This window comes from Neofelis nebulosa, chromosome 16 (genome assembly GCF_028018385.1).
Source record: "Neofelis nebulosa isolate mNeoNeb1 chromosome 16, mNeoNeb1.pri, whole genome shotgun sequence".
Taxonomy (NCBI): domain Eukaryota; kingdom Metazoa; phylum Chordata; class Mammalia; order Carnivora; family Felidae; genus Neofelis; species Neofelis nebulosa.
In genome coordinates, this window is record NC_080797.1 from 40,220,907 (window position 1) to 40,357,595 (window position 136,689).

Genomic DNA, 136,689 nt, shown 5'->3' on the forward strand with positions numbered 1-136,689 from the left:
CACGGGAAATCTCTCTCCTACACCTAGCCTCAGGGCTTACAGCCTTCTCATTATTACTTAAATTTTGACAGTAATAGCTGCTATTTACCGATTATTTACTATGTGCCAGGCCCAGGGCCGGGCTTTTTTTTTTTTTTAATTTTTTTTTAACGTTTATTTATTTTTGAGACAGAGAGAGAGACAGAGCATGAACGGGGGAGGGTCAGAGAGAGAGGGAGACACAGAATCTGAAACAGGCTCCAGGCTCTGAGCTGTCAGCACAGAGCCCGACGCGGGGCTCGAACTCACGGACCGCGAGATCGTGACCTGAGCCGAAGTTGGACGCTTAACCGACTGAGCCATCCAGGCGCCCCCAGGGCCGGGCTTTTTACATGTAGTATGCCATATACTCTTCCTGGCATTTTGAGGACTGCACTCACCAACATCATCAATGATGTAATTGCCAGCTGGAAGGATGTTTCGTTGTTCCTCCCTGGTGCCTCTGTGGCATGTCTCCGTGGTGACCCCAATTCTATTTTCACATTCTTTTCCCTTCTGTGTGCCAGGTGCTATACCTGGGGCTGGAGATCGAGCAGTGAATTACACAGACACAGACATCCCTGCCCTCCTGAAGCTTCAAGTCTAGTGGCGGAGACAGAGGAGTCAGCCGACGATTTCCACTCAGTGTGATAAGACCCAAATAGTGCTAAGGTTGGTAGGTCCAAGGAACCCTTGGAGGGAACCCATAACCCAGCCTGGTAGGGTCAGAGACTTGAAGAAGGAGCAGGTGGTGAGAAAAAAGAATGATCTCGGCAGAAGAGACCGCCTTTGTAACGTCTTGGAGATTGGAGGCTGGTTCAAGGCAGTAGATGATTATGGCTGGGAGTGGAGCAGGGGAATATGGAGAGATGAACCTGGAGAGTTAAGCCAAAGCACATCATGCAGCAGCAGGAAAGGCACCAGTAAGAAGTGGAGTGCCACTGAAAGACCGTGAGCAAAGGAGGTAACAAGTTCAAGGCCAGCTCAGTTGGAAGAGCATGGGACTCTTGATCTCTGGGCGGTGAGTTTGAGCCCCGTGTTGGGTGCAGAGGTGACTTCAATAAATAAAACTAAAAAAACAAACAAAAACAACAACAGAAAACAAGTTCAGATTTGCATTTGAGAAGGATCCCTGAGCCTCAGTTTCCTCATTTATATAATGGGGATAATAATAGCACAATCGAGCCATCTGGAGAATTAAATAAAATAACGCATGCAAACCGTGCCCAGCACATAGGTTATTATTCGTTCAGCTAAGAGTCCCTGCCATTGTGAAGCCTTCCACATAGCTCGGTGGTGACTGTAATACATTGTTATATAGCAACTACTTACTTCTTAAGCAGCTACCTCCCAAACTGAGAAATGAAACCATCAAGGGGAAAGACTACGTCTTTATTCTTTCTGTGTTTCCTGTTCCCAGCACAAAGCCCAGAGCCTATTGGGCACTTGGTCAGTGGGGCCCAAGAACTGAACAGTGAAAGAGTGAAAACATCAAAGGGGCAAGGCGGGGTCAGGACGTACCACCACGAGAGGGGACGCCAAGTTCTTATGAGAGCTCAGGGCTACTGGGGAAGGGAGGGCTCCCCAATCCCCAGCACAGATCACCTGCCAGGACCTTTCTCTAAGGAAGCCCAGTGCGAAGATGGTCGCTTTCTCAAGTCAAATGAGTAGAGAATAATAAAATAAGTGTTTTGTAAACTGCACTCATAGCGCCGATGCTAGCGGCTGCCTCCGCTGCCGCCAGTCGTTAGGGTTTTGACTCTGGGTGTCGCCTTTTCCCGGGCCGCTTGGATCTTTGTGGAAGCGGGTGGGGGCAAATCTGTACGAGGGGTGAGCATGGGCTTGCATCTTGATCCCGAAGTTTGCAAACATTTCCAGTCTAAGTCACTGTCATCCGGCCTGGGAACCCACCAGACCGTCCCCCTCGGGGAGCGCAGATGCGGATCCGGGCGGGTGAAACAGGTCCCTTTGGGAGGGAAGGGATTCGTTGAAAACTATCCGGATAATTTCAGGGGAGGCGAGCGAAGGAGATTCGGGGAGAGCGCGGGAAGGGAAGTGGAAAGGAGGAATAACGGACCTCTGGGGAGGCAGGGGTTAAGCGGGGCTTGGCCCGGAGGAGGAAAGGGCGGAACCAACGCTCGGGGGGGCGGGCCCTCGGTGCGACCCAAGAAAACAACGGGCCTCGCCGAGCAGAGACGGGTTAAGGGGGCGGGTCCAGGGGAAGCCACGTGCCGGGGCAAGAGGCGATTGGCTCTGCCGGGGTTGTTTGTGAGCGGCCATTGGCGACGTCAGGGCACCTCGACGAGCCGATTGGCCGGGGCTTGGAGGACTGCCGGGACCGGGGCGGGGAGGAGACCGCGGGCCCCAGTCCCTGGGCGGGGCTGGGCCGCCGCTAGAGCCAGCGCTGCCCGCGGAGGGACTGGAGCCCGGGCCCGAGCAGCGGCCGCTGCCGCCGCCGCCGCCGCCGCCGCCGCCATGCGCTGGGTCCGCGCGCTGCTGAAAAATGCGTCCCTGGCAGGGGCGCCCAAGTACATCGAACACTTCAGCAAGTTCTCCCCGTCCCCGCTGTCCATGAAGCAGTTTCTGGACTTCGGTACGGAGTGCGCGGGGGGCGGCTGGCCGCGGGGGCCCGCGGGGCGCCGGGGGGCGGTAAGTGAAGAAGCCCTGGTCTTGAAGGATCAATGCGGAGGAGAAGAAAGGCCCTGCGTGACAGCGAAGGGTTGCTTGGAAGGGTACCAGGCAGGAAAGGGTTAAAGGGGGGGGGGGCGTGCTGGCCCTGAAAGGGTTACGGTGCCCTGGGGAAGAGCTCTGGACTAGGTCGTTAATGGGAAGTGGGAGCACTGACAAGGAGGGGTCCAGTGTCTTGCTGGGCTTTGCGATCGGTCTTGGAGTAAGGGGCAATGAGGCGATGATGTTAGGGCAGGAAGGGAGTGGCATATATCCAGACAGAAAGGGTTAACGGTGGTTGCCCTAGTGGCTCAAAGGGTAGGAGTTGGAGAGGAAATAGGGCGGGGATGCTGGTGGCAGTAACAAGGCAGGATTGGGAGGTGCAACCATCTGGAAGAAGACCTGGGCTGGGCTGGGCACCCTGGGGTCAGGTGGGACCCAGGCTCTTTCAGAAAGTGTCAACAGGAGGGAGGTCGCTGGTCCCTATACCTCTACCCGCTGAAGGAGCTGGCCCCCAGCTGTCCCAGTGGGCAAGGACACTTGAAGAGCAAATCTGTTTGGGCCTGGCTCCCTGTCCCCAACCGGGCCAAGGCCTGGGGCACCATGAGGTGGAGTCAGGAGATTGCAGCCTTGGCTGTCCCTAGGTTTCTGGGCCAGGATCACCCACCAGCAGCGCCCTGGGGGTGCCTCTGGAGCAGAAGCAAAGCTGTGCCAGTGTGGCGACTGAAACAGGCATTGTGTGGGCCCTGTCTGTCTACATGTATTTCCGTGGTGCCAGCTGGGGATTAGGAGGGGATGCCCAGGTCTCTCAAGAGTTGAAGAGACAGTGCCTGGCTCAAGTTACAGCTGCGTCACCGATGGGAGGGGGTGGGGAGGTGGCAGCCAGGACACAGGGCCCCTGTTCCCCAGGACTTGTCTGCCTGTCCCCCTGCCCTGTTCGAGCTGTCCCCGTGTAGGAAAGCCTCCTGGGCCCATTCCCAGCCACCAGCAGTTGTCCGGTCCAAACTAGACCCCAGTTATAGAAATGGGCTAGGTGGGGCTCATAGTAGGGTTGGGTCCACTTGTAGTACAGTGGGGGCAACAGATCTTCAGAAGGACGGTGACATGCCCTTGGTGGCAGAGTTGGGAGCAGAACTTAGACTCGAGTCTAGGTCTTCTGACCCTAGGCCATGGCCTTAGTCTATCACTTGGTCTTCATCTTGACGCCAGACCAAGGACCAAGGTATTTGGGTTCCCAAGCCTGGGCCCTGTTTGCCCCACAGGCAGACATTAATGCAGGAGCAACTCTACAGTGGTCATCAAGACCAGCCTAGGTGAGGACGGACTGGGCCCACAATGACACTGGGCCCCTGCAGCTGCGATGGACCAGGCTTAGCTCCCCTCGGCCATTTCCAGCCCCGGGAAGGGGTGGTTTTCCCTGGCTCCTCTGCCCACCTGGATCAGCCCCACCCCACCCCCTCTACTCTGCAGTTGGAGCTTCTGCTAAGAGAGACAGAAAGACACAAAGTGAGGTCGCTTAGGCCAGAGGCGGCTTCAAGAGTGCCTGGGAGTGGCCCTGTCCCCTGTGGTAGAAGGCAAGCAGGGGTCAGTGGGGGCTGGGGAGAGGACGCAAGCTTGAAGCGGGTTCAGAGGAGTGGTATGGAGGTGAGAACAGTGCAGGGGCTTAGGAGAGCTGCTTTGCTTTGTGCCCCTGGTCACTTCTCTGCACTCTCAGGAAATGAAGGATTTTTTTCCACCTGACCCTGAGATGATCAGTGGCTCCAGTGGTTTGCAGCTGGGTGGGCTCCCCTCTCTCTCTCTCTCTCCCTCTAGGGTCCAGCAATGCCTGTGAGAAAACCTCATTCACCTTCCTGAGGCAGGAGCTGCCCGTGCGCCTGGCCAACATCATGAAAGAGATTAACCTGCTTCCCGACCGGGTGCTGAGCACGCCCTCGGTACAGCTGGTCCAGAGCTGGTGAGACCCCTGGCCACTCCCACTCCACTGCCCATGCCGCTGCCAGATGCCCCTGGACTCAGAGATGGAGTCTTTGTGCTTCCAGCAGCCTTGAGGGAGGTGGGGACAGTGGGGAAGCACAGAGACTCCAAGAGGCTAGAGAGTTGCCAAGGTCAAGTGGAATGCGAGGCCAAGACAAAGCTCCTAGCCTCCATGCCTGTGGGCCATCCCTATACTTAACCACTCTCCTTCCTCTGGAAACCCAGGATCCCCCTGGGAAATCGTTTTCGCAGCCAAAACCCAAACCAAGCTCATGTCGCCATTCGCCACTGGCCCTGGTTCTGAAAAGCCAGCACCTGCCGGGTAACGTTTATCTGGGGCAACATTGTAGGGCCAGGGCAACAGAAAGAAACGAATTTTCAGATTATGTAATCCAAGCTACAAGTCAGACTGTTTTGGATGTTGGGAAACGCTCAGACCCAGGCATAGTACCTGCCCCCAAGAACTTTGGAGGGGCAAGGACCAAAAGTTGTAGCAGTAGCAGAGGGAAATCCTCAGCAAAGGTCACTCTAGAACTCTGTCCCAGGTTAAGTAACTGGATGGCATCAATCAATGGCCAGTCACGTGAAGAACAAGCAGGAGTTTGTAAGGGGCACGAAAGTGGTTAATCATTGTTGGTCTTTGGTGGTACCTGTGCAGAAGCCCTTTGCTAGCTCTTCTGGCAATGGTGTGATGTGGCTGTGGATCCCTGTTGGATTCAGGAGCATGGGTCCACACCTGCGGTGAGCCCAGGGCCATGCTGGGTACGGGAAAACAGCAGCAGCAACTGCCCTCAGGGAGCCTGTGATCTGGTAGGGAGCAGAGTGGGTAAACTAAGAGCTCCACAGGTAGTGGTGGGAGCAATGAGCTGCTGAAGAGTTACTTTTACTTAAGAACCAAAATATTAAAAAAAAAATTTTAACGTTGGTTCATTTTTGAGAGACCGAGAGAAGGGGCAGAGAGAGGGAGGCGCAGAATCCAAAGCAGGCTCCAGGCTCCGAGCCGTCAGCACGGAGCCCGACGCGGGGCTCGAACTCACACACCGCGAGATCGTGACCTGAGCCGAAGTCGGCCGCTCAACTGACTGAGCCACCCAGGCGCCCCCAAGAACCAAAATATTATTCAAAAGTAACATCGGTTAGGTTTTTCTCCTCATTGTAGAAGTATAACATGTCCACTTTGACATTTGGAAAACACGAAAAAGCATCTAGAAGAGAATGCCAGCCCACCCCGTACCCAAATACCCTCCACCCCGTAACCAAACACTGGTAGCGTTTCATAAGGTTTTATTGGTGCCTTTCCAGCATTTTTGCTACGCATGGATAGGCATACGCAGGACTTTCTCCAGTTTAATGAGGCACAGTAAGGAAAGCGTTTTGTGCACAAGGCCAGGCACATCGAAGGTGCACACTGAGTCAGAAAGTTGTGGGGAAGGGGCACCTGCCTGGGTGGCTCAGTGTATTGGGCGACTCTTGATTTCGGCTCAGGTCATGATCTTGGTTCAGGGGTTTCGGCCCCGCACACGCCTCTGCGCTGGTGGCACAGAGCCTACTTGGGATTCTCGCTTTCCCTCTCTCTTTCTGCCCCTCTCCCTCGCATGCACATGTTCTCTCTCTCTCTCTGAAAATTAACAAACATTTAGAAAAAGAAGCAGAAAGTTGTGGGGAAGTTGAAATGGACGCGTAGCGGAGGCAATACATCCCTGGGCCTTATAGGGTGCCTCCGTGAGCCTAGAACTAGAAGGAAGGGAAGGGCATTCCAGGCCTTGGAACTGCCAGTGCCAAGGTGTAGAGGCAGGCCTCTGAGACCTCACTCTGTGCCTGTAGTGCTTTGGATACAAGCTGTGAAGGGGGGTGGGGGGAGGAGGGCGGAAACTGGTCTTCCTATAGCCCCACCAGGTCACCCCTCGCTGGGCCCTGTCCCTCTGAGGTGCAGGACATCTGAGCCAGCCAGCATTTCCCACCATGGGGCGTGTGGAAGTCGCAGGGAGGAGACAGAAGGTGCCATCTGGTCCCCCACTCCTCCTCCGGCTCTGCCCGGCTGACTGGCTGACTGCCTCTCCAGCAGGTCCCTGACTCCAAGACAGGCCCTCTCGTGCCCCTCCCGGGACGCCGTGTTCCTAGGAGAGCTGGAGGATGTATGTCAGGGTGTAGGGGAGCAGGGAGCTGCTGAACTGCCCGTGATGCCCCCAGGCTCCTGCCCAGGCCATTCCTGAAAATGAATTGCACATGGGTGGGCTTGGCCTGGCTTTTCTTCCCCAAAAGCTTGGAAGTGGTGTCCAGCAACAGAAGGTGGGAACGGAGTTAGACAAGAGAGAACCCCTCCCGGTGGATGATTTAACTCACAGGAGAGCAGGCGACGGGATTGCTAGAGTGAGTGTCCTGGTGCACTGAAGAGAAGCCTGCTGAGGTTTTTTTTCCAGAGAACGGGCATCGGCCACAGCAAGAGAAGCTGAAGTCTGAGGGGAGGAAGGACTTTCCGATGGGGACGAGGTGGCTGCCTGTGAGAGAGTGCATACCTCCTCCAGGAGCTTGGATGCAGAGGTGGAGGTGGGCAGGGTTCGCACGACAGCAGGGGGACAACATACCAAGGAGCCTGGCAGGAGGGCCACTGTCCTCAGAGTCTGATGGGTAGGGAGGAAATGCCGTCCCTTGGGAAATGGGAGAGGCCTGTACAAATGCGATCAGAGGCAGTGGTGCTAAGATGTGGCAATAGCTAGCGAGTTTCTCAGCTGCCGAGAGAGTCTAGGCAAGGGTGGAGGGTCAATGTGGACAAGCTGAGCATTCCTGGTTTTTTTTTTTGTTTTGTTTTTTGTTTTTTTAAAAATTTTTTTTTAACGTTTATTTATTTTTGAGACAGAGAGAGACAGAGCATGAACGGGGGAGGGGCAGAGAGAGAGGGAGACACAGAATCGGAAGCAGGCTCCAGGCTCTGAGCCATCAGCCCAGAGCCCGACGCGGGGCTCGAACTCACGGACCGTGAGATCGTGACCTGAGCTGAAGTCGGAGGCTCAACCTACTGAGCCACCCAGGCACCCCGAGCATTCCTGGTTTTAAATAAACCTGATAAATTGTTTCAACCAGACAGACCTGGTGCAGAGGGCACCTGTTTTGGAAGCGACTGGAAGAGAGTAGAAAGCCCTGGTCGTTGGTGTCGGTGTCAGCACACTTGACTTTGAGGCTTGGCTTTGCTGCTTGCTGGACCCTTCACCCTTGGCAAGGCTCTGGCCTCCCTGAGCCTCGGCTTCCTCCCCCGTAAAATGGGCATCCATCCCGGTTCTAAGGGCAGATGCCACCGTTAGATGCCCCGAGCTCCGGGGCGGCAGTCCCTCCAGGCCAAAGATCTGTGACTGTGGCCGAGGTTCTCTTAGACAATGTGGTAATAATAGTGATGGCAATGACCAAAGCAAACAGACCCAGAGGGCCTGCTGTGCATCAGGAACTAGGCATGTCCGTGTGTTCCCGCACTTAGCGCTCCCGACCGCCCGAGGAAGGAGGCCTTGTTTTTATCTCCATTTCATAGATGAGCAGGCTGAGGTTCAGAGAGGTGAAGACACAGGTGTGAGATCACTCAGGCTGTTGGTGAGAGAGCCGGGACTCCAGCGGCGGCCGTGTGACCTGGTGGCTGCGTTCATGAGGGGAGGGGAAGAGTGCTGTGTTTGGCCGGGGCGGGTGGGGGGGCAGCGACGTGGATCAGAGGTTTCCACACTCACGAAGCGAGTCCTCCACAGACAGTAGGGCTCCCCTTATCGGAATGTGTGCCGCCTGGGGATGCTGAACACGGAGCAGGAGAGAAAGCCAGCCCAAGGAAGAGGGCGTGGCGCTGGTAGGCGTGTGCTTCCAGAAGGTAGGGGACTCTCAGGAGGGGAGAGGAGAGGATGGGAAGGATTTTCCCAGAGGACCCCGGCCCCCGCCTGAAGCCTTGCAAGGTCTGCTGCACCGGATGTCACGATCGGGTCCTAAAGGGAGAGGCACCGGGGAAGGAGTGAGGCTCGCTGGCTCCTGTGCTGCCCCCCGCTCCGAGGGCCGGAGAAAAGAACTGGGCTCAGACCCGGGAGGCCCGAAAGCGGTAGTGCAACGACAGGCACGCCACTGAAGTGAGGTTAAGAATCTTCTGCCACCAAGGGGTGGCAGGGAAAGGGGCCGGGGGCCGTATGGCCAGCACCTTCTCATGAACCTCCCTTGCCCGTCAGTGAGGTGTAGACCCCGCACCCCAACCCTACAGGAACCACAGCCCTTGAGAACCCAGGGCCCGCCGTACCCCAGGCATGGGGCTGGGGCCAAATCGTCACCGACCCCCTCACCCACTCCTTCCAGGATCAGAGTTGAGACTGAGAACCTCAGAGTGCTATTGCCGTGAACCCCACTTTATAGCCGGGGACCTGAGCGGCTCAGCGGCTTCTGTAGCCCCAGGACCCGAGTCTGCCTGGCTCAGGGACTGCACCCAGCACCCCTCCACAGAGCAGCTTCCATCTGGACGATGCAGGACAGGTCTGTCACCTCCCCCTCCTCAAATGGCCACGGCCTCGTTCACACTTCTTATTCCCAGCGGCTGTGGACGTTACTGCATGGTGTGCGCTCGCCCCCTCCACCTCGCCACACATTCCGCCACCCCCACCCCTCCCCCGCCTCCCAAATCCAGGGCTCTGGGCAGGCTAGAAGGCCCCAGAAGGCAGGTGCCCCAGGGCCTGATTTGCTGAGGTCGGCAGGCCCAGGCCTTCCCTAGGGCAGCTGTGTCGGGCCCCCGCCGGCTGGGCCTGCTCTGTCTGGCCATGGGTTTGCGGGGGCGGATAAACCTGGAAGTGAAGTGGTGTGCCTGTCGTTGCACCACCTCTTTTGGGCCTCCCGGGTCCAAGCCCAGTTCTTTTCTCTGGCCCTCGGAGCGGGGGGGCAGCACGGGAGCCAGCGAGCCTCACTCCTTCCCCGGTGCCTCTCCCTTTAGGACCCGATCGTGACATCCGGTGCAGCAGACCTTGCAAGGCTTCAGGCGGGGGCCGGGGTCCTCTGGGAAAATCCTTCCCATCCTCTCCTCTCCCCTCCCGAGAGTCCACCGGGGAGGACTACTCCCCGGAAGGAAAGGCCCTGCGAGGCAGGCTGGCAGGGGTTCTAACCCAGGGGTTCTGGGCTCCACTCCCCAGCTGGTTTCCTCCCCCTCCTCTCTTCTACCTACCCCAGCCTTGCACCCTTGCAGGTGTTCTCCCCAGATCCCCTCGCCCTCCCAGAATCCTGAGCGTGAAGCTTATCCTGGGCATGGCGGTGAGGGGGCGGAACAGGGATCTGGCGACACACAGCCTGCGAGAGAGAGAGAGAGAGAGAGAGAGAGGGAGAGAGGCCCTGCTCTGCACGGTAGCCCCCTCATCTGTGGAATGGGTGCAGCAGGAGCACCTAGCTCCCAGGTTAACGCGGAGGCTAACGTAGGGGAGCAGGCAAGCACAGGGCTGAGCCCTGTCCGAGCCTGGTCCCCTGGAAATGCCGGCCGCCATCACATCGGCCCCAGCACTGTGAGGACCAGTGTAGGTGGCGGGCAGCTGGCCACACGGTGTGGACTTGGAGTCAGACAGACGTGGATTTGAAGCCCAGCGCGACATTTAAACCTCCACTCGTGACAAGGACGCACATCTAGAGAGTGCTCACCGTGTGCTAGGCGCTGGGCCAATGGTCACGTTCGACCCTCACTGAAAGGTAGCAATGGCCGTAGGTACAAGACCCTCCGTTTTCCTGAGGCGGAAACTCAGGCCCAGAGAGGCTGCACGACTTACACAGGCAACACAGCCATGAAGTGGGAAAGCCGGGACGGCAACTCAGTAGAGCAAGCCCCCAAGCCAGCTCCCCCACTCTCTCTTCCACTGTCTGAAGCAAGAGAGGGAAGACAGCGGTTGGTAGGTGAAGGGGGAAGGGTATTCTGCACAGAGGGACCCGCGGGGACACGGAGGTGAGCATTTTGAGCAGACGGCCCTACGGGGTGGCAAGAGTGCCCGAGGCTTGAGTCTTCTCTTACACCACCTCCCAGCTGTACGGCTGCTTCAGGCCTCAGTTGAGGAACCTGTGAAACGGGGCTAATTCCTGCTCGTCATACCTGTCAAGGTCAAAGCACTGTGAACAAAGGAATGCTCCTGCTGCAGAGGGGCCTCTCCTAGAGACTGTTGGGCCCCACAGCCCTCTGCCCCAGGCAGCCCCTTCCTGCTGGCTAGAAGCGTTTCTCCCGGAGAGAGGCTCTGCTTGGTGGCCTTCCCCAGGAGAACAGCCTGTGGACTGGGCATGTCAGCCGGGGCACAGCGAGGGTCCCGGCTCACAGGGGCTCTAGGTTGACTCAGGCTCTGGGTTGATACCCTCTGCTGCCACGGGTGGGCCTGACTCCCTTTCACCAGCCGGTCCCCTGCTGCTCCGAGTTCAGGACTTCCTAACACTCCCCCGGTTACCTAGCTCTTTTGTAGATCCTGAGGAAATTGGCCTCCCAACGAGGCCTGCGGATGGGAGCAGCAGGCGGCCACGTACCCCTGTCGGGCCTTTGGAGTGGAGTGAGCTTTCCTGGCTCGCTGGGGGCTCCAGCCCCACCCATGGCCAGGGCCGGGCCTGCCTGCCCCACTCCTGTGTCCTTCCCACCTGCCCTTCAAAATCCACTCCCCTGGGCAGACTGCACGGCTCCTGTGCCCAGCCCAGAGTGTTAGGCTATAATCCTCACTGAGCCTGGGCTCCGACATGCCCCGGGCTGGCCAGCCGTGCCCCGTGGGATGAAACAGCAACCCGACAGGTCAGATGTTACAGTCGGTTTCCGTGAAGGGGCGCTCAGGGAGGTTAAGTGACTTGCTCCAGCCTCCTCTCACTGCAGAATCTTGGTCCGTAATCCATGAGGCCCCGGGCGTGGGATGATCTCCAGTGCCCTCCTGAGACTGCCATTCTTAGATCCCAAAGCAAAGGTGCTATATGCGGGACCAGCAAATGAGAGATGCTCTTGCATAACTTACTGTGTTGTCAGGGAGATTCGCATACAGATGAAACGCATTGGGAAAAAGTGTGGTGCGGCCTGTCGACCAGTGCCGTCCGGGTGCCGCCCACCGTAGGGGCAGGGCAGGCATGGGGCCAGCTGTCAGGTGGGAAGGGGGGCCGGGCCAGGCCTGGCCTGGAGCTGAGGCCATGTCCCCCCTCCCCCACTGCACACAGGTATGTCCAAAGTCTCCTGGACATCATGGAGTTCCTGGACAAAGACCCCGAGGACCATTGTACCCTGAGCCAGTGAGTGAGGGCCTCCACCGGGGGCAGGAGGGCAGGTGCAGGCGAGGGGGCTCGGGGTCACAACCCAGATGCGGAAATGCCAAGAGGATAGAAGAAATGACCTCTGTCCTCAAGGATATCTAGTCTGAGGGGGGAGTTGGCCCCTGGCCTCGGTGTCCCTGAGTCTGGTTGGGGGATCCGAGCCCCTGCCCGTGAAGAGTTCCCAGCTGTCAGACAAGCGGTGAGAGATTCAGGGCAGGCTTGGGAAGCAGTGGGGAAGGCACCGTGTGTCTGCCAGGTTGGGAAGTGCCGAGTGAATGAAGACTCGGGGAGAGGAGATCAGAGGTGGGGAGGAGCCCGAGGGGGCCCCAGGGTTGGGACAGGGCGGGGGGCCGACAGCCGCCGTGCCCTGCAGGTTCACCGATGCCCTGATCACCATCCGGAACCGCCACAACGACGTGGTGCCCACCATGGCACAGGGCGTGCTGGAGTACAAGGACACCTACGGCGACGACCCGGTCTCCAACCAGAACATCCAGTACTTCCTGGACCGCTTCTACCTCAGCCGCATCTCCATCCGCATGCTCATCAACCAGCACAGTGAGCGGGGGGGGGGGGGGGGGGGGGGGGGGGGGGGGGGGAGGTGGCTCAGGACCCGAAAGAGGGATCCTGGCTCCACGGCGGAGAAGGAACACGGCAGCAATGAGGCGTGTTGTTCTCCGTGTGTGTAGGATGCAAAATCATGTTCCCTCCCTACACACTGTCCCGTGTGGTATTCGTCAAAACCCTCTCGGGGCGCCTGGGTGGCGCAGTCGGTTAAGCGTCCGACTTCAGCCAGGTCACGATCTCGCGGTCCGTGAGTTCGAGCCCCGCGTCGGGCTCTGGGCTGACGGCTCGGAGCCTGGAGCCTGTTTCCGATTCTGTGTCTCCCTCTCTCTCTGCCCCTCCCCCGTTCATGCTCTGTCTCTCTCTGTCCCAAAAATAAATTAAAAACGTTGAAAAAAAAATTTTTTTAAAAATTAATAAATTAAAAACCCTCTCTAGTACTTCCGGCAACAGTTTGCTGTTCCGAGTCTCCCAGTCCCAAAGTATTCACTGTGACTGTTGAGAGATTGTAACCAGTTGAAAATCAAATGAGTTCCTCATGCTCAGATCATTTGTGATGCGGGACGGGGAAAATCACTTTTGTAAGTGGTGTAGCAGAAGGAGGAAGAAATGTAATGTGGGCTGTGTGGGGGAGGAGGCTCTCTGAGCAGACTTCAGGTCTGCAAACAGTCCAGACGGGGAGGAGGTGGGGGGGAGAGGTGTTAAGCGTAGGGGTGGAGTCAGAGAGCCCTGGGGGCAGAGGGGAGCCCTACGGACAGCACCCTTCCTTCCTGCCTACAGCCCTGATTTTTGACGGCAGCACCAACCCGGCCCACCCCAAACACATTGGCAGCATCGACCCCAACTGCAACGTCTCCGAGGTGGTGAAGGGTAAGCCGTCCCCACCGTGCTGGCCCACACAGAGGAGCCCCAGAGACCCCCTTCAGGCCATCTGGCCCGAGGCTGAGCCACTCCCTGGCGGGTGGGGGCCTCGTCCCCTTGGGTGTAATGTTAGCGATGCCCACCCCCGCCAAGCCAGTGCCAAGAGGGCCGGCTGCCTACCGGCACCGCCCCATTCCCTAAATGGCCCTTCTCTTCTCTCAGATGCCTATGACATGGCCAAGCTCCTGTGTGACAAGTACTACATGGCCTCCCCTGACTTGGAGATCCAAGAGATCAATAGTGAGTGAACAAGGCCGTGTGTGTGTGTGTGTGTGTGTGTGTGTGTGTGTGTTTGTCTAAGGGCTCCGGAGTAGAAGGTGATATGGGAGAGTCAGGAAAAGAATTGGGGGTGGGGGGGTGGGGAAGGAAAAGCACTGGATGGGGCAGAAGCAGAGCTAGTATTGACTTATTAGTAGTAGTATCATTACTAATTTATATTAAGCACTTATTAGGCCGTAAACACCCCAGGCGAGGCACTCTGTTCTCGTGGAGGCTACGTTCTTGGTGCTGGGTGTTAGCCAGTGAACAAATAATAAACAAGCTAATTTCAGATGGTGACAAGTGATGGGGAGGAAGCAAGATGAGGTCACATGACAGCGATGGCGAGGAGCGGTGTATTTGATAGGGTATCAATTTGGCTGCCCTTCCAGAATCCAGACAACAGTGGCTTAATTAAAAGAGAGGCTTCCCCCTCTCCAGCCCCTGGGGCAGAACAGTCAGAGCTGGCCACCCACCCTGAGGTCTCAGTTCCAGCTGGAGAAGGGGAAGAAGATGTAGAAGGCAGGGCTCAGGGGGTGGACAGTCACTCCCCTAAGTCACCTGGCCATGCCCGGCTGCCAGGGAGCCTGGGAATTCAGTCTAGCTGGGCAGCCATGTGCCCGTTAAAACTTTGGGGGAGGGGGTGTCTATTACCAAAAGAGGAAGGCAAGAGGGGGTACAAGAAGGTGGCTGCAAGGGTCCTACTTTGGATGGGGTGGTCAGGGACCAGCAGGACCAGTGAGTGGGCTGGGAGATGGGCGGGAAGGGGTTGGAGACAGAGGCCAGGGCACGCAGGGCCCATGGCCACAGACAGGAGCTGGGATTTTGGGTGCAGCGGGAAGCCCATCGGAGGATTTGAAACACAGCGATGCCAGGGTCTCACTTACGTTGTGAAGATATTTAGAGGTTGGAGAGGGTGGGTGAGACCTCAGGAAGACCGGTTAGGAGGTCACTGCAGGAATCCACGGGAGGGCAAGGCAGCAGAGACGAAAAAAAGAGGGTAGATTTGATAAAAAGAAATAGGCCAGGACCTGCTGATGAATCAGGGGCATAGGAGAAAGGGCGATCAGGGATCTGGAAGTTTCTATACCCTTCCCCTCCCCCACCTGCTCCTTAGCCGCCCCCTACCTGGGTTCCAGAAACCTAGGTAGGTATTTCATGCCTGGAAGTCATGCCGCCCACATCCTTAAGGCCCAGTTCAAGTTCAGGTCCTTGGAAAAGCCTTCCTGCACCTCCTAGAAAACATGGTTAGGCACCCACCTACCTCTGTTTGAATTCCTTGGGGACAAAGATAGAAGGGCAGAGACAGGCTACTTTATCTCAGTATCCCTGGGGTCAAGTTCAGGGCCTGGCACATAGCTCTGGGTACCACACCCAATGTGAAAGTCAGTTGTGTGTTTGTCCAGACTTGAATTTCCAAGATGGTAGGGCTGAATTTTATTCAACTTTATGCCCCACTGCCCAGCGCAGGGCCTGGGATGCCTTCATTCCTTAATCCACCGCACACTTTTTGAGTTCCTGCTACAAAGCTCTGTGCCAGGTACCTGGAAAAGACACCGGTCCCTACCACCAAGAAACTCTCCAGGCCAGAGCGATTCTTGAGGGGCAGAGTGCTGCTCTAAGAGTCACGTGCAGCACCTCTCCCCTCCCCCCACTGGATTAAAAAATCTCTCCAGGGGGCGCCGTTGGGTGGCTCAGTCAGTTAAGCATCCGACTTCGGCCCAGGTCATGATCTCCTGGTTTGTGGGTTCGAGCCCCACGTCGGGCTCTGTGCTGACAGCTCGGAGCCTGGAGCCTGCTTCAGATTCCGTGTCTCCCTCTCTCTCTGCCCCTCCCCAACTTGTGCTCTCTCTCTCAAAAATAAATAAACATTAAAAAAAAAAAAAAAGGACTCCCAGGGATTCTGGTGTCCGGGTGAATGCTAGGAGGCTGGATATAGGATGGATAGATACTTCTTGAATGGATGGGTGGCTCGATAAACAGTGGATCAAGAGCAGGATGGATCTGTACCCTCTGAATGCATGGATAACTGAGAAGGATAGATGTTTGAATAGATGCGTAGTTGAGGGACAGTTGGACGGTTGAATGGACACTGGATGGGTAGTTGGAGGAATTCATAAATGTTGACCATTAAACATCAGTGGTTGGATGGATGGATGAACAGATGGATGGACGGACATTTTATAATGGATGGATACCATATGAATAGGTAGATGGTTGAACGGACGCCGAATGAATGGACAGCTGGATGAACAATCGCCGGATGGGTGGCCCAGCAGATGGTTGGACGATAGATGGGTGGTTGAGTGCTGGGTCCTAGGTGCTGAGTGAATGAATGCAGAATGGTGACCTCTCGACAGTTTTCTGATCCTTGGTCTTGACTTTCCCCACAGCCTCCAACTCCAAACAGCCAATTCACATGGTCTATGTCCCCTCCCACCTCTACCACATGCTTTTTGAACTCTTCAAGGTAAGGGGGCGGGGGATGGCCCTCCCTCTGTGGGGTTGGGGGTGGTTGGGCCAGGCTGCTCCCACTCATCACTTCCCCCTTTCCCTTCACAGAATGCCATGCGCGCAACTGTGGAAAGCCATGAGTCCAGCCTTGTCCTCCCACCTATCAAGGTCATGGTGGCCTTGGGTGAGGAAGATCTGTCCATCAAAGTATGTGGCTCTTGGTTTGGGGCCGGAGGACAGTGGGGTGGGAACTTCCCTCCCACCATGAGATGGGCTCAGAGAAGACCCTGGGGATGGGGACGACCAAGAGAGGGTCAGGGGTGTCGGGGTGTGGGCGGCGTGAGCACTGACGACATATCCGTCTCCCCCAGATGAGTGACCGGGGTGGGGGAGTCCCCCTGAGGAAGATCGAGCGACTCTTCAGCTACATGTACTCCACAGCCCCCACCCCCCAGCCAGGCACTGGAGGGACCCCGCTGGTGAGACGGCTTCTCTCCAGTCCCCCCCCCCGCCCCCACCTCCTAAAGCGTGCCTGTCTTTTCACCTCATCAAACAGTCACTGTCCCCATCACTTGCCTCCTCGATTCCCGTGGTCTTTGTTCTTGTATGGCTGTGTGTGGTGTCAGTCACCTTTCCCAGTCTGGGGGGTTGGGGTGCGGGGGAGGGCACCTCTCCCACTCCCTCCCCCACCCCCCAGCCTGTGGCTGCCTTCTGACCTGACCTGCGGGTATCTGTCTGTCACCTTTCCTCAACTCTCCCTCTCACACTAGGGCCCCACGAAGTTACTGCCTCTCTCTCTGCTCTGTTCACTCTCCAGCACCGCCCTGCCTTCCCAGCAGAGCAGGAGGTGTGGGAACGGGAGGGAGCCCTGGACCTGTCCAGACCCACTGGCTCCCAGGGCCGAGCTCCTCTGCCTCCCCTGCCTCCTACCGACCCCAGCTGAGACGGCTCAGCCTCTCTGGCTCCACCAGACCCATTTCCCTCACCCCTGGGGGCTCCCGGGAATCCCCTGGCCCTAACCCCACCTCGGCACATGGGTCCCTGCAGCTCCAGGAGGCCCAGCACCAGCCTCCGCATCACGCTCCCTTGCTGCCCCCTTGTAGGCTGGCTTCGGGTACGGGCTCCCCATTTCCCGCCTCTATGCCAAGTACTTCCAGGGAGACCTGCAGCTCTTCTCCATGGAGGGCTTTGGGACCGATGCTGTCATCTACCTCAAGGTGAGGCTACTAGACCGCAGGGCCCGGCTTGTGGGGTTTCCTGGCGTGTCGGCCTGCTGTTGGGTTTCTTCTCCATCCCCTCAGTCCTTTCCCCATTCCAGACCGAGAATCAGAGCAAAGCTGTAGTTCCCCAACCCCCAGGCATTCCCAACCCGGCAGGCAATTTAAGGAAGTCCACGGTCTATGACCAAGACCCCTGTTCTGGGGGCCTTTGACTTCTTACACCCAGGAGGAAGGGGCGTACCATAGAGAACTTGTCATTTAGCTCAGGAAGAGACTGAGGCCCAGCGTCCGTGACCCTGTTCAAGGTCATAGCCTACCCTCCCTCTGCCTCCCTGACCCTTTCAGTGAGCAGCCACCCTGAATGGGCAGGAGCAAGGCACAGAAGGGACAGGTCCTTTCGTGGGTCTTTGTGGGCCAGGGTCAGTTGTCTCAGCCAGTGTCTGGCACCTGGCTGGGCTGACTCAGACATGGTCACGTTCAGAGGCCACCACAACCCACCCGGGGGGAAAGGGCAATCTCCTGAGGAGTGGGTGAGGTGCTGGGAAGCGGGACGAGCTGACCCTAGTGCTCTCCAGGCCCTGTCCACGGACTCCGTGGAACGCCTGCCCGTCTACAACAAGTCAGCCTGGCGTCACTACCAGACCATCCAGGAGGCGGGCGACTGGTGTGTGCCCAGCACGGAGCCCAAGAACACGTCCACCTACCGTGTCAGCTAGGGGCCGCCTCGCTCCCCTGCACCTGAGAGGATGGACTGCTGTCCCTGGGACTGGCCACCACGGTGACCCTCCCCAGCCCCCCCCAGGTGGGGGGGAGGCTCTCCCTGATGACCAGCTTCTGTCTCTGTGGAAATCATGGTGACCAGTCCGTGGGGGGCCCCTAAGTGCCAATCTCTGTCTCCACGGAGACCCCTAAGTAGTCTCCCTGGTGTTCAGGCTCGGTGGGGCGATGCCTGAGGACGGGGGACTGTCTCCATCCTGATGGGGTGTCCCAGAGCTGTTTCCATGGCAGTCCTCCTTCTGAGACCAGGGCTGCCACTTTGCTGCCAGGGGTCCTGGGTCCCCCTCACTGCCCTCCACGGCCCTGACCTTCCAAGTGGACACCCTGCTTGCCTTCTCCTCCTCCCCCAGCCCGTGCAGGCACCCTGGCCCTCGTCCAGTGTCAGCATTAGGAAGGAGCCGGGCGTCCCCGGGTGGAGAAAGGAGGTTGCATCCTTGGGCCCCTGGCTGGGGACCTGGTCCGACAGCGCCTCCCTCCACCCGGAGCTTTGAAGGTCAAGGTTAGGAGGTGGGAGTTCTCACCCAGGGCTCACCCTTAAAGTGGGAGACCCTGGGAGGCCCCAGAGATCAGGTGCCCTCAGCCAAGCTTCTCAGAGCCCCTCAGGCACCTCCTAAGCCCTCCCCTGGCATGTCCTCACATGCACACACCCACCTGCCGGCCCCACACCCACACGGTTCCACCTGAGCTCCAGACCCCACCTCCCACTGTGCCTGGACACGCAGGTGCTTGGGGTGGCTTTCTCCCTAGAATGCTCTATGTGCATAGCTAGTTTTATAGCCCCGAAAGCCCCCACCCTTCCCCTTAGCACACAGGGGGTTAAAGTTGTGTGTTCCTCCTAGTGGCTGTGATGATGACCGTGACATCCACAGTAAAGAGGAGATTGAATGAGACCGTGTCCTGGCTGCTTTCCTGGGCGGGGGGGAAGGAGATCCACATGCATAAACAACACACGCAGACACTGCGGTCCCTGTGACTACCGTATGACGCGCTCAGGACACCCGGCCCAGGGCATGACTCAGTGTCTACCACGAGCACAGCACCAGGCAAAGCCATCCGTTCAGAACGCCCGACAGTACAACGCCTGCTGACACCCCACCACACTCAGGGCCCAGCGCAGCCTCCCGACCCAGCCTGGGGCAGACAAAGGTCACTGGCACATCATAAGTGTTTATTGAAATAAATTGAGTACCACCCCCCCCTTCACATGCAGGTGGGCACCCACATAGCTCCTGATAGCTTCAAAGGCCTGGGTGCCTTCCACCCTCCCCACCAGCCCCTCCAACAGGCGCAGATGGTGCAGTGCCCCCGTACCTCAGTTTCCTCTGAAGCCCCTCTCCCAGCACAGACAGCAGAGAGGAGCAAAGGGCTGAGTCCCAGGGACAGGACCCTGGCCATAGCAGGGGTGGCCTTGAAGCCAGAGCCCCTGAGCAGGAATGAGGGGTGTTGGCATGCATTGGGTCCTGTCCGCCACTCCAGGCAGGGGGAGGTGGAGGCGGACTTCTAATCAGAGCCCCCTCCCCCCCCCCCCCCCCCCGCCCCACTGATAACTGGCCAATCCTCCAGAAGCTGGGCCAGCTGCCGGCCAGTGCTGCTGAGGACAGGGGATCGTCTGGAAGCCCCCTCCTTCCAAGGACAGATAGAGGTCATCCCTGGGCCGCTGGGATAGATCCCGCCCCTACCCAGGGGCCTGGCCCCACCCTTCCTTGTGGCCCAGTGACCCAGAGCCTGCACTGCCTGCCGGTTTCTGGAACCCACTGAGGCCCAGACAGGAACCAGAGCAGATGGGGGAGAGTTGATGAACCCTTCCAAGAGATTGCGGGGGGACTCCCAGATGGTGCCTCTCTACCCAGCTAGCGTGAGGGTTCACCTGTTCAGTACCACCTAGGCACTGGTTGGGGGTATCCTGTCCCCCCCCCACCCCCCCAGCTCCCAAGCTTGCTCTGTCCCCAGAGAGGTCTCAGGTGTCCTCTGAGGGAGCAACAGACGTGTGCCCTGTGTTAGCAGGTCAAAGACCAGGTCTTGAATGGGCCCCAGAGGGACAGATCTGTATGGCTGTCATCTCACCACTGGGACCCACAGGACAGGGAAGGGGAAAGGGAGGTTTTCATCCTCCCTTCCTGCCCCTAAGGTCCTTGCAAAGATCGCGTGGGATGACCATGCCGCTTTCTCCGCGCTCCCGTTCAGGAGTGTAGACCGGGAGTCTACCCTGAGTGCATCTTGCTGCAGCACCTCCCGGCCTCCCTGGGGAGCACGGAGCTCTCCCAGCACACCGCCACCTCGGAGAGCTGGAGAGGGACAGCTCTAGCCACCCGCTCCTGCTGAGGTGCTTCCTACCTCCCTCAGCCCTGGGACCCTGGCCCCATCTCAGGGCCTCTAGAAGGCAGGCAGGCCAGGCAGGTGTCCCAGCTCACTGCCGGCCAGCACCGCCGTGGCCTGAGGGCAGAGGGTCAGACTTGACCCAGGTGCCTCAGGGCTCCCAGACCTGTTCAGCCCTGGCCTCTCTGCCCTCTGCCCGTAACCTGCCAGCTCCCCTAGGGACTCCGTGCCAAACGTCCTTAAAATTGGATTTATCACCGGGCCCTCTCCTGGGGTCTCCCTTTCTGGGGGATCTGGGTCCAGACCGAGTGACAGGGTGGGAGAGGGCACGTACCCCCCTGAGAGTGTGGGGCCAGGCCAGCCCAAGCTTGGCGCCCAGGCCCCGCCTTCTCGCTGAGGCCTGTGCCCACCGAGCCCGGCGGCCGCCAGCGCCTGGGTGCCGGTGCCTGCCCCTCACCCTCCCCTAGCTTTTCTTGGCCTCCTGCTCCCTGCGCCGGAGTTTCTCGCGCTGCCGTGCGGCCTTCTCCTGGGCCTTGCGCTCCTTCTCAGCGGCCGCTGCCAACTCCTTCACCTTCCGCTTCACTAGCGCCCGGTCATGCGAGTTGCTGAGCCCCAGGCTCTGGGGGAGGAATTCAAGGGTGAGGGAACGAGCCCCAGAACCGCCCGGAGCCCTGGCCAACCCGAGCCCCAGGTTCTCTGTGCCCCAGGCGTAAGCTCTCTTCCACCCCCCAGACTTGCCTGTGGACCAGACCCCGCAGGGCAAGAATTCGAAAGGGGAGCCTTCGGAAAAGATGCCAGTGGAGGATCTTTCCAGACCCTTAGCCCCTGCCCCCACCCCTGGCAATCCTCAGCCCCGGTTCCGCCACTCTGGATTTCAGCCATGGCAAGACCCCAGCACCCCCGGGGCCCACAGAGAGCAGGTGATGTGCCCAAGGTCACACAGCTAGTAAGTAGCCGAGGCCCCTCCGCACTCAGACTCCCTGGGGACTCTCCTCACCACCCCTTCCCCAAGCAGTGTAACAGAGGGTGGGGAACAGGCCAGAAACCTCCCAGCACAAAGATCCAAGGTGTGCCCCCTGACCTCCCCTGACTACCAGCACCCTCCAAGACTGAGAATCAGTCAAGGTGATCAGGGAGAGGCCTGGTTTCTTAGGACACCAGGAGACTCGGAATCAAGAGTCAGGCGATACGATAGTCGTGGAGGTCAAGGTCAACCTGGAGACTGGGGCTGGAGCTTGAAGGTCAAACTGAAGACCTGGGCTTGAGTTTCGAGGCAGACTGGGGACCCATGCTAGAGTCCAGAGATCAGGCCATGGACCTTGCCCAGAGGTCAGAGGTCAGGGAATGGCCTCGAAGGAAGTGAAAGGAAAGGTCAGGGTTAGGGGATCCCGATCCCGGAAGGTTGCCTCGGGCTCCAGCTGGATCACGGCTCTTCTCCTCTGACCCACCTTCAGTTTGCTTCCATCCAGCTGCAGGAGCTGGGGCCCATCCACCTGCCGCGCGGCGAACTCAGCGGCATACTGCTCCAGGTTGAGGCTGTGCAGCCACTGGCCCACCTGCTGACTGGTCCAGTGGTGGACAGTGGGGAGAGGTTCGTCCAGGAACTGGGGTGGGGTGGAGACCAAGGACAGTGAGGAGGGGTGACCTGGCCTGTGGCCCGAACACCCGACGCTCCGAGGTCAGGGCTTACTCACCTCATCCGAAGATTGGGACAGCGTGTGGTAGGGGTAGGAACACTTGGTCTCCTGCCGGGGACCACTGGGGATCTTGGGGCTGCTGCTGGGGGGTGTGGAGTCATCACTCAGGGTGGATTCCTAGACAGGGGGGGTGCGTGCTGAAGACAGCTCACCCTCAAGCCCAAGGGAGCCCCCCCCCCCCCGCCCCACGCTCCCAACCCCCTGCCCCCTGTCTGCATGGAGCTGAATCTGGGGACGGGGCACCAGTGCCTCCTATGCATGAACCAGGAGCTGGGCAGGCACATATGACACGGTGACTCACGGGAGGCATCAGGACGTAAGGCTTCTGGGAGCACGTGGGGCTAGAACTGAGGCAGAATAGTTAGCAGGAATGGAGGAGGTGTCACTTCTTACAGGCAGCCAACCAGGATTCCCCCAGGCTAGGTCAGGGGTCCCCCTTTGTGCCTCCCCACCCCAGCCTCCAGCACCCTGGCTGCTAAGTGCCTGAGTAGAGACCATAAGCTCTCTGAGGCCCTGGGCTGTCTGTTCACTATGTTATCCCAGGGCTCAGCACAAGGGAAGGAAGAGATGGAAGGAGTCCGTGGAGAGAAAGAGGCAACAAGGAAGCGCCAGGTCAGAAGGAACTCTTTCTCCCCTGAATTCCCAGCTTTCTGATCTCCTCTGCCCCGGGAGCACATAAGGAACAGACTTGGAGCCTGGCAAGCAACCCACGCGGTAAGTCCTTCTCTCTTCGTCTTATTCTTTCATCTATTCGACTGGGGTAGCGTGCCTGCGCTTTGGGACAGCAAAGCAAAAGCATGCACTTGGAGCCTTGCAAACCGTGGAGGGCGGCACGAGCATGAGCATAAGCAGAGACTGTTGCTTCTGTCCCCCGGTGTCACTTCTCCCAGAGGGCGGCGAGCTTCCTAAGCATTGGCTAGTCTGGGTCCCACTCATCTCTGTCGCCTCCAGGCCTCACCCCACCACACGGGTAGCCCGGCTCCTAAGACAGGACGTGGGGCTAGAGCCGAGCCAGGCAGGAGACTTAGCCCGAGGGGAGGAGGCCTCAGGCTGGGGGTGGGGGGGGGGGGATACACCAGGGGAAGCCCAGTGTTCACTGACGCGCGTTGAATTCAGTAAATGAAACGACGAAGGAACGGCTCAGAGCGTGAGTGAGCGAACAAGTGAATGAATGAACTCAGAGAACGAGAACGGACGAACTAATGAGTCACCGGATGGCTCCGTGGGTAGACAAATGGACTCGAGGAAGGCCTGGATCCCAGCCCGAGCCAGGGTGAAGCGTGCCCTTGTGTCACCTGAGTCTGGGGCCGGCACGAGGGCAGGAAGGCCACGGGCTCACCTGAGAAGCCGACTTCTTCGGGCTGAAGCCCTCGTGTTTAGGGGAGCAGGCGGGGGAGGTGGTGTTGCCAGAGGACGCCGAGCCCTTGCCGCTGTCTGTGAACCAGGAAAAGGGCAGGAACGGGGAGCCCCCTGACCTGCCGGACCCCTCCACTGACTCCCTGCGGAGAGAGCACCCTGCATGGGTGGGGGCACCGAGCCGAGGGCCGGGCCCACAGGGAACGACGGGCGGAAACCGTGGCCGAGGGGCTGTGGGCACCACTCACCTGCTGCCCATGGACAAGCGGTTGCTGCTCTTGTCCTTCCGGCTCTTGCTAGTGGATGCTCTGCGTAAGGTGACCCTGTGGGGAGGGCAGGCGGGGAGTGGGGCAGGGCGGCCCGCCGTGCTACCCTGTACCCCACAGCCCCAAGCCTTTGCTGCTGGCCCGTTCTCCACTCACCCCAGGTCCAAGAACTTGCGGCGAGTCTTCTTATCCAGGCCGATGGTGGGGCTGGCAGGCTCAGGGGGGCTGGCGTCCCGGCTGTCATCTTTTGGAGAGGAGAGGGAAGGACATTGCCTGTGGGGTGGCTTACCCGCCTCCTTGAGCTGCCAGGGTGAGGTGATGGAAACCCTTCTGACTTAGGATCAGGTAACTTGGCTCCGGTGCCCTTCGCTAGCTGTGCGACTGAGGACAAATCGCCCTACCTCGCTGAGCTGCCTTTATCTCAGACAGGGGGATGATCACACCTGATCTACAATAACACCTATGTCACGGGACCGTGATGACACCTGCCTGTTTCAAGGAATATGTGCAAAAAGCCTTATGCAACCCACGAACGCGTAGGGGCCGCTGCTAGTCAGGGTTCAGTTTATCCTGACCAACTTCTAACCAGCCTTCCGATCTTGGATCCCATGTCACGCCCTCAGAGAAGCCTTACAGGATGCTCCCCGCTGGGTCCTTTCGCCCTGCTCGGTGTCGCCCCCGCCACCGCGCACGTTTCTCCCATAGCGCTGATTACAGCTTGTAACCCGCACGTTTAGCTGAGAGATGATTTGATCGCTTCCCCCTTAACCTATAAGGAATTATTAGATGGCCTCTCCCCCAAACTGCAAGCCTCGCGAGGGGAAAGGCTGCATCTGTTTCCCCACCTGTGTGTCCCCAGTGCGCAACAGAGTCTGGTACACAGGAAGCGAATGCGTGAGCCGTAATGTGTCCTCCCCACCCCCCGTCCCCCTGGCCAAGGTGCTCGGCCCTGCTTGGTCCGCCCGCTGCAGTCCCGGCGCCCGCCAGCAGGGGGCGCCGCCACCGGCCACCGCTCACCTTCGCTGTGCGGCTCCGCGCGCGGGTGGCGGCGCACGAAGCTGGGCGAGCTGTCCGAGGAGGGCGCGGAGCGCGGCGGCGAGCAGGAGGCGGCGGCCAGGCCCTCGTGCGAGGTGGCGTTGTGCAGGGGCCGGTAGCGTGTGAGCGGCGAGGGCGGCGGCTCGTCTTCGTCCAGGCTGCGCCGCAACCCCGGAGGCTCCAGGCAGAAAGAGCCCCCCGCCGGGGACCCCGGGCCCGAGTGCAGAGGCGAGCGCAGCCGGTGCAGGGGGCTCCCGCAGCCGTCCGTCACCTGGGGGAGGGGGCAGCTGCTCACTGCCAACCCTCCCCGCCTCTTCCCCGAGGGGCTGGGAATTGGTTTCACCCCGCAAACTGCGAGGGGGCCCCCTGAAGGGGCTGGCTGGGCCGTGAGATGTGGGAGATGGGCTGGGGTTGAATCCCGCCCTCCTCACTTCCTGCGTGCATTTGTTACTGAACCTCTCAGAGCCTCAGTTCCCTCCCACGCATGATGGGAATGATCACACCTTGCGTAAAATTTGACGTGAGCCCAATGTGAATGTTGGTGCTACTACGTCAGAAGTCTGGGAGTGGGGTTTCCCTGGAAAGGGGTTTGGAGGGATGGGGGGGGGCGGGGCGGGCCAGAGCGGGGTGGGTAGGGTACGTGTGATCGGGCGGGCTGCCCCGACCTTGCCTCCGGGCCCATCGGAGCCTTCGCCATCCTCTGCAGAGCTGGCACTGTCCCGAAGCCTGGAGCGGGAAGGTCGGTGTCTCCGGCCCTTGGCCAGTAGCTGGGCTCGGGCCTTATGTAAACTGCTGTCCAGTCTGACGGTCTCTGGCACAGCCAAGTCCAGGTCTGTGAACCAGGTGGGGGGGGGGGGGGGACACAGACCAGACACGTGAGGACAGCAAGCCCAGAGGCCCACCCACCTCAGGCAGCCGCCTGCACTCACACCCCAGACATTCAACCACTGTTTGTGAGTGCCGGGCCCCGGGAGTACGAATGAGACGGAGAACAGGGTCCCAGACGGTCGCCGGGCAAGCCAGACGCGTCAGCACCTGAATGCGGCCGTGTGGGGCAAACGCTCACGGACACCGAGGAGGACAGGAGGGTCCTGTCTGGATGGGTCAGGGGAGGAAGCACCAAAGTGGTCTAAGGTCTGGGTGGGAGTTTACAAGAGAGGAGGTTTGGCAACCTGCTCTCCGCACAGCGGGAGCACCTCCGGGGCACTTGCAGGGTCGCTCTGTGGAGAGGAGGGCTGGGGATGAGGCCGGACAGATCACGGTAATAACAGCTCCCCTTTAAGAAGCCCCAACGACGTGCCAGAAGGTTCACACCTCGCCCCGTCCACTCAAAACACCCGAGTGAGCGAGGGACAACTATTACGCGCGTCATACAGCCTTGCAAACTGAGGCTCAGGGAGGTCAAGTTCTTGAGGGCAGCCACCAGCTGGCAGTGGTCCGGGATCCGAGCCTGACTCGTCTGGCTCCAGAGACGGGCTCGCTGGGCCACGCCTGGGGTTGGCGCTCAGACACAGCACTGCCGAGAAGGCTCGCAGCTGAGCCGGGACATAGCAGCGGCGTCAGGGGGAAACCCAGGCCCCGGGAGGCCTGTCTCCACCATCCTGGGGGCGGCGGTGCCGGGCTGGGTCCCGGATGAAGACGTGGAGGAAGACGAGGCAAACCCAGCGGATCATGCAAAATCCCAACTGCTCCTCGTTTTCCTTCTCATCTGTTCCACCCGGGAACGAAGCCCCCGCTCCGCAGCATCTCCAGGCTCGGCACTGGGGTCTCCGGGCAGAAGATGTCCTTCCCAGACCTCAGGATGGGTTAAGACCTTTTCTTCCCCCCCCCCCCCCCACGATCTCAGGGTCCCCCATCCCATCACTCATGCCTGCCCTGCCTTCCCTGCTCCTCTTTGTCCTGTCTGCAGACACCCCCTAAGCCACCCCAGTTGCTGGCCTGACTTAACCACCACCTCCTGGTTCACCCCCGAAGCCCGGGGCGCCTCGGCACCGGCCAGGGGACTTGCCACGTCAAAGGCACCCAGGCCCCTCAAGGAATCCACCCAAATGAACCCACGGCCTTGCCTCACACCGGCTTCCCCTTTGCTCCTCAGCAGAAGGCCCCGTCATCCACCCAGCCCCCCAACTCAGCCCCAAGCTACCCTTTGCCCTCGGCTGTTAGCTCCACTTTGGACATACCTCTAGACACACTGAAATATTTATGGTGAAACGATGCAATGTTTTGGATTAGGTTCAAAATAATCCAGGGGAATAGGAGTGGAGCCTGGCATACACACGGAGAGAAAGGGGAGGGACAGCAGAGGAAGAAGGGGGAAGAGGTGAGGCAGGGAGAGGATGGGAAGGCAGGGAGGAGAGGGGGACACACAGCCTCCCTGGTCTAGGTCACTATCACCTCCTGCCTCAATTATCGCAAAAGCCTCCAAGCTGATCTTCCCTTGTCCTCCCTTTCCCATTTACGGTCTATTTTCAACACAGCGGTGGCCAGAGTGATCCTGATAGAACATGTCAGCCCTTGTCACTGCTCTGCTCAGAACCCTCTGGGGACTTCCACCTCGCACAGAGTAAGCGCCAAGTCGTCCCAGTGGCTTTTCCAGACTCAGTCCGTGCTCCCCTTACCTCTCTGAGCTTCTCCTTCTCCCCTCGTGCTCCCTCCACTCCTGGCCATCCCAGCCTCCTGGCTCTTCCTCACACAAGCCTCGCTTGCACCTCAGGGCCTTTGCACTTCCTCTTTCCCTTTCCTGCAAGGCTCTCGCCACGGGTTTCTGCGTGGTTCTCTCCTTCACCTCCTTCAGGTCTTTGCTTTAAATGCTTTCTGTCACCGAGGACTTGACTGACCACTCAGCTTATAATTCCCCCCCCCCGCCCCAGAACCCCAATCTCTGTTTTTCCCTATATCATGTATCATTCTCTGGCATGCTGTGTATTTTGCTTAGTTTATGGTCTCTGCAGTCATTAGAATGCCAGCTCCATGAGGGCTGACGTTCCTCTTTTTTTCACTGCTCTAACTCAGGATGGATGCCGGCACATAGTAGGGTCTTGGTAAATATCATTCTAATGGAAAAGCTGTGGTTCTGTCCATCTGCCTTCTTCACACCTCTGCAACCCGGTCTCTTCTCTCCCTTGGGACTGAACCGCCTGAGCTCAGGCCTTCACCAGCCACTTCCCCGAAGACCCAGCCAGCTGAGCACGGCCTCAGCGTCCTTCCATCCTGAGCTCCCTGCCAACGGTCCGCCTCCCTCCCCACTTGTCACGAGCCAGAAGAAACTTTCTAAAGTGCATTTCTGACTGTGTCCCATAATTGCTTGCTTTCGAAACCCAGGGCGGGGCGGGGGAGGGGGGAGGGTTCCAAAGCCAACAACATGAAGCCCATGCCCCTCAGCCCTCCAGGCAAGGCCGGAGGGGTCCCAGCTCCCCCTTTCTGTGTTTCCCACATTTCCTCTGCACGGCGGGCTCTTATAGGGACCATGGTTAAGAGCCGGCTGGCCGGGGCTGAATCCAATTGTGCCATTTGCTGGCTGGGTGACTCTGGACAAGTCACTTACGTTTAGATATTGGCTTCCGCGTCAGCAAGACGGGGTCATGGCAGGAGTATGTTCCTCGCGGGGTTGTGTGAGCGTTAAATCAGATCACTATATAAAGCTGTGCCAGAATGCCCGTGGCTAAGGGCTCAGAGAGCACGAGCTGTGGGTGGCGTTGGCGGGAGTGGTACTAACCTGCCGGCCGCACCTGGGTCCCTGTCTCCACCTGCCTCTGCCTGGGCCGCTCCTGCAGCCCTCCTCTGCCCCACCCCTCCTTTGTCCGGCTGTCAACTCAAATCCATCATCCCGCCGGCGCTGCAGGACTGCTGCCCCTCTGCAGGCCTGGCCCTACGGTCTGGTCGGAAGTGACTGTCCCGTGCCAGTCCGCACGCGGCAGAGGGTCGAGCCCTGCGCCGTCCGCCGTGTTCCGTGAGAGCTGGCTCGGGGCCTGGCAGAGAGGAGGTGGTCAGTCGGCGTTTGCTGTATTCAAGCTAAGTCACCCTTTGGGGACCAGCGCAGAGCCGGGCAGAGACGGGCTCAAGACACGCGGAGGTGGTGACGTGCACGCTCCACACTTAAGTCCTCTGCGGAGCGCTCTGCCCCATGACACGTTTCTTGTCTCTCTCGTCGTGTGGGTGCTTCCGTGTGGGTCCCCCGCTTGCCCCCGCACTAGAACGCAAGCTCCTCGAGGGCAGTGACCTTGTCTGGCTTGTTCGGTGCTGTCTCCCTGGGGCCTGGAACAGAGCCTGGCACATGATAGGGGCCCAGTGGTATTTGCGGAAGGGACGAAGGCAGGGGCTGGGGGCTATAGGTTAGGTAGCCGGGCTGAGGTCTGGGAGACAGTGAAGAGCTAAGGTGGTAGAGAGAACAGGGAAGAACTTTCCAAGGAGAAGGGATGGTGTGGGCCAGTGGAGGCCGCAAGGAGAGGGGACCGGCCCGGACACCGGGGAGGGTGGACCCACGGGGACGGTCACAGTTGTCCAGACACAGTGGCGGAGGCTTGGCGAGGGGAGAGGTCCTGCCAGAGGACTGCTATTTGGGACCCCAGCCTTGACGCTGCGCCCCTAGTTCCTTAGCTGCCCCTGCTTCGCTTCTGGGGTTTTCCAGAGGGAGCCCTCTGCCCCCTGATCCCTGACACAGACTCTCCAAGCGTTATCTGCAAGCAGCAAGGACTGAACCACAGAATAAGACTGGCTACCACTCACGGGGCTCTCGCTGTGCCAGGCACCGGTTCTAAGTGCTTTCCGATCACTAGCTCATTTAAACTCCCCACAACCCTAGGAGGAAGAGACTCCGGGAATCCCCAGGGCAGCCTTAATTTGCCTGAAGGCCCACGGCTGCCGAAGAGAGGGGCCAAGGTTACAGGCAGTCTGGCTCCGGAGGCTCAGTGTGTAAGTACTCAGCCCGCTCTACCTCCCCTGAGGCGGAGATGGGAGCACCTTGTGAGTCCAACCTCTTATTTTATAGGTGGGGAAACTGAGGCTCAGACAGGCAAGGTTTGGCCAAAGGTGCAGGGGGAGTTCAGGACAGCATCCAGGCCTCCTGGCTCCCAGACTAGTGCTCTCGCTGTTCTGGGACGCCTGGACAGCTGGTGCCCAGCTGCCCTGGCCCAGGGAGAAGGGCCCTTTGCTCCTGACTCTGGGCCACATCAGGACTGCAGGCAGCTTACCTCGGAGGGTCGGAGGGTCGAGGGAGCAAAGGAACTTCTAGGGGGGCTTAAGTGTTTTTGAGACAAGGTGGGGCCTGTCTCTCCTCTGGTCCCTGTTCTACCTGGCTCCCTGGCTTCCCTCCATCTCTGTGTCTGTCTCTCTGTCTCTCTCTTTCTCTCCCCAGCAGGGAGTTAGCCCAGCCCTGGGCACTGGGGAGTCATGAATATTTAATTGCCTTTCGAATCAGGAAGCAGGCAAGGCAGCCAGCTACCTCAGCAGGTCTGGGAGCAGGAAAACAGGCAGAGTTGGGGTTAGGGGGTGTTGGGAGGCCCAGAAGCCGAGGTAAGGGGGCGCTCACTTCTGTCAGGCCAGGCCTGGGTACAGATGGTGAGACCCAAGAGTCTGAGGCCCGGAGGCAGCTGGAGGCTGGAGGAGTTCAGGAGGCAAACCCTTCATTCCACGAGCCCCAGGGAGGCCAGGAAAGCAGTTTCCCAGGAACCAGGAGGCAGGAGTTCCTGGCATTGCCAGGGCATGTGGCCACACAGGGGAGAACCGGGTGAGCAGGAGAGGGCGGGGAGAGGAGGGGAGGGCAGGTAGAGATGAGAAGGCAGGGGAGGAGAAGCTGGGAGCCCCTTGAGGCTTGTGCACACAAATGTGAGTGTCCTGGGCTCCACACCTGCCATCGGCTTCAGGCAACCGCTTCTGTCTCCACCTCTCCCTCCATGTTCCTTCACCTTCCCTGCTCCCTGACTCCTCCACCAAATCCAGCTAGGAAACAGCCTTTCCACCCCAGTGCATGCTGGGGACTCGGCCCTGTCAGGGTGGTCTCTCCCCATATCACACAATAGAAAGACTGCAGGGGGTAAATGATGGAAGGAGCAGGTGCACGCATGCACCCCAGTGTGTAAAGAGGGGGCCAGCCTGGGGGTACAGAGGCTCTATGTCCTATGAATTTGATTTCCACGCACATCCTGCAGGCTAAGGTCCCTCACTATGTGATGTGGAGGTAACGTGTATCACCTGTGCTGGGGACACGGGGACACGGCACGGTGACTGAGAGCAGGGAGTCAGGCGGTCTGGAGTTCTAGTCTCAGCTCTGCCACTAACCTGCCATGTGATCTTTAAAGCAAGTCACTGCAGCACTCTGTGCTCTCGGCACCTTGTCTGGACAAAGGGCACACCTCTTAGCATGACTGTGGGGAGTAAATGATATAGCGCATGGGAGACTGGGGTGTTAGCCTAGTACCTGGCATGAGACAGTACTTGATAAATGAAGACCCTTATTGTTGTTGTAATTGGCATAGATAGTAATGACAAAGACCCAGGTTGAAAGGCCACAAAGCGCACGCGCGCTCACACACACACACACACACACACACACACACACACACTGACACACACTGAAGTCCCAGAGGGAATCCCCCCAATGCTGATGGCCTTGGATAGAGTTAGAGCAAACAGAACTTACCAAAAACCTCGTCCGCAGGTTCTCGTAGCTTTGAAGAAGCCATGACTCAAGGAAGCTGGGGAGGATCGGGTGGGAGAGAGAGAGAGAGAGAGAAAAAAAAAAAACGACTATGGATAAGAGGTTCAGGTTGGTGGAGACCAGGGAGCTGCCGCTGGCTACCTGCTCCTGGTCTTATGGCCCCTCACCTTCCCTTAGAACTCTTCCTCCAGCTCCTTGGAAAAGAAGTCGCCTGAACCATACTCTGGACTGTGAGAGCTAGGGCAGGAGGCAGAAATAGAAGAGTGGATAGGGGCAGGAGCAAATCCGGGGTGTAGACACAGGCTGAGTCCTATGGTTTGTGGCCACGCTGATTTGCTGCGTGCCTTCACACGGCTCACTGAACTGCCCCCCTTCACTGTGCTGGGCCTTTCTATCATCACCATTCCCTAAAAACTTTTGATCGTCATAAATTGTCCAACATCAAATCTGGGAGAAATCTTGGGGATTATTAAACCTAATCCTCTCATTTTACAAATAAAGAAACAGAGGGAAGAGTGACTGTTAAGGTCACTGTTAATTTAAGGTCACATGGCAAGCCAATGGCAAAATCAGGAGCAGAACCCAGGTTCTTCCATCCATCCATCCATCTATCCATCCATCCACCTGCCCACCTACATAGCCATCTATCTACTTGCCCATCCATCCAACCGTTCACTCACCTATCCACTATCCAACCATTCATTCATCCATCCACCAACCAACCATTCACTCACCCATCCATCCATCCATCCATCCATCCATTCATTTGCCCATCCACCATCCATCCATCCATTCATCCAGCCATGCACCAACCATCCATTCATTCACCCATCCACCATCCATCCATTCATTCGCCCATCCACCATCCATCCACTCATTCATTCACCCATCCACCATCCATCCATCCATCCATCCATCCATCCATCCCTGCATCCATTTGCTCATACTATCTCTGCATCCATTAGTTCATCTCTGCATCCATTAGTTCATACTATCCACCCATCTGTCTTCCCATCTATCACCCAGTCCTACTTCACCCCCCGTCCCCCACCCCTGGTGTGCTCACCACCTGTCTTCCTGAACATGAGCTGTTCAGGAAGCTGGCACCATCAGCAGGGCCACTGTTCTTGACAAACTCACAGTTCTCACAGTTCCAGACAGACTCACAGATGCAGAAGGGTATGGGGAGTACTCACAGCAGAACAGTGGACAGCCAAATCTCTGTGATACATCAAGTATGTTCCGGGAGGAAGCGTGATGGGTAGGGGTTTGGTTTTGTTTTGCTTTGTGGGGGGTGGGGGAAGCAAGAAGGGAGGCAGGTGGGGAAGCAGGATGTACAATGCATCTGAAACTATGTGGGCAGGCTCCTGAGCAGACGCAGGATAGCAGCAGCCCTAAACCAAGGCCTGGGTGTTAGAGGGGAAGGGGAATACCAGACAGGGTGAGAGAGAGAGGACGCTCAGGGGCAGGGGCACACTGCAGGGCTGGAAAACGATCTCCAGTTATTGCTAACACTCAGGTCCTGTGAGCAGTGCAGGGCACTGGGCTAGAAATGCATTTGACAGGTATGGGGAAGCTTGGCCTCATGCTTGCTGGAGTCTTTTCCAACTTTCCTCTTCTGTTACTACATAGACACCATCTCGCCGGGAGCTGTCCAGGCTTGAGATTCTTAGTATCCCCACTATACACACGGCAAAACTCAGATGCAGGGGATAAGAGGCAGAATTCAACCTCAACCTGTCTCCTGCTCCTCAGCCCCATCCTGGGTGACGATTTGCAGTTTGGGAGGGTGCGATTGAGGAAAGGCCCCTGCTGGAAGAAGGGAGAGACGTCGTGGAAGGGGAGCTGGTCCACACTGTCTAGGATGGGAGAAACTTCTAAACCACCTCCACCCCTAGCTCCCCTGCTTGGGGCTGAAAGCAGGAAGTGAGGTATGAGAAGGGGTCCTCCAAGAACTCTCGTGCCATTCTTGACCTCTGGGTGCCAATAGCAAAGAAATTCTAGAACCTCTCTTCCTGCCTGAAGGGCCGTCTTGGAAGCAAGGCTGCCCCTAAGAATGAGCACAATTCCCTCATTCAATCACAAAGCCTCATCTGCCCAAGACCTGGCCGACCCCTCCTTCAGAAAGCTGTCTTAGACAGCCCTCCTTCCTCCCATTTGTCCACATAATTTCTAAATCCGCCCTTCCCCAACCACTGGGAAATGGGGGATTTTTCATACTTCACTGATTCCCTAAATAGGTCATGGCTCCCCTGCATCAGATGGGAGTTCCCTGAGGAGAGGGGAGGGTATTCCCCATCCCATTAGGGACTCTCTGAAGAGAAGAACTGCCTCTCCCATCAGAATGGAGGCTCTCTGAGGTCAGCAGCGGTGCCTCTTCTCTTAGACGAGCTGAGAATGGAGATGCCCCGTGTTCTGCACTCCAAGTCCCAGTCCTGGGTGGAGACCCTCTTGTGGATGGAGCCCTCTTTCAGGCACCCTCTGGGGTAGGCTGGGCCTTCCAGTTCACCCTGTGCCTCATCCATCCTGATTCAGCACAAACGGCTTTCCTTCCCTCCCCTCAACAACTAACTCCCTGGGGTGTGTATGGGGCGACCCGTGGGGAACTCTGGGAAGCAGGCCATCCAAGAGGTCACCAGACCCCTCTCACCAGAACTGAGCTTTGGAAAACCACCCCCCCCTTCACACTCCTACACACACACACACACACACACACACACACACACACACTCATATGCGCAATTTCAACCAGCAACTGCCACAAGGTGGAAATGAAACGGGGCACAGGCTGGGGACTGGTGCTACGAGGCCACTCCTTCCTCCCAAAGCTTCCAGTTCCCAGGGGAGCAGCACCCATGACCTTTGACTCTTCTCTGGGAGTAAAGGAGGCTTTCTGGGAGCCCGGGAAGGAGAAAGAGAAAGGGGCACGAGCCCAGGAGGGAAGTGGGAAGTAGGAACAGGGGCAGACAGGTTGATGGAGAGTCAGTCCACAGAGCTGCAGAGCGGAGGAAGAAAGAGCTGGGAAGAGAGGAGTGGGGCCGGGGAAGCAGTGGTGGAGACGGGCTCCCTGGGCCGGGAGTGAGGCCCCAGGAAGGGCTGCAAGGAGAGACCCAAGGGGTGGCTGTCGGGAGAGGGGCGGGCCCCAGCGGGAAAGGGGCCCGGGAAGAGGAGAAAGACTAAGGCAGAAGTGCGACTGGGAACGGCTGGGAAGGAAAGGCCGGGAGGGGAGGTTGGAGGTGGGGGTACGGGCAATGGGGAGCCGGAGAAAGCGGCGCCCCCTCCCCTAGGCCCCGGCTGCGGCGGCGGGCAGCGGGCGAGTCGGAGCGCGCTCCCAGCACCGCGGAGGCCAGGGCACCTACCGCACTCCCGGTCGGGGCCGGGCGGCTAGTTTCTCTCCGGTCCAGCCGTCCCACTCCGCGCCGAGCAGGAAGGAGTTAAGCCCTCTCCCCCTCCCCCCCCACCAGTTTTTTAAAATTAATTTCTCCGGGAGGGAGAGGATTAGGGACACAAATCCCATCTCCGCCCCCTCCCCCCCGACAACCCCAGCACCCCAGCTCCGCGCGGCCCCCCAGGGCTGGGGAAGAAAGGCCCTATCCGACCCCACTCGGGGTCCCGCCGCGATCCCCAGTGACCCCCGCTCTGCTTCCCGGTCCGCGTCGGGGTCCTCACCTCCAGCATCAGTCATCTTCAGCGTCCGGCGCCGCGGGAGCCCCTCGGGCCCATGGTCCTCCGGGCGCGGGCCAGGCGGGGAGGGGCGGGGGACCGTCACCCCGGCCGCGGGGGGCTGCGGGCGGGCTCGAGCCGCTCCATCCCGGGAGAGGGGCGGGCGCGGAGAGTCCCGGAGCCAGAGGCGATGGGGGGAGCGGGAGACGAGGAGAGGGTTTGCGGGGAGCGGGAGGCGCGGGCGGGGCTGGACCAGAGCCCTGACGGGAGGATGCTCCGTGCGCGCGCGCGTGTATGCGTGTGCGCGTGTGTGCGCGTGTGTGTGTGTGTGTGTGTGTGTGTGTGTGTGAGAGAGAGAGAGAGAGAGAGAGAGAGAGAGAGAGAGAGAGAGAGAAAGGGAGGGACGGAGGGAACCACCTCCCCGCCCCGCCGCCCGCCGGGCCCCGCCGGATGCAGGCCCCCCGCCGGGCAGGCCGACACGCGTCGCGTCGCGTCCGCGGGGGTCCGCGGGGGTCTCCCGGGAAGGGGCGGTGCGGGGGGCGTGTGGCGGGGAGGCGGGCGCCCGGAGACAAAGAGCAGGAGGGAGGGAGGGAGGGAGGGAGAGGGGGCGGAGGCGGCAGGACGGGAGGGAGGCGGAGGCCCCGCGCGGTGGTCGGGCGAGGGGATTCCGAGTTGCAGCTACTCGTGGGGCCTCGGAAGTCCGGCGGGGAGGGGGGGGCGGGTGGGAGAGCGGCTCCGCCTTAGACCCACGGGGCTTCCACCTCCTCGGCGAGGTCTGTGAGGGCTCCCGATTCATCCATTCAACCGACGTCCACCGAGCAACTTTGGGCGCCAAGGGAACGGAACCAACAGGGCCCCGGCCCGTCGGGGCTCGCGGCGTTGTCAGGGGGACAGACGAGCCCGGGTGCCGTGAGCCCCGGTTCATAGAGGACACTTCAGCGCCGCGAGTGCGCACTGGAGGACGCAGGCCAGGCCCGGGGGGTGGGTGAGGGTGGAGGTGGTGGCGATCCGGCAGGCTTCCAGGTGGAGGTGTTGTGCTGGCTACCCCTGCCGGGCAGCACAGGGTAGGAGTGCTAGTGGGGCTAGGGGGTGGCGGGCTAAAAAAGGAAGAGGAGTGAGGCTGCAAAGGTGCAGAGGGAGTGCTTGAAGTTTAAACGGGGAGCCATGGGGGGGGGGCAGTAACAGAGGAATGAGGGGCTCAGATTTGCCTTTTAGGAAGCACCCTTTGGCTCCCCTGTGCAGAGCGGATTGGAGAAGCCAGCTGGAGGCAGGGAGAGCCCTGGTGAGGCCGAGAGGTGAGGGCAGGAGGCCTGAAGATCACAGGTCAAGCTGAGAACTGTTCCGGATAGAGAATGAAAGAAATTGGCCAGATTTGGGGGACCACTGGCCACTGAAGGAGAAGGAGGCCTGGCTTGAGGTTCGAGTCCTGGAGTCGGGGGTGGGGGGTGGGGGCAGGGATGAGATCACACTTGGAGCAGTGAGCTGGAGTTGGTGGCAGGCCAGCCCCGGGGCGGGGGGCGGGGGGGGCGGGGGGGGAATAGCGTAATAGTCAACAGCTAGCTACCATACTGTGATGGCGTAGGAGCCGGGCGCTGTACTAAGCACGTTTTTCCCTGATAGTTAATGTCACCCTTACAATAAACCCATGAGGTAGTTGTTTCTATTACCCCCGTTTTAAGAGGGGGGAAACAGAGACTTTGAAGAATGAAAGTGGCTTCTTCCAGAGCAAATAGGGGGTCCGGAGCTCATGGGGGAACTGTGCAGCCTGTAGGGATAGAGTTCTCCAATGGCCGGCTGGAGTATCTGTAGTCACAGATCTCTGAGGGGCTGTGGGAAATGGCATGTTGAGCTCGGATGGCCTGAGGGTTGTGGGTGAGGACAGAATTAATAAGCCTTAAGGCTGAAGTTGTCCTAGGAAATCTGTGGGCATTTTAGGGATCTCTGGGTCTGTCTTTGGAATCTGCTGGCAGGCATGGAGTGTTGGCTAGACTGTGGGGAGCGGAGGAGGGGGCTGGAGACTCTGGGTGACACCCTACAGGGCTGAGTCTGGGATCTTTAAAGAGGACATGATTTTCAGGCATCTGGTGAGGTCTGGGTGATAGGGTGGAGTGAGGAGCTGATTACATAGGCCCTGTAGGGAGTGGGGACATCATGGGTGTGGAACACCAGTGTTGAGGGGTGCGGGTTCTGTGGGAGAGGGTGTCTGCTAGGCCATAGGACCTGGAAGGAGCCCTGTTTCTAGTGATGCTTAAGCTTCTGGGAGTTCAGAAAACGCCCTTCGTTTGATTTCCCTCCACTATGGCAAGTGTTGGGGTTGTGGCATCCTGCTCAAGCAGGCGATAGAGCAGGGCCGTGGTAACAAGCCTCACATAGGCCTGCCCATAGCCACTTGACATAGCCCCAAACATGGACATACGTCATGGTTATGTCACACCTTAGGGCTGAGAGACTCAAAGCAAAGCCACACATAACACCCCCAGCCATACGACACACTCAAGGCTTAGACATGGGGAACCACTTGGCCCACCTTTTGGAACATGCAGTGTGCAGGACCCTCACACAATGCACAGGACAGATGGGGGCACCGGCAGCCCACCATATACACGTAGCCCCAGTCAGACCAGCAGAAGGTGTCACAACCCCATGTCTGCCTTCCCACCCATGTTGGTCCGGCCACTTCACTTCTTGGGATTTCTTGGCTAGGTTCCCTGAGCAGGGCCTCAGTGACCTCTATCTCTGGAGCCATGACCTGTGGCCTTGTGGTCTGGTGGTCTCTGGTCTTGGGATTTGGGCACCTGGATCTTTCTTCCCGGAAGTATTCTAAGGATCCTCCAAGGATGATCCACCTGGAGAAGATGACTTGAGAGGCATGGTCACCATCCCCAGGTTTCTAAGTACCCTCCAGGTGGGTGGCAGGCTGGATGGGTGCTCTATGGTCCTGAAGTGTAGAACTAGGATTTTTGAGAGGAAGGAGTGGGAAGCCAGAATTTGGCTTGACATGAGACTTGTGTGACAAAACCCTCCACAAGGGAGTGCCTGCCTCAGGTGCTGACTGCCACCAGGGGTTCTGGTAGAGATCAGTCATCTTGGGTGTTGTCAGGGACCCATCAAAGTGACCTTAAAGGGCCCTGATGTTGGGACTTCATTCCTTCAGGCAAAGGGGAACATGAGAATCCCTTTGGGGGCCAGGCCACTGAGCACAAGTGCCTCGTGCTTCTGTTCTCTCACATACACACGCACCAGCGCCCATAGCAAGGCTAAGGCTGGTGTTGGGGACTACCCCAGCCTTGGCCCTACTCCCCCCTGCTCTCTCCACTCTCTGGGACGTCACCAAATCTCATCCTAGAACCCTGGTATCTGGACTGCCAGACCCATTCTATAGCAATCAGACACGTTGGCACAGAGCTGGGGGCTAGAACGACTTAAATTTTCTAGCACCCGGGGGGACAAAACTGCTCTGCCATGTCCCCTCCCACCTCTAGGAAACCTTTGATCCTTCAGGTACCTCAGGTAAGGTGCCTTGTGAGAGTAGGGACTGGGTACCCCAGCAGGTTAGACTTCTCAGGGGAGGGACCTGCACCTCGCCTGACCATATCACATCTAACCCATTCTCTGAACACAGAAGGCTCCTAAAAAGAGGAAATGCGATAGGCCTAAGGAACTCTCTGGAAACCCCAGGCCTGACCAGGAGAAGTGGGTAAAAGTGTATGGGTGCTGATGGAGGAAATGGTGACAAGGAATTTGCTGGAAGCGGGAATATATGGGATCTCTGTAGAAGGAGCCTCACGGTCAGAGGCAGCACGGGTAGGAGGGGACCACGGGGCACAGACCGACAACCCTGTCCCTCCCCCACGAAACAAGATACCAGTCAGCGAGGCTCTGGGGGCTGCTTTTATGGGGGCGACTTGACAGAGGGCATGGTCCGTACAAAACCGGGAACAATACATACATATATATATTATATACAGAGACGCAGTCCTGCGGGGGGGCGGGGCGGGGGCGGTGCCGGTTGGAGAAACCGGAAGCGCCCCGCGGCCCCGCCCACTCCATCTGCCGGGGCGAAGGAGAAGTGCGTAGGTCTGGGCACTGAGACAGCCAGCTCTTTCAGGGGGTAGGGGCACGTCTGGGGGCAAGGGGTGGGGGGTGGGGGGCGAGAAATACTGATCGATGGCGTGGTCTATTTACAGGGGTCGAGAAGCCCAAACGGATGTGACGGGGGTTGTCTGTTTTTAAAAAATGAACAAAAATCCAGTCTGGGGCAGGGGCATGAGGAAGAGGCAGAATGAGAGGTGGATCCTGAAAAGGGGAGGGGACCTGGGGGCGGGGGTGGGGGTGGGTCTCACCCACCTTGGTCCAATCCCCAATTTGGGGTTAGAGTGGGGAAACGGAGTGGATTTCACTTAGAAAGCAGGCTGCCAGCAGGGCAGCCCTGGTCTCCAAAAAGACGAGTAGTAGTAAAATTTTGCCCTCCGGTCAAAACATTGGAAAACTGTGGGCATGGGTGGAGCGAGGCGGAATTTGCGATGTTAGTACAAGGCTTCCAGGTGTGGCCCTGGGCAGGGCAGGGCCTGGCTCTCTGGTGGGTGGGTGGGAAATGTTTGCCTTGCCTAAGCTGCAGCCAGGCTCCCTAAACTGACCTCTCCTCCCCGGTATTCCCAGGCTCGGCCAGGACACTCGGAGCCCAGAGAGGCCACAGAACAGTTCCAGGAGGAGGTTATGGCTATTTGGCACCTGGGGGTCGGGAGGCACAAGGAAAAATTGAGGGCTGCTGCCCCAGGGAAGGGGGAGCTGGGGACCAGGTGTCCTGGACTCTCCCCTTTTCCCGAAGGATGCATGAGAAATCAGTGCAGGCCCAGTCCCAGCCTCCAGGCTCCAGGGTGGACTCTGTCCCTCCTGGGAGGAGGGACCAGGATGGGAGGAGGAGGCGTGGAGGCAACCCCTCCCAGCAGGAGGGTCAGAATGCAACAGAGACAGCACAATGATGGGGGATGGGGAAAGGGGCCAAGAAGGTAGACTCTCAAGTCAAGAGGCCCAGGGGCCACGTAGGAGCCCCGTGGGCAGGGAGCAGCCTCCAGGTGGTGAGATGCTGGGAGAGCCCCCAGCCCCATTCCAGTCCAGAGACAAAGGCTGGAGGTTGTAAAGTCTGGCAGTATGGTCTGCAGGTCCTTGTGTCCATCCACCACCCAGGCCAAACCCTCGGCATCCCTGGGCCTCCGTGCCTCAGCCCCGCAGGCGAGCAGGAGGCCGTTCTTCCAGCCACCTCTGTCTGCCCAGGCCCTCTGGTCCCTGAAGCTGGGGGAGGTGGGGCGGAGGGTGGGGGAGTCGGGGCACCTGTCCCCAGGCTGGTAGGGGGCGGGGTGAAGTATTGAGGACAGGGGAGGGAGGACAATGGGAGGGGATTAATTATTGTCCCGTCAAGGAGTGATTCCTGTTAAGTAGAGTTGGAATTCCTCAGTGATTGCAGGTTCCCTTCCAGTTCTGAGATCTGGCAAACAAAAGGGAGAGGGGTCAGGCCTGATACCAGGCACAGGCCCTGCCCCTCTGCCCACCCTGGTGGTGGCAGGACCCCGAGCCAGCAACACGACTCTCTCTGTCTCCCTCCAGGATCTACAGGGAGCCTGAGAGGAGGGGTCTACCTGCTGTCCCCTCCCCCAGCGCACCCCTGGGCCTACCTTGTCCAGGAGCTTGTCCATTTCCTCCTTCCTAGCCAGCTCTGACTCTTCCAGAACCCGGCGCTGTGCAGTCTCCTTTTTCAGGAACTCGATCTCCCTAGGGGTCAGCAGGGGGCAGCCCATGGGTGAGGGTGTGTGGTCTGACTGCCATCCAAGGAGTCTCAGGGCCCTCAGCCCTGTCCTTAGCCCCACCTGAGCAGCGCTCTCTCTCTCTCTCTCTCTCTCTCTCTCTCTCTCCCCCTGTTCTTAGGTCGGGAGGCCCCAGGTCTTTCCAAAGCTTCTGGGGCCTGTGCTGGCCCCGGTGGCCAGTCATCCTGGGCTCAGGCACCCTCACCAGGGCGCCCTCCAACTTCTGTGCTCTTTGCCTCTCTACTCAGGTGGCGGTGGGGAGGTTCTACCACCAGAGGCCTCTCTCAGTCCACCCTGGGCCAGGACCCGCCCCCCACCCCCACCCCCTGCTCCTAGTGCCCCGGCCACGTACTTCTGCTGGTAGTCTTTGATGAGGCGTTTGGCCTTGCTGTACTTGCGCTCCAGGGCCTGGTACTGGGCCTGGGTCTCCCGCAGGTGCTCGTCCACAGCCTGGCACAGGCTCTGGGCCTCCCCCCAGTAGCCCTCCAGCTTCTCCATGCGCTCCTTGTTCTCCTCCACGCTCTGCTCCAGCTGAGCCTTCTCCACCCGCCACCGCCCCTTCTCCTGCTCCAGGCTCTGTAGCTGAGGAAGGAGCAGCCATGGATTGGCGCGGGCCAGAGGCAGCCGAGGAGCGCCCCCATCCCGGCCCCGGGGCCAGTCTCTGGAGGATGCCTGCAGGTGTGGAGCCCGCTGCCCCCCAACTAGTAACTCTCCTTGGCCCAGCCTGAGAACCAGAGCCTGGAGTGGGGAGAGGCGGGAGCTCAGCCTCAGAGCCCCCAACCAGGGCCCCTGCGCCGTGCATGCGCCTCGCGGGCCAGAGGCCCAGGTCAGTCACTGACCAGCTCTATGACCTGCGGCAAGGCAACTTCTGTCTTAAGCCTCCGGCCTCCCATCTGTGAAATGGGACTGCTTCCTGCCTTGCCAAGCTCACAGGGCCACAGGAAGAGGGTGGGTGTAAAAGAGCAGGGCAGGTGAGGGTCGCCATTGCCCTCTGTCCCCTCCACAGCTCTGGCCCTGCTGACCAGTCCCTGCTTCAGTGGCTTCCTGAACAATCCCGGCTCCTCTGCCACCTTGTCTCCCGCTTCTCACAGTCACCCCACCCGCACAAATCTAGTCCTCCTTTCCGCGGTCTCACTGCCACTCCAGCGCTCAGCCTCAAGCCCCTGCCTCCCCCTCCAGCCTTGCTGGTGGCAAACGCCACCTGCTGTCCGTACCCCAGCCGCATGGGCCTTCTTGGAGATCCTCAGACTTGCCGCGTTCCCTCTTGCCACAGGGCCCTCGCCCGTGCCGTTCCCTCTGCCTAGAATGCCCCCCCCCCCCACCTCCTCTCCCCCTTGCCCCGTTATCTCCCCCTAGCTTACTCGTCGGCTCTCTGCTCAGTGTGTCACTTCCCCAGAGAAGTCTCCTGTGATTCCCTCCAACAGCTCTGCCCCCCGCACCCCGCCCCCCACACACACTCGGGCTGGATCAGGTTCCCCTGGTCTAGGTGCTCGGCACCCCTGTACTCTCCTCCTACAGAGCCCCGTGTCAGTTGGTAAGGACACAGACGTCACCGTGCACAAGGGCAAGCATCAAATTTGCTTCTGCCCACCACGGGGACCGGAACAGTGCTGGGCACTTAGAAGGTGGCTTATAGGCTTTTACAGATTGAAAGCACGAACAGACCTTTGACTTGCTTTCATGCTCTGCATGGGGTGTGGCCCATCATCTCCGCCTCAGAAATGCAGCCCCAACCCGTCCTTCCTATCCATATCCTCTGCCGGCACTCTGGGCAGCCCTGGTCACCACGCCCCCAAGGACACCACCAGGGCCTCTAATTGGCTTGCCAGCCTCCAACATCAGCCCCTCTGCGAGAATGCACGCGTCCTGTGACCCTCTTCCCGAGGGAGGGTCGTGCCTCTGTGTCTCGGCGGACAGATGCCGAGGGCGTACCTATGCAGGCTGACGCACCTGCGTATACGGTCACGTGAAGCCCGAGTCCAGTGTCTCGATGTCCACACCGAGTGGGCGTCCCTAGAGATCTCGGTGAGTGACCCCACTCCCCCTGCCATGCTCTTACCTTCCTTTTTAGCTGCTGGATCTCTGCCTCAGTCACAGCGTGCTTGATCTGGAGCTGTGGGGGCAGAGAGGCAGACGCTCAGCTCCGGCTGGAGTTGGCCGTGCTGTTGGGAGGGATAATGGCCTGCCTTTGCCCGCCACCAGCCCAGGGACCGCCCCCCCCCCCGCCTCTTCCCACCTCCTTGAACTTGTGCACCAGCTTCTCGGGCTCCATGTCCACGGGGGACAAGGCGTCCTCGTTTTCCGCCAGCTCGAACACCTCGATGGCCATCTCGCCCCCTGGGAACGTGGGGCTCAGCTCCTCATCCTCGTCGGTGGCATATTCTCCTGTCTGCGAAGGGAGAGAGGCGACTGCACACCCTGTCCACCCCGGCCTCCCTCAGCTCTGATGAGCGGGGCTTAGACTGGCAACGGTCTGCCCAAGTCAGACTGGGGGGCTACCCGGGGGTGTGGTTCATGCCTCCCCCATCAGACTGGGGCTACGCCAGTGGGCGTGGTTTGCGTCTGCCCCCAGCAGCCTGGGGAGTCCCCTGAAGGCCCAGGTAGTTCCCCTGTAAGACTGGGACCCCTGAAGAAACAGCCTGTGCTTTTCCCTTCACGCCACGGGTCCCCTGAGGTCTGGAGCCCCTTCTCCTTCCTTAGATTAGGTCCCCTGAGGGTAGAGGCTATGTACGCCTTCCCCTCAGAGTAGGGACTCTTTGAGGGAACTGTGTTTTCCTTGTAGGAGCAGGAAGGGTCTCTGAAGACAGAAAGTGTGACCCCTTACAGAAGACTAAGTGTTCTTTGAAGGAAGGGTCTGCATGTCCTCCCTCAGTCTGGGGACTCCCCCAGGATAGGGACTGGTGTGCGCCCGCCTTCTTCACAAGGCCTGGGAAAGCAGGGACAGAGGATGGTTGTAATGCTCCATCCAGCCACCAGGGGGCGATGATGCCACCGGCCGGGCCGGCAGTCCCTACCTCCTCGTCGTCCTCCCCGTACTGGGCGTATCTCTGCTCCATCATCTCCCGCTGCCATCGCTCCTGTTCCAGGGTCTGCTGAATTAGCTGGGCCACCTCACTCTGCTCGCCTGGCCGCTCCCGGCCAATCATAAATCTGCAGGGGCACTAGCGTCATGCCTTTGCCTCTGTCTTCGACTGGGCGATGCCACCATCCTCCCCGCTGGCGCACCACCTCCGCCCCCCGACCCTCCCAAGGGAGGTGAAATGAGAGGGTTGAGTCCAGAGGCCAGTGGAGTGTTAATAATGAATGGGGGAGCTGGGGGCCCTTCTTGGGTTTCCTTCCCCAGAGAGGCAGAAGGCCCGCTAACCCTCGCGGCCAGTTTTGGGGGAGGGGTGATGTCAGCCAAACCCCCTGCTGGGCTGCAGGGGACAGGAGTTCAGAAGCCGCCTGGGCAGGGCGCTTTTCCTCCACCCCGGGGGGGGGGGGGGGGGGGGTGGGAAATCGGGGCCCTGACCCATCCTAGCAGCCGGCTTCCCCACTCCCCTGCCCTGGGGCTGTGGGGGTGTGCCTTGTGTGAGCTCCAAGCCCCCAAGCTTCAAGCTTCAGGAAGGGGCGGGACGATGGTGAGTGGAGATTGGGATGGAGAGGAAGTAGTGGAACTTCCAGGCACCAGCCCCTCCTCTCGGTGGCCACCCACATCCTGTTTCTGTCCACCACCCTTTCCTGGGGGCAGTGCCCCTCTTGGAGGGGGCAGGGAGTGGTCCCCGAATGTTATGCCAGAGAGGGACGTAAGGAGCTCCTAGCCCAGCTCCCTTCACCGACAGGCCCGGGGAGGAGAGTCGGCCAGGATTACACAGTGGGTGAGAGAGAAGGATGCGGTAGGTGCCCGGTGGGGGAGACTCCCAATTTGGATGGCATTCTCCCTGCACATCTTGGTTCTTTGGTGAGTTAGTCACGGACAAGCAGGGGAAGAGTAAGTCCAAGAGGCCAGTTTGGAGGTGCAGCGGGCCATGGGCCTTGAAGCCTGTGCGGGTGGCCAGCAGTACTCAGGGGCTTGGGAGAGGACGGCAGGCGTAGCAGCAATTCCTCCGGGGAGGGAGGCCATGAAAGCTCCTCTGTGTGGTGAGCCGCCCAGTGGCTCGGTCGGTCGGTTAATCATCTGACTCTTGGAGTCGGCTCAGGTCACGATCTCAGGGTCCGTGAGTTCGAGCCCTACGTCGGGCTCTGCACGGACAGGGCAGAGCCTGCTTGGGATTCTTTCTCTCTGTCCCTCCCCCGCTTGCTCTCTCGCTCTCAAAATAAATAAAAATAAACTTTAATTCAAAAAAAAAAAAATAAGGGGGGCTGCCCAGACCTTACCTGGGTACGGCCAGGTGGGCTGAGTGCCGGGATGAGGGCCAAACCTCCTGTCCGCTCCCACCCCACCCCCACCCAGCCCCCCCTGCTCCGGGCTCTTACCGCACTCGACCCTTGGTGTTCCGGAGCACGGAGGCTGCAAAGCTCTGGGTCACTCCCACCAGACTCGTGCCATCCACCTCCACAAGGAGATCATTCACTTGGATCCTGGGGGAGGCCACACTGGTCAGCGGGGGTCACCGGGGAACCGGAGCTGAGGTAGAGGCGGTCCCCCTCCCATCCGAAACTCGAGGCTCAGTCCCCGCTGGGCCCTGGTACTTTGTCTACTTGGATAAAACGCATGAGGCCAGAGCATCCCGTATCGCCCCAGACTCACCAGCGGGCAGGGAGACCCGGGCAGGCAAAGCAGACACGGGCACGCAGGACCAGGAGTGGTGGCAGGCACACGTCCTGCGACAATCACACCCCTGTCCCTCCTCCGTCACACCCGACAGAGCGGGTGTAGAGCATCCAGAGTTCATTACCACCATGGACGCCGGCGGGGGCCCGAAGCACAGGCGACACACGGTCCGCTTCTAAGTGCACGTCTACAGACCCGGGTCTGCCGAGTGGCTCCCAAATGCCCGGGACCCACGTAGCGGAGCAAACTGTGGCGCTCACGTGCTGGCCCGTAGGCTCACGGCACCCTCATACGGGGACACAGCCGCCACCATGTTCTCGGTGTGGCACGAGGGGCCCTGCTTCTCGGCACAAGGAGAGAGACGGGGGTGTCCGGCCCAGCCTGCCGAGGGGGACGAAGGGACTGGCGGGACCCTTGGCCACCTCCTTCCTCCACTCCCACCTCCCTGCAAGCTCCAGGCCTTCTCCCCGGCCTCCTATGCGGAAATGGAGGAAATGGCCTATTGTGAAGAGCTCACCCCCGCACGCCCCAGGTGTGGCCACACTCTCAACATGGGCGCACACTTCCCACATCACCACCACCAGGGAAGGCTCTGGAAATTCAAATGAGGGGGTAAGGGAAAGGGCGGAGGCCGTCACCTTCCTTTTGTCTGCCCCCCTGAGCCCCCAGGGCCACAGCAGGCAGCAGCACCCTGAATGAGGCAACCCAAGCTCCAGCAACATGACCCCAAGTCACCTGGCCCTCACAGGGACACCCATTCACCTCTGTCACACCGAGGGGGTCCAGGTTGGGAGGTACCACCACAAGGCACCCCTGATTATCAACCTCCAACTTCCGACAACCCCGGGGACACCCTAAAGCCCGTCCCACTTCCCCCCTGCGATACACACACACAGTGGAGGGGCCCACAGTGGGGTCACTGGGCTGCCTGGGGCTCGAGGAGGCCCTCCCTGAACCTTCTGACCCCTCCAGCCTCAGACGCCAAGCAGAGCACCCATGCGCACACATGCACACGCACGCACACAAGGAGCGTCTCCCCTCCAGGCACGGCCCACCAATCTTTCTAGCCACACCACGCACCTGGATCCCCCTTGCTTGCTATGCTCCCGCCACACCCGCCTGCTTTCAGTCCCCTTCCTGGAACCTGCCGCACATTCTACTCCCTCAGCCTGGCTAACTCCTGCTCATCCTTCAGGTCTCAGCTCCAACGTCACTTCCTCCAGGAAGCCTTCCCTGCGAGCCAGAGAGAACAAGTCCTCCTTTTGATGCCTTCGTGGCACCCCTGTGCTACTTTTCCCGTGGTTTCTGTGCGTCCACTTGGATGCCTGTCTGCCTCAACATACCACATGCTTCTTGAGGGCAAGGCCCTCATCACTGACTCCCCAGGGCTGGCTCCAGCCCCGCCCACAGAGCCAGAGACTCGGTATTTGCTAAGTGAAAATCAAAAAGCTCAGAGGTCTCCGCCAGGAACACAACCTCCACGCCTGTGCTCTCCCTACCGCAGCCCAACACACACCGAAAGCCGGGACGTGCGATGCCTCCGTGCAGCCCCCCTCCAAAGAATGTAAGTGCCTTGAGGGCAGGGGTCCCATCAGTTGTGTTCGGCGCTGTACCCCCTGGACCAGCACCGAGCACGGTAAGGCTCCAGGAATACCTGAGCCCCACACAGACAGTGGCCCGCCCCGCGGCTGGCAGCCAGTGGGGGAGGGGGAGGCGGTACCTGCCGTCCCGATGGGCTGCACCACCCTCGGTCACGGTCTTCACGAAGATGCCCAGCTTCTCCAGGCCCATGTCCGCCCCGGCCCCCATACCGATGATGCTGATGCCCAGGCCCTCAGAGTCTGTGGAGCAAAAAGTCGTGAGAGGCTGGTGTTGGGAGGTGGGGGTGGGGTGAGGCGTTCCAGCCAGGGCTTGCAGGGGGACAGAGAGAGAGAGATGTCCCCCCCACCCCAATCTCCAACCTCACCCCAGGGCACAGCCCGACCTCGAGCAGCAGGCCCCGCACTCAGGGGATGTCCGCAACTGGGGAAGGGACACCGTTCTCTCCCCTCTCTTTGTCAAGCCAACCAGGAGGTTCGTGGGTCACTCCCTGCTCTGTGCTCTCCACCCCCAAGAACCACTGGGCAGCAGGGCAGGCCGAGGGTGGCCCGGGGGGTGGGCCAGAGACGACTCTGCACGCAGATGAGGGGTGCAGAGGGATGGGCGCAGCTGCCCCCCCCCTCCTGTCTCACGGGCCTCTGACATCCAAACTCTTATCTTCCCCCACAAACAGGCTCTTCCCGTCTGCCACTCCCTCCTGGGGCCTGGGAGTCACCTGGATTCCTCCCTCCCCCATCATGGCCTCAGCCCGGGCCAAATAGCCTCCAGATCCTACAGATTCTGCCTCGCAAGGATCTCTCCAGTGCACCCACTTCCCACACAGCCATCGTCTGGTCCACACCACTGTGGTCTCTCCCCATCCACTTATGACCCTTCTCCCCACAGCACAGCCTGCGGTGGTCTTTCTAAAATACCTTTCCCATGCCCTGCCACGGTTTCCCGGTCCATCCACGGGGACCACCTGTCCTCCACGTGGTCTACGAGGCCCCACATACCCCCCCTTGCCCTCGTGATCAAAATCTAGCCGAGTCTCTCTTTTCTCTTTCCCGCAATCTCTCCTGAGTTCCACCCACCACCCCCCCACCACCACCACCTCCACCTTCAGAACTCAATGCAAGCATTCCTTCCTCGGGGACCCCACTGACCTGAGTCTACATGCTGTTACGGCGGCCCCTCCCATCCCTGCCCAGCACCCATGACAGCCTGTGAGGACACAGTTGGCTGGGAGTGTCCCATCAGTGCTGGCTTCCCACCAGCGCGAGGCCCACACAGAGCCCAGAGCCCAGCCCCCGGCGCCCCCCGGGGACCTGGCAGCTGGGCTGAGTGAGCACAGAGTGGGGCAGGACAGGGTCGGTGGTGGGAGCTCTGGCCGCAATGGAGTCCGTGTGGCTGGGGGTGCTGGCAGGGGCCCAGGCAGGGTAGACACCAAAGTCCCCAAGGAAGCACCCCCCCCACCCCACGCCAGGGCCCAGGGCAGAGCTGGCGCCAGAGGAGACACCCCCCACCCCCACCCCGCGGCCGTGTCTCACCCTTCTCCAGCTCCACAGGGAACAGCTCCAGCCTCTCTACCCGCTTCTCTAGCTCGTACTCAGCGGAGGCGGCCATGGGATCCACGTCCTCGTTGCGCCGGTCGTAGTCCTCGTTGGAGTAGGTACTGAACACCTGCAGAGGGGCCGCTCGTCAGAGGGCAAGGGCAGAGCTGGTGCGGAGAGGCCGCCAGGGCCGGCTGAGGCCACCCGTTGGCCTGCTCCAGGCCTCCCCCAGCCCCAAGATGACCCCAGCTCGGAGGGAAGGGCCTGCTAGCGCTTCAGTCCACGGGGCGAGAGACAAAGGGATGTCGTCGCCCCATCCACACCGTCACTCTCTCCTGCAGCCCCAGCTGGGCATGAGCATGGCTGCTGTGGAAGGAAAGGAAGGGCAACCCTGGAGAAACCGTCAGACTCAGGAAGCCGGGTGTCCAGGTCAGAGGCAGACCAACAGACTGGGGCAGAAAGAGACACAGGAGGACCCAGAGAGCCAGACAGGGGCAGACACAGACGGCGGCGGGAGAGTCCGGGAGAGTCGAAAGAACAGGCTGAGCAGGAGCAGAGGGGAAGCGGAGGAGGGGAGTAAGAATGGAGAAGATCCGGGAGGATGCCAGATGGGGAGAGAGGGGGGAGCGGGTGTGAGACGCAGGGAGAGGGGAGGGAGGAGGAGAGAATGGGACAGAGAGGCACCCAGGACCCCAGGCCCCAGCTGACCTGAACTTGGAAGTTGAGGCTGGGGTGGGGGGACGGAAGCAGGCAGGATCACCCCAGCCCCATGGAGAAAGGGCAGCACTCTACTTGAGGTGCCCCTCAGGTGACGGGAGGTAGGGAGGGTGAGGGGAAGAACGCCAGGCCCACGTGGCCTTGCCTGCATGGCCAGGCCTCAGTTTCCCTCCAGAGAAGCAGCTCTGAGGCGTGCCCCTTATCCCCAGTGCACTAGGAGGCCCAGGCCAGAGGCTCGGGGTCCTGGTGACAGCAAGGAGCCCGGGCAGGCAGCAGCCTCTCTGACGTGGTCCACAGTGAGCCCAGCCTGCAGGGAGGCCCCAAGGCCAGCCCTACCTTGTCGGCCCCTGTACCCTCTGCTGTCTCCTTCCCGTGGCTCTCTGTGAGAAGGAGAATTCCGACCCTCCCCCAGAGAACAGAGAAGCTAGGGCAGGGGCTCTGTGGGAGTGCCTAATCCTGGGTCCAGGCGGGGGTACCCCCAGTGGGAGGTTAATGAGCACCATTTGGGGTACCATGACGCGTTCATGCTTCGTTGCCTGCAGCGACAGGTTGGCACCACTTGGAGCTAAGCGGGGGCGAGGAAGGGTGGGAGCAGCTCTATCCGACGGCTGGGCCTGAGGCCTGAGCAGCTGGAGTGGAGCACCGTGTCCCCCGAGGCCCCTGCCGGGGCCCTCTCTCCTCCAGGAGCAGGCCCAGGGGCACCCTGGCGGGCAGTAGACTTGTGTCCCAGCCTTTGTTCGGGCTCGCTCGGTGTCATCCTCCACTCCCCACCGGAGCCTCGCTCCCACGGTGGGGTTTCATAGGATTAGAAGTGCAGCTGGGAGGGGCCTATGTGGTCACTTAACTCGCTCCCCTCGATTTCGCTGCATCAGAGAAACTCGAGCTCAGGCCCTTAAAGCTCATCGTCAATTGTGCAGTGGCCCCCTGACATCTGGCCGCTGGCCTCCAAGCCCCCTGGAGGGAGGGGCCACCCAGTCTGCAGATAGAATAAGATGCCAGGTCTGCCGCTAAGGTCACTCGGGTTGGCCAGTGGCCGGGCAGGATGAGACTCCACCCGGTGGGCCCTGGCAGGTGGGTCACCTGTGACTTTGTCCCCGTTGCACTCATGCCCCCGGGGCCTCGCAAATCGGCTTTGGCCCACTTTTGCACGAGTCCCTTGACCCTCACCCCAGGCCCCAGGCCCCCTCTCACATTGCCCACCAAGATGTGCCGAGCCTATCAGAAGGCCCAGTCCCCCGCCCCCAACTGAGCATGTGGAATCGGGCTCTCTGTCCTCAGCAGAAGCCTCCGTAGAGGCAACAACCGGGTCATCGGTAGGACACAAGACCCTCCAATCAGTGTCAATGCAGAGTGGGGGCAGGGAAAGGGGAAAAACAGGGACCCACTGCCCAGGGTGGGGAGGAGGAAATCCCCAGCAAGGTCAAAAGTCACACATACCAAGGCAGCACCACAGACCACTGGCTCCCACACTCCTGCGAGCGACGGTCACCAGGGAGTCGGGAAACACTGCTCCAAATCATGCGCTATTTTTTACCCAAAAATCAGGGTAAGGTGTCAAATATAGACAGTCAGAGGCCCAGGACTGAAAAACCAAACTCCACCTCTGAAGGGATCAGGCCACTCAGAGAACTGGTTGGGGATGGGAGGGTCCTGACTCCCTCCGTGGTCCCCACCTCCTCCTCGGGTCCCAAGAAACACCATAATCTTCCTTCCAGACCATCCAGGATCCTGTCGCCCTCAGGAGGGGGAGGGCTGGGAAAGGACACGTAAGGTCGCAGCCCCAGATGGGGGAGGGATGGCGTGGCTGGAGTGGCACCTTTCAGGCCTCCGCTGGGGTGGGAGCGGGGAGGTGGGAGAGGGGCAGCCATCGTTAGGAGGGGTGGGAGGGAACCTGGGCAGCTTCGTGTCCAAGAGCAGTTAGGGAAACTTCAAGCAAACAGATGAGGGTTTGGCAGGGGAGGGGTAAAGGCAGGGTCCAGGCCTACGAGAGTCCAGGGGCCCGGACACCCCCCTGCAGCAGACCTGGTGCTGGGCACAGCTGAGCCTGGGGTGGTGAGAAAGGGCCATCTAGACTGGATGTGCTAGCCAAGATTGGAGGGTGGCAGGAAGTGGGGGGTGGTGACCTGGGACTCTTAATTCTTCCCAGGGATGTCCCCCTACCCAGACCCCGTCAGCACTGTTCTGAGGAGCTCAGGGCACTGGCACAAGCCACAAACCAATCACCAAGAGCGATGGTGGGGAAGTGGGGGGGTGGACTGAGACCCCCCAAAAGGGGCAGCTCCCATCCCTCTTTTAGGGCACCCAAAGAATGTGGCAAGAGCACTGGGAGTTTGCCAAGGCCATGAGAGTCTGTCCTACTGAGCAGCCAAGAGCAAAGGCATGTGGGCAGCTGCCAGGCATCCTGGGGGCTTTCCCAGCCCCACCCCCTCTCTTCGTGCCCAGTCCAAGGCCCAGCCCCCTCATGGGCCAGGCAAGGTGCCTGCTCCCTGTGGAGCCCAACACCTCCACCTCCCCAGATGGCCCAGCACCGACCCCAGGAAACAGGGCCCCAGCGCCAGGCCTTTCCCCCACCCCCAGTCACATGGGCCCGGCCCAGCTCACCCTCATAGACCTGCTTCCCTCTTTCACTTCTGCAAACTTGGGGTGGGGGCTACAGACAGGATGAAGGGCTGCGGTCCCCTACACCTTCGTTTTAGGAAGTTCTTGGCTCCTCCCTCCTCTATAGGGGAAAAGTGGGGGGGGGGCGTTTCTAAGCTCCCCCCACCTCTCCCGCCCAGAGTGGAGTAAGGACCGATGTGGGGAGGGTCTCCTGAGGACACACACACAGACGCACACCTCCCCACCACCCAAGTCCCAGCCTCAGGCAGCCTCCGGAGGAAGCGTGTCTGGGAGAGGAAGGGAAAGCAGGTGTCCCAGGATGCGGGTGCGGCGGAGCCTGGGCGAGGTAGCAGGCAGAGGAACCTGAGGGCAGGTCGGGGCAGGCCGCCCTGTCTCAGGCCTGAAAATCGTGCCCCTCTGACAAACAGCTGGAACTCCCCCACGCCCCCCTCAGGGTGGTAACTTCTGGGAAGGGGGCTGGGTGGCAGGGGCTGACTCAGCCTGCCAAACCCGGCTTGGCGAGGCGGGGGCGACGGCGTGCACGTGGCAGGGGCGGCGCGGGGGCGGGAGGGGGGCTCACTTACTTGGATGGGCGCCGTGCTGAAATGGATCTTCCGGCTCGGGGCCGGGTCCTCTTCTTCCGAGAGCCCCGGGATCTCCACGCACCCCGACTCGGGCTCGTAAGGGGGCTCCCCATCCTCCTCGTCTTCTTCGTCGTCCTCCTCCAGGGCACTGCCCCCAGAGTCCTCCCCCAGCCCACTGTAGGCGCTCACGTCCACCAAGTCTGCCTCCGAGAAGTCCTCCTTCTTGGACTCATCCGCCTCCTCGGGGGCCACGTCCGGGGCCCGGCCGTTGCCCACCCCTCTTTCAGGCGCAGCCACGGTCGCCGCGGCCTCCTCCGGGGCCGCCTGGGCCTTCTTCTGCTCCTCGGGCGCGGGGCTGGCTGTGGTTGCCAAGGTGCTGCCATTCTCCAGGGCCGCGTGGACCGTCACCTCCGCCTGAATCACCTCCCCGGGCGCCGCCTCGGCCTCCGACTCCCCGCTCTCCTCCACCTCCACGGGCTTAATCTTGCGCACCTCCCGGGGCTTGGGGGGCGGCCGGGCAGGGGCCACTCGGTGCTGCGGAGGCTGCTGCCCTCCAGGGCCGCGTTCCTTCTCGGCCGGTGCATCCCCCGACGGGGCGGGCGGCGGCGGCGGCGGCGGCTGCTGGAACACCCGGGACCGCTTACTGACCAGCTTCGAGTTGACCTGGGGAACCCCGGCGGCCGCGGCCCTGGGGAGCCCGGGCCCACGGTGGAGGCCGGTCCTCGAGTCGGCCTTCTCGAAAACGGCGCTGAGCTGGCTGACCGTCGGCGACACGGCGTCGGCGTCCAGCTTGTCCAGCGCCTCGGTGCTGCCGTTGAAGCGCACCACGACGTCCAGCTTCCGGTCCTGCAGGCCGGCGCGCTCCTGCCTCAGCAGCCGCCGCGCCACGGCCTCCTTGTCGCCGCCCGCGGCCGCCGGGACGCTCCGTTCGAACAGCTTCCGCGTCTCCTGCAGCCGGGACGGCGGGTGCGGCGGCGGCGCGGGCTGCGCCGAGGGCGCGGGCTTGGAGTCGAAGCGGCTCACGCGCTCCGACACGCTGGTGCCCAGCTTGAGCAGGGCGCTGTGGTCCACGTTCTCGTTCAGGCTGCTGGCCCGCGGCAGCGACAGGCGCACGCCGCGCTCGGGCGCCCGCGGGGCCTCGGTGGGGCCCGCGCCGCCGCCCGCCTCGCCCGGCGGCCCCGCCGTCGTGCCCATCTGCAGGAACATACTTTTGATGCGGTGGACGTTGGAGCCATATTTCTTGTGGTGGGCCGCCTTGGGTGCCTCGTCGGGCCCGGGCGCGTCCGGCGGCTTCAGCGCCTGGATGCCCGCCTCGTAGGCGCTGCGGTGCGGGGAGGCGCTCCGGAGGGGACCCCCGGGCCCCCGCGGCTCCGTCTTCATCATGGTGGGGGGAGACGGGGGCGCATCCCCTCGCTTCCCGCTCCCCCCCTCCAACAGGCGGCTGGCCAAGTCGGGACCACCGCCCCCCTCCCCCCCGAGAAAAGAAACCCCGGAAGGCCTTTTTTAGGCTCCCCCCAAACCAAGCTGCCAAAAACAGTTAACCCCGCTTGAAGAAAAAAAAAAAGGAAAAAAAAAAATCTCCGAGCGCCCTGTGTGGGTCGCCTCCCCCAATCCAGCTGCCACAGACAGCCAGCCCCTCTTTCAAAGCCCGAGAGAGCGGCCTGCTACGGTCGCCCCCACCCAAATTAGAAAAGCGGCGGCCGGGGCCGGTGGGACCGCGCGCCCTGCCCGCGAAGCAGCGGCGGAGGCGCCGGCTCACATCGTCCGAGGCGGTGTCAGCGGGGCTGGCAGCCCGGGCGTCCCCCACCCCGGCCGGGGGCCTCGGCTCTCGGGGGGCCCGGCACCCCGGCGCCCATGGCTGCTCGGCCGGCCCGGGCCGCTCCGCCGCCGCGCCACCCTCCCTCCCTCCCTCCCCCCCGCGCCCCGAGCCTCGGTCTTTCTCTGGCTCTGCCCGAGCGGCGGCTGCCCGAGACCGAGCGGCTGCCCTTCTCGCCGCCGCCGCTGGGGGACTGGCACCTCTGGGTCCTAAAGGGATCGGATTTCCGGGGCCGGAGTCTGTGAGCCCTCCCCTTCCCCTCCTCCCGAACGTATCCCCTCCCCTGCCGGTCCCTCGCCGACCGCCTGACGCTGACCCCAGTTCCCGGCCTGTCCTCTCCGGCCCTTCCATCCCAACCTCTGCCTGCGGCTTATCACGACCCTCAGAAGCACACCCCCACCAAATATTGGGTGCGGGGAGGCAATCCAGCCCCAGTGGTCTCTGTGCGGTCCCCTCTCCATTCCAAACGTGAGGGGAGGTTAGTGGGGCGGGGCAAAGGATCCTTCATGGTCCTTGGAGTTCCCCAGTATGGTTCAAGACCATCAGCGTCAAAATCTATGGGCACTTAAATTTTTTCTTTTTTTTTAATTCAGATTTCTGGGCCCTCCTCCAAACTTTGTGAAACAGAATCTCAGAGGCCGGCGCAGGAATCTGCATTTTCACAAATTCTCGTGTAGAACCGTTTGTGCTCTCTCAGGTGTGAAAGCTGGGTCCAGTGTTGCTGGCTTTGTGGTGGAGGAGGAAAGGAGAAAGGAAATGGTCCTCATGGCCCAGGTGGCAGCCCAAAGCTGGCCTTTGCCCTTTGGAAGTCTGAAAGGGGTGTCAGCCTGCCCAGCACCCAGGCTGCAAGAGAGGGGGCGGAATCCGTGTCTTCAAGCCCCTGCTAGGGCACTCTTGCCTCTCAAACAAGAAGGAGTTTGGGAGGAGGAATTCTGGAGGCCTGGGGCCAAAGTTTCAGCAGTGAGAGGTCTAGCTTGGGTCTCTGATCTAAAGGATCCTGGCCACTGTGTGCAAGTGTGTGTTAGGGAGGCAGGGAGAAAAATGGTAGTGATCTGCACACCCCCTGTCCCGGCAACCCAGAAAGTTGTTCTGATGCTCTCCCCAATCCCACATATACAACAAGGAGCCTGGGTTGCCCTCTACGCATCCCCAGCTGCCAGCGCTGGGAGTAAATGTCCACCCCATAGACCATGACAGGTCCAGATGCGCTGCCTCACTCCACAGATCCCAGAAAATGCTGAACAGTGTGGACCCTAGGACCCAGGGAACGACTCAGGCACAAAGCCTCCCCCCACTCCCAGCTGCTTCCTGCATCTAAGGCCTTCCTGCGGTCTCTGCCTCCTCCCCCGCCCTCTTCTTTTCCATCCTCTTCCTCTTCTTCCCAATCTCCCACTCTCTCTCCAGCTCGCCTAGAAGGGCTGTTGTAGGGGATCCTCCCACCCCTCCACTGTAGGGGTGTGTGTGGGTTTTGCGGGGATATAAGCCGGTTAACACGTGCAAAGGAGCATGGGGGATGGGGTGTGGGAAGCTGCCTGGGAATCCTGAATATTGGGACAGGGAGGGGCCAGGAACCACAGGACTGGATCCTGAGGCTAAGGGAGAGGGAAGATTTGGGCTCCAAGCAGGAACCGGAAATGAACCCAGACCTCAGGCTTTCCAGTGACACCTGCCTCCTTTGCCCAGCTGCCCGGGGTTGCTTTCTGCCCTTTCCCCCCCCCCTCCCCTGCCCCCCCCCCCCCCGCCGGCAATTTTACACTTTGGGATGGGACAGGCTGAAGAAACCATCCTCAATCTCCCCTCCCTCCTAGCCCTTTTTAGAAGACCTCTTTAAAGAACAAGCTTTGGGACTTGGGTTTCCAAGTTCCAGTCTGGAGCTGGAATCCCGCCTCCCCTCGAAGGTCCCCCGACCCCTCTGTAGAAGTTGGGTGAGACAGAAATCTCACCTAGCTGAGGGGATGGAAGTTTGGACAGTGTCCCCAGAAACTCTTGTGTGGACTGGAGGAGGGCGCAGGCCCCTGGGTGTTCTGCCCAGAATCTCCCACACCCTTTGGTGAGTCATCTTAACTGGTCCCAGCCCAAGGGGTCTGGGCCCACGCTTCTGGCCAGGTGGGGAAGTTGGCTTCTAAGGGTGGGAGGAGGAGCTGAGAACCAGCAGTCAGGACCAGTGACCCTGGGACCCCCAACACCTCCAGCAGCAGCAGCATGGGGGGCAAACTGGATTACCCAGGTGCTTGGATCTCCCTGTCCTGAGACTTCCAAGGGTGAAACCCTTTTAAGTGCTTTGGGATGCAGGAGGGTGGAGTCAGCCCAGAGCTTGGAAGGCTGAGGCTAATGAGCGGGATTATTATTTCATGGGCTCCTGGTTAGCTCAGCGACACCCCCAGCCAGAATTCCCGAAGAAGCTTTTAAGGAGCAGTAAATGCTTTACCATCACTCCTTCCCTGGGGTCAGGCACCAAGCCGGCTGGCCTGTGAGATTAGGCTAGACGGGTGGGGAATGGGGTGTAATCTCTTCCATCCCCCTCCCTGCCTGTCTGGAGCAGTAATCCCCCCTGCAGTGAGGGTACTTTTGGAAGGGTTACCATCCAAATGGAAAGATTTAAACCTAATTTCCATCCTGTCACCGTGAATCCTCACCTCTCCTTCGGATCAGCACCCCACACCCCACGGTAATTTAATCATTCTTTCTGTAGTCCTGTGTGGAGAAGGCCTTGATGGCCAAGTTGTCTGGTGGTCTTTAAGTGGAAGTTCGGCTCAAGTCATGATCTCGCTGGTTCATGAGCTCGAGCCCCACGTCGGGCTCTGTGCTGACACCTCAGAGCCTGGAGCCTGCTTCGTTGTCTGTGTCTCCCACTCTCTGCCTCTGCCCCCCCCCCTCAAAAATAAATAAACATTACCAAAAAAATGTTTATAAATGGAAGTTCCTTCTTCACCTTGCGCTGGAAGAGAGGGTGAGGCGGTTCCCAAAGTTGACCCAGGAGCTAGGCTGTCAGAGACCAAATCGGGGCTCTTTCACTTGCTAGCTGTGTGACCTTGGGAAAGTCACTCGGTGTCTCTGCTCTGAGAAGATAAACAGAATAAAGTAGCTGGCACACAGAAAGTAGGGTATGTGGGGAAGGAGATGCCTTTCCGGGTTCTTGATCAAAAGGCTGGGGGCTTCTACAGGGAGAGATCATCTGCCCTTGACCCTTCTCAGAGAGCCCCTCCCCATTTTCCACCTAGCCCCAGATCTGATGAGGGCCCCCTGAGACCGTTCCTCGAGGCTGGCCAGTTTTAAACACCAGGTGTCACGGGTGATGAAGGCAAGGAGATCTGTGATAAGTCCCAAGCCCTCAGTGCCCTGGGCTCAGGCCTGGGCTGGGCGCCAAGGCTGACTTCTCTTCCCAGCCCTGGGGCCTTGAGACTCAGCCTGTGAACGTTGTGTTTCTGTGGCCACAGTCATCTGAGCAGAGGCCGACCTAGACCCTGCCCTTCAACCATTTTGTGGGGAGCCAGTAGTCCCCGCCCCAATCACTCCCGTTCATTTGTCCTCTGCCAGGGGCTTCAGCAGATAGGAAGATGCTGGGAAAGGCGTGTGTGTTCTCACATAACATAAATCCAGGATGTCGGTGCTGCTGGGGGGGGGGGGGGAGGGGGGGGCTTTAGTGGCCCTTGGTTGACCGCTTCCCAGGGGAGTGAGAAGGACTGAGACACAGGCAGAGGGAAGTGACTTACCCGGTTTTAAAGGAAAGACTAGGCTGTGGTTCAAAAGGTCTGAACTGAATCATAGCTTCGTGCACTTGCTGGGTGACCCGGGGTTAGTCATTTTCCCTCCCTAAGCCTAATTTCCTCAGAAAGCTCAATTTGTATGTCTGAGTGAGTCTCCTGAGCACAGGGGACCCTGGGGCTCCCCCACTCTCTGTGGAGCCAGGCAGAACAGGGGCTCTGAAGCCAGACTGTCTTTGTTCCCAACCTGCCACTTGCCAGTTAAGGGATTTTAGCAAATTTCTTTATCTGTAAACTGGAGAAAACATAGCAACCTCAGAGTGTGAACGATTAAATGAGTTCTGTGAGTGCTTTATGCATTTAGAACAGCTCCTGGCACAGAGTAGGAGCTTGGTAAGTCTCCTGTTGTTGCCTGCATGTACATCTGAACATGTATGGAGGTGTGTGCACATGTGTGAGCAGGTGTGGCCAAAATTGGGCGTCCACGTTGGCATCTCCGTGTGGGTCTTTTTTTTTTTTTTTTTTAACATTTTATTTATTTTTGAGACAGGGAGAGACAGAGCAAACAGGGGAGGGTCAGAGAGAGGGAGACACAGAATCTGAAACAGGCTCCAGGCTCTGAGCTGTCAGCACAGAGCCCGACATGGGGCTCGAACTCACGGACCGAGAGATCATGACCTGAGCTGAAGTCGGCCGCTTAACCGACTGAGCCACCCAGGCGCCCCAGCCGTGCGGGTCTTTATGAAGCTTCCAGCCTCTTGTTTCCTTCTAAGCTGTATTTTTTTAAATTAATTTTTGTAATGTCCACTTATTTTTGAGAGAGCGAGAGAGAGGGAGACAGAGAAAGCAGAGAAAGGGGAAAGGGAGAGAGAGAACCCCAAGCAGACTCCACGCTCAGCCCAGAGCCTGATGCAAGGCTTGATGCTGAAACCGTGAGTTCATGACCTGAGCCAAAATTAAGAGTCGGACGCTCAACCTACTGAGCCACCAGGGCGCCCCTCCATCTGAGGTCTATTGTGTGGACTTCTGAAATATAAACGCCCCCTGCCTGAAGGTCCTCCGGATCTTTTGGGGTCATCCCTGAAGTGAAAGTGACCTCCCTTCTCCACTTCCCAAAGGGCTTTTCATTCCTGCTGTTGATGCCTCAAGAGTCCCCCATTGCCTAAGCAAGGACAGGGGTCCTTTGGGGCCCACCGGTGGAAGGAGAGTCAGTGTGTGTGTGTGTGTGTGTGTGTGTGTGTGTGTGTGTGTGTGTGTTGGGGAGTGGGGAAGGGATGGGACAGAAGAAAGATTTCTCCAACTCATCAGTTGCTTTAAAAGAAAGCCTATATTTAGCCAGGCTTAGAGGGCCTGTAAATATGTATTTTGCAACGCAGACAGCCATAGCTGTGGGAGCTCGAGAGACATGCAGGGAGGTCAAAGAAAAAAATTAACCGGAAGGATTGGGCAATATAGTTGGTCGGCAGCGGATTCGAAGGACTCCAGTGCCTGCTCCAACTGCTAATAATATACATTCCTGTGTTTGGATGGTGGCTTCTGTTTTTCATCTGCTCTCTGGATCTTGTGCAGTGGGTGCCTGAGGAGGAGACCGGCTCTCAGAGTTCCCTTCCTCCATCCGCCTTTGCCTCACCTGCTCTGGGTCAGGGAAGAGAAAATGTTGCCCATGCCAATAGGTACAACCTCCATAGGCCAGCTCTCCCGCCTCCCACCTTCGACCCCTTGTGCCTCGGGTGACCTCGAGGGGACAAATCCTGCCACTTCAGAGCAGTTCTATTTCAGAAAACTCTTCTTTCTTAAAAAAAAGTGTGAAGATATATGTGATATCTATGATATATGAGATATACCATATATGATACGTATGATCTCATACGTATCATATATATGATACATGACGTATATAATTTCAGTTTGAAACGTTTCTTTAGAAATAAGAAAAGTTCAGAGAATCACATAACAAACAGAATTTACAAATGCTAGCCTTGCATCATTTTTGCTTCGGGTTCCTTCACAGAAGAGAACAGAACACGGAAGCTGGTGCTTTCTCTTTCTCCCGGGTCCCCTTGCCCACCCTACCCACCGTCATAAATTTGGGATGCATCCTTTATAGCCCACAAGTTCATTATTTTTCCAAATTGTGAAATATGGAAAATAACATAAAATTGGCTCTTTCAACCCTTTGAAGGGTTCGGTTCAGTAGCGTTGACTACATTCACACTGTCCTGCAACCAACCAACACCACCGTCCATGTCTAGAACTTTCTAGTCCTCCCAGTTGAAACCCTGTACTCATTAAACACCAACTCCCCGTGTCTTCCTCCCCTCGGCCCCTGGCAACCACTGCTCTACTTCCTGTCTGTCTCTATGAATGTGACAACTGTCGGTACCCCATGCAAGTGGAATCACATACAGCATATGTTCCTTTGGGCCTGGCTTGGCACAACATCTTCGAGGCTCCTCCGTGTTGTAGCATGTGATCAGAATTTCCTCGCTTTATTAAGTCTAGCCCGTAATTTGATATTTCCCCTACACATTGATGTCTTCCTAAAGCAGGAGACAGTAACGCTTTTTCCATTATTGGGATGTATATAACCACCCTCCTGTCGTGCGGATCATTTTGTGTCTTTTTCTCATTTGGCGGGACTTTCACAGCGGAGCCACACCGACACGTGTGGCTTCGATTCCTTCACTTTAACTTCTGGTTGTCATGTTGGCAGGGGAATAAGCCACAATTTATTTATCAGTTCCTCTCTACTGAAGGGCGTTTGAGGTGTTTCTGTGTTTCGTCATTATAAACAGGGCTGCAATGAACACCCCGGTACTCGTGTGAGCCCGTCCGGAGAACGTACACCTCGGAACAGAGAGCCGGAGGCGTGGGCAGGCACACTTTCAACTTGTCTGGTTCCGCCCCACTGCTCTCCCCAGCGACGGCTCCACTTTGTGCCCTCGCCACCAACGTTTGTACAAGATGTCCTGTCTGACCACATCCTTGCCAACAGCTGCTCTTGGGAGACTTTTTATTTTTGTCGGTCTGATGGGTGTGAAGCAGTATCTCATCTGAGCCTGCGTCCCCTGCCTACGAAGTCGACACTCTCTCATCCTTGTTGGCCACCTGGGTTCCCTCTGGTGGAATTGCTTCTGACCGTCTCCTTTGCTATCCATTGCACCTTTTTTTTTTTTTTAACGTGTTATTTTATTTTTGAGAGAGAGAGAGTGCACGTGCAAGCGGGGGAGGTGCAGAGAGGTGGGGGAGGGGGTCAGGGGGGACAGAGGATCTGAAGCAGGCTCCATGCCAACAGCAGAGAGCCCGACGCGGGGCTTGAACTCCTGAACCGTGAGGTCGTGACCTGAGCCAAAGGCAGACGCCCAACTGACTGAGCCACCCAGGCGCCCCTGTTGTACCTTTTGATACAAGTTATAGAAAGCCCAACTAGATGTGCTTTAAGCAAAAAAGGAATTTTGTTGTCTCCTTATAGCAAGAAGTCCTAGGGTTGGTTAATTCAGAATCTCAGCTGTGACAGTCAAGGACCAGGTTCTTTCCACCTTTCCACAATATCCTCCTCATCACGGTGGCTTGCCTCTTAGACCAGCCCCTCCTGGTCCCCAAAAGTGGCCTCTGCTCCAGGTGTCGTGTGCAGACAAATGTCCAGAAGGTAGAAGGAAGTGGACGTTTTCTTCCAGAAGCCCCACAGGAGATCTCCCTTCTGGTCTTGGCAGCCAGAATCGCATACATGTCCACCCCTAAGCCAGCCACGGACGGGAGGAACTGAATTATGCTATATGTAGACCGATCGCGGTTCACCTGATGCAGCTGGGGGAAGGCCCAGCCTTCTCAAAAGCCTAGATTCCTGATTCCTGAATCAGACCAGGGTTCCATGAGCAGCGAGGAAGGGAAAGAATGCCATTTGGGGTGGCACTCGAAACGTCTGTGCTTTCCTTATTGGCTTGCAGGAGTTCTTTCTTGGACGCTAACCTTAGCTTGGACACTAACCTTTTGTTTATTATTATTTAAAAAATTCCAGACCCTTTTTATTACATAGCCTATTCCCTCTCACTGAGTCGCAATGCCGCTGACATCATAAATCACGTTCCCACATATGCTTGGATCTGTTTCTGGGCAGTCTCTTCTATTGATCTCTTTGTCTAGCCCGGCACTGATACCACATTGTTTTCATTAATATCGCTTTCAAAGAAGTCTTGGTATCTGTCAGGGGCTTATTCTTTTTCAGAACTGTCTGGCCTCTTGGTCCCCAGCTCTTCCGTATGAATTTTAGAAGAGCCTTGCCTGACTCTGCAAAGTCCTATTGGCGTATTTATTGGACTCGCATCGAATCAGAAGATTAATACGGAGAGAGCTGTTTTCAGGACACTGAGGCTTCTCACCCCTAAATTCAATACATCTCTCCACTTATTCCTCTGATAGCCTAGAGTTTTTATAGTTTTATGGCTCATAGTTTTTCTTCATAAGGATCCGTGCGGTTTTTTCAGGGTTCTGTCCAATTTTAATAGTATCGTTAATAATTTATTTTTTAAAAAATATATTACAGTTTCCAGTAACATTGCGAGTGTCCAGGAACACCGTGGCATTTGGTATTTTAATTGCATCTGGATGTTAATTTTGGTCCAGCAACCTTGTTGATCTCCCTTAAATAGCCCTCATGACGTGCCTGTAGTATCTCTTGGATTTTCTATATAAATAATCATACCATCCGCGAAAAATGTCAGAGAGTTCCTTTCTTTTATTTTCCCGAATCCTTCTATCACTGAGCAGTAGCTTCTAAATCTGACTTCTTCCAGCACTCGGGCTGTGCCAGTGGGCTGGCCCTGGGCAGCTATTGTCTTGCACCGTCAGCTATAAATAAATAAAAGACCCCTTCCTTTCTCCAGAGCTTTATACAGTTTACAAAGCACTTTCGCTTCCATTATCTCATTGGTTCTTATTACCCCCGCTTTCCAGGGAAGGAGTGTCTCCCCTCCGCTCCGTGTCCGTGTCCGGAGAGCTGGCTGGGCAGAATGCTGTGCTGTGAGACTTCTGACTATCCCCTCCCCTTCTCTGTTTCTCCTGTAAGCTAAAAAGTTTGGTCAGGGATGGTCTCTGGGATTCTCAGACTCAGGATTGATTGCCCTGGGCGGTCACAAGGCTTCAAGAAACCTCTTTGAGGGCTGAAGTTCAAGGATAAAGGGCGGATTCTGGGTACCCTTAGGTCCTCAGAATGGTGCCCCCCAATGCCGTGGGCAAAGATAGACGTGCTTGGAAGTCAGAGGGTCGATAACCAATGATGAGGATGGTGGGGAAGAGGGCATTGTGTCCAGTTCCCTGCCTCCATGCGGATTCTCCTCCCCACTTGGAAGAACATCCTCTGGACCCGGAAGGGGAGTACGAGGTAAGGCTCGAGGCCGTCGGCCTCCTCCTGCGTCGCCTCCTCTAGCGTCGCCTCCTCTAGCTGCGGTTCTCAGCCAACACTAGTGACGCGCATCCCCAACCCGGGGCGGGGCGCTCCCGCCCCTCCCCCCGCCCCCCTACCCGACCCCTCCCCCCGCCCCCCTACCCGACCCCTCCCCCCGCCCCCACCAGGCCCTGCTCTGTCCCAACATTGCGCAGGCGCAGGTCCGGGTCGCAGCCGCGAACGCGCCCTCTTGTGGCAGACTGACAGATCACATCCTTTGTTGTGGGCTGGGGGCGGTGAAGAGGAGGGGAGGAAAGATGTGGGTGGAGTCTGGGAGGCAGATGCGACAATCAGATCACAATGATGAGAATCCCTTTCCTTTGTCCCTCGTGACAACAAATAATCCCCGGTTGCAGATACAGAGGAAGAAAATATGGCCTTCAGAAATCAAGAGGCTCACAGAGACAGAGTAGATTGAGAGAGTTGGGGAGATGATGCATTGATTCATTCAATCATTCATTCATTCAGGAAATATTCACTGAGATGGGCAGAGCCAGGGACAAAGGACCAGAGGACTTCAACTGAGACATTGACAGGCGAAGGTCAGGTGGAAAGCTGGGGGAGACAGATGCGGGTGGCACAGGTGGAGACCAGGCTGAGACACTGAGATGCAGAGATGACCCAGAAGGATGCAGTTGCCCCAGAAGGATGCTCCAGTGGGAGGGGGGCCACAGCGGGAGCTCATGAAGGGACAGTATGAAGGTCGGGAGCGATACCAGTCACGGTGGATTGAAGATCAAATATGTTTAAAGCCATAAAGTCATAATTATGCTACTAACGTTTTTTAAAAAAGCTAACGGCCAAAGTTCGAGGGATGCTAGGGAATCAATTCATTATCTTAAAATTGGTAAATACAAGAACAGAATCAAGTATTTATCCCACCTTGCCTTCATACCACTCAGTAACCAAACAGTAAGCGAGGGGCAGTTGCTGGGTCTAGAATTATTCCAGCCAATAAAGGAAGGAGTGATTGAATGGGAATATCACCATTTTGGGGAGGGGGGCGGGGAAAGGCTGATAGATGAGGCACAGAGCATCAGTGGTTGCCCATGCTTCGGGATGGAAGAAGCAATACCACCATCTGTGAAGCGGTCTTGCTAAAGAAAATAGAACCTACGCCTGATCAGGACTCTCAATCCAACTACAATTTGCAGGAAATAACAATGTACAGGAAATACAATTTACAGGAAGTACAGAGGCCAGAGAGACATGTTAAAGAACACCCTAGAGATGCAAATCAGCAAATCCCAGACTGGAAAACTGCACAACAAATGACCTGGTTCCCTCAAGGAAAAAGATAGGGAGAGAGAGAGAGAGAGAGGATTGGATAAGGAACCAATGGATTTAAAGAAATATAAAGGAGACACATTAATCGGTTGCAGTGTGTGTACTTATTCGGATCCTGATTCAAACAAATGCATTTAAAAAAAAAAGGCATTTTTGAGGGATGGAAATCTGAACACTATAGATCTGATTTAAGGAATTATTATTAACTTTAAGGAATACTAAGGCACTAGGTGTAACGATTGTGCTTGTTTAAAAAAGAGTCATTATCTTTCAAAGATACATGCCAAAGTATTGACAGAGGAAATTAGGAGGGAAAGTCGGGTGTCGTATATGTGACGGGAGATTGTCCACGAGCTGCTAACTATTGAAGCTGGGGGATGGGTACGTGGCAGTTCGTTCTTTTATTCTGTAGACTTTGGCTTTGTTTTTGGTTTTGCTTTAGTTTTTTGGGTTTTTTTTTTTAATGTTTATTTTTGAGAGAGACACAGAATCTGAAGCAGGCTCCAGGCTCTGAGCTGTCAGCACAGAGCCCGACGCGGGGCTCGAACTCACGAACCGATCACGATCGGTCATGACCTGAGCCGAAGTCAGTGGCCCAGCCGACTGAGCCACCCGGGGCGGGGGGGGGGGGGGGGGGGACTGTGGACTTCGGTTTTAGGTAAAATTTGAAAAGTAAGAAGTTGAAGGATGTGTGACCCCACTCTCTGTCCGCACCCCCCATCCCCCGCCCAGGCTCCCAAGGAACACAGGTGTTGAGAGTTACAGAGGCAGGTTACCATCCAGATAGCTCTGAGTGGGTGAGGTCCTCTGGTGGGCCACAGGGGACTTCCAGCTGACCCCTGGCACAGTCCCCGGGTCCCCTGGTTTGGAGGCAGAGGGGAGAAGGATCCGTAAGGAAGCTGGCCTCTGTGGGCCTGGCAGCACTGGGTTCGGGCCCTGCTACCTGAAAACAGCGGAGGGTGTGAGTGGGTCGCTCCAAATATAGCAGAGGAGTCACATGGAGCCACGGAGGGGCTGAGGCCTGGGCCGCCAGCCAGTCTCTGGCACCTCTGCCTCCCCCCTCCCCCGCCCAGAGCCCTCTGACTTTTGTGCTTTCTCCAGAACCTTTCTCCCTCGTGCCCTCCATCTCTGAGAAGGCGGACAGGTGCCCAGGTGATTCTGGGACAAAGCCTGCCCTGCCTGAGAGCCTGAGTGCCTGCTGACTCTGGAATTTGGTGGCTCTCCAGGGACGGGTGGGACGGTCAGGTGGAGAGACAGCAAAAAAGACGAGGACTAAGTAAGCTGCCCACGTGCTAGTCATTCCCGCCGGCAGGCCGACACCCTGTCCCTCGGGCCCCGCCACCCTTGCTTGGGGTGTTGGGTATGGCGGTGAGATGCCAGGGCCCTTCATCTCAGGGCCCGGGAGGGGTGCTCACCGAACACAGAGCATTTTGGAACCCTGGCACCTGTGGGTCTCTGCCTCCTCCTCAGGGCAGCTGGGGAGAGTCCCCTCTGTCTGCTCCAAGAAGCCCCCAAAGAGAAGGGCACCCCACCCCCCTTCGCGCCTGGACCAAGATCCTTGGGCGGAGGCAAGAAGGAGGGGGAAGGGTGCCCCACCAGCAAGAGCAGCCGCCGCCACGGGGGTTGAGTAGGGCACTGGGCTGAGTGGTTCACATGTGTTCAGCTGGTCAGGAGTATGGCCTTGGGGAAGCCCAAGTGGCCCTCATGCCTCCCTTTTCGCACCTGAAAATGGGGATGAAAGTAACGCCTCACGGAACTGCTGGGGGAATGGAACGAGTTACTGCCTGGAAATGTCCATAAAGCCTGGAGCAGAGTGGCAGGCGGGGGATTACCTGTCATTACCCACCGGTGGTGTGCAAGCTCCGTGGGGGGCAGGGTGCTGCCCGTCGAGGCTTCCTCTGTGCCTGGCACGCGGTAGGTGCTCTGTACGCATGCGCCAGAGTTCATGATGTTGAGGCTTCCTCACAAGGGCGTCGAGAGGTAAGCAGTGTCCTGGCCAAGTTGTAGTTGCCGGAACAGAGCCTAGAGAGGGCAATTGAGTTTTTCACGCCCCCCCGTCTCCAGCTGAGTGGTCAAGGGGGGGATGTGCGTCCAGGCCTGCAGGCCGCAGTCTGTCTTCCCAGACCTGGGGTACACGCTGGGAGTACTTGGGTCTGGAGACACGGGCTGGGTGAACAGGCACCCGGCTGTTCAGCGTACTCGTAAGGAGGCCGTCACCTAGTCCCCTACACCTGCCTGCACCAGATCCAGGGATACAAAGATAATAAGACTCTGGTCCGCCCCGCGATGCTGTGGACAGGGGCCAAGGGGCCACCCAGCTCAGCCTAGCGGAAGGAGGGGGCAAAGGGAGACTTCAGGGAGGAGAGGAGGCCTGTGCCGAGTCCTTGCGAGGTGATGGAGTGTGCCGGCCGGAGGAGGGCAGGAAGGGAACTCTAAGCTTGTGCAAGGCACTTGGGAGGCTTAGGGGAGTGTGTCAGGGGTGGGGCGAGGCTGTGCAGAAGCCCTGGGGTAGTGTGTGTATGATCGGTAGTGGGGAGAGGAGGGGATTCTGGACAGGAGGGCCAGGTACAGGCAGGGTCTGAAAGCCATCGACAGCCGGACACTCAGGGCAAGGGGGAGCCCTTAGTGTTTTTAGGGGGGAATCAGGTTAGTGGCTTAGAAAACATTCTCTGACCACCTGGAGGGGATCGTTGGAGGGATCCTGTCATGTGAAGAGAGTGTCCACCCCAGGGTCAGTGCCTGCTCTGGGTGGGAATGGGGAGTCCCCCGCCGGCTAGAAGCTGGGGCCAGCTGCTCTGGGACACCTCCCCATTGTCCCTCCCTCTCTCCTCCCCTCCCTCCTCCCCTCCCTCTCTCCTCCCCACCGCTCCTGTCTCTGTCACTCACGGGGGCTGGGCAGGCTGGGGCAGCCATGGCAGCAGCAGTAATCTGGATTCTTCTCCTTGTGGGCAAGTTGGGGCCTTCTTCTGGGAGGAGGCCCAGGATGAAGGGACAGGATTTAGGGGTGGAGAGGCGAAAGTACAGAGGTCCCTCAGGGGAGGAGTCTGGGGGCAGGAGCCAGAAGGACTTTGGGGTGTTAATGCTGTGTCCGGTGGGAGGTCTAGGGAAATGGGGCTGGGAGCAGGGCTCCGGGAAGTGGGGGGCCGGGAGCTCTGAAGGGTGGGGTGCCCTAGGCCGAGGTGGGCCTGACGGCACAGGCCCGGAGCGTCGTGGGCCCTTTAATGGGCTGGCTGGTCTGCCTTCTTTCTAGGCCCAGGCTAAATTTGGCCGTGAGGGTGGGGGGGCCCGCTGGGGCAAATACTCTCCCTGGGGCACAGGATCCTACTGGCTCAGCTTTTCCTGGCCTCTCCTGTGGGTCCCTCTCCCGGTGTATGCGGGGAAAGGGGAGAGGGTTCCAGAATGGCTACCCACCTCCTCCAAAATTTCCTTCCCTCTCCCCCTCCCCTCCAGCCTCCCAGACACCCAGCATTCTTAAGGGTTCTTTTCCAAGTGCCTTTAACACACATACACCACCCCCCCATCTCACACCCCTCTCAGGCCGACAGCAGTCCCCGCCCACTGTGACTCCTCCAAGGAAGCCTAAAATGAGTGGGGGAGGGGGCTCCCACGAACCCAAACCAACAAAGGTCTAGGACTTGTCACAGCCAGGCCCCACCCTGTCCTTTCCTGAGAGCCCCCCCCCCCCCACTGCCCCGCCACCACCACTTCTGTCTCTTAGGGGCACCAGGAGCTTATCCCCTGCCTGGTACTAAGGCTGATGCGTGTGTTTGGGGGTTCTGGGGTCCCCACAGGTCCCTTGGCAGGGCTGGGGGACACGGAGGCCCAGCAGACCACCTTGCAGCCTCTTGTGGGCCGCGTCTTTGTCCACACCTTGGACCAGGAAACCTTCCCCAGTCTTTCTGAGCACGTTGGTGAGAGGGGCCCCAGGGGCGTTGGGCGGAAGGCTGGGGACTGGCCAGGGGCTGGCGAAGGCTCCGGTCATTTCTCCAATCTCCTCCCTTTCACCAGATGTCCCACCCACCGTCCCTATCACCTACCACGCCCACCTCCAGGGACACCCAGACCTGCCTCGGTGGCTCCGTTACACCCAGCGCAGCCCCCACCACCCTGGCTTCCTCTACGGCACCCCCACCCCAGAAGATCGTGGGCGCCAGGTCATCGAGGTACCAGCAGGGACCCCAGTGGCTGGGTCCCATGTGGGCATTCGTTCATGTCCATTTACATAATTTAGATGCCTCTTAGGTGAGGGCGTCTCTGTCCTCTCCACATGTCTTGTCCCCTAACCCCATCCCTCAGCCCTCTTCCCCATCCCCTCCCCCTGCCAGGTCATAGCGTACAATCGGGACAGCTTTGACACCACCTGGCAGAGGCTGGTGCTGTTGATTGGAGACCCAGAAGGTACCACCAGCCATACCCCTGCCCCACTCCCACCCACCAAGCCTGTCTCGGGGGATTTCCCTTGGAAGGAGGGAGGGGGTGTGAAGGGGACACTTGGGCGTGGTGGGAGCTGGGCATCATGGGAGGGCTCTAGAGTTGTAGAAACTGGATGTTCTGCTGACAGTGTGTGGGGCCTTGGGCAAGTCGTTGAGGCCACAGGGAGGGCATTTGGGGCTTGTGATGCATGGGGATTTAGGGAGGAAGGGAGGAGTCAGGGGGCATGGGGAAGGGCTTGAGTGTGGGTGGCGGGGTGGGGGGGAAGGCTCGGGAAGGATCCATGCAGAACTGGGTGCCAACCTGGCATTTCCAGGCCCCCTGCTGCCTTACCAGGCTGAGTTCCTGGTTCGAAGCCACGATGTGGAGGAAGTGCTGCCCTCGACGCCCGCCAGTCGCTTCCTCACAGCCTTGGGAGGGCTCTGGGAGTCAGGGGAGCTCCAGCTACTCAACGTTACCTCTGCCTTGGACCGTGGGGGTCGCGTCCCCCTTCCCATTGAGGGTCGCAAGGAAGGGTAAGCGTGCAATCCAGGAGGGCCACCTGGAGGAGGAGCCCAAACCTTAGTTACCCCAAACGGCGCACTCCCTGGTACCCTACGAGGACGTAAACGATCCAGCTATCCAAAGACATTCGTGGGAGTGTAAGGCCCCCTAGAAGGATGTGGAGCTACGTACTCTCACCCATAACCCAGGTCTCAAGGTGGCCCCGCAACCCTCAAACCTCCAGTGCCCAGTGTACATCCCCTCCCCAATTTGTTAACCGTGGCTTCTATCTGGGCCCAGGGTTTACATCAAGGTGGGCTCGGCCTCACCCTTCTCCACCTGCCTGAAGGTGGTGGCATCTCCCGACAGCCGTGCTCGTTGTGCCCAGGGCCAGCCTCCGCTTCTGTCCTGCTACGACACCTTGGCACCTCACTTTCGTGTGGACTGGTGCAATGTGTCCTTGGTGAGGAGGGACCCTGGCTCTGGGGATGGGGATGGGGCATGCCCCCCATCACAGTCTCCCCCCTACCCTTCTTCCCCACCCCATCTCTCTGTTCCTGTTTCTTTCTCTGAGTAGACACTGCGCGCAACAGCCCCCCCCCCCCGCCCCCTCCCCCACCCCGCCGCGCTCGAATGCGCGCGCTCCGAAGTTCCACCTCATCCCACGAGAGGGCGACAGAGTCCATAATCCAGGAAAGGCATCTCCTGGCTCCAGTAGTCCCAATAGTTGGAACCTTCACTCCCGTAGAGCAATTCCAGCACCCTTTCCCCACAAGGGTACTCTTTGGGACAGCTCTGTCTGCTTCCTTCCAAGGTGTCCAAATCTGCCTGGGATAGTTTCCAGATAGTTTCCACCTCCAAGTTATAAACCAAAGATGCTCGCTACTGCCCTTTGGGGTATTGAACAGAATTATCTAGGGTTCCTAGAGACCCCGGCTCCCCGGGCTGGGAACCCCTGGAATACTCTGTCCCTGTGAACTGACCGACAGTGCGGCCAAAGACTGATAATCAACAACTCTGAGCACTTGCAGTGTGCTAGGCACTATCCAATCAACATGTCTTACCCTCCCCACCACCCCAGAGACAGGTACCACTATTAGCATTCTGACTTTGCAGGGGAAGAAACTGAGGCAGCTGGAGGTAAGTCATCCAGCATAGCATTTGTCTGAATCAGGATCCGAACCCAGGCGGGAGGACCCTAGAGGTGTGCTCTAACCACTGTATGGACCTGCCTCTCCTAGATTTTCTGTCTTGGTTCTTATTCCAGTGCTTGTCCTGCTAGGTCAAGCTGGGGGAGGCAGGCATGGGGGCACCCCTGCCCTGTCCCTGTGGGGTCTCTGTGTCTAGCCAACTGGGTTCTCTGAGCAGGTGGATAAGTCAGTGCCAGAGCCTGCAGATGACGCGCCCACCCCAGGCGATGGGATTCTGGAACATGACCCGTTCTTCTGCCCACCCACTGAGGCCACGGCCCGAGACTTCGTCACTGATGCGCTGGTCACCCTCCTGGTGCCACTGTTGGTGGCTTTGCTACTCACCCTGCTGCTGGCCTACATCATGTGCTGCCGGCGGGAGGGACGGTGAGTGTGGGGGACAGAGGGCAGGGAGGGCACTGTGGCTGCCCAGGCACGCAGGCCTCTCAGGGAGCCTCATCCAGGAAAGGAGTGGGGACCTCTTGCCTGGCCTGGAACCAGGAGAGGCTTATGGGTAATAACTAATCCCTTCCCTTGCTTTCCCACAGGCTGAAGAGAGACCTGGCCACCTCTGAGTGAGTAGGGGAAAACAGGGGGTTGGGTGGGAGCCCCCCTAGACTGTTGGGGTGGACCCTCTAACCTCCATGAGCAGCACAGACAAGCCAGATTGCTCTGGGATGGTGGGGTCCGCCCCTGGCCTCTGAGCTCCAGTTCTGGGCTGACTGGTTGCTGGGCTTGACCTTTCCTGACCCAGCCTTCTCATTTCCTGGTCTCCACGGAAGACTTTAACCTGGGATGGGCAAGGGTGGGGAGCCAGCCAGGTCTGGGGGCTCGCTGCCACCCTGGGGGGGTTGAGAAGCAACCTAAGAGGCTGCGCGCGCGCGCGCACGCACACACACACACACACACACACACACACGCACACAGACACTCTCACACCATATATGGTTCCAGGCTGGGTTCTGTCACACAATTACCATGACACTCTCTGGCCCTGGTTTCTCCACCTGGAACATCACTGATGTTGTCATTGAACTAGCTAATGTCTGTGGATGCTTTCAATTCCCCCAGCCCTTCCCAAATCCGTCTCACCCTTATTTTGCCCAGGTGCCCGCTCCCCACGGCCTTACCCTCCTCTGTTCCTAGCCTTCTTCCCCTCCCACCCCCTTGAGCCCCAAAGATTCCAGGAGGCAGATGTGAAATAAGTTAGGCTCCTTTTATTTCCACTGCACTGAGCCTTTGGCGGGCCTGGCACCCCTGCTTGCTTGCCTGGCCTGCCTAGTTAATTGTGGCGACATCTGGCCACCCTGCGAACCCCCTTGTTTAGTCGCTTGTGCCCCTTCTGGGAGCCTGCTTGCAACCTGCGCTGCCCAGGCTGGCGTTGCCCGGATCGGTGCTGCCCAGACCTGCGCTGCCCAGACCGGCGCTGCCCAGACCGGCGCTGCCCAGACCGGCGCTGCCCAGACTGGCGCCGGCTCTGGGACCTGCCCTTGACCTTGGAGGCATACTTGTTGCCAATGCGGAAGGAGCCCAAGGCCCCCTTGCCGGTCACCTGCTTGAGCATGCCTTTGTCCACCAGCCCCTTGACCGCTCGCTTGAAGTGCCAGGCATTTCGGGTCATGTTGTAGCCTGCGGTGGCCACAGCCTTCTTCAGCGTGGCCAGCGTCACGTGTCTGTGCGCCCCCTTGTGGGCCACAACCCCCAGGATCACCTTGGATATGCTGGGTTTCTGGCGGACTTTGGGGCTGGCTGGGCACCCAGTCTCACTCTCGCTAGAAGTTCCGGATGGGCTGGCCTGCCGGCCCGCACCCTGCAGAGCGTTCGAGGCCAAGGGTGGAGATGCGGGCGGCAGTGAAGTGTTTTTCTGCATCTCTCCCTGGGGCGGGTGAAGGGAACTAGGCGCAAGGACCTCCAGGGTAGTGGCCGGAAGTCTCCCCTCGGTCTCTCCTCGGTGGGTGAGGTGAGTCTCTGCTCCTGGTTCCCTCAGAGGCTTCCGCCCGCAGAGGGCTCCGGCCCAAGCCTTCCCCTGGGTGGCCAGAAGGAGGACAAAGGATGATCACCCACGGCTGGCCTCACAGACTTGTGCCTCAGGTGCAGGAGGCAGCAAGGTTATCTCTGTGGTGACCTCAGGGGGACATTGTGAGGTCACCAGAATCCTGTGAGGGTCACAATAGTCCCATCGTTCCCTCCTGGGAGGTGCAGACGGGAACTGCCAGATAGTGTGGGCATCTGACAAGCCAGGTACCCCGGGAAGAAGGGCTGAGGTGTGGGGCCTCCCATCCGCATGCGTGTTTTGAAACGAATGTGCCAGCTGATTTCAGGGTGTTCTGAGACCCTGGTTTCCAACCCACCATTTTGACCCCACCATCGCAACCCATTGGGTTGAGGAATAGAAACAGTTTTAGAATCAGAATTATACCAACATTTGTGAATTTTCTTTAAGTTTATTTATTTATTTTGAGAGGAGGGGAGGGGCAGGGAGAGAAGGAGAGAGAATCCCCAGCAGGCTCTGTGCTGTCAGCGCAGAGCCCTACGCGGGGTTCAAACTCACAAACCATGAGATCATGACCTGAGTTGAAATCGAGAGTCAGACGCTTAACCAGCTGAGCCACCCAGGTGCCCCATCAACCGTTGTGAATTCTTATGGGGAAAATATTTTCCAGAGTGAACAGAAACGTACTTCTTCAACTTACTTAGGTCGATTTGATTCCTTGGTCATCTTTGACCACAAAGCAATGGAAAGCCTCTGCTTTTTTTTTTTTTTTTCTTATTCTCATTTTTATTTGATAGAATTTTTTCCCATAGAGGTGGAGGATTTTCCATGTACGTTTTTCAAGGAAGATTTCATTCTTCCATTTTTTTTGGCCATGCCCAATTTGATCACTCACATCTTCTGCCATTGTGGAAATTCTCTTCTGACCAGATATTTCCACCAGCGGCCAGCTTTCCTGGGTCAGTGTTGTAGCTCCGAAGGTATCAGAAAATCTTCATCAAGTTTGAATCAATCCCCAGGTTTACCAGGTGCCATATTAGCCCTTGTTGGTTTGGATCTTGCGTCGATTTATTTCCACAAATTCAATTCTTGTTTTTGCTTGTTCAATGTCTACCATTTTTTCAAAAGTTTTTTGAAACTACCTTTTTTTTTTTTTTCAAACCGCAAATTGTGATTCTGCGGTCCGTATCAGATTTTGCTGGCCAGAAAGCCGTCCAGCCGGACCCTCTCGTGTGGTCTGTGCGCCAGAGACAGGGCTCGAGCGTTGCGTGTTGGTAGTGGGCCGTGTGTGTGTGTGTGTGTGTGTGTGTGTGCATGTGTAGGAATGCCTGCCCCTTCGTTCGTCTGTCCAAGTGCTGATGTGGAAGGACTGTGGGAGAAGGCGGTGCGGGTCTGGCTTCTCCTCCTGCTCTGGAAAAACATCCCCCAGAACATTTTCCACCTGTGTGTGTTGCCAGAGTAATGAGACCCAGATGTGGGGCTGGGGGCAGGGAGGGGGCCCGTTAACTCAGGCCCTTCTCCTACCCAGGGCATTACCTGCCCAGCTGCCTCCAGCCCTAAGCATCCACATGTTTCTCACTTCCTTTCTCCCTCAGCCTCCCCTTGCCTGGGAATGGAAAATTGTGTTTTGGACAACTCTGCTTGCCAAATTCCAGACTCAAGAGCTCATCTGGATCCTACCCTGGCCTTCTAGGGTGACCCCACCCCCTCCCGCCAACCAGACGGGACTTGGTCCTACTCCCCCACCCCCGAGGAGGAGTGTGGCCCGTTCGGCGTGAAGCTAGAGAGTCTGACCTGTCGTCTCATCTGTCAGGTTCTAGCCGGAGTCTAGCTGGAGTCTAGCTCAGTCCACTAACAGACTTGGACAGGGGTGGGGGTCATTGCCCCTTCCCCATTTGATCAGTAGCCCAGAGGCAAGTAGGGTAGCTTCCGCCCTGCCTAGGGCCCCAGCCCTTTATTGTTTGTGATGAAAGGTTCGTGCTGTCTCACCTGGCAACCAGTAGTCTGGGAAAATATCTCCAAGCTGGACTCACAAATGTGGGTGGGTTCGCGGAAAGGGGCTTGGAAACATCCCTTTACTGGAGGCTAAGCACAGCAGTGGGCCCGCTATAACAAACCAACATTGATAATTATGATAGCAACAGCAAGCTCCCTGTAATATTAGCTGCCGCTTGCCGTGATGCTGACCAGGAGAGATTTGTTTTCCCTGCATTAACTCATTTAATTTGTACAGCAACCGCATTACAGTCGGGGAAATCGTGGCACAGAGAAGTTAAGTGACGTGCATAAGGTCACACAGCCAGTAAGGAGTAGAACTCACATTCGAACCCAAAGCAAGTCTTCGTGCTAGGTTACATTGTGCGACCCTCCTTCTCAGAGTGAACTCAAGCTTGCCCCAGACAGCGGAAAGCAAGCTCATGAGACTTGTCAGATGAGAACGAGGCTGAGCCTTCTGGGAAGAAACTGAGTTCAGGAAGGACGCGGGGATTCCAGGCCCATTGAGCCCGGGGCTTGGTGCAGGCCTCAAGGAGCCTTGGTCTGAAATAAAGACAGAAAGAAGAGATTCCGTGTCCAGAGCTAGTTGGTGCTGGGGGCAGACTGGAGCAGGTTGGGAGGGGTCAAGGTACAAAGGCAGGGGAGGCTAGATGGGAGGAGCCAGAAGATGAGACTGTCAAGGCCAGGCAGGAGAGAGCGTGAGCAAAAGTGGGAGGTGGGAAGAGAGAGGGGGTAGGTTTGCCAGACTAAGGGATGAGGCGGGGAGGGCTGGACGGTCAGTGGTAGGAGAGAGTATTAGGGGAGGGAGCTGAGTGCTGGAAGGGTCCTACAGGGTCATCAGTATATAAAGCCCAGCAGACACCGGCCTCTGGAAATAATATATCCACCGTGGGTGTCTCTTCATGTCTTAGCATCCCGGAAGCTCTTCCCATGCTCCAGGCACTTTTCTAAAAACACTTTTCTCCCCTAATTCCTGCTACAGCGCTAGAAGGTAGTCCTATTATTATCCCCATTTTACAGCTGGGGAAACTGAGGTGCAGAGTGGTTAAGCAACTTGCCAGGGACACAGAGCTTTGAATCCAGGCCGTCTGCAGCCACGGCTTCTGCTCCCATTACCGGCCACTGAGCTGTCGCCGAAGACCTTCCAGTTTGTCCTCCCCTCACCCGTCGTGTGTGCGAGCTTCCCCCTACATACCAGGTGGGGGAGGTGGCAGGGGGGCTCGCAGCCAGTGGCGCGCTGCACCTCACCGGGGTTGACTCCCGGGGCTGATGACTCTGCCGGCTCTGTGCCCCCAGCATCCAGATGGTCCACCACTGCACGATCCGCGGGAACACGGAGGAGCTAAGACAGATGGCCTCCAGCCGTGAGGTGCCCCGGCCGCTTTCCACGCTGCCCATGTTCAACGTGCGCACGGGCGAGCGGCTGCCCCCCCGGGTGGACAGCGCCCAGGTGCCCCTCATCCTGGACCAGCACTGAGGGCACAGCCAGGTGGGTCTGGGTGGGCGGTGCCAGCCTCATTTTGGGGAACAAGGTGGCTTCTGTCTCAAGGCTGGGGCAGACGGTGGGGAGGCTGAGGTCCAGGGAAGGGGCACACAGACCTGCCCACTCCTCTGAGGTACCGGTGGGGGTTGCTCGGCAGGGCCAGGGCCGTGCCCCCCAGGGCCAAACACTCGGGGTCAGAGGTCTGGGGTGGCCAGGAGGCCAGGAGGACCAGGGCCTGGGCCTCACGGCCCCTCATCCCTTCCCTCTGCTGTTCCAGGTCCAGAGCCTCATCCTCCTTTCTCCCCCCGTGCACAGAGCAGCCGACTCACAGCCACATCCTTCCTCCTGATTCCGGCTCCCGGCCTCATGGCCCCCAGGCTTGGAACAAGCAGAGAGACGCAGTGGGGGAGGTGAGGGTGTCTGGGGTCAAGACCCCCAGAATAAATAGCTGCCGCTCTCCTCGCCTATTGCCACCAGCACCTTCTTCTCAGCAGCCTCCCGCCAGCACTCGCTGCCTCAGTTTCCCTTTCTGCCTCCTGGGAGCCCTCAGAGTCAGCCAGGGGCTGCCAGCCTGCCCTTTGGACTCTTGGCGTTTTGCTGTTTTCTCGCCTTCTCTGGAAGAAAGAGGGAGGGACCTGCTACCTGTGGCCCTGGTCTGAGTCCTCACGTGAACCTGATAGTGATGCATCATTATCCCCATTATATAGATGAGGAAACTGAGGCCCAGGGAGAGTAAGCAACTTGCCCAAGGTCACAGAGCAAGCACGTGGCAGAGTTTGGATTAGGACCTGGTATGTCCATCTCTACCCTGCCTTCTGGAGGGCTGAAGGGTTCTGGAAGCAAGAGGCTCTTACCTGTCAAGATCCCCTAGGGGAAGAGCCCCTTTGTAACGCATGCTGCCAGCGAACCCAGTCTGTATGTGGAGAGAAGGGGTTGAGCTACAGGACCCCGAATGCCCGGGCTCAATGACCCCCTTCCTAGTGGGCTTTTCCAGGGACCGAGGTCCAGAGGACACGGCACGACCTGGAACCCTTGAGCTGAGCGTCACCAGCTTGGCCCTGCAGAGCTCGGCTGGCTAGGAAGAGGCTCGAGCTGGTTTTTCCCAGGTGGCTACAACCTGGCCGGGCCACCGTGCCCCTGCCCACTGCCATCGTGAGCCTACATCCAGGCTCGCATCTGACCACTCCCTTTCGAGGATGAGCCAGAGACTAGACCTGAGGGGGGGCCCAGATAAAGGAGGGATGGCAGAGGGGCAAGGACTTGTGACCTAGGTCCCAGGCCCCTGGCTCCAGGTGGCATCTCCCAGAAAATCCAAACAAGGGCAAGACATCGGCCACGGTGGCCTCTAAATCCCACCAGGCCTGGGATCTACCCATTATCCTGGAGCTGACTCTTAATCATCCCTCTCGCTCCCTGAAGGGGGCTGCCATGGGGCGGTGGAGGCGGGGGCGCTGCACTTGGGGGTTTTCCCTTCCCTGGAGGCAGGGGCCCGGGCTTGGGGGCCGATGGGGAGGGGCCCCAGTCTGATGGTGGTGCCTCCTGGGCCAAGGACCCCTGGGTTTGTGAATACTGCATCCGGGTGTCCCGAAATATACAGGCAAAGGGGTGGTGAGGGTGCCCTTGGACCTCCTGCCCTTTCTCTCATTCCCTGGAATCCCCACCTTCAAGCGTGTCCTGAATCGGCTTCTCTCGGCCTCCACTCTGACCTTCCCGGTGCAGCAGCAGGATCTGGCTCCCGGGGCCCCTGCACAGCGCCCCCCTGGCTCCCTGCCCCTCGAGCCCCTCAGCTCCAGCAGGAGCCGGGCCGTCTTTTCAGGAGAAAGATCAGATCCGGAATCTCGCCCCCTGCTTTTGACTCTCCAACGTCTTCCGGTCACACTGAGAGTGAGATCCACGCTCTTGACCAGCCGTGCTGGCCCTGCCCAGCCCTCTGACCTCATCCCTGCTCTTCCCACGCCCACCGCAGCCCTACTGCCTCATAACATGCTTCTGTTCAAGATCTCTGCTGGGAACTCCCAGTGCCCTCCCCGCCCCCCCCCCCCCCCCCCCCCCCGCTGCCGCATCCACGGAACTGCGCTCTCACTGTGCTTGTTTTGATCTTTGCCCAAATAGCAGCTCCTCAGAGAGCCCCCCTTCCTCAGAGAGCCCCCTCCGGCCCCCCTGCTGGGCATCCCATACCTGTTAGTTAGTTGGTTGGTTGGTTAGCTGGTTAGTTATCCCATAAGCACCTGCGGAGGCAGGCAGAGAGGCTCAGGGCTGGCACACGGGAGGCGCTCGGGAGATGTTTGTTGACGGACTGAAGGCCTGTTGGGGTGGCCACCCCCAACCACATGGGTCCTCTGGTAAGACAGTGTTTCCGTCTCGTGCATTTCTTCCTTTCCCTTGAGGCCCCTCATCCGGTGGAAACCTGGAGTCGCGCCGAATCTGCTCAGGTTGGAGGCTCTGAGCTGCCAGCCTGCCATCTGGGGTCCTTGATCCCTGCCCCCTGGAGGCAGGGGCTGTCCTCTCCCTGTCTCTGTGCTCCTACCCTGGCAGCCAGGCCCGCTCAGGCCTCCGTGTTCTTCCTGTGCACCAGCCAGGGTGGGAGAGTTCCCGGGCCAGCCCCCTCGCTTCCCTGGGCTTCCCGGCTTTGCCTTGGGACCTTGGCTCCAAGGAGCACATGGGAGCCTGGCTGCCGGCCTGGGAGGGAGTGGCCCAGACAAATAGCCGGGAGGATGGCGTGAGCTCACCCAGGCGCCCCTCGGCGGCACACGGGGAGGGCGTGGAAGTCCTCGGCCCCTCTCTTCCCACTGAGGGGCAAGAGTCCAGCGGTGGTCATGCCCAACCCTCCACAGCCAAGGAAAAGTAGCCAAGGTGTCCCCCCAGCCCCCGCACCCTGAGACTCAGCCTCAGACCCGGCTCCACCCTCGGCTCCGCCAGTCCCACGGCGAGCACGGGGGGTGTGTGGGGCCCGTGGGTGTGTGGGGCCTCCATTGTCTCCCTCAACAGAGCCCCGCCACGGCTTGCCTCTAGGTGTTCCCTCACCACCTCTCAATCCTGGAGGAGGATCTCTGCCAGGGCGGGGACCCAGGGCCCTGCCTACAGCCTGCCTCGGTCCCCATATGGCGTGTGTCTCCCTTACTCTTGACACACACACACACACACACACACACACACACACACCATTTACAGGCTGTGTTGTGTTGTTGGGACTTAGGATCAGAGTGAGCGGGGCTCAAATCTCGGCTCTGACGGCTAGTTTATGCGTAAGACATTAATCATAAGTGCCCCGGGGCCGTTGTGAGGATTGGTGATAACTGGATCAGTGCCTGGCATCTGGCAGCGCCCAGGAGTGGAGAGACATTATCACATACAAGCACTCGCATGATCACCCCCACACCAGAGGCCCCAGGGGGTCCCCCTGGCCCCCAAGGCCCAGGTTACATGAGCTCGGTCTACATTCTGCACCCTGTGAAGGGTTCAAGCTGCCCTTGCAAGTTTGGGGCGGGAGGCTGAAATTCCCATGCTTCCTGGCGCTGATCTGCTGGCCAGTGAAATGCTCTTTGGGGGTGATTGGGGTTCAATGAAATCTGTTATTAAAATTAACGTCATCTATTTTCTTTTTGCGGTCTTAACGACGGCTGCAAAAAACTGAAAGATTACATGTGCGGCTTCCCTTTTGTTTTCACTGGGCAGTGCTGGTTTCATGGCTTTTCCTTTATCTCCACTCCAGATCGTCCCAGACCCAGAACTCGGCCCGTTTCCTTGCTTCCTCCAGAACGCTGGCTTATACCAGACCTCTGTGCATGCATGAGTTTTCCAAAGTCTTGAGGAGTTGGGGGGGGGGGTCTGCCCACAGTAGTAAAGTCACCTAGAACTTGAATATGTGGCTTCCTTGTTCTAAAATGTGCTTTGGTCCCCATCCCACCCCGTCCTCCTCTTCTTCCCACTGTCTTAGGCAGAGAAACCCCCACTCTCCCCAGCACCTGCACACGCCAGACCCACCTCCCTCCAGGCAGTGCGCATGCTCCGAAAAGGTATCACAATCTCCGTGTGTAAGGGTCTGCTTACCCTTAAGGATAAGGGCCATCCTTCTTCCGGGGTCTTGCCTCCCGGTCCGTGGACATCTCTCAGCTCTGCTCGGTACCCTCTGGAGGCACACCAGGAGGAGGACAGAGACCCAGCTGCTCACCAGTGCTAGGGCTCCACTGGCCCTGGGACAATGGTCTCCCCCAAGGACAATGGTCTCCCCCATACCCAAGCTTTCCTGGTTTTTCCCAGCTCCTTCCTGATCAGCTGCCCCCATTCATCAGCAGGCCCTCCTGTGCCCTCTGTCATGCCTAGGCACACGCACGTCCCCAGGGCTTGACCCTTATGGTCTCAGTTCACAGTCATCTCTTCTGCCGTCATGTGTGGGGGGAAGTGGTCCCCCCCCACAAAAGCCCCCCATCCACCCCCAACACACCCACACGTGTGTAGGGTCCCTTCAAGCACAGACATACGTGTTCACGGGTGGGTGGGCACCAGAGAGTGAGACGCACTCTCATCCACACTGGGACGGCTGGGTGGCACCCACCTCACCCATTCACACAGCGGCCCACACTCTCGGCGTCCACGCAGCCTTCCCTGTGGGTTCTGGTTTTGAGAGCAGCCCCACACTCCCTCCCATTCTACACACAGCCCCGCGTGCCCCCTCACCTGAGGCTCCCACACTCCAGCTAAGCAGCCCCCTCCCCAGCCTCTTCCCCACTCACGCTCACCCGTGTCCATCCAGAAAAGTCTTGGAGGCCCCCAGGCAGCCGAGGAGTAAAGAGCTGACCCCAAAAAGGAGGGGGAATCCGCCATATTTCGGTCGTAAAACATCCTGCCAGGAGGTGGGCTCGCATCACCAAAGGGACCCAGGATTCTGAGAGCGGCAGCAGCCATAACACATCCAAACGAAGCCTCTTTCCTTTCTAGAATTATCCACCTGAAGTCGGCTGAGAAGTCAGCCAGGGCAACGTGGCCCGGCTCGTCACAGAGAAGGCAAAGGTGAGTCCCGTGGGGCGGCACTGGGGACGGCCGGCTCCGCGCCACGACGCAGGGGGCAGCCCGGGTCTGGGGGAGCGGGTCTGGGCAGCTCTATTTAGGGCAGCCGTGATGTCAGCGGAAAGGAGGGCTTGAGTTTGGGAATGTGGCACAATGGCCCCTTTGTCCCCCTCCCCTCCTGTCCTGCACACACACCGAAACCACATTCTGGCCTCGCACCCACGTGACCCAGGCACAGAGCACCGGCGCTGTCACACCAGGCCCGCCGCCACAGCCCTACCGGGCGCTGTCACCTCAGGTGCCCTCGACACCCACACGCGCGCGCACACACACACACACACACACACATGCATGCCCCCATGTGCGGATTTGTACATACATAGCAAGAGGCATATTCTCTCGTTTGTCCGGAGATGCGGCCAGGGGCCCCTTGTCACTGTTAAAATTAATCCCAGTTATATGGAAACCAATTTGACAATAAACTTCATATATTGGAAAAAAAATAAATTAAAAAAAAAATTAATCCCAGTTAAGCACAACTTAACACTGAGTTCCTCAGGGGCACCACCCACATGTCAAGGGCTCCATAGCCACGTGTGGCTAGTGGCTGTGGTACTGGAAAGCACAGAGTGTCCTTCGTTGCAGAAAGCCCTGGCCCAGGCCCTGGTGCCCAGCCCCGTGTGGCATGCGCACCTGATGTCTGGCCTCAGTCAGCCCCTGCCGGGCTGTGTCTGCCGGTAAGGCTGAGATGAATTTTGCAGGTGTGGAGAGCTTGGGAAATTGAGAGGGGGCAGACCGGGGCCTGGGCTGGGCAGGAGAATGAGGGGACATGAGACGTTTGAGCGTGGCCTGGACGGTGGGACTAAGCAGGCATTGAGAAGGGCTGTCCGCGCAGGCAGAGGAAGAGACACAAAGAAAGGCCTAGAGGTGGAAAGTGTGGTGCCTCTGTGAGAATCGGAGTCACCCCTTTTGGCTAGCGTGACAGGTGCGGGCGAGGGAGGGGGCTGTGAGGACAGGTGGGTGGGGCCTTGGTTGGCCCCAGAGGGGGAGGGGGCGGGGGCTGAGCCAGCCTGGAGGCCCCCTCCCCACAGGTGGAGGGGGGTTACCAAGGCCTCACCCGTCAATCGGCGCAGCGGCTCGGGTGGTTTGCATAGGAAGAAACCTTCATTTCTGTGTCATGATTTCTTAACCACTTTAGACTAATTCCCTTTCTACACTGTCCAGATTGTGGTGGACGTGCTAATGATGAATTATTAAAAGGCACAATTAATCACCACGGCCACTTAACGACAGCGATGGCATTAGTAAGCAGGCGATGGGCTCTGTAGACTTGTCCATTTCTCTGAGACCCGAGGGAGGGACTTGGGCCTTTCCTGCCTTTGAGGTATCGGCCCTGAGACCTTGGGTGCCTGGGTGGGGCACAGCTTCAATTTCTCCCTGTCTCCAAGTCTCTGGGTGCCGAGTCTGCTCCAGACTTCTGACCCTCTGGATACCTCTGTGTCCCTGTGACTGCTCACGGCTGTCCCCCTTCCCTGAGACTGGGGAGCTGACCAGTCACCTTCCTTCCAGGGGCCTCAGGTTCACCAGCAGGCAGGGAGGGGCAGGCAGAGGGTGAGAGCAAAGGGAAAAGAGAGAGAGAAGAAGGAGGAAGAGGAAGCAAGAGTTTTTTTTTTTTTTAAAAAGGAAAAGGAATGGGCAGGAGGCAGGGGCCTGGGCACAATGAGCTGCCAGGCCACCCTGCACCCAGCTGGTACAGGGACTTAGAGGGCCAAGAGGGACCCATGCTCAGAAGGGTCGGCACCTGTTGCCTTCAGGACAGCACCTTGTCAGTGCCTTGACGGCAGCTCTCTGAAGGCCCTGGGGAGGCTCCCTGCCTCCTTCCCCGGGAACCCTGGAGCAGGAGCCCTTCCTCTCTCTCCTCACAGGCCCTCAGGACAGGCTCAGGGACTCTCCTCAGCTGGCCTGCTTGTTGCTCCTATGGGGGGGGGACTCGGAGTGAGCAGGAGGAAGGGGAGGCCAGATGAGGGGCTCCCGGGTACTCCCCACCGGTCCCACCTCCCTCAGCCACATGTGGGCCTCCCAGTGCCCTGTGGGCCGTGCCTTCCGCAGCCCCCCAAGCCTGCAGGGTGCCCGGCGGAGTTGATGGTGTTGGTGGAGGGTGGGCCTGAGGTTTGGGTGGCGGGGGATCTGAAGGGAGGCGCCTGTTGGGGGGGGGGGGTTGCCTGTATAGCAGGAAGCCTGCATGAGTGGAGGTGGGGGGGGGAAGGGTTAAGGCATAAGAAAAGCAAGAGGCAGGGGGAGCCCCCCTGTGGAGGGTGCTAGATGAGGAGGAGGAGGGAAGGGGCAAGAAACAGGAGAGCCCATCCCCCAACCTCCCCCACCCCCGCCAAAGCCCCTTCCCCAGGTCTCCCCTCCCCAGACTCCAAGGCAGGAAATTAGGAGGCCACTACCGATATGTTTGGGTCATTTCCACATGCTTTATTCCAGCAATCAAAATAATTAAAAACATCTCAAATTATTATACACATACAAAATAGGTACAGAATCTTGCTTCCTCCCACCCCTAGGGGGAAAAAAACTGCTTTGTGCTTTGGGAAGTTGTGCTCTGGAACCCAGAGAGAGGACACAGGACAGAGAGGCTGTGAGGATGGGGTGCAGCTGAGGAGGAGGGCTTCCAGAGAGAGAGAGAGAGAGAGAGAGAGAGAGAGGTGGAGAGAGAGAGGCGGCCAGCGGGGTGGAGAGGGGGTGGAAAGGAGCGCGCAGAGCTGCGACGCTCTCTCCCCCCCAAGTTAAATAGCACCTTTAGAAAATTCACGAGTCCCCATCCGCAAGGAAAAAAAAAAAAAAAAAAACCAAAGAATAAAAAAAGACTTTGAACAAAAAGGAACATTTGCTGGCCTGGGGGGTGGGGCGTCTCGACTTCTTTAGCACCAGTGATTCCTTCCCCACCCCACCCCATCACAGAGATGTAGCACCTTTGATATAAAATGGGGAGCCCCCTCCCACCCTGCCCCCATCCCCGCCCCCACGCGGTTGCCCCGGTGACACAGAAAGACAAGAAGAGGTAGTCCTTCAGCAACACAATTACACACGGAACAGAGCAGTCTCTCCCGCCCAGCCCTGTCGCACGGGGGATTGACACGTGTCCCCGAATGAATCCGATGTTTCCTTCCGCTCTGTCGTGGCCCCTCCTGACTTTCTTCCAGACCCGGCAGGCAGGCAGCGAGGGGCCAGTGGTCCCCCCGCATGCCCCCTCAAAAACGAAGGGGGTATGTTGCTGGAGCCACGGGGACGCCAGATGGTGAGGCTTCTTTGGTAGTCTGCGAACCTCAGGTCCCCCCAGGGTTTGGGGGTTGCTGGGTGAGGGGAGTGGGCTGGGAGTGTGGGGCGGGGGTCACTTGGGTGTTTTAGCATTGCCTTTGGTTGCTGGGCAGACAATGCATTGTTTCCTGTGTCTTTTTGGGGGAGACTTAGATTTGGGGAGCGGTGGAGGGGAGGCCCCAAGGAGGGATGGAGAAAGGAGCAGAAAGGGCAGTGTTGGGGTATCATAAGCCCAACGGGCAGAAAAGGACTTACCCCCATATGGGTCTTCAAGCAAGTGGACCAAGCTTCCTTTTTTAAAAAGTTATTTATTTATTCTTTTTTTTTTTTTTTTTTTTTTTTGGTAAGGTTGAATGTGCTTTTTGGTTTTTGGTCATGTTCGGTTGGTCAAAGATAAAAACTAAGTTGGAGAGATGAATGCAAAGGAAAAAAATATTTTCCAAAGTCCATGTGAAATTGTCTCCCATTTTTTGGCTTTTTGGGGGGTTCAGTTTGGGTTGTTTGTCTGTTTCCAGGGTCAGGGGCGAGTGGGTTGGGTGGGAGGGAGCCAGGATGGGTGGGAAGGAGTTTACAGGAAGCAGGCAGGGCCAATGTCGATGCCGAATTCCTGGTCTGGGGCGCCAACGTCCAATGGGGCCACATCGATGATGGGCAAGCGGGAGGTCTTGGTGGTTTTGTATTCGATCACTGTCTTGCCCCAGTTTCCGGTGTGACTCTGGGGTGAAGGGGAGACAACGGGAGAGGGGTGTCACCAGGTGGGAGTGAGGGGGTGACGGAAGTGTGGCCTGCCAGGAAAGCCAGAGCCTGGAGAGGGGCCCGGCCAGGGACTTACCGTGCAGCCGTCGTAGGTGACGCTGTAGGTGAAGCGGCTGTTGCCCTCGGCCCGGATCTCGATCTCGTTGGAGCCCTGGAGGAGCAGGGCCTTCTTGAGGTTGCCAGTCTGCTGGTCCATGTAGGCCACGCTGTTCTTGCAGTGGTAGGTGATGTTCTGGGACGCCTCGGTGGACATCAGGCGCAGGAAAGTCAGCTGGATGGCCACATCGGCGGGATCGGAGCCCTGGCCACCATACTCGAACTGCGGGGGGAGGAGGAGAAGCGGGTGAGTGACCACGATGGAGCCTCTAGTCCTGGCCTCCCTCCCTGGAGTCCTCCGACGGCATCCCAGCGGACCCCTCCCCCATCCAGAAGTGGCATCATGCATGGGCATCGGATGTCTGAGCCAGCATCGGGGACCCAGGACTCCAGCCACCCCCCCCAGCTCCGTCTGCCCCTAGCCTGGCGCGGACCTCGCCTCCCGCCCCATCTTGTGAGAGTGGCTCCAGGGCCAACTTCCGCACCTGGAATCCGTCGGTCATGCTCTCGCCATACCAGACGTGCCTCTTGTCCTTGGGGTTCTTGCTGATGTACCAGTTCTTCTGGGCCACGTGGGGCTGAGTGGGGTACACGCAGGTCTCACCTGTCTCCATGTTGCAGAAGACCTTGATGGCATCCAGGTTGCAACCTTGGTTGGGATCGATCCAGTATTCTCCTGCAGTGGAACCGAGCAGGATGGAGTCAGGGGAGGTATGGCAGCGGGGACACACATGGGCCCCTGGGCCCCTCAGGGCTCAGGCCCGTGCTGGCAGGAGGAGGAGGACGGGGGAAGGAGGAGGAGGAGGAGGAGGAGGAGGAGGAGGAGGAGGAGGAGGAAGGGCACAGCTGGGGCAAGCCCTCACCGCTCTTCCAGTCGGAGTGGCACATCTTGAGGTCACGGCAGGTGCGGGCAGGGTTCTTGCGGCTGCCTTCGGGGCTCCGGATGTTCTCGATCTGCTGGCTCAGGCTCTTGAGGGTGGTGTCCACCTCGAGGTCACGGTCACGGACCACGTTGGCATCATCGGCCCGGTAGTAGCGGCCGCCATCGTGAGCCTTCTCTTGAGGTGGCTGGGGCAGGAAGCTGAAGTCGAAACCACCGCTGGGAGGACCGGGAGGACCGGGGGGTCCAGGAGGGCCGGGGGGACCCTGCACAGAAAGGGAGAGGAGTCGGGATTACCAGGGTCCAAGTGCCCATGGGGCTGGAGGGCCACAGGCAGACGGGCTGAGGGGCTACGTACAACAGGGCCAGCATCACCAGTGCGACCACGAGGACCAGGGGGGCCAATGGGGCCTGGGAGACCGTTGAGTCCGTCTTTGCCAGGAGAGCCAGCAGCGCCGGGGGGACCCTGCAAAGGGGAAGGTGGTTGGAGAAAGCCTGCCAGAAAGCACAGGACCACCAGCCCAACTCTTCAGAGAAACCCACCACCCTCCCTGCCTGCCTCTGGTTCCACGACCTCATCATCGGCCATTCCCACAGTCGGGCAAGACTGTCCAGGACCCTTCTTCTCCCGACCCCTGCCCCCAGACCCTTCTGCAGAGAGGCGGAGACACCTGTATACCAGGCAGAGGGCCCTGAAGGGAGCCTGGGCTTGGGTCCCAGCAGGAGAAGATAGACAGAGGCGTGACTTACTCGGGGACCAGCAGGACCAGAAGCTCCGGAAGGACCTTGTTCACCAGGAGAGCCCTGAAGGACAGATGCAAAGGCGACGCAGGCTCAGTGGGGGTCACACGCGGCCAGCAACCTGTCCCCCACCTCGTTATTCCGGACGTCTAGTCCCAAGGTGTCCACGGGCTAAGACGCCTCCCACAACCCCTCTTTGTGAGCCTCGCCGTCTCAGAAGCCCCTTGGAAATGCCCATAACTCTTCAGACCCCGGTCCCCGCTAGGGAGGAGTGAAAATGACTATCAAGAGGGGAAACTGAGGCACAATCGCCCCTCATTGTGTGGCAGGGCTCAATGGCAGCTGGGGGCTGGAGGGGTGCCGAGCATACTCACGGGAGGGCCAGGGGGACCCTGGAGACCGGAGAAGCCACGGTGACCCTTTATTCCTCTGTCACCCTGTTCGCCTGTCTCACCCTTGTCACCACGGGGGCCTTGGGGTCCCTAGGAGAGAGGAGAGGACAGGCTGTCAGGCGGAAGATCCGTAAGCACCGAGTCGGGCATAGCCCACCTCTGGGCCGGGTTCTGAGGACACGAGGGCCAGAGCAGGGCACTTACAGCGGGACCACGAGCACCGACGGGGCCGATGGGACCGGCGGGACCAGCGGGACCCTGGGGAGAGTGAAGAGTGTGTTAGATCCTGCTACAGCCTGAGCTGCCAGACGAAACCACCCCTCGGCCACATCCACCCTTCCTCACACCCTTCCCCGCCGTGCCCATCCCTCCTGAGCCCCACGTGAACCTTCATGTGAATTCAGGCTTCACGTGAGCTGGGGCAGGCACCTGGGGACGAACCCCATTCCCCGGGGGAATAAGGGTGGTACTGCCTGGGGGAGGGGCCTCGGGACTGAGCTGTGGCTCAGTTTTCTCAGGAAGGCCCAGAGGCCCCGATGTCGTGTAAGACCTCCTCTCCTTCCCCAGCCTAGGTGAAGCCAGATGTCCATCTGCGGGCCCGTAGGCAGGCCCGGAGAGTCCCCGGGGCCTGGCTACTTACAGTCTCACCACGGTCGCCATTCTTGCCAGCGGGGCCGACGGGACCAGGGGCACCAGGAGCGCCAGGAGCACCAGGGGGGCCAGCAGGGCCAGTCTCACCACGGTCACCCTGGGAAGGGGAGGGGAGGGGGCTATGAATCAGTCCCAGCTCAAGGGGCTAGGCTGGGGCAGGGGAGTGGCAGGTGGGGCTGGGGCCCTGGGATGCAGCCACCTTACCTTGGGGCCGGGAGAACCATCTCGTCCAGGGGAGCCTTCAGCACCAGGAGATCCCTGCGGAGAGAGAGCACCAGGTGAGTGTCAGCCAGAGGAAGTCAGGCTCAGGCAGAGGCCAAAATGGCCATGCTGAGGGCGCGGGTGTGGGGCTGGCGACCGACCGCTCACCTCACGTCCAGACTCGCCAGGGGGTCCAGCCAATCCAGGGGGGCCCATGGGACCAGGGGGGCCACGTTCACCACTTGGTCCAGAAGGACCTTGTTTTCCAGGTTCACCCTGAAGGAGAAGAAGGAGTCAGGCCAGAGATGGGCTGGGGGGAGGGCCCGAGGGCCCCCAAGCTCGTCTACCACACCTGTCCTGTCTGGCCCCAGCACCCCCCCCCCCCGCCCCCTGCAGCCTCCAAGCCCCGTGATGGTTCTTCTCGGGGTCCCCCAAGGCGAGGGGGGCACTCACAGAGGGGCCGGGAAGACCAGGGAAGCCTCTTTCTCCTCGCTGACCGGGCAGGCCAACCACGCCACGCTGTCCAGCAATGCCTTGAGGTCCGGGAGTGCCGGGAGCACCCTGCGGGAGGGCGATGAAGGTGAGGCGCCTTGCAGGGCCCCGGGAGCGCGGCCCCCGCCCCGGGGCCCCTCCGGAGCACTTACAGCAGGTCCGTCAGCACCAGGAGATCCTTTCTCACCGGCAGGGCCGGGGGGACCAGGGGGACCGACTTCCCCGGGACGCCCAGCGGGGCCAGTCTCACCGCGGGGGCCTTTGCCGCCTTCTTTGCCGACAGGGCCGGGAGGGCCAGGGGGTCCAGCGTTTCCCTGGACGGGGAGAAGAGGGGCCGTCAGGTTCCGGTGGATTCCGGAGTGCCGCTGAGGCCTCAGATGGGCCCGCCACCCTCCCGACAGCCTGTCCCCCGCTCCCCGAGCAATGGAGTCACCTCCACAGATACTCACAGAGGGGCCGGGAGGACCGACTCGGCCAGCAGCACCAGGGAAACCAGTAGCACCCTGGCAGGAGAGGACAGAGGAGTCAGGAGGACAGCAGCCCCCTCACCTGGCGCAGCGCCCCCATCTCGGAACCCAGGTTGGAGTGACAGCCCCAGCGGAGGCACTGAGGGCGATACTCACAGGGGGACCGGCACTGCCTCGAGCACCTTTGGGTCCAGGAGCACCAACGTTGCCCTGTAGGAGAGCACAGAGCCATGAAGACTGGGCCAGGCCCAGACCCAGGCCCAGGCCCTCCTGCGGCTCGGGGCTCAGAGGGTGGGACACTCACGATGGGGCCGGGGGGTCCAGTGGGGCCAGCGGGACCAGGGGGACCAGCATCGCCTTTAGCACCAGCATCTCCGGGCTCGCCTTTAGCACCAGGTTGGCCATCAGCACCCTGGGGGAGGAAGGGGTGTGGTGAGCGGAGGAGGGGGATGGGGCAGCGTGGGGAACTGGGCGGTTCCGCGGGGCTGGGGAAGGGCGGTAAGTCCAGGCACAAAGATGCTTGAACGGGACACCGTCCCCTCTCCACGCCTCTGTCCTTATGCGGTCACCCGAGGTCCCGGGTCCCAGGCGGTGATAGAAAACGATGGGGGTCTTGGTACTCACAGGGGGGCCAGCGAAGCCAGCAGGGCCGGGGGGACCAGGCTCACCACGGTCTCCCTAGAAGGAAAGGAGGCGGACTGAGAGGGGCTCTGACGTGGGGGAGGCGAGGTGGACGCGCAGGCAGGAGGGGAAGCGGGGCCCTGAGGAGCATGCTCCAGGGCCCAGAGCAGGTGAGAGTGAAGGCGGACGAGGCACAGAAAGAGGGCCGGGAAGGGGTGAAGCAGACGGGCGGGCGGCGTGTGGGTCTTCAGTACTTACGGGGGCGCCACGAGCTCCAGTGGGACCAGCGGGGCCGCTGGGACCAGCTTCACCCTGAGAGGGAGGGACAAGAGGCGCAGGTCAGCTGCGCGCTCTAAGCGCCCCCAGCAGATGACCCCGGGAGGGTCTCCCCTCCTTTCTGGAACCTCCCACCTTCAGGTCACCAGCTCAGAATGGCAGGACCTCCCTCCCCCAGGCCGGAATCACGCCCCGGTTTGCCGGAGAAGCTGTGTGTTAGGGAAGATGGTGGGGCCACCTCACCTTGTCACCGGGGGCACCAGCGGGGCCAGGAGGACCAATGGGGCCAGTCAGGCCACGGACGCCATCTTTGCCAGGAGAACCATCAGCACCTTTGGGACCGGCATCGCCCTAAAGACACAGGGAAGGCCTGAGACTTCCGGCGGGGGCAGGGAGGTGACCCATAGCATCTTGCTACCAGCTTCCACTCCTCCCCAGCTCTGCCCTGCCCCGACCTGTGCTCAGGACTCGAGATCTTTCAGGGGAGCCTGGTGGAACCTAGGTTCAGAGGCCCATGCCTTGTGTGGAGGGATGAATAAGGGATTCCCCCATCCAGGAGGCCACCCTGCTTCCCGTTACCATGGTAATTCAGGGGGAGGGAAGAGCCTGCATAGGCTGGTGGAGGATTTATCAGTGAAGAGGCCAGAAGGGAAGAAGGGAGGATTAAGGAGAAGAGGGAAAGACCCCAGGGAGGGTAAAGAGGGAGGCTGAAGCATCCAAAGTAGAGGGAGACAGAGATGGGAACCCTACATGGATCAGGGGAGGAGGTGTGGGACTGTGGGACTTACTCTGTCACCCTTAGGGCCAGGAAGGCCAGCTGCACCTCGTTCACCAGGCATTCCCTGAAGGCCAGGAGCGCCCTGGCTACCGGGGGCTCCGGGGGCACCAGCATCACCCTAGGTGACAACCGAGAGGACGGCCATGAGCTTTGGGGTCTCAGGAGTGGGTCACAGCCCCGAGCGCCCTCGTGAGATCTCCCAGGCTTGCTTGCGAGGATAAAGATGAGCCGGCTAAGAAGAGGAAAGGCTCCCAGCCTGGAACTTCAGGCTGCTGGGGGACCCCACCCAGTTTTGTCCCCCTCCCAGCCCTCCCCCACATCTAGGTGGCTTTGGCCATGGCCAGGTGCCCCTGCCTCGAGAGGGCCTAGACCCGGTCCCCGTGCTGGCCTCACCTTAGCACCATCATTGCCAGGGGCACCGTTGGCTCCCCGAGGACCGGCTGGACCGGGGGGACCTTGCACACCGCGTTCACCAGGGAAACCTCTCTCGCCCTGGAAAAGAAGGACAGGGCACGTGATGGCTGCTCGAGAGACAGGGCCAGGCGTAGGGCATCTTGGCGGGAACAGTGCTACTTACTCTGGCTCCAGAGGGGCCGGGGGCACCAAGATCTCCAGGAACACCCTGAGGGGGAGGGAGGGACAGACAGTGAGCAACCCCCCCCCCTCCCCACTAGAAAGCATTCCTGTTCTCCTCCTGGGGGCTGGCCCTTGGGGTCTGTCATTAGAGACCAGCCCCTTCTCAGGACCTGAACTGGGATGCTACTTCTCTACTTCTCCCGGGGATGTGTCAAAGACGGCCCTCTCTTCACACTCTGGGCTGAGGGAGAGTCAGAGGTATCCCTGCAGCTCTAAAAAAAAGTCATCCAGATTGGCAGCCATGCGGAAACTTCTAGATCATATCATGCTGCTGTGCAGCGCCCAGCTTCCTTCTGTGTGGCTCCCTTCATGAAGGAAGTCCTCTGGGGAGGGGGTCTAACCTTGATCCTAGCCGAGGGTTATCTGATCAGCCGGGAGGACTGACCTCTCCCTCGAAATGCCCCACATTCCCCACCTGCTGCCTCTTACCTGTTCGCCAGGTTTGCCTGCTTCACCGGGAGGACCCGCGGGGCCAGGAAGACCCTGGAGGTGGGAAATGGGGGAGGGGAGGGGGTGGGATTAGAATCTGAAAAAGGACAAAGGGGAGCCCATACCTTAACCCCCCCCCCCCCCCCAGGCCAGCCTTGAGGCCTCACCTGGAATCCGGGAGAGCCAGCAGGGCCCTGTTCGCCTCTCTCACCAGCGGGGCCCTGTCACAGAGAGAACGCTGCGGTCACCAGAAGACACAGGAGAAAAGGGGTGTGTGGGGGGGTATCTCCACAGTGCGGCCTCCCCAGGCTGTCTCTTAGGGACACTTACGGCAGGGCCGGGGGGTCCCTGAGCTCCAGCCTCTCCATCTTTTCCAGCAGGACCCTGTGGGGAGAGAGCAAAGGATCAGGGAGGTGAGGAGGGCAGCTGACAGAGGGAGCAGGGCCGGTGGGATGCCGGGGAGGGGGTGGGGGGACAGGGCAGACCCCGCTGGGGGGCCTCTGATGCCCTGGTGATGGCTGTGGCCTTCTGCGCCCCTCCTGCAGGGGAGGGGACGTGTCACGAGCAGGAGCAGGAAGGGGACAGGGGACCATAGGGCGATACTTACAACAGCACCAGGGGGCCCAGGGACACCTCGTTCTCCTGCTTTGCCAGGCTCTCCCTACGGGCAAAGACAGTCAGGGAGTTAAGGGGGCTTAAGTGGGAACACGGGTCCCCTGGGTCCTTCCTGTTTACCCTGAGTGGTTCTTTTAGGGTTTTCTTCTCGCCCAGTTCTGGGCCTGGGGAAATGCTTTGCTGGCTTTTTCTGCTGGTCCCTTGGTGTCTCCCTGAGGCCTCTTCCCTCTGAGACCACATGCCCCTTCAGGCTGCTGTCCCCCCGCCCCCCCTTTCCTTCTCGCCACCAGATGCCTACGGTGACCTGCTTGCAAAGGGCTTTCACCTCCTCTGGGACCTATTTTTCAAAGAACCCACCAAGATTTGGGGGTGCCTCTCTTTTTTTTTTTTTAATTTTTTTTTTCAACGTTTTTTATTTATTTTTGGGACAGAGAGAGACAGAGCGTGAACGGGGGAGGGGCAGAGAGAGAGGGAGACACAGAATCGGAAACTGTTTCTGTTTTTTTTTTTTTTTAATTGGGGGGTGCCTCTCTTATAAAAGGCCCATTCTACCCCGTGGGGGGGCGCAGGGGGGGGCTCCAACAATGCTTGTTTCCAAGGATAGAGCAATGGTAGTGGAGCCAGGATCAGTCTCTCATTTTTATGGATAAGGAGACTGAAGCCCAGAGAGGGGCAGTGAGCGGCCTGAGGCCACACAGCAAGCCAGCGGCAAAGCTGGGACTGGCGCCCAGGCCTTTCATCTCCCGGGAGCGCCTGTCCCTGGCTCTGCGACGTCCCTTGAGGAATACTCACAGCAGCACCTTTAGGCCCAGGGAATCCCATCACACCAGCCTGACCACGGGCACCGGGGGGGCCTGGGGGTCCGGGGCGACCATCTTGACCAGCGGGACCCTACGGACGGAAGGCGCAGATGGGAGACGAGGACAGAAGGTGGGCGGTCGGGAGCGGGGGAGGGGCCCCGGGGGAGCGGTACTTACAGGGGGACCAGTTTTGCCATCCGGACCGGGGCTGCCGGGGCTTCCAGTCAGACCCTAGTGGAGAGGGGACAGAGACATGTGAGTGAGGGTGACAGAAGAGGCGAGAGGGCCCTTCAGAGGGCAGATGCGCGGTCCCGCTCCGGGTCTCATTCCAGCCCCCACACAGGGCAAGGGTCTCGGGGCAAGCGGGGCAGAGGGGCGGGGGGTTCACCTTGGCACCAGGCAGACCAGCTTCACCGGGGCGACCAGCTTCACCAGGAGAACCTTTGGGGCCAGCAGGGCCAGGAGAACCACGTTCACCAGCGGGACCCTGGTCGGGGGGAGTCACAGGGACAATTAGGGGCTCGAGTCTGGGCTTCTTTTTTACCACGGGCCGGCCTCTTATTCCTCCAGTGGGGCAGGGTCAGGTGGCTCAGACGGTGGCAGGGGGAAGGTCAAGGCGAAGCCGAGTGTGAAGAGAGAGTGCGCGGCCACGGAGCGGAGCACTGATGGGGGCAGGAGGGGGGTGGGGTGACTACATGGGGAGGGGCAGGTGATGTCCACGGAGCAGGGCCAGCACCCCAGCCATGAAGAGAAGTTACCTTGGGACCAGCCACACCATCTGCGCCAGGGAAGCCACGGCTACCGGGTCCGCCCTGCAGGAGGAGAAGAGGCCAGTGAGCTCCGACACAGGGGGCACCGGGCTGGTCTTGGGGGCGAAGAAGGGGACACTTACGCGCTCGCCAGGGGGTCCGGGCAGGCCAGTGGGACCGGGTTCGCCTCGGGCTCCTCGCTTTCCTTCTTCCCCAGCGGGGCCAGGGGGGCCTTGGATACCAGTGGGGCCCTGGAGAGGGGCAGAGACGAGGGGAGGGCCCGCGGTGAGGGGCTGACCCGGGGGGCCCCCTCCCGTCCTCCCGGGGTTCCCCGGGGGCAGATGGGCTGAGCTGTGGGGGGCGGGCGGGGGGACTTACGGGCTCTCCCTTGGCGCCCGTGTCTCCTTTGTTGCCAGGGGCACCAGGTTCGCCCTGCGGGAGGGAAAGAAAGGTGAGCAGAGAGGTGGGGGGGGGGGCTGGTTCGCATCCTCACGCTTCTCAGGCGGGGCCACGCCGGATGGAGCCGGCACGCGGGTGGGCACAAGTGAGAGAGTGATACTTACACTGTTACCCTTGGGACCGGGAGGGCCGCTGGGGCCCTGGGGTCCAGAGGGGCCTCGGGCACCAGGGAAGCCAGGAGCGCCAGCAATCCCAGGAGCGCCCTGTGGGAGGCAGAACAGGTTGAGCCCCGGAGCGGAGGGCGTGGGGCAGGGGGGAGGGGGGCGCCGGGGGCGGCTCTGAAAGCTGCAGGATACTCACGTTGGCACCTTTGGCACCAGGCTGTCCGTCAGCACCGGGGTTTCCCTGTGGCCCGGAGAGAGGAGGGTGAGTGACAGGAGAGGACTCTGAATTGGGGGGTGGCACGGGGGCACTGAGGAGCACTTACAGCAGGGCCAGCAGCACCAGCAGGGCCGGGGGGGCCGGGCTCGCCACGCACACCCTGGGGACCTTCAGAGCCACGGGCTCCTTGGGGACCGGCTTCACCCTGGGTAGGAGACAAGGACAGGTCAGGAGCCCAGGCGCATCTTTGGACGCCGGGAGGTGAGGGTGGAGGGCAGGGACAGGAGAGCAGGAATTAGGACTCCAAGATCACAGAAGAGGACCTGAGGACAAAGGTGCCGGGGCATGGGCTTCTCCGGGTTTGGAGAGCAGGGAGGCGCCCATCCCTTGGCCTGTGGGTGCTGGGCTCAGAGCTGGGGCAGGGATCTCACCTTAGCACCAACAGCACCAGGGAAGCCGGGAGGACCAGCGGGGCCAGTGGGACCCTGTGAATGAAATGGAGCTGTTAGTGAGAAGGAAAATGGCCACTGTGAGTCACACCCGGCGGCAGAAGAGGTCCTGGGATTCGTGGCCACGGGGCCCGCCCCCGGTGGGAGCCCCAGGAGCCCTCGGGGCTCCCAGGCACAGAGACCCGGGGGCTGTACTCACAGGGGGGCCGGCGGCACCGGTAGCACCGTCATTTCCACGAGCACCCTGCGGGAGAGAGAGGGGTGGCCCCAGTCACGTGCACCGAGTGCTGGAGGGTCCCCGCAACCCCTCAGGAGCCCCTTCCAGTGCCCCGGGATCCCCCCAAGGGGCCAAGAGGACTTACAGCAGGGCCAGGGGCTCCGGGGCGTCCTCTCTCACCAGGCAGACCACGGGGACCCTGACGACAAAAGCCAGGAAAGCCGAGAGAGATCAGAGACACACTCTTCCCCCCAAATCCCATCTCGCCCCTCTACCCTGTTCCATCTCTTCCTTCTAGAACTGGACACACTCACCATCTGGCCAGGAGCTCCATTTTCACCAGGGCTACCAGGCTCGCCCTAGAGAACAGAGAATGAAGTTAGGAATTTGTTCGTGGTGGGACTGGGTGGTGGGGGCCCCAGATACCCAGGCATCCTCTTACCTTGGGACCAGCAGGACCGGCGTCTCCCTTGGCACCATCCAAACCACTGAAACCCTAAGATAGGGAAGAAGGGCCAAGGTGAGTGCCGTTGGAAGGGGTGGACCACCTTGGCCCTCATGTTGACCTGGCAAGGTGCCTCAGGGGGTCACCACAGCCATCCCCCCTGTCTCTGCACTAGACTAGACCCCAACTGGCCCAAGATCTCACCCAATCCTACGGAGATTTCCTTCCCAATGGAGGGAAGTTCTTTTGGATGTCTACTCTCTATCCCTTGGGACTTCTGTAGCTGCCACCCCACCTCGACACCCGCAGGAGGATCCTTTGGGGGAAGGGGTAGGATGGTGGGGTGCTACAAAGGGGACTTACTCTGTGTCCCTTCATTCCAGGAAGGCCAGCAGTTCCAGGCAATCCCCGGGCGCCCTGGAGAGAAAAGAAAAGGAGGAGAAAGGCAGGGCCATTAGGAGACGCCACTGTGGACCCAGTGCCCGAGTGGAGCCCCCCTGTGGCAACGTCCAGGACTGGCCACGCATTCCTGCTCACCTGAGGTCCAGGAGGCCCACGCTCACCAGGACGACCAGGCTTTCCAGCTTCACCCTGAGAGGGAGAGAAAAGGCCATGATGCCCATGCCTTGGAAACGTGTGGAAGGTCTGAATTTTCTTGGCATTGTTGAAGGTCAGGTTTAGGAGCCCAGAATCTTGTCTTTGGATTTAGAGCGCAGCTTAAATCTACAGTGAAATCCTTGCTTGGTGAATTTTGAGTCCCTCCGAGGGAATTTCTGTTTATTTCTGTATAGGGAGAGCAAATCTGAGGTGCCCAGGGCAGTCAAGCCTAAGGAAGTCATTCATCCCGAGGGACAGTGTTGGGGATTGCTTTGAAGTGGCTGGGGTGAGGGGAGGGTCAGTCACCTCCACTGGGGAAAGGGGGAACATCCCATAAAGGGTGAAGATCATTGTTCAAGGGCAGTCCCATGCATCAGGGAGAACTTGGCCTCCTTTCTCTGGGTATCACCTTCAAAGGTGGTGGGGCACTAGAGTGGAGATTACAGGAACCTAGCCCATGGAGGCATTGGGGGCTAGATGGGATCATCTTGCCTGGGTTACTTACGTCATCTCCGTTCTTGCCAGGGGGACCAGGCGGACCACGGGGACCCATGGGACCCTAGAGGAAGCAGGAAGAAAGGAGATTAGAATGACCAGGATAAGGGGAAAAAAAGAAGAGGGAGGCTGGGATTGGAAGGAGGAGTCAAGGAAGACTTCAGATGGCAGGGGTGGAGGAGTCCTTCAATAGGACAATCCACATATTTGTAGAGGGAGTATGTATTTGGATAGAGTACAACTTGTGGGCGGGGGTGGCACTTACTGAAGCTCCAGGCTCGCCGGGCTCACCAGGGGGGCCTTGGAAACCTTGGGGACCCTGGAGGACAAGGAAAGAGGGATTCAGTTAGGACAGGTCCCTGTCAGTCTTTCCCCATCTCACCAAGAGATCTCTCAGAGCACCTGACCTGCCCTCATCCCCATCCTCCCTTCAAAAGACCAAAGCCCAGGGTGGTATGTAATGATATCCTGGATACTTACAGGTGCGCCAGGGGGACCAGGGAGACCACGAGGACCAGAAGGACCCTACAGAAGGGGGGAAAAAAAAGAGCGGCCGTGTTGATACCTCTGTAGGAAGGTGCAACATGGGTGTGATCTTGCTGTCTTCCAGTGGTTCCTGTTGGAGTGTTCCCACTCGTCTGGCATCCTCTCTGAATTTCCACCATAAACCACCTCTGAAACCACCTCTGAAATTCCCCCATAAACCACCACTGGCCCATCCTGTCTAGATTCCCACGGGCTCCTCTTCTGTCATCTCTGTACCCCAGTGGCTCACCATGGGGCCAGGCACAGAGATTCCTCCAGTTGACTTCTCATCGTAGCCGTAAGACATTTGGGGAGCAAAGTTCTAGAAGAAACAAGAGAGAGGAGAGGGCATGAGAAATCAGTGGGTTGAGAGGCAAAAACATCACTGACAATGGGATATTGACATATGCCTCCTGGCTTGATGCATGAAGAAAGTCAACAACATCACTTGTGAGATATTCCTGCCCAGAAGGCACGGCCCAACTCCAATTATGGGGACACATCCCGCCAACCTGAGCTGAGGGCCACTGAAATAATTGGCCTTTCTGAAGCAACTGGCTTCTTCAAAAAACTCCAGGGTCATGAAAGGCAAAGGAAGTCTGAGGCATGTTCCAGAGTAAAGGAAACCGAAGAGCTATGACAATTAAATGCAATTTATAATCCTGGATCCAGAAAAAAGATGCCACAGAGGATATTATTGGGATATTGGTGAAATTTGGATAGGGACTGTATATTCAGATCATAGTTATGTATCAGTGTTAACGTTCTGAAATGTAATCACTCTACAACGGTCACGTAAGAGAAAGTTCTTGTTTTCAGGAAATACAACCAAAACTAAAGTAGTTTGGAGCAAAAGGACACAACATCAACAACTGACTCTGGAACAAATGGTTCAGAAAGAAAAATAATGACGATTATATGTATACATAGAGACTGACAAAGCAAATGTGACAAACTGCGAAGGGTATGTGAGAGTTCTTGGCACTATTCTTGAAGCTTTTCTGTTAGTTTGGAACCATTTCAAAATACAAAGTATGCCATCTGCCAAAAAACACACAAAAAACCAAAGAACAGGAGGTGAGGGGAGCACTCAGGGCCGGCCTGCCAGGAGTGTGTTGAATCTTCACTTACTCCTCCGAGGCCAGGGGGTCCGGGGGGTCCGGGAGGGCCGGGGGGTCCAGGAAGTCCAGGCTGTCCAGGGATGCCGTCGCGGCCAGGGGGGCCGGCAGGTCCCTGCGGCGGGAGAGGGCGGGCGGCGGTGAGCGCAGGCCTGGAGCCACGCCCACCTCCAGCCCCGACAGCAGAGAGCGCAACGCTTACCCTTGGGCCTCGGGGGCCAGTGTCTCCTTTGGGTCCCTATGGGGTAAGGGGGAGAAGAAGCAAAAGAAGTCGAGTTAGAGAAGGGAGGCGCTTGAGGACTCTGGGGGGGGGGGGGCGGGAGGGTGGCAAAAGTCGAGGGCAGAGGATTACCTCGACTCCTGTGGTTTCTTGGCCGGTAGGTGACGCTAGGGGAGAAGACACGCGGGTGAGCGGCGGGGTTGCACCGGGTGCTCCTGGCGGCCCCGCCCTCCCCCAGCCCCAGGCCCCTCGCCGTACCCTCGCCGTCGGGGCAGACGGGGCAGCACTCGCCCGGGGGGACATGAGCGCCGGGGCAGTTCTTGGTTTCGTCGCAGATCACGTCATCGCACAACACGTTGCCGTTGTCGCAGACACAGATCCGGCAGGCCTCGGGTTTCCAAACATCTCGGTCATAGTACCTGAGGCCGTTCTGTACGCAGGTGACTGGTGGGACTGGGGCAAGAGGGGAAAGGAGGGGCTGTCAGCGGCGCTCGAGCCCCCCCCCCCACCTCGGGGCTCCAGGAACCCCCAACCCTACCCTCCTTTCCCGTTTGTCTTAGAGACACATTTAGATTTTCCATTTCCCGCCGCCTCCTTCACCACCGCCCCGCCCCCCAACCCTTTCCCCAAATCCTTAAAAGCTCATCTGCTCCTCATCAGGGCCGGTGACAGCGCCGAGGCGCCCGGCCAGGGCGGCTATAACTCTTTCCAGTTCTCAGGAATTTAAACAAAGCTTTAGGCCGGAGTTGCTTCCAACTCCAACCCCAGCCCATCGGCGCTGAAGCCAAGTGAAATAAAAAGCCATTGGGTGGGGGAGGGGAGTTGGGGGACTGGGGAGGAGAACAAGAGGGGCCCCAACCAGAGGGCAGGCTCCTGGGGAGTGGTTTGGGTGGAGACGGGGGCGGGGACGGGTAGGAGGAGAGAAGGGAGGTCCAGCCCCCATCCCGCCCATCCCGGGGCAGGTGGGATGGCATGGGCGGCGCCAGGAGGATGGGGCGGGGCCTATTGGCCTGAGGTCCCGCCCAGAGACTTGAATTATACCTCCAAAGTAGGATACACCCCACCCTCCAGCCCCCAGACATCTCAAAAGCCCTCTCTCGGGACAACCCCCGTTTCCTAAACCTAGCCAGGACCTCTGGGTCACTCCTTGGCCAAAGAACCAAAAAGTCCGCAAATAGTAACGAAGTTAGCTAACCACGCCCACCGCGCGAGCGTCTACCCAGACAGCCACTAGGTGGCGCGCAACACTAAGCAATTTCCTCGGCCTCGGCCACTTCTTTCAAGAGGCTGAGGCTACCGGGTCCCCAGTTTTATTTTCCAGGTTTAGAGGTGGGGTCCACAACCGGCAATAGCGCCCGTCCACTCCACGCAGCCCCTGCGCGGGGAAGCGCTGGACGGGGAGGCGCGGGGCTCCGTGCGGATTAGCAGAGGGCGCAAGGACCCCGCCCTGTCAACTCCGCGCCAAAGTTTCTCGTCCTCCAACCCGCCCACTCTCCGCGCCCCCTCCCCCCTCAGCCCAGCACCCCCGCAGCCCCAGGAACACTGTCTAGCCTGCAGAGAGGGCAAACAATCTTTCCTTATGAATCATCCCAAGCCTTCCTGATCCCTTTTACATCTCGGGCTCCAAATTCCCAGCACGGCGCCCCCCATCCCATCTCCGACGTACTTTCCCCTCACCCGGCGCGCAGACCCCCATTTCCCCCGTGGTGCTCCACAGAGCGAGCCCGGGACTCCCTCCTGTGCCAACTCGGGCGGCGCTCCATTCTCCCCTCTCACTACCGGCTGGGCGGGGGGGGGGGGGGGCGCGTTCCTCTACACCCCCCACCCAGGGTACACTGCTTTCTCTCCCGGGGCGCCCAGGAAGAGCCCTCGCCATCTCCCTTCCGTCCCTGAGTCTCCGGAGCATCCCGAGTCTTAGTTTAAGTCGCGGACCCCCGGGACAGAGCGCAGGGCGAGGTACCAAGTAGCCTTGGACTCCCCAAAAGTTTGCGACTTACTGTCTTCTTCTTCTTGGCCCTCCTCTTGGCCGTGCGTCAGGAGGGCGGTGGCCGCTAAGAGGAGCAGGAGCCGGAGGTCCACAAAGCTGAACATGTCTAGACCCTAGACATGTAGACTCTTTGCGGCTGGGGTGGGGGTTAGCGTCCGCTCATGCGTGGCCTCACACTCCGCGTGCCTCCTGCTCCGACCCCGAGGAGAAACTCCCGTCTGCTCCGACGACTGGCCCGGGCCCTTTTTATACCATCCTGACGGAGTGCGGGGAGGAACTCGGTCCCTGGGAGAGGGGGAGCCGGCCGCCCGCCCCCCAGCCAATCAGAGCTGCCTGGCCCGGCCCCCAATTTGGGAGTTGGAAGGGAGAGGGGGAGGGGAGGACGGGGAAGGGAGTCCACCACGCATTTCCCCCTTCGAAGTGCTGCCTCCCCAGCCCCCCAGCCCAGGCTGGGCCAGAGGTGCTGCTGCGGAGGGACGGCTAGGTCCTCAGTATAGTGCGGGCTAAAGACTGGGTCGTGGAGCCCCCTTGGGCTTTCTTCCTGGGATCCCTCCGTCTGGGGGATCTGGAACTGAGGGGCTGGCAGGGGAGACTTCCGAGGTGGAAGGACTGGGGGTGATTGGGAGAGGGCCGTCCTGGCCGTGCCTCATTCGCCTTCCTGACCTGTCCCGCAACAGCTAAAGGATGGGTAGGAAGAGACCAGGTTCTCCCTCTAAAAGATGTGCCCGTTTAGGGGTGTCTTCTGGTGTGGCTGGGATATGAAGCTTAGGCATATTTGGGGAACACGTTAGAGATTCCTTTGCAGACATTAAGAATCAGATACTTGGGGGGGGGGGAGGTTGTTGGCCAGAGGGGGTTTATCTTGAGGATGTCAATTCCGCCATGCTTGAGGCTTCAGGATGGAAGCCTGGAACGCTCTCCCCCAAACCCGAGGCGTGACTGAGAGAGGATGGGGTGGGGAGGATGAGGCACTGGATGAGAAATTTGACTGCGTGGTCTCTCCAGAAGGAGGCTTGGTGGTTAAGTGGCCGGGCAGCCGAGTGGTCGTGGGAAGTTACTGGGACTCTTTTACCCCCAGGCGAGTGGGTTTGCACGGGAGCGCCAAGATCACTAGTGACCTAGAAAAGGGTCCTCTGGGGGGTTGGCCCAGGCTGCAACCAGGGCCTGGTTAGAGACCCCCGTACACAGCATAGCGGAAGACTTGGGTGGAAGGCACTGGGTCAGAGAGAGGGTGCTCCTTCGGGAGCTGCGGAAAGCCGCTCACTGCTTGTACCTGGACTTGAGGTTGGGGACAGAGGGAGAATTTGGGTGTCTGGGGGGGACTAGGCTTTTGGGGCTCAGGATGGAATTGAAGGGGAGGTTGATGACTTTATTTTAGAGGATGTTTCCCACTGTTGTCCCTCTTGCCTGAAAACCCGGGGCATTGCTCTCTGCCCCTGGCACCAGGAGAGGTTCTTCTGTACCCTGCATGGAGGTGAGGATCCCAAGAACAACAGGCTCTATTGGGGGGAGATGCCCCCAAAGCTAGTGTCCTCCCCTGCCCATGTCCCAACCTCCCAACGGCACCCTACCCTTGGCTCTACCACAATCTGTGGGCCCAAGAGAAGCCAGTTGGGGTCCCTTGCAATGCCCGTCAACTCCAGGCCCTCCTGCCTTGGGGCCCCCACCCCCATTGCTCCAGAGCTGCTAACGTGGAAGCGGGGAGTCCCCGCCTCCCCCAAACCATCCAAGATTCCATTGCCTCCCCCCCACCCCGCCCCTCTCCACGCCCTCCCCCAGCTGGTTTTGTGCAACGAAGGCAAAGGAAAAAAAAAAAAAAAAGACCAAGGGAACAGAAGGGGAGGGAGCCACGTCGGCGTGGGCCGTGGGCAGCCAGGATGAGCGGTGCGGGTGGGGCGGCAGAGGGAGAGTGCAGGGGCTATAATTAAAGGGAAAATATAGAGTTTCCAGAGAGGCAGGGTTGCAGACAGCAATGGAGGGACGGGCCTTCATCAATTATCCTCACCATGTGGCAGCAGCTTGTGGCCCAGGATCTGCCCCCGCCTAGTGCCAGCGACTACAGGGCAGGACAGGGGCTGAGGTGCTGAGATGGCAGTTTCTGCACCCCCCCCCAGTGTGGGTCAGGGTCAAGGGGCGCCCCTCCCCAACAGAGGACAAGGGTCCTGTCGCTTGGCAGTGATCGCCTGGGGCAGGGCGTCACAGGCTTGGGGTGAGGGTTGGTGCCTCATGCCGACCTCCCTGACTGACTCCAGCCTGCAGTCCCCTGGTCCAGGCTGTCCCACGCCTGTTTTAAAGAAGAGATTAAGCCTCGGATGAGAAGTAGGAGCTTGGGGTTCTTGGGCCTGGGGTTCTGAAGGATGTTCAGGGACCCCTGAGGTTGGCGGGTGGTGTGTGTGTGTGTGTGTGTGTGTGTGTGTGATCACTGCCCCAACATCCAGTTTCAGACTTCTGTCCCCGGAGCTGCGGGGAGAGGCTTTCCAAGCATCCTTTACACTCTTTTACACGTGGCACAGAGCGGAGGCCCAGGGCCTCCTCTGCCACTTTCGACTTGAAACGCTTGGCGGGCACCCAGCCCGAAGATGTGTCTTTAATTTCTACAGCATGACAGCGAGAGGAAGAATGTGCTTGGGGTCTCCTCCCAGCCTGGCTGGGCCTCCTTGGGCTTGAGACTTGGAGGGGGGTGGCGGAGGGACGAGGGAGGGAGTTGGGAGAGGGGAGGAGACGCCACCTCATCTTTAGGAAACTCTGAAACTCTGGCTTCTTGTGGAATGTTAGGCTTTGTCCGGCATTTGGAGTTGGGGGGGGGAGCAAAAGCCAAAAATCTTCCCCCCCCCCCCGCCGCCCCGCACACACACCCCAAGCAATGGTAAAGTCATCAGCACTTAGGGAAAAAAATTCCTCAAGAAGAAAAACAGAAAGAGGAAAATGCTGAGCTCTGAGTTCTCTCCTTCTCCAAATTTCCCCAAGTGCCCTCCCTCCATGAGAGAGAGGGCAGGCCTGGGTGCCCCAGCTCCCCCCCCCCCCTGGGGACACCCCCCACCCAGGTCCCCAGTCTGGACTCTGTGGTGTGGGGCAAGGACGCAGTGGTGCACCTGGGGGCAGTGGGGAGTGGGGATCAGCCCTTTCCAGCTGCTTTGACTCTCCTTCCCCAGTCTGACCCTCCAGAATGCCCCTCTACCCCACCCTGGCCGCAGCTGGTGATGGAGGGACCCTAGGAGAGGGTTGAAGAGAGAGAAGGGGAGGGGTTCTGAGAGTGTGACTGCAGTGGAGAGCTTGGTCTCCACGGGTCCCCATCACAGAGCTCTGCTCGGGTCCTGTCGAGGGTCCCTGGGGACAGAGTCTGGGGCAGACCCCAAGTGTGTGGGATCCTCTCTTCCTCCCTTTCCTCAGCTTCACACCACCCGGGCCCTTGGGGCCTCAGCGAAGTTCTTTGGCTTCCAGGCCGGGCTCTGTTCTCTCTCAGCCTCAGCCTCCATCCAAGTCCCTCAGCCTTCCGAGATGTCCCTCCGTCTCTTCCATCCTTTCCAGGCTCAGGGGGAAGGTGAGGAAGGAAGCCTGTCCACGTGGAGTGTTAGGTGCCGTGAGATGTCCGGTCAGCAAGGTGTGGGAAACCCGTGGGTGGCTGGGTCTGGAGCTCAGAGGAAAGCCCTATGTGGGACCCCAGGACGGTGGTGTGGAGGGAGTCATCATGGAGGCAGGAGCGGTGAAGGGCTGGGATGAGCCTGAGGACCCTCATGGCTGAAGGGGTGGGAAGGGGTGGAGGAGGATCCCCGCACGGGAGACAAGACAAGAACCCATGGGTGGCTGGGTCTGGAGCTTAGTGGGACCCCAGGACGGTGGTGTGGAGGGAGTCATCATGGAGGCAGGAGCGGTGAAGGGCTGGGATGAGCCTGAGGACCCTCATGGCTGCACTTGATCTTAGCCCAAAGGCCAAGAAGCGATAAGGACCCTCATGGTTGAAGGGGTAGGAAGGGGTGCAGGAGCCCCGCACGGGAGACAGGACAAGAGTGGGAGTAGGAAGGCGCGGAGGACAGGGTTGGTGGGTGCAAGGGAAGATTGTTCTAGAAGGAGGGAGAATTAGATGCTGCAGAGAGAATTTAGTACAAGGGGTGGAATGCTCCCTGGGTTTGGCAACATGGCGGTGATTGATTAGCTCCCTAAGGTTCGGGGGGTGGCGAAGCCACACTGGAAGGAGCTGGGGAGCAAGTGGGAGGCCAGGAAATGGGGTCGGAGAGCTCCCGGCTTGGAGGAGGAGCTTAGCCGAGAGGGGAGGAGAGTGAGTAGATGCCCCATCCTCCCTCCTGTCCTTCTTTCTTTGCCTGCTCGGAGCCACCCCCACTCCTGTCTGTCTGTCTGTCTTCTGCCTCCCTCCTCTTTTTCTTCCAGGAAACTGTGTTTCTTTCCCCACCCTTCCCTCTCCTGAGCTCTTTTTCTGGATCGCCCTTGCTTTTGGCCCTCTCTCCCCTCGGATACCCACATCCAGGCCCAGCCGGCACCCCATTCTCTTCTAGAATGTGCCCTCAGTCCGGGCTCTTGAAGAGAACGCTTTGATTTCTAGCCCTGGCAACTATTCTTGGGCTGAGGGGCCCAGTCCAGGAGGGGGGGGAAAGGGAGGGGCAGGGGAGCCAGGGAAGGGGCTGGAGCGTGAGCCACCAGTGACATCAGGACTCCCGAGGCCCACTCCAGCCACCCCTGCCAGGTCTCCACCAGGTCCCAGATGAGCATAGTGTGCTGAATGGGCTCTCGCCTCGCTCCGTGGTGAACTCAAGTGAGGAGTCAATGCCCATCTTTCCTGCTGGAGCGCGAGCTCCCCGGAAAGGGACCTGGCAGGGGCTCCGCCCCATCTCTCGCCCTCACCTGGTCTGGGGGCAGAGAAGGTTCTTGTCAGAGGTTGGGTGAGCCAAGGAACTGAATGACTTTTTACTCCTTTCTGGCCTGGTTCCTTTCTGTACTGGTGTTAGCCCCATTCTCTTTCCCCACTTCCTTCCTGATTCTTTCTTTTATCCCCCCCACCCCCACCCCCACCCCCATTTCTCCTGGTCACAGATTTTCCTTCCTTTCCTTAGATCTTTTCCTTCCCGTGCTCTTTCTCTCCTCTGCGTCTGGCCGCCCCGTTGTCCCGCCCCTCCACCCACGCTCTCTTCCTCCCTCCCTGCTCTTTCTCTCCCATTCTCTTCCGGTATCTCTGGCACCTCGATCCCACGGTGGGGCTGTCTCCTGATGCCGCGTGCAGGCCTCCACCCCAGGAAAGCTGCCAGCCTGGGGGGGGGGGGTGGGGCAGAGGGGGGCAAGGCTCTCATCACAACCAGATGTCTGATCCAAGTGCCTAGGAGGTGGGTGCAAAGGCTCTTTGGAGGCTTAGATTTGAAGAAAAAAAAAAAAAAAAAAGAGCAGGGGGGTGGGGAGCCTCTGTGAGATGGAGACACCTGTCCAGAGCCCATCATTTACTTCTTTCACCCCACCCCCACCCCCACAAGGAAGCCTTGGCCACAGGTGTCTGGTGTATTCCCCTTCAGCCACTGGTTCCTGGCAAACCTGGAATCCTGGAATCCTGGCAAACCTGGGATTCTGGAGTTTCTGGGGTGGGGGTTGAGGGGGGGGCGCGTGGGGATCCCAGTTTTTTCACTTGTTCCAGCCCTGGGCAAGGCACCCCTTTGGACAGAGCGTGGCTTGGGCACAGAAAGGATCCAGGATTATTCGTTCAACAACATTTACATGTCAGGCACTTTGCACTGGGGTCTGGCCCGTCGGTGCCCGCCCTCATGGAACTTATATCTGGTCGAGACAGACGTGGATGAAATCACACAAATAAATAAACACGTGATGGCAACCATCAAGGTCTTGAAGGAAAGGAGCACAGAGCTCTGAGTGGCAGGCATCCCAGGGAGTCGTGGAACCAGAGAAAAGCGTGGCTTCAAGAGGGAGGGTTTACAGGTGGATGTGGGAGCGTGGTGGTGAGAAGCAGTCATCCCTATGACTCCTGCCCTTCTGACTGACGGACTGGATGGTGTGATACCCTGGAAAGGAGGAGATTGGGCGAGGGCCCCGTGCACGGAAGGACATCCTGAGTTCAGTGCCCACTGCAAAGACTCCAGTCAATTCTGTTCAGTGGAGGGTTACTGCGGACCTCCTGGGGCCAGCTCCTGTCCTTAGAGAATGGGGAGCCAGGTTGGGGAATAAAAGAAAGCTGGAAATGTCTCTCACCCAGGGCAGCACTGGCTGTGTGATTTTGTGTAAGGTTCTCCATCTCTCTGATCCTCATTTCCCCAGTGTGTGAAACGGGGCCGTGGGAGGCCACCTTGCTGGCCCTATGTCACGCTCAGTAAATGGAGGCCTCCAGAGAGATGCAAAGGTGACGAGAACGCCAACTGGAGATAAGGCAGGTTTCAGAGAGGAGTTGCTTTTGAGCCGAGCCTTGGAGGTGGGTGACAGGGTTTGAATGCAGGGCTGGAATGGGAGGGAGGGCGTCACCAACCTGGGAAACCTCCCCTGACTCCAACAGAGACAGAGAGAGAGAGAGAGAGAGAGAGAGAGAGGTGGTGGGGAAAAGGCCTTGGGCAGAGGAAACATGGAATATACAGCTGGAAAATTAGGCTGGGGCCAACTTCTAGAGGCCTGGAGTTCTAGCACAAGAATTTCAAATCTATTTGGGGGCCAGAGAGCCAGTGACTGCTTTTGAGTAGGGTTTGGTCGTAAGCCTTTTGCCAAAGGGCTTGCCCAGAAAACCTATCCCTTGGTAGCCGCAGAATTCAAGTTTGAAGTCTGGAGCCCCTGGGGAAGGGGGGAAAATGCAAGGAGAGTGGGTGGGACTTACAAGTCTCAGACCATCAAGGAAACGCCACTTGGGAGCACGCAAAGAGGTAGACCAGATGACTCCTCTGAAGTCGGTTTCTACTAGATTCTAGAGCTTCCTGTTCTTGTAAAGTGGGAATATGATACAACAGATGTTCAGGTGGAATGAACTCACTCCACCTCTGAACTCCTTCTGCCCTGCTCTCTCCTCCTTACACGGATGAGAAAACTAAGGCTCAGAGTAGGGAACTGACCTGCTTAAGGTCACACGGCTGAGATTGAGGGGTCAGGGGTGAGATCCCTGCTCCACCTCAAGATCCTGAGTGGTGAGGGCCGCTGGGGGGCTGGAGGGGCCAGGGAAGCAACTGGGGATGGGGGGGAGGGCGGTCAAGAGGCACAAGGATCCCACAGGATACCCATCCAGGCCTGGGGGGACAGGGCAAGAGAGCTGCTCCCCAACTCTCAGCTGAGCCGTGTGGCCAGAGGGGGAAGGGAGCCCGGTGGGCAGGGTGGAACTGCCACATGGAAGAGGCTTGATGGGAACCATCTGGCCTGGCTGGAGTGTGGGCTGCAGGGAGGGGAGGAGCAGGAGCCGGGAGACAGGCCATGGTGGGCGGGTGGATGGCGGGTTGGGGCTGGGAGTGGCCGGCCCGGAGGCCCCTACCTTCCAGACTGCTGCAGCCCAGATGCCTTCACAGCCACAGCCTGGCCCATCCAACCCGCTGACCTCATTCCCAGCTCCCCTCCCTCGCAGGCCCCCCTCTGCCTGCCACGTAGACCGATGGCTTTACTGCTTCTGCTGGGGGGGGGGGGGCGGAGAGGAGGAACTGAACAGGGGCACCCTAAGCCCAGAGCTTTGCCAGGTCAGGCAGACCTGGGAGGGAGCAGTTGCATTCCCCGTACCCCCTGGACCACTCTGGGCCTCAGTTTCCCCTCTCCAAAGATGAGAACGAGCAAATGGAAGGGGCTGGGGCCCCTGGTGGGGCACGGCAGTGAAGAAAGTTGGGGTGGGTGAGAACTAAGGGGGGGCTCTGTGGAGACCGTCAAAGCCACCCCCCTGCCTTCTCAGGGCAGGAGGGTGTGATTTTCAGTCCCAGGAAGGGGTAGGGGCAGACCGGTTTCCTCTTCTCAAGCCATTCTCCAGAAAGGGCGTTCCCTGGAGGTGGGGGACGGGCGTCTCCTGTAGCGTCCAGCCTTCGTTGTTGCCGCTGCCCTGGGAGAGACACATTGTCCCCTCTTCCCTAAGGCACCTCTCCGTGACTGTCCCCGAGCCTCTCTTGGGTTCTGCTTCTCGACCTTCCGCCTTCCCCTCCCCCCCACCCCCTGCTGGGGCCTGGGTCTTCTCAGGCTGCCCCCACTGAACAGAGGCTGCCCTGCCGCCTGGAGAGGCGTTCCGGGCCCGTGAGTCATCGGGAATGTCTGCTTTGGTTGCAGCTTCCCTCCTCTGGCCGTGGACCCTCTCTCCCCTCCTCCCCCAATCTAAGGGCCGAGGGCGCTCCTCCCTTAGGGCCGAGGCAGGGGGCTCAGGGAGGAGGAGCAGGGAAGCCATATGCCAGACCAGGGTGAGGCCCTGCTGGGAGATTCCATTTCGCCCCTCGCCGCTAGAACGTTCTGTCCTTTTCTCCCATTTCCCAGGTGGGGACACTGAGGAGGGCCAGGTAGGGGAGGGCCGGCACTTTGGAGGGCTCAGGCTCCTCCCCGCCCCCCTCCGTCTTAGGGCTCAGCTTTGCCAGGCTGGGGATGTGCCCAGACGGCTTGCCGAAGGGTCCTCCCCACATTCGAGGCCGGGTCTGGCAGGAAAGCTGGAGAGAGGCTGCAGCTACTGTCACGGGCTCCAAGGATGACACATCCCAGCTGGGGTGGGGAGTCCACGTCTGCAGGAACGTGGGAGGCTGGATGCCTGGCCCCTTCCCACGGGGGCCCTGCACCCTGCAAGGCTGCTTCCCCCACCTCCTCTGGGGCATCCCTGGGGGTGGTCTCCTCCTCCAGCCTGAGGAAGTAGCTGGGGGCTGGAGGGAAGACCGAGGGCAAGGGCAGGAGTTAGGAAGAGTTCCCAATCCTCTCCCCACCCCCCGAAACGAAACGTGTGTTCTCAGCCCCCTTCCTCCTCATCTTCCCACCCCCAGCCCCGAATTAGTTGTCTAGAGACCAAAGGTCTGGTACCCGACTTGCCCAGTGACCGGGCGTTTCATTCCTCAGCCTGTTCGTCCCTCTGCACAACAGGAGTCTGGTCAGAAAATGTCCCTGCTGGTGGCGTGGGTCTACGATTCTGCCCCTTCCCGGTCAGACGGACAGACAGCGGGGCACAGACACAGGTACTGCGTCACACACATCCGCTCACGCACTCAGGCAAACACCCTTCACGAGCGCATGAGCCTCTGCCTGCTCCGGTCACAGCGACCCCCCCCCCCCCACATTTTCCATCTCCCTCTCTCTGACAGCCCCTCATTTCTCCTCCCATCCCTATCACCCCCACCCCCTCCCCTTTACATGCTCCCACTCCTGAGGTCACGGGCAGGGCAAGGGCAGAAAGGAACAGTGGGAAGGGAGACCTGACCCTCAGAGGGTCAGACCTCCGTCCCTGCCAAGGGCGACTCCCACCGCCCCCTCAGGTCACTTGCCTCTTTGGGAGGTTCTGGGTGGGAAGGGGGCCTGGGAGGGGGAGGAATAGAGCACAGAGGAGCCTGCTCTGTCCCACCCGGCCAGGGACCTGCAGAAGCGTGTCTCCCAGCTTCTCTTTCCAGAAACTCACTCACATTCACTTTCAAAACTATCTGTCCCACCGACATCCTGGGCCTCCTGTAAGTGTGATTATTTTAGCAGCTTGTGCTGGCTGCTTTGCCTCAGGCTGCACCCTTCTAGGAACTTCTGCCTACGAGAAACTGGTCAGAACTCAGAAAGGGCTGTTCCAGCGGATGAGCTATCTGTTTGGCCAGGAGACACATGGGAACTGGGCAGCGGAACGCACCCCCACAGACCCAGTCCCGCTCAGGAATAACCACAAACATCTGTACCAGGCTCTGCCCTGAGCACTTTGCGCGCTTGAACTGTGTACTCCTCACAGAGCCCCCTGAGGGGGGCGCTGTTGCTGTCTCCAATTTCAGACGAAGAAAGAGAAGCGCAGGGAGGTTAAGTCAGTTGCCTGGGGTCACAAAGCTAGGAAGTGGCCGAGCTGGGATTCAAACCCAGGCAGCCTGGCTCCGCGGACTTAAGCGCCACTGGACGGGTCCAAGAGACCCAGGATGGATGCCAAGGGATATCCTCCTCCGTTTCCTGAAGATCTGGCCCCTTGCGCAAACGGCACACTCCATTTGCGCACACGCATGGGAAGGCTCACAGTGTCAGGCGGCCGGAAGCGAACCGCAGCACCGTGGCGGCCGGAGAGCTCTTGAGAAGGGCCGTTGGCTGACGGCACCTCACGCATCATCTCATCTCATCCTCACGACAGCTCTGGGAGGTCAGTCTTGGCACGTCTCTGGTACAGATGGAGAACCTGAGACCCGGGGGGATCAAGGCAGGGCCCCAGGATGCTCTTCCTAGAGCTGAGGCAGGCCCCAGGTGCCCCGACAGCTGGATCAGGCTTCGTTCCATGGTCTCATGCCTCCCCTATTTGCAAATCCATGCAAACGGCTAGACACGCATAGCCGCGTCCAACAGACCACGTCCAACGCGGGAAGGAATACGGCCCTCAATCGGGCTTCAAGTGGCACTTGGCTCCTCCTCCCTGACCCCCCCCCCCCCGCCCCAGGAAGATCTTACACCCATTCTGTAGAGGAAGAGAAGCCCCTTGCTAGGGACCCTCGGCCTCCCCTCCCCCCCCCCCCCCCCCCCCCCCCCAGCCAAGAGGTGGTGAATCTGTGACTAGATCCCATGCCTGCCTGGCCACAGAGCGAGCGCTCTTCCCACTGCATAACCTCACCGCCACCCTCGCTACCGTCCAACCCACGAGCACCCTTGCCCACACCACTTCCACACTGAACACGTATGCATGTGACACAGGCAGGAAAACCATACCCGTGAGGCACCCCCAGGTGTTTGGTGTTTTCTGTATGCCAGGCACTGTCCTAAGGGCCACAGTAGCTCACCGAACGGCCACAACGATCCTACAAGGCCGGGTTTTGTTAACATCCTTATCCTTGCTTTGCAGAGGAGGACACCGAGGCTCAGAGAGGTCCAGGAACATGCTCGAGGTCACACAGCCAGGAAGTTGTGAAGCTGAGATTTGAACCCAGGCTCTCACCACCGTGCCATCACCCGTTCTTTAATATTGACCGGGCAGTACTCGTTCGGCCAGTCAGGAGCCACTGCTGACTGCCCCGTCGTGCCCAGCACTGGGCCAGGCCCTGAGCACACCCAGAGGAGCAAGGCACAGGTCCTCGCTGCCTCCTCCACCTGCCCCTGCCCCTGCCCCGCACCGCACAGTGGACGGGGGCTGTGCCCTCACTCACTCGCTTCCCTTCCCAGGGAGCCTCCTCCCCAGCCAGCTAGGACACGTGGATTTTGGCTCTAGCTTGCATTTCATACCTAGTGAGGGAAAACACTGGGGCAGTGCCAGAGGCTGAGAGAGCCTGGAGGCAGGCAGATGCAAATGGGGTAGGCCAGCGGGGGGGCCATGGCTGGGTCGGTTGGAGGCCGAGGCCTGGGGGGGGTGGGGGGACAGGGACAGGGACAGGGGCGCGGGCTCTCTGCCTCTGCCCCTATGTTGGTCTTAGGCTCACATCCATTCTGTGTCTCTCCATCTCAGATCTTCTGCTGGCATCTCTGGCTGAGTCTCTCCCTGTCTGTCTCCTCCGTGTGTATCCATCCATCGCCTGTCCCTCGCTGTCCCTTCACTGCTTCTCAGCTGCTCTCAGTCCTTGTGAGGACAAGGGATCAGAGGCCTGATGGCCCCCATTGTCAGAGGGAACATCCGTATCTGAGCAGGACCCCCTTCCAGGGGGCCTATCAGCTCTGTCCCAGGACCCTTCCTACTGGTTTCTTTGTACAAGAGCCACAGTCCTCTTCTCTTCGAGCCTTCCTCCCAGGCTCTCCCTGTCCCTGAATACCAATATCCGCAAGTTAGCTTAGATATCGCTGCATGTGTGGGATGTATCCTGCCTCCTCCTTCAGACTGTATCCCTCCCATCGGACAGGAGGCTCCCAGAGGCAGGAACTATGGTCTCCTCATTCAGACTGAGATTCCCTGAGAGCAGGGACTGTGTTGTCCCCACCACATTGGGGTCCCTTGAGATAATAACCCTGGGTTTTTCCATCAGACTGGGGGCATGGCCTGCGTCTCCTCCTTTGTCTGACTTCTCCTAAGCAAGGATGAAGAGACCGAGGCACAAACCAGCCTCTCGATCTCCCTTCAAAGCCTGTTCAAACTTTAATGTTTCAATAGTTCCATCCACCCCAGTGAGCCCAACTTCAGTTCCCTCCTTTCCAGATGGGTCCTTACTTTCCTGGAGATAAGGAAAGACAGGAATATAAACATCCAACATTCCACAGAGAAATCTGTGGGCAGGAAACTTACCCAATCCTGACATCCCAATCCCACCTAAGATCCAAGCTTGGCCTCCTCCTGGAAGCCTTCCTAGATCAGCAAAGCCCATCTGTCTTTTCATTTCTGGAAATATTTGGAACTCATCTGTCCGATGGGCTCCTAATGCGATTTTTTCCAGAAGAATGTGTTTATTCTGGAACAATTTTAGATTTACAGAAAAGTTGCAAAGGAAATACAGAAAAGTCCCATTTATCCCTCACGCAGTTCTCCCCAGCATTCACAGACTACATCACCACGGTGCATTTGCCAAAATGAAGAAGTCAATATTGGTATGTTACTATTAATTAATCTCCAAGAGTTTACTTGAGTTTCACTAGTTTTTCTGCCCGTGTCCCTTTTCTGTTCCAGGATCCCATCAGGGACGTCACATTGTATCTGGTTGTCATGTCTCCTTGGTCCTCTCTGGTTTATGATGGTTTCCCAGTATTTCCTTATGTTTCATCGCCTTGATATCTTGAGGAGTCCTGGTTAGGTATTCTGCAAAATTTCCTCGTGTTATTTTCCAGCAGCAAAAGACTTTCCACAAACAAAACTTTGTGCAGGGAGCCCTAGTGTATCAGCAGATGACAATGGAGCTGTCCTGGTCACAGCAGTGATGGCAAGGGGCACGGGATGAACCTGAACCTGAATCTCCATGCGGCCCCCTGAGAAGTCTGAGAGACCCTCGAGGTGCCTTGGAACCCAGTTTGAAAACTGTTTTTTTTTTAAATTTATTTATTTATTTTGAGAGAGAGAGAGAGAGCACAAGCAGGGGAGGGGCAGAGAGAGAAGGAGAGAGAAAATCCCAAGCACAGAGCTCCATGTGGGGCTTGAACTCACAAACCTGTGAGATCATGACCTGAGCTGAAACCAAGAGTCGGGCGTTTAACGGACTGAGCCACCCAGGTGCCCCCTGAAAACTGTTAATTGAGCCCAAGCTCTGCTCGGTCCATGCTTTTTTTCTGTAAGACCCGGGACAGGTAATTATAGATTCAGGCTCACATACTTCTGGTGACAGGGCTGTCGCTATTTTTCAAAGAAGCTCTGATGGCCGGAGGGGTCTTTGAAATCTGCCTTTCCCCAACCTGTGCCGTAGGCACTCCTGGGATGTGCGTCCAGGCACCCACCGCAGGACTGAGACACCCATTTCCCAAGCGGATGGCAATGTGGGAGCCGCTGACTCCCCAGCCCTCTCCCAGAATCGCTGTCCGCCAGAGGGATTGCCTTTGCCACAGATCATGCTTCCTCCTCGGAGGCAGTCATCCTATGACTGGTTGACGTGCGGGTACAAACGCCCAAACCCTTGTCTCCAGGGGGGACAACTCCAAAGGACCATCTCAGCTCCAGAACTCTTCATGGGATCGGTGGAGACGTCCGTGATGAATGTATTGCAGTTAAAGATCTCTCTCTCTCTGTCGAGCCCTGATTGATTCACTCCCCAACAAATTCCTGCACCCAAATCTCCATTTCAGAGTCCGTTTCCCAGGGGCTTGTCCTAAGACAGTTGGTGGCCAGGAGTGGTCCAAGGAAGCCAACTTTATTATTATTATTTTTTTAAGTAATCTCCAAACCCAGTGTGGGGCTCGAACTCACAGCCCCGAGATCAAGAGTCACAGGCCCTACAGGCACCTCAGGAAACAGACTCTATCACAGGATTTGGGACCTGGATCACCTGCGGGCCGACTTCACGCCGAGTGCAGTGGAAATGCTCGAATTGCCAGAGCGGACAGGAAAGGATCAAAAGGCGCAGAGAAGTGGGCTTGCTAGGGTGGATGTGTCACGCAAAACCAGAAAGTCACCAGACAGCTGCCGGTGGACGACGGCAATGGACGCACCAAGTGCTAGTCTCATTGCCGCCTCTGGGCCAGGTGGGATGGCTTTACTAAACCAGATTGAACACACTGCGGGTGTATGGTACACGGCCATTGGTCCCACAAGTGCATTCTTTTTTCCTCCCTATCAAGAGGAGCGGAAACAATTTGCATTCACTTGGGCTGGATTGCAGCACACCTTCGAGGTCTTGTCTCCGGGTATATTTCACTCCCACTCTCTGTCATAACATAGCCTGAGGGGACCTGGATCGTCTGGACTGTCTACAGAGTATCAGTTTGATCGGCTATTTTGGACGACCTACACTTAACATCATGTGTACAAAAAATTTCTTTAACGTTTATTTATTATTGAGAGGCAGAGGGACACAGAGCGTGAGCAAGGGAGGGGGAGAGAGAGGGGGAGACACAGCATCCGAAGCAGGCTCCAGGCTCCGAGCTGTCAGTGCAGAGCCCGACGCGGGGCTCGAACTCACGGACAGCGAGATCACGACCTGAACCGAAGTCAGACGCTTAACCAACTGAGCCACCCAGGCACCCCCGCAAGTAAGTACATTTAGTAGGGCTTTGCTAGCGCTGGAGAAAACACAGTCTACACTTGGGAAGATGGCTCTGACCCATTTACAGGTAGCGTGAGAGGCTGCCAGATTTGGGTGAGACCCAGAGCAGGAAAGAGCCCTGTAACAGTTCCAGGTGTGGCCACTTGGACCATAAGACCTGCAGACCCTATGGTATCGTCATACCGTATCTGGCGTCAGAAAGGATTTTGACACCCCAAAAGGAGAACCACAATGCAGACCCCTGGGGTTCTGGAGAAAGACCTTCTGCATTGGAGAATTAGGCACTGTTGGAAAAACAGCTTCTTGTGTGCCCTATAGAAGGGCCCTGGCAGAGGCCGAGTATCTAAAGCCGGGACATCAGGTGACCACGTGGCTGGAGTTGCCCACGACGAGCTGGGTTCTGACAGGCCCTTCGTGTTTCCACGAGTCTCCTTCAAACTGAGCTGCCCGGGTTTCTGGTCATTACATTGTCCTAGATCTCTCTTGGGTGGCCGCTTATGTGTCTATTAGCGTTCCTCCCACGTAACGTGTCGCCCGGCCAAAAACACTCACTTCCAGCCAGAGGTGGCCAGACAGCAGTGTAACAGGACACCCCCCCCCCCCCCCGTCCCCTATGTCATGACTCAGACGGTAGGTAGGCTTGCTGGCTACAGAAATTTTCCTAAAGTGTGGTCCATGGACCCCTGGGGCTCCCTCAAGCTCAGGTGTTGGAGATTTTCAAGGAAAAAAGGAGGGACTTCTTTGACTCCTAACATTCAAATGCAAAACTCGGGGCGCCTGGGTGGCTCAGTCGGTTAAGCGGCCGACTTTGGCTCAGGTCATGATCTCGCGGTCCATGAGTTCGAGCCCCGCGTCAAGCTCTGTGCTGACAGCTCGGAGCCTGGAGCCTGTTTCAGATTCTGTGTCTCCCTCTCTCTCTGATCCTCCCCCGTTCACACTCTGTCTCTCTCTGTCTCAAAAATAAATAAACGTTAAAAAAAAAAAACACGCAAAACTCATTAAGATTTTCACCGCGATCCCATTATGCCCTTCGTTAACTGTCACATTATTCCACACCGCGCACGCACTACCGGGTTTGGATTTGGTCGATCCATCTCGGCAGTTTGTGTCAGGCGATATATTTTCATGTCATTTATGGGTTTTGGTTATTCGTTTTGTGATGTGTAATATCCTTAACTCAAGTAAGTCAATGGTTCAAAAGTGGCTCATTAAAGCTTGAGAAGGAGCGATGGAAATAGTAATCCAAATACTACAGCAGAGAACCGGGTTGTAAGAGTAGATCGAGAACAAAAATCTGGCTTTAAAAAATGTAAATGTCCAAGAACTGGGACACGTGTGACGATTTCACACAGGCAGCTGAGAAAGAAAAGTGTAAATAGCGAGCACGATATCGAATATCCAACCCTGGGCTTCACTAGACTTGCTAACTGGCCCATCTTAATCCCCAGAGCGTTGTGTGTTATGAAACTTTGTCAAATAGTGGCATAAAGCCATCAAGCCTTTAACATCATTTTCAAACAAAGTACAGTGACCTTTCTGGTAAACCATTAGAGCCCCCCCTTTTTTTTTCTTTTGAGAACAAGAGTAAAATAAGCTTTCCAGGACAAAATGGACGGATTTTCCCTCCACCAAAGGCAAGAAGAAAAACAAAACTACACAGGCAGCATTTAAAATTGCACGCCTCTTAGTCAAATGCAGATCCCCGTAATACTCTCTGAGAAGCTTGTAAAAGAACTGTTTATTCATGACACACATTTTTCTCTGAGAGAATGCAGAAGTGGCTTTTGGCAAACTTCCTTGATGGAAAGATAGCGTTGGACGTCACATCGTACCAGAGGCGTGCATTATGAGAAAATAATTGGGTTTTGATGAGCCCGGCCGTCTTGCACTCCTCCTTAGAAGTCGGACCCTTGTGCTGCTCTAAGGTTAAGTTTGGACTGTCACAGGGAACCTGTCGCCATCTGAGCAAGCTGTTTAAGATCTTAGAACCGGGAACTGGTCTTGGGCGTCTGCGTCTGACTCAGCTCAGGTCATGATCCCAGAGTGGGATCGATCCCTACAGCAGGAGCCTGCTTAAGATTCTCTCTCTCTCTCTCTCTCTCTCTCTCTCTCTCCATCCCTCTTCCCTGTTCAATCTCTTTCTCTCTCAAGTTAAAAAAAAAAAAAGGACCTTAGAATCGGTCTCAAGCGGCATGATCAGTGATTTAAAGAGATGGTTTTATCTCATCTCTCTTTTCATCTGGGCCTGTGTGTGTGAAATTGTTATACATTTTTTAAATTTTATTATTATTATTTTTTAACATTTATTTATTTTTGAGACAGAGAGAGACAGAGCATGAACAGGGGAGGGGCAGAGAGAGAGGGAGACACAGAATCAGAAGCAGGCTCCAGGCTCCGAGCCATCAGCCCAGAGCCCGATGCGGGGCTCGAACTCACGGACCGTGAGATCGTGACCTGAGCTGAAGTCGGATGCCCAACCAACTGAGCCACCCAGGCGCCCCATTATACATTTTTTTTTTAAATGTTTCTTTATTTAGACAGAGAAAGCACAAGCAGGGGAGTGGTAGAGGGAAAGGGAGAGAGAATCCCAAGCAGGCTCCACCCTGTCAGCACAGAGCCCAGCCCAGGGCTCAGTCTCACCAACTGTGAGATCACGACCTGAGCTGAAATCAAGAGTTGGTCCCTTGGGGTGATTGGGTGGCCCAGCTGGTGAAGCGTCTGACTCTGGGTTTCAGCTCAGGTCGTGATCTCATGGCTTTCATGGTTTCGTGAGTTCGAGCCCCACTTTGGGCTCTGAGCTGACCGTGCAGACCCTGCTTGGGATTCTCTCCCTCCCTCTCTCCCTGCCCTTCCCCTGCTTATGCTGTCTCTGTCTCTCTCAAAATAATTAAATAAACTTAAAAAAAAAAGAGTCGGTTGCTTAACCGACTGAGCCACCCAGGTACCCCTGTGAAATCGCTTTAAATCAATGATGCACAGGCGTGCTTGGCTGGCTCAGTCGGAAGAGTGGGAGGATCCTGATCTTGTGGCTGAAAGCCAATTCCCATCTGCTTCCTGATCTTTCTCTCACATTTGGGCAATGCCAGCTATTGCCCCCCCCCCCCCCAATATTCCTTGTCCCTATTCTCTGTCAATTTTTTAGCAGGCTACATGACCACTCAGAACAAAAACTACACTTCCCATCCTCCTTTTCAGCTAGATGCAGTCATGTGACAGTGTTCTGGCCAATGGGACGTGAGCTGAAGGGGGACTTTCAGGTCTTTAGAGGGAGTGGGCGTGCCTTCCCACTCCATTTTCCTTCAACTCCTGCTTGGAGCCACCTTGGAGCATGCCAGTGAGGGCAAGACCCAAGGGTAGCGGAACAAGAACATAGAAGGAGCCTGTATCTCTGGACAAACCAATGGGGAAGAATCACCTCTCCACCCCTAGACACCTCTCTTCCACCCTGAAGTAGGCTAGCTTTGGAGAAAAAGGTTCCCACAAGTTGTGAAAAAGAAAGATGACTTAAAATCATTTTTTGTCATTGATAGTGCCACGTAAGACCACTTCTAGGCTCTGAAGTGTCTTAGCTCAATTTCTTCAAACCAAACTGCCTTGTGACTGCTCCATCATGGAGTCTGGTTCTCAACACTTGGCGATTTTTTGTTTCTGAGCACGGGAACGGAATCAATGACATGTTATTAAGATTAATGTAAACCCACATCCAAATATTACATCAGAACCTAAAGAATTCAACCAAAGAGAGGATTAAATACCTCGTTTGCCACACGCACTCTCTCCCAAGGGGAAATAGTCAGTCTTCTAACTTTCGGAAGCTTTGTACCTGTTGACCTAGTGTCCAGAAGAGTAGAAAATAGCCTGCAGGGAGAGACAGCTCTGTGATTTCTGGATTCTTGTTTGGTCTGAAGCCACAACCGTCTGACAGCCACCAAACGTTTGCTGCCATTTCTAATGACCTGTCATTGTGGTTTGGGATTTTCTAACTTAGCACAGATAAGGAGTAAGAAAAGAAGCTGACAGGATGCGAAAACCCTCGTGGCGTCTTATGGTCACGGGGCGAAGATACCACGGGTGCAAATTTTCAGAAGGTACCCCCTCTCTCCTGATACAAAACAATTACCTTTGGTACGACTTCCCCCAAGTCGCACTTTTTTCATGTTAGAAACACAAGGTTCTCTTAAAATTTGCTTAAACTCAGGGGTCGGTGTGTGCGCTCCATGCCCGTTAAGGGATTGCTGATGTCAGAGTGTGAGAAACATTCTTCCCTGACTGCCAGCACATTCCACCGCAGATAAAGAAATGCCTACAGTGAATCCGGGGAGGCCTCAAGGACCTAGCGGCCTACTTGTCCAGTGCAGGCCCACGTGCTGGCTGGACCGACCCTCTCACAGTCCCTCCCGGTGGGTCACCAGCTCGGGCTCACCCAACATCCTATCTACTCCACTCTGAGTCCAGTGTGGACGGTATTACATTTTACAAAAGAGGACCCAGAAGCCTGGGGAGCTGCCCCTGCACATCCACCCCGCTTGGGGGGGAGGGGGGAGGACCAGGACAATAACCCAAGACTTTTGATGCTCCCCAAAAGGCTCTTTCCTGCAAAACAACCTAAACTATAGAGGAACGATGGCTACGGTTTACTTAGGACTTAGTACCAGCCCCCTTGCTTGGGTTGCCTTTAGGATAAACCGATCATTGTCCCCCCTTTACAGATGAAGAAACTGAGGCTCAGAGAGGTTGAGAAACGTGCCCTCGGTTGCCTTGCTGGGGAACGGCAGCATCAGTCTTGAACTGGGCAGGCTTTTAACACCCCTCCTCTCAGAGTGCTGTCTCTTGGGATCCAGGTTCTTCTCCCCCTAAAATCTTGATCCCGGGGCTCGGATCTGCACCGCCCGTGGCCCTCTGCGAATCCCCCCAACAGCTTCCTATTCCTCCCCCTGCCCTGGCCTTGCTCCTGTCCAGCCCCTTCTCCAAAAGGCCTGGGTGGCCTTCTGGGCGCGTGCCTGCTCATTCCTCCTCGCTCTGCCCCCCCCCCCACCCCACCCCCTCCAGGGCACTGGTCTCCCAGCCTGGGCAGGACCCTAGCCCTGCCTCCCACGGGTCTGGCCTCCCCAGCTCCAGCGCTTCCAGCTCCAGACTCGGAATGTGCGGGGGCCCCTGGGCGTTGCCCGCCGGCCTGGATACCACCCCCTTCTCTGTCCAGCCCGGTTGGATCCCGCCCCGCCCGGTGTCCCCCAGCCAGGATTCCCTCTGCCTGCTTCCCGCCCAACTGGATTCCCCTGCCTGGATCCCGCTGCCTGGGTCCCCTGCTACCCCTCCTCCAACCCACCGCCTGCATCCTGCCCGCCTGGATCCCCCAGCCTGCCCTTCCTGGGACCCGGAGGCCCAGCTCATGGGGCTCCCCTGCGGACCCCCGCACCCCCTGGGGGACCGGCCTCCTCCCGGTGAGCTCCCCATGACCCACTGGCTTTCCTTGGTTTGAATCTTGTGCCTAGAAGGCCCCCATGGCTCATTCTCTCTCTCTCTCTCTCTCTCTCTCTCTCTCTCTCTCTCTCTCTGTCTCTCTCATACACACACACACACACACACACACACAGGCTTCTGCAACCGTCACCTCTCTTGCCCAGTCACTTCTGTAGACTCGTTTTCCTCGGTGTCTCTAGAATCTGGTGGCTGTCCTGCCCATCCCCAGGTCCCTTGTGCCCTACCTGCATTTCGGAAACACGCACCCACCAGTCCCCAGGCCAGCACACAGGGTTCCAGGCCTCAGGGTGAGGTCCAGGAGCCTAGCACCGCAGGGGCCCCTTAACCTTGCCCCCCCTCCCAGCGCTTTGAGGCCTTCTTGCCACCTGCCCCTCCTGTGCCTGGAGCACCCCCTTGTCACCTGCTGGACTCCCCACCCTTCCGGGACTCGACCTGGCTACCGCCTCTGGGGGACGCCGTCTCTGACCCGCCCCCATAGGCTTCCCACGGGACCCACACCTCCCCTAGAGAGCCCACACCTCGCGTGGCTGCTTGGCCTCTCCCATCCCATCTTCCAGCCCCGCAGCTCTGGGAGGACTGGAGCGGTCTGTCATGTTCACCCTGGCTCCCAGCACGGGGCCTAGCTCGTGGTGACTGCTCAGCGAATCTGGAAGGAGCAGGACAGTGGAGCTCTCGAGAGCTTGGGTTCATTCCAGTGCCACCCCAGCCCCTCCTTTTCCAGCGGCGTGGCTCAGTTTCCTTCTCGCTAAAATGGGGGCAATTGACAGATCTTTGTCATAGGCTCGATGTGAGAACTTAAAGCACTTAGAACAGTACCCGACGTAAGTAAGCATATGGGCCATGCATTAGGTAACATGCAATTATTGTTAATCTTATTTGTGTGGTTCGTTTACTTTTTCTCATACGGGTCTTTCCCGTCAACCAGCAGGCTTCTTCCGCGTGGGGTCCAATCTAATCTTTTCTCAATTCCCGATTCTTCAGAGCGCTGCCCAATCAATGCATGGCCCCGAGCTACCTCGTGGGTCCTGCCCCTGGAACTGAGTGCTCTGTGAAGCTTCCCTACCCTGCCCCAATCAGCATCCTGACCCCTGAGAGTATTCCCATTTCACGCCCCTCTCCGTGAAAGCCTGACCCCACCCCCCCCCTCACTCAAGGGCATTCCCACCCTCCACCCTCACTCAAGGGCATTCCCAGAATCCAACGGGAGAGCTTCTATCTGCAATCACACGTCCCATATGAGGGTAGAGGAGCCCTCCCTCAGCCCCAGTTCAGAAATTCCAAAGTTCGGAGAGCTCTAGAGACAGCTGTGGGCTTAGAGAGGTGAGCCCTGTCCCCTAGTCCCGGCCCTGCCGCTGGATGTCGGTGTAACTTTGGGCAGGTTGCTTTCTCTCTCTGAGCCTTACCTTCCATACCTGTGAAATGGGAATCATCCCAGACCGGTCACCCTCATCGGGTTCTCCTGATGGTCAATTGCACAAACCGGAGAAAAGCTACCTTGTACACGGAGGCAGTGTGGAGAAATGCGAGCCACAGTTACACAGTGGCATTGGAAGTGGGGAGCAGGACCAAATCTACAAGTGGCTCTGGTCAGGGCTATGCCAAGGGTGTGACCCCTGGGCTGTGGGCTGGGCAGCAAGCTCTTAGGAGGTGGGGTTGACTGGGGATATAGTCTTAAGCCCCCAAGCTTTGTCCAGAGTCACCCAAGGACTTCTGCTCGGCCATCGTCTCCCTACTACCTGCTCACGCCTTCTCCAGAATTACCTTCAAGTGCGCCTGAGGGCCCCGCTCCCACTGAACCCTGAGGTCCAGGGGCCCTGTCATGTCTGGCTGGCGGCTCCAGTTCCCCACCCCCCTTCGTCCCCCCTGAACTCCAGCCCAGCTGGAATTCCTAACATTAGTCATGATTCTTTTAGTGCTAAGTGCCAAGAGCCTAACTCAAAGTGGCTTAAGCAGAAAATTAAAGATACTTGGCTTAGTTAACCCACAAGTCCAAGTACAGCTGGATCCATGGGCTAAAATGATACCAAGAAGACACAGTTTCTCGATCTCTTCTCTTTCTTTTTCTCTGAAATGACTCCCCCCACCGCCCCTCACACACACACTCGAACCCCTGAAACAGTCCAGCTCCATGCAGTGGTCTCAAGCAATTCTAGGTTTATTTTCTAAAAGCTAAGCAACCCCAGGAGAAAAACAGAACCTCTTTCACAATAGTGTCAGGAAAAAATCCCAGTGTTGACCTATATTGGGCTGACTGGAGCCCTTCCCTCGATCGATGACGGTGGCCAGGCGGATAAAATATGCTAGCTGACCTGGGCACTTGCCCACACCAACAACACGTGAACCAAGTGTGGGGGAGGGGAAGTCCCCCCACATAAAATCTGGATGCTGTTTCTGGAAGAAGGAGGAATGAATGCAAGGGAAGGCAGGAGCAGTAGATGTCTAAAACATTCTACCCTTTGGCTGGTAGCATATATACACGCACATACTTTTTCCATACACATAATTCTTTTTTTTTTTAATGTTTATTTATTTCTGAGACAGAGAGAGACCGAGCATGAGCGGAGGAGGGGCAGAGAGAGAGGGAGACACAGAATCCGAAGCAGGCTCCAGGCTCCGAGCCATCAGCACAGAGCCTGACTCGGGGCTCGAACTCACAGACCGTGAGATCATGACCTGAGCCAAAGTCGGTCGCTCAACTGACTGAGCCACCCAGGCACCCCTCCATACACATAATTCTTATAAGCTTTTTTGTCACCATTTTTCCCCCTCTTGTTTGGAAATAATTTCAAATTCACAGAGAAGTTCGAAGAATAGCACAACGATATTTTTTCCCCCCCTAGAGCGTCTGAGAATAAATTTTCAACATGATGTCCCATCACCCCCGGATAGTATAAATCCTGCAAACAGTAACGTTCTCCTAAATAACCACAAGGCAACCGCTGAAATTATAGATGCATTATTGTACTTTATTCATATTTCCCCCATTGTCTCCATCAAGTTCTTTGTAGCAAAAAGATCCAGTCCAGGACTCTTGTAAGGCAGAATCGCTCTTCAGTCTTTCCTTAGTGATTGTAAACTTTGAAGACCATTGAAGCTCATTGTAAACTCTGTAAACTTTGAAGATCATGGGCCCCTTGACTTTGTAGAGCATCCAATTTGGGTTTGTCTGATGTTTCTTCGTGATTGGACTCAAGTTATGCGTCAGGGGCAGGAACATCACAGAAGCGTGATGCTGTGCTCTCACTGCCTCTTATCGGGCAATGCATGATTTCAGTTTCTCCAACGTTTAACATGTTGTCTGGCAGGTTGATCTATTGTAAAGCTATCCCTTTTCCTAGTTTAATTAATAAGTTTTTTTTGTGTGTGTGGTACTTCATAAAGTGCTATGTAAACTCCCATTCCTCATCCAACTTGGACACATTAATTTTAGTATCCACGGCTGCCTCTTGGCTGAAATATTGTTATTATGATAGCTGCCAAATGGTGACTCCCTAGTTCCACCAACTCTCTGTTGTTCCACTCAATGGAAAAGCTTCATCTTTTCTTCATTTATTTATATCAGTATTAATATTATTATTTATTTTGATGTTCAAACTGTCCAGATTCTGCCGGAGGGAGCCTCTTCAAGCTGGCATCTGTGTCTTTTTGATCCGTCCCTGTTGTGGACTGAATTACGTTCCCACAAAGTTCTTGTTGAACCTTTAGCTTCCAGTGTGACTGTGTTTGGAGGTGGGGCCTTTAAGGAGATACTTAAGGTCAATGCGGTCAAGGTGGGACCCTAACCCAATAGGACTGGTGTCCTTATAAGAGGAGGAAGAGACACCAGGATGGCCACAGGAAAGGCCATGTGTGTGGACGCGACCAGACGGCTGACATCTGCAAGCCAGGAAAAAAAGGCCCCAGGAGAAACCAAACCTACCAACACCTTGGTCTTGGACTTCTAGCCTCCAGAACTGGGAGAAAATACATTTCTGTTGTTTAAGCCACCTAATCTGTGGTATTTTGTTATGGAAGCTCTAGCAAACTAAGAGTTTCAGCGATTCCCTGCTTTGTGGCACAAGATGTTCCAGGCTCATTTGTGTTTTCCCTGCCCCAGCCCTGGAGCCAAGCCATTTCTCCAAAGAGTTCTGGCTCCTTTAGTGGAAAGTGGTACTTAGAAACCAAGGTAGATGCTAAGTGCTCATTGCTGTTGGAATGTCACTGCTCCCAAGGCTTCTCAAAGGACAGAACTAGGGAATACATACAACTACATATATTCACATCTACATTTATTTCTCTGTTTATTTGTATACATTGAAAACTATAAAATGATATAGACACCTCCAATTCTAACCCCAAACCACAGGGTTCATTCTCATTTTCTCCTTTTTCCTACATGTAATGTCCTTCTCCAACAACAAGAAAGCTGGTTTCCATTTTCTTTAATATAAATACTTATGTGATCTATTCCCCTGTTTGTAACAAATCTTCTCCATCTCTGCTGCCACTTCCTCCTCATGTGGATTCCATCTACTCTCTGCCTGGGCTCTGGTACCCCATTCCAGGCCACCTTCTGCATAGATGCCTTTCCTATGCCACCCAGGCTAACTCCTCACACTTGGTCAAACCCACCCCCACTCCTTGGATGTCCTCCTTACTCTTCTCGGTCTGACACCCTATGCCTGGCCACCCTATATACATGGAATCCTTCTTAAACATACTGTGGTTGTGCCTTCCCATGCCACATGTGTCCCCATGCAGGGATGTCCTCTTTAGTCAGGTTCTAATAAACTGGATGGTTCCATGCATTGGAAAGCCACCCCTGTCTTGCTAACTTATCATTCTATCCACCCTCTCCCCAAGGTGGATGCCCTCATTGCCTTACTCTGGCTCTGATCCCTTTCTCTGGATCACTGTGGCTTCCACCACCACCACCATGGGCACCTACCTTGGTCTGGCCTACATAATGGCTTTAGGGTTGAATCGCTCAACTAGAAAGGGAAAGAGAAGGGAAAGCAAAGGAAGGAAGGGAAGGGAAGGGAAAGGAAAAGAAAGGAAAGGAAAGGAGAGGAGAGAAGAGGAGAGGGGAGGGGAAGGGAGGGGAGGAGAGGGGAGGAGAAGAAAGGAAAGGAAAGGAAAGGAAAGGAAAGGAAAGGAAAGGAAAGGAAAGGAAAGAAAGGAAAGAAAGGAAAGGAAAGATGGAAGGGGAAAGAGACAGGAAGAGGAATTTTAAACAACTGAGGTATACGTACTTTAAAGTGCACAAATCTTTGAGTGCCTGGGTGGTTCAGTCGGTTAAGTGTCCGACTTCGGCTCAGATCATGATCTCATGGTTCGTGAGTTCGAGCCCCACATCAGGCTCTGTGCTGACAGTGCAGCGCCTGCTTGGGATTCTCACTCTCTCCTCTCTCTCTGTCCCTCCCCTGTTAGCACTTTCTCTCTTTCTCTCTCAAAATAAATAAATAAAAACTTTTTTTTGAAGTGCACAAATCTTAAGAGTATACTTCATAAACTTCTACAAAGTAGAACATTACCAGAGCCTTAGAAGACTCCCTCATACACCATCCAATTATTGCCCTGCCCAAGATAACTAACTTCTATCACTATGGAATAATTTTGTTTATTTTTAAACTTTATGTAAACGGAAACACATAGTATATTCTTTTGTTTGTGACTGACTTTATGTATTCAACACTATGTTTACGAGATGTATCCATGGTTTTGCATGTAGCAGTAAACTGTGCTTTGGCATTGCTGTATAGTATTCCATTGAATGAATATACCACTATTTATCTACCCATGCCATTACCAATGGCTATTTGGATTCTTTCTAATGTGAGTAATATGGCTAACAACAAACTCGCAATTCCCTTTTGGTGTGTATATATGTGCGTTTCTATTCGATATGTGCTTGAGAGCAGGACTGTTGAATTATAATGAATGTGTACACTCAGCTTTAGTAGTTATTGCCAGAGTTTTCGTAAAGTGGTTGGACAAATTTACACTTCTCCCAGCAATGTGAGAGTTCCAGTGGCCATATCCTTGTCAACACTTAGTATTGTCCATCTTTTAAATTTTAGTCATTCTGGTGAATATGCAGTAGTATTTCGTTGCGGTATTAACTTGCATTTCTCTGATAACTGTGGAATGTTTTTTAAAATGTATTATTAGCTATGTATATATCTTTTTTTAATGAAAATGATATTGTTTTTTTTCCTATTTGAAAAAATTGAATTGTCTGGGGCACCTGGGTAGCTCAGTCGGTTGAGCATCTGACTTCGACTCAGGTCATGATCTCAGGGTTTGAGGCTCGAATCCACATCGGGCTCTGTGCTAACAGCTCAGAGCCTGGAGCCTGCTTTGGATTCTGTGCCTCCCTCTCTCTGCCCCTCCCCTGCTCATGTTCTGTCTCTCTCCTCAAAAATAAATAAGCATTTAAAAAATTTATTAAAAAATTGAATTGTCTATCTTTTTTATCTTATTTTGTGGGATAACTTTAATATATTCTCCATACAAGACCTTTGTCAGATACATATGTTGAAAATATCTTTCATTCTGTGGCTTGCCTTTTCACTCAATCATGTCTAAATAAATAGAAGTCTTTGATTTTACAAAAATACAATATTATTGGGGCGCCTGGGTGGCGCAGTCGGTTAAGCGGCCGACTTCAGCCAGGTCACGATCTCGCGTCTGTGAGTTCGAGCCCCGCGTCGGGCTCTGTGCTGACAGCTCGGAGCCTGGAGCCTGTTTCCAATTCTGTGTCTCCCTCTCTCTCTGCCCCTCCCCCGTTCATGCTCTGTGTCTCTCTGTCCCAAAAATAAATAAAAAACATTGAAAAAAAAATACAATATTATTTTTATGGTTAGTTGTGTGTTTTACCTAAGAATTCTTTGCCTAATTCTAAAATAATGAATTTATTTTCTTTTGGTATTCTCCCTCATTTTCTTCTAGAAGCTTACTTTTTCTTTTACTATTCACATTTAGTTTTGTTAGATGTAGTTTTAAGTTTTTCCAGAGATGTATATGAACATGGTTTAAGAGGCAAAAAATTTACAGGGCATGTAAAGAAAAGTAGCAGTCTTGGATCCCTTCATACTTATTTCTTGCTTCCCCAAGTCACAATTTTCATTTCAATCAGCTGGGGGGTTTTTGTTTTTGTTTCTCTCTCTCTCTCTCTCTCTCTCTCTCTTTCTCTCTCTCTCTCTCTTTTTAGAAAAATTGTCCTTATCTCTAAATAACAAGCTTTTGTTGCCAATTCTTGATTTTTCAGTTTTGGGCATTCTCTTTTGACTTCCCAGTGTGGAAGATGAGGGTTTAATTACTTTTAATTCCTTGCCTCTACCACACTTAATCACCCTTCCAGTCCCACCAATCTTGCAATATGGTTACATGATAATTTTGGTTAGGCCAATTTTCAGTGTTTACTTACCCTATTATGACTATGTAATTGTTATTTGTGTCTGAGCTGTATGGTGTAGTATGGTCGCTTTTGCTTTTTCTTCTGGAGTTAATAATTATCTTTTTTTGTTGTTGCTGGTGTTCATTTAGTTTTCTAAATAATAACCACCATTGCAACCTTAGTTGTCCAAGTGTCCCATTAAGATGTTCTGATACATCAGGTAGTCAGTTTTCTCTTCTTGTACCAATCTCTCCTGCAGACCATTGATCTACCCCAATCCCATGGCTCTCTAGCCCCCAAGAACAGCTCTCATATTGAAATCGTCCACCTTCTTCCTTAGGGTTCCCTTTGCCTCTTTCCTATATCTGAGTTCCTCATTTTCTGAAAGCTATGTCTTCCTCTTTCTTGTCTTATTCTCCTGTTTTTAGGAGTACATTCTCCAAAAGGTTCTAGGGAAGGTGTCCAAAAGGGATATAATTCCTGAAACTTTGAACATCTGAAAATGTCTTTAATCTACCCCTGCACTTAACTGATAATTTTGTTGGGTATATAGTTCTAGGTGACAAATAGTTTTCCTTTGAATTTCAAAGGCATATTTCTAGTGTCCTTCATGTTTATATTAATGATCTATCTAGAATGGATTTTCTGTATAGTGTGAGGAAGGAATCAAAGTTTACCAGAAGGACAGTAAATTTATCCACTACCATCTATTGAAAAGATTATTCTTTCCCCATATCATAATATTGGATCATGTAAGTGTGGGTCTGTTTCTGGACACTCCATTGTATTTTATCAATCTATTTGTCTGTAAGTTTAACTTGTATTTAACTATTTAACTTGTATTTAACTGTTTTAATTTTTGCAGCTTTGTAATAAGTATTCCTAACAGCTAGTTTATGTCCTCCAACGTTGAACTTCTTTAAGACCATCTTTGTTATTCTTTGTCTTTTGCATTTCCATATATATATTTACTTATTTTGAGAAAGAGAGAATGCGATCAGGATGGGGGGAGAGAGAGAGGGAGAGAGAGAATCTTAAGCAGGCTCCATGCTGTCAGTGCAGAACCCAAGATGGGGTTCAAACTCACGAGCTGTGAGATCATGAGCTGCGCTAAAATCAAGAGACAGACACTTAACCGATTGAGTCACCCAGGCGCCCCTCCATATAAATTTTAGAATCAGCTCATCAATTTCCACCAAAAAAAAACCCTTCAGAAATATTTAATTGAGTTTTTAAAAAATAATAGCTTTGAGATTTAATTCACATGCCATAAAAATCATTCATTCAAATAAGTGTATAATTTAATGGATTTTAGTATATTCAGAGTTTTGCAACCATTAACACAGCATAGTAAATTTTCAAAAATTTTCATCACCCTTCAAGAAAACCCCATGCCCATTAGCAGTCACCCCTCCATGCCCCAACCCTAGGCAATCATTAATTGTATTTTCTGTCTTTATAATTTGCCTATCCTGGACAATTCACATAAACGGGATAATAAAATACGTGGTCTTTTATAACTTGCTTCTTTTACTTAGCGTAACATTTACAAAGTCCATCCACATTATAACCTGTGTCAGTATTTCATTCTTTTTATGGCTGAATAATATTTCACTGTAGGGAAGTATCACATTTTATTTCTCCATTAGTTGATGGTCTTTGGGTTGTTTCCATATTTTAGCTATTATGTGAATATATTGAGCTATTACTGTGAATATTCATGTGCAAGGTTTTGTGTGGACACGTTTTAATTTCTTTTGGGCATATACCTAGGGTTGGAATTGCTGGGTTACATAATAACCTTATATTTATCCTTTGGAGAAACTGACGACCTATTTTCTAAGCAGGTTGTACCAATTTTTTTCTTCTTATTTTTTTAAACTTTATTTTGAGAGACAGAGAGAGAGAGAGAGAATGCAAGTGGGGAAACGGCAGAGAGATTAGGAAAGAGAGAGAGAATCCCAAGCAGGCTCCACACTGTCAGTGAAGAGCCTGATGCAGGGCTTAAACTCATGAGCCATGAGATCATGACCTGAGCCAAAGTTGGATGCTTAACTGACTGAGCCACCCAGGCACCCTGAGGTTTCACGAATTTTAAATGTCACCAGCAGTGTGTTAGGTTTTATTCAGATTGAATTGAATCTGTTGGTCAGTTGGGGGAAGAATTGTTCACTTTACAATATTAACACTTCCAATCTATAAACACAGTGTATCCCTATTTCTTTTTTTAAAAAGTCTCTTTTTCTCTCAGTAATGCTCTGTAGCTTTCTGTGCAGAATTATAAACATATTTTGTCAGAATTATTGCTAAGTATTTAGGCTTTTTAATATAAAAAATACTATTGTCAATGAAATCTTTTTTTCATTTTCTGATTGCTTATTGTCAACTTACAGAAATATAATTGTTTTTTGCACATTGATCTTGTTTCCAGTAAACTTGCTAAATTTATTCATTCTTCTATCATATCTATAGGTTTAAAAATCTCAATATACATAATCATGCTATCAACAAATGACAACAGTTTTTTTCTCCTTTTCAAATCTTACATCTTATTTTTTTTTCTTGCCTTATTGCAATGGCTAGAACTTCCCATAAAATTAAATGGAAGTGGTGATAGTGGTGGACATCCTCATTTGCTCCAGTCTCAAAAGGATAGCTTCTGGGGTGCCTGGGTGGGTCAGTTGGTTAAGCGTCTGACTTTGGCTCAGGTCATGATCTCACGGTTCATGGGTTCAAGCCCCGCATTGGACTCTGTGCCAACAGCTCAGAGCCTAGAGTCTGTTTTGGTTTCTGTGTGTCTCTCTCTGTCCCTCTTCCACTCACACTCCTGTATCTCTCTCAAAATAAATAAATAAACATTAAAAAAAAAGATAGCTTCCAATACCTTACCATTAAGTGTAATATTTGTTATAGCTTTTTTGTTTGATATTATCAAATTAAGAAAATTCCCTTTTATTCCTAGTTTGCTAAGAATTTTTATCATGAATAAATGTTGAATTTTTATTCAATGCTATTTTTCACATTTATTGAAATATGACTTTACTCCTTTATACTTTTAATGTGGTCAATTACGTAATTGGTTTTCAAATGTGGAGGCAACCTCGCATTCCTGGAATGAACTCCAGTTTGTAATGATGCATTATCATCTTTATATAACTTTGGATTTGATTGCTATTATTTTGTTTAGAATTTATGTCTATGTTTTAACAGATATTATTCTGTAATTATCCTTTTTCAAACGTCCCAGGTCGGTTTTAATATCAAGGTTATGTTCCCCTCATCCAAAAAGTTAGGAAGTATTCTTTCCCTCTCTCTCTCTCTCTCTCTCTCCCTTCTCTGTAAGAGTTTAAGAGTGTAAAACTGGCATAATTTCTTTCTTTAATGTTTGGGAAAATTCACCAGTGAAGCCATCTGGACTTAAAATTTTTGTTGTAGGAAAATGTTTAAATACCGACAAATTTTTCTAATAGATATAAGACTATTCTTTATATTGTCTACTGTAAAATTTGGCAAGTTGTGTTTTTCAATTAATTTGCCATTTCATCAAAATTTTTAAATTTATTGGCATAGAGTCATTAAAATATCCTCATAATACAGGTGCCTGGGTGGCTCAATTGGTTAAGTGTCCAACTTCAGCTCAGGTCATGATCTCACATTTTGTGAGTTCAAGCCCTTCATCAGGCCCTGTGCTGACAGCTCAGAGCTTGCTTTGGATTCTGTGTCTCCCTCTCCCTCTCTCTCTCTCTCTCTCTGCCCCTCTCCCACTCGTGTTGTGTGTGTGTGTCTCTCTCTCTCAAAAATATATAAACATTAAAAAAATTAGGGGCGCCTGGGTGGCGCAGTCGGTTAAGCGTCCGACTTCAGCCAGGTCACGATCTCGCGGTCCATGAGTTCGAGCCCCGCGTCAGGCTCTGGGCTGATGGCTCGGAGCCTGGAGCCTGTTTCCGATTCTGTGTCTCCCTCTCTCTCTCTGCCCCTCCCCCGTTCATGCTCTGTCTCTCTCTGTCCCAAAAATAAATTTAAAAACTTTGAAAAAAAAAATTTAAAAAAAAAAAATAAAAAAATTAAAAAATAAAATATCCTCATAACATTTTAATTGTCTGTAGGGTTTATAGTGATGACCTCTTGTTCCTGATATTGTTGATTTGTGCCCTTTCTTTCTTTCATGATCATTCTTGGTCTTTATTATTCCTCCCTTATATTTTATTAGGTTTGTTTTGCTAGGAGGTTTATTTTGATATCTTAAGTGATTTCTCAGACTTTCTTCTTTTTTAATGTATATGTATGTCCATAAATTTTCCTCTAGAACTGTTTAGCTACATCCCAAAATTTTAATATATTTAATTATTATTTAAAATATTTTCTGATATCAAGCATATTTTTCCTTTGAGTAATAGGTCATTTATAAGTGTATTTATAAGATTTGTAAGATTTTCAAGTTATCCTTTCATTACTGATTTCTAGCCCAGTTCCATGGTCGTCTAAGATCATACTCTGTATGATTCCCATTTTTTGACATTTTCCAGGACTTCCTTTGTGACGTGGTATAAAGTCAATTTTGGTAATTTTCCAAGCACCTGAAAAGAATGTGTATTCTTAAGTTATTGACTATATTGATGTACGTATAATATACAGTTCAATCATATTGGTTTAAATTCTCCCTATACTTATCGGAATTTTTTTTCCTGCTTTTCTATCAATTGCTAAGAGAAGAAGTTTCCCTCCCTCTATTTCTAGTTTGCTAAGAGTATTCACCACAAATGGGTTGGATTTTCTCAAATATTTTTTCTGCATCTATTGATTATGTGATTTTTATTCTTTAGCTTGTTGATATTATGGATTACATTAATTGGTTTTCAAATGTTGAACCAGCCTTGTATACTTGGGATAAATCCCACTTGGTTGTGCTACGTAATTCTTTTTATATATAGTTGGATTTGATCTGCTAATATTTTGTTGAGAATTTTTGCATCTATGTGCATGAGAGACGTTGATCTCTAGTTTTTTTTTCCTTGTACTGTCTATTTAGTTTTGCTATTAGGATAATGTTGGTCTCATTGAATGACACAGAAAATAATCTCTCTGCTTCTATCTTCTGGAAGAGATTGTAGGGAATGGATATCATTTCTTCCTTAAATTCTTTTTTTTAATGTTTTTTTTAAATTTTATTTTTGAGAGAAAGAGAGACAGAGCGCTAGCAGGGGAGGTGTAGAGAGAGAGAGAGAGGGAGACACAGAATCCAAAGCAGGCTCCAGGCTCTGAGCTGTCAGCACAGAGCCCGACGGGGGCGGGGGGGGGGGGGGGCTCAAACTCACGACAGTGAGATCATGGCCTGAGCGGAAGTTGGACGCTCAACTGACTGAGCCACCCAGGCACCCCATTTAATTCTTGGTAGAATTCACTAGGGAACCCGTCTGGGCCTGGTGCTTTCTGCTTGAGAAGGTTACTAATTATCAATTCAATTTCTTTTTTTTTTTAACGTTTATTTATTTTTGGGACAGAGAGAGACAGAGCATGAACGGGGGAGGGGCAGAGAGAGAGGGAGACACAGAATCGGAAGCAGGCTCCAGGCTCTGAGCCATTGGCCCAGAGCCTGACGCGGGGCTCGAACTCACGGACCGTGAGATCGTGACCTGAGCTGAAGTCGGATGCTCAACCGACTGAGCCACCCAGGCGCCCCTCAATTCAATTTCTTTAACAGATATAGGTCTATTCAAATTGTCTATTTTTCCTCGTGTGTGTTTTGGCAGATTGTCTCTTTCAAGAAATTCGTCCATTTGATCTAGGTTGTCAAATTGTGGGCATAGAGTTTTTCATCATAGTCCTTTATTATCCTTTTAATGTACACAAGATATTTCACAACGGTTTCTTTCCCCTTCTCCTTCCTGGAAGTCTGAGGGGATTTTTCTCTGATAGAAACTTTTGGAGCTATTGGAAGTAAAATTCACAGAAGTGTGAGGCTCCTCTATAACTGGGTCCCTCTGACATTTTTAACTCTTAGACTTTCCATACGAAGCCTCACAAAATTCACCAGTTAGAGCTCAGGTTTTCCTACCTTGGCCCTGGTCCCTGCAGAGATTTCTGCTCAAGTAAATTGTGATTACCATATCTGCCTGTCTTTCCCAGTCTCTCCAATATTGGGGACAGGAGCTTGCCCTGTCATGGATTTGGGAAAAGCTGTTGATTTTTTCAGTTTGTTCAGCTTTTTAGTTGTTTTGGGGATGAGGTTATGACTTCTACGTTTCTTACATGCCAGACTGGTATCATCTTTATTTTTTAAAGATATTTTCACTTGTTTGCCAGTTATTTTACAGTGCTTCAAATATGTCATTTCAGGGGCTCCTGGGTGGCTCAGTCGGTTAAGCGGCCGACTTTGGCTCAGGTCACGATCTCGCGGTCCGTGAGTTCGAGCCCCGCGTCGGGCTCTGTGCTGACAGCTCAGAGCCTGGAGCCTGTTTCGGATTCTGTGTCTCCCTCTCTCTCTGCCCCTCCCCCATTCATGCTCTGTCTCTCTCTGTCTCAAAAATCAATAAAAACGTTAAAAAAAATTCAAATATGTCATTTCATTGTTTTCTCATCCCCATCATTTCCACGGAAATATTAGATGTCAGTCTTATGTCTTAAAGACAGTATACAGTTGGGGTTTGATTTTTAAAAATCCAGTCAGATCATCTGTGTCTTAGAGTATTTAGATCATTTACGTTCATGCAATGAGCAGTATGGTTGGGTCTACATCTACGGTCTGGTTACTTGTTTTCTATGAGTCTCATGTATTCTTTATCTCTCTTTTCTTCTTTTCCTGCCTTCTTTGTAATTAATTGATTATGTTTAAATATTCCTTTGATATTCACTAATGTCTTAATATCTATATTGTTTTTAAATACCTTTAGCAGTTATTTTAGGGCAGAGATCAGCATATGGCCCATGGCCTGTTTTTTATGGCCCATGAAATAAGAATGGGTTTTGGGGGGTTTTTTAGTTTATTTATTTTGAGAGAGAGAGAGCATGAGCAGGGAACGGAAAGTAAGAGAGGGAGGGAGTGAAACCTAAGGAGGCTCCGTACTGTCAGTGCAAAACCCAACGCGAGGCTTGCACTCAACAGACCGCGAGATCACGACCAGAGCCGAAATCAAGAATCAAGACGCTTAACCGACTGAGCCACCCGAGCGCCTCAAGAATTCTTTTTCATAACACGTTATTTTGTAGAACAGTTTTAGATTTAAAGAAAATTATGAAGAAAGCATGGAGTTTCCATACACCCTGTGCTCAGTCTTCTCTGTTATTAGCATCTTCCATTATAGTATGGTCCATTTGCTACAATTAATCAACCAATATGGATACATCATTATTTTTTTTTTAATTTTTTTTAACGTTTATTTATTTTTGAGACAGAGAGAGACAGAGCATGAACGGGGAAGGGTCAGAGAGAGAGGGAGACACAGAATCGGAAGCAGGCTCCAGGCTCTGAGCCGTCAGCCCAGAGCCCGACGCGGGGCTCGAACTCACGGACCGTGAGATCATGACCTGAGCTGAAGTCGGAGGCTTAACCGACTGAGCCACCCAGGTGCCCCTGGATACATCATTATTAACTAAGGTCCATACTTAATTCAGACTTTCTTAGTTTTAAGAAATTGTGATATGGGGCGCCTGGGTGGCGCAGTCGGTTAAGCGTCCGACTTCAGCCAGGTCACGATCTCGCGGTCCGTGGGTTCGAGCCCCGCGTCAGGCTCTGGGCTGATGGCTCAGAGCCTGGAGCCTGTTTCCGATTCTGTGTCTCCCTCTCTCTCTGCCCCTCCCCCGTTCATGCTATGTCTCTCTCTGTCCCAAAAATAAATAAAAAACGTTGAAAAAAAAAATTAAAAAAAAAAAAAAAGAAATTGTGATAA

At 56.8% G+C, this 136,689-nt stretch overlaps 6 protein-coding genes and 1 long non-coding RNA gene across 7 annotated transcripts; 2 read left to right on the top strand and 5 right to left on the bottom strand.

Moving 5' to 3' along the window:
• The first annotated feature begins 2,372 nt into the window (after window positions 1-2,372).
• PDK2 (pyruvate dehydrogenase kinase 2) lies at window positions 2,373-18,992 on the top strand. Its single transcript, XM_058705022.1, has 11 exons — window positions 2,373-2,611; window positions 4,498-4,639; window positions 11,818-11,889; window positions 12,284-12,468; window positions 13,255-13,344; window positions 13,558-13,635; window positions 16,047-16,123; window positions 16,216-16,314; window positions 16,479-16,586; window positions 17,211-17,324; window positions 17,903-18,992. The coding sequence occupies exons 1-11, from the start codon at window positions 2,494-2,496 to the stop codon at window positions 18,041-18,043; spliced, it is 1,224 nt and encodes a 407-aa protein (XP_058561005.1). The 5' UTR covers window positions 2,373-2,493; the 3' UTR covers window positions 18,044-18,992.
• A 638-nt stretch (window positions 18,993-19,630) lies between these two features.
• Window positions 19,631-35,458, bottom strand: SAMD14 (sterile alpha motif domain containing 14). Its single transcript, XM_058705023.1, has 10 exons — window positions 35,099-35,458; window positions 31,412-31,466; window positions 25,440-25,606; window positions 24,757-25,045; window positions 23,896-23,983; window positions 23,722-23,796; window positions 23,457-23,616; window positions 22,115-22,234; window positions 21,869-22,024; window positions 19,631-21,039 (listed from the first exon to the last, which is right to left on the bottom strand). The coding sequence occupies exons 2-10, from the start codon at window positions 31,452-31,454 to the stop codon at window positions 20,884-20,886; spliced, it is 1,254 nt and encodes a 417-aa protein (XP_058561006.1). The 5' UTR covers window positions 31,455-31,466; window positions 35,099-35,458; the 3' UTR covers window positions 19,631-20,883.
• A 3,512-nt stretch (window positions 35,459-38,970) lies between these two features.
• Window positions 38,971-54,580, bottom strand: PPP1R9B (protein phosphatase 1 regulatory subunit 9B). The gene is made up of 10 exons (XM_058705021.1): window positions 52,677-54,580; window positions 48,775-48,907; window positions 47,367-47,487; window positions 45,349-45,453; window positions 43,908-44,043; window positions 43,130-43,282; window positions 42,953-43,006; window positions 41,246-41,475; window positions 40,765-40,861; window positions 38,971-40,577 (listed from the first exon to the last, which is right to left on the bottom strand). Exons 1-10 carry the CDS (start codon window positions 54,057-54,059, stop codon window positions 40,524-40,526), a joined length of 2,466 nt encoding a protein of 821 aa, XP_058561004.1. The 5' UTR covers window positions 54,060-54,580; the 3' UTR covers window positions 38,971-40,523.
• Window positions 54,581-59,504: 4,924 nt separating this feature from the next.
• On the bottom strand, window positions 59,505-68,325 carry LOC131497093 (uncharacterized). Its single transcript, XR_009254765.1, has 4 exons — window positions 67,813-68,325; window positions 66,773-66,948; window positions 65,703-65,869; window positions 59,505-59,831 (listed from the first exon to the last, which is right to left on the bottom strand). It is a non-coding gene; the product is annotated as an uncharacterized LOC131497093 (long non-coding RNA).
• Window positions 67,823-76,963, top strand: SGCA (sarcoglycan alpha). Its single transcript, XM_058703056.1, has 10 exons — window positions 67,823-67,874; window positions 68,718-68,837; window positions 68,935-69,089; window positions 69,252-69,324; window positions 69,674-69,872; window positions 70,141-70,303; window positions 71,209-71,417; window positions 71,579-71,605; window positions 76,315-76,507; window positions 76,779-76,963. Exons 1-9 carry the CDS (start codon window positions 67,838-67,840, stop codon window positions 76,493-76,495), a joined length of 1,164 nt encoding a protein of 387 aa, XP_058559039.1. The 5' UTR covers window positions 67,823-67,837; the 3' UTR covers window positions 76,496-76,507; window positions 76,779-76,963.
• On the bottom strand, window positions 72,228-73,116 carry LOC131497092 (spermatid-specific linker histone H1-like protein). The gene is made up of 2 exons (XM_058703057.1): window positions 72,467-73,116; window positions 72,228-72,436 (listed from the first exon to the last, which is right to left on the bottom strand). Exons 1-2 carry the CDS (start codon window positions 72,898-72,900, stop codon window positions 72,313-72,315), a joined length of 558 nt encoding a protein of 185 aa, XP_058559040.1. The 5' UTR covers window positions 72,901-73,116; the 3' UTR covers window positions 72,228-72,312.
• Window positions 76,964-83,965: 7,002 nt separating the features above from the next.
• On the bottom strand, window positions 83,966-101,473 carry COL1A1 (collagen type I alpha 1 chain). The gene is made up of 51 exons (XM_058704334.1): window positions 101,253-101,473; window positions 99,514-99,708; window positions 99,388-99,422; window positions 99,238-99,273; window positions 99,049-99,150; window positions 98,168-98,239; window positions 97,873-97,917; window positions 97,658-97,711; window positions 97,403-97,456; window positions 96,838-96,891; window positions 96,664-96,717; window positions 96,298-96,351; window positions 96,170-96,214; window positions 96,001-96,054; window positions 95,838-95,882; window positions 95,621-95,674; window positions 95,296-95,394; window positions 95,169-95,213; window positions 94,973-95,071; window positions 94,788-94,841; window positions 94,553-94,660; window positions 94,419-94,472; window positions 94,049-94,147; window positions 93,838-93,891; window positions 93,653-93,751; window positions 92,853-92,906; window positions 92,576-92,629; window positions 92,413-92,466; window positions 92,246-92,299; window positions 91,758-91,802; window positions 91,574-91,672; window positions 91,191-91,298; window positions 90,646-90,753; window positions 90,385-90,438; window positions 90,130-90,183; window positions 89,810-89,917; window positions 89,662-89,715; window positions 89,488-89,541; window positions 89,191-89,352; window positions 89,000-89,107; window positions 88,715-88,822; window positions 88,550-88,603; window positions 88,335-88,442; window positions 87,899-87,952; window positions 87,677-87,784; window positions 87,312-87,365; window positions 86,920-87,027; window positions 86,545-86,827; window positions 86,167-86,357; window positions 85,662-85,904; window positions 83,966-85,544 (listed from the first exon to the last, which is right to left on the bottom strand). Exons 1-51 carry the CDS (start codon window positions 101,344-101,346, stop codon window positions 85,398-85,400), a joined length of 4,386 nt encoding a protein of 1,461 aa, XP_058560317.1. The 5' UTR covers window positions 101,347-101,473; the 3' UTR covers window positions 83,966-85,397.
• Window positions 101,474-136,689: the final 35,216 nt, after the last annotated feature.

Bases quoted from the DNA above. Each gene is read 5' to 3' on its own strand.
- PPP1R9B (XM_058705021.1), bottom strand. From the start codon at position 54,059: ATGATGAAGACGGAGCCGCGGGGGCCCGGGGGTCCCCTCCGGAGCGCC. The intron at 43,283-43,907 runs GTAGGGACTGCC...CTCCCTTCGCAG, and splicing joins ACGGGGAGGACGACGAGGAG to ACAGGAGAATATGCCACCGA. The intron at 40,862-41,245 runs GTACGTGGCCGG...GCTGACCCCTAG, and splicing joins ATCAAAGACTACCAGCAGAA to GGAGATCGAGTTCCTGAAAA.
- SGCA (XM_058703056.1), top strand. From the start codon at position 67,838: ATGGCAGCAGCAGTAATCTGGATTCTTCTCCTTGTGG. The intron at 68,838-68,934 runs GTGAGAGGGGCC...CCCTTTCACCAG, and splicing joins CAGTCTTTCTGAGCACGTTG to ATGTCCCACCCACCGTCCCT. The intron at 70,304-71,208 runs GTGAGGAGGGAC...TTCTCTGAGCAG, and splicing joins ACTGGTGCAATGTGTCCTTG to GTGGATAAGTCAGTGCCAGA.
- LOC131497092 (XM_058703057.1), bottom strand. From the start codon at position 72,900: ATGCAGAAAAACACTTCACTGCCGCCCGCATCTCCACCCTTGGCCTCG. The intron at 72,437-72,466 runs GTCTGGGCAGCG...TGGGCAGCGCAG, and splicing joins CGCCGGTCTGGGCAGCGCCG to GTCTGGGCAGCACCGATCCG.
- SAMD14 (XM_058705023.1), bottom strand. From the start codon at position 31,454: ATGGCTTCTTCAAAGCTACGAGAACCTGCGGACGAGGTTTTTG. The intron at 23,617-23,721 runs GTGAGTGGTGCC...CTCTCTCCGCAG, and splicing joins CGCTTGTCCATGGGCAGCAG to GGAGTCAGTGGAGGGGTCCG. The intron at 22,235-23,456 runs GTGAGCCCGTGG...CCCCCTGTCTAG, and splicing joins CGAAGAAGTCGGCTTCTCAG to GAATCCACCCTGAGTGATGA.
- PDK2 (XM_058705022.1), top strand. From the start codon at position 2,494: ATGCGCTGGGTCCGCGCGCTGCTGAAAAATGCGTCCCTGGCAGGGGCG. The intron at 2,612-4,497 runs GTACGGAGTGCG...CTCTCCCTCTAG, and splicing joins GAAGCAGTTTCTGGACTTCG to GGTCCAGCAATGCCTGTGAG. The intron at 17,325-17,902 runs GTGAGGCTACTA...AGTGCTCTCCAG, and splicing joins ATGCTGTCATCTACCTCAAG to GCCCTGTCCACGGACTCCGT.
- COL1A1 (XM_058704334.1), bottom strand. From the start codon at position 101,346: ATGTTCAGCTTTGTGGACCTCCGGCTCCTGCTCCTCTTAGCGGCCACC. The intron at 93,892-94,048 runs GTGAACCCCCCG...CCTCTCCACTAG, and splicing joins CTGGTCTGCCTGGTGCCAAG to GGTCTGACTGGAAGCCCCGG. The intron at 87,785-87,898 runs GTAAGTGCCCTG...CCTCTCTCCTAG, and splicing joins TCGGTGCTCGTGGTCCCGCT to GGACCCCAAGGCCCCCGTGG.